Source organism: Ruditapes philippinarum, unplaced genomic scaffold (genome assembly GCF_026571515.1).
Source record: "Ruditapes philippinarum isolate M1 unplaced genomic scaffold, ASM2657151v2 ctg2696_1_1_1_1, whole genome shotgun sequence".
In the NCBI taxonomy this organism is placed as follows: domain Eukaryota; kingdom Metazoa; phylum Mollusca; class Bivalvia; order Venerida; family Veneridae; genus Ruditapes; species Ruditapes philippinarum.
Genome location: NW_026855017.1, coordinates 31,427 through 136,066, shown reverse-complemented (window position 1 = coordinate 136,066; position 104,640 = coordinate 31,427). Strand labels below are relative to the sequence as shown.

The window sequence follows — 104,640 nt, the reverse complement described above, 5'->3', positions numbered from 1 at the left end:
CATATCGTACAAGTTACAACATTACATAATTGAAATTTGCCAGTATAAAGTGTTCCATTTATTCCATCATATAAATCATCATTCATATATATCAGTCATTCCATAAATGTATGCTGTTTACAGATATGAAATTTAAAATGATTATAAATCGATCAACATAAAATCATGACTTAACAACTTTTTCAATAAGTAGAATATGTAGTTATTATTATATTATAAAGTATCAGGGACGTCAAAATAATGCATACATTTTTGGAACAACTGATATGCAATTTGGTTATAATAATATCAAAGCACCTTGTCTCATATACCGAAATGTTTTCTACGGAAACGTATAGCGACCACCCCTACAAATGTACATGTTAATTAAAACAGATCTTTTGACAATTTATTTAATATAACATTATAGTTTTACCAACTTACTAGATCCTTGGATGTACTATACTGTACATACGTATCGTATGTTCCAGCTAGATCTGAAATATTTATACTATAAAACTATAAAAAAAAGTCTTTCTAAAGTGTCCATCTATATTCAACTATTTTAATAGTGAGCTAAATTAGGCGGATAACTTCTAACACAGTTTTGTTAAATCTTGTATTTTGAAATCATTAAGAAACATCAAAGAGATGATACGCTGCTATGTTATCTGACTAAAGGGAAAATTTAAACATTGAAAATATGCGATATGAATTCAAAGTTTAAAACTCACTTAAATACATTTTTTTCATAGACTTCTGAAATTCATGCAAATTATTTAGGGATTGTCCTCATCTTTGAAATGAAATCTGATTTGATTTCGGTAATGCAACACATTAATAACAAGGGAAGTAATCATGATATAATATACATATCCGTCTATAACATCATCATTTTTTATAATTAAATATTATTTTCTTTTGTTTATGGTTCAGTTTGAATGATTTTATATTAATTAATAAAACAAGATCTATTAAAATGTTTATTTTAACTTTTACAAGCCGATTTCTGTATGGTAACATATTTCGGTTCGTGACAAATCAGGGAAGTATTGTTGATATTTAGATATTTGTTTCTAATTTCATAATTATTAATTATTTCGAACTGATTTTTTGCATGAAAGTCAAACTAAACCTATTGTAATAGATTATAATAGAAAAAAATATAATAAAACGCTTAATTGTGATTTTACAAGTTGATTTCGGTAATGAAAAGTTGATTTCGGTAACTTTACCGAAATCAAGTTGATTTCGGTATCGTAACGTACCGGGCCGAGTTCGACTGGTCAATCATGAAGCGATAAAGCGCGAAAATACCGATATGCCTAAAATACGAAAATGACTTTTTATACAAAAGTGAGCAAAAGTACGATTATTTGCGCGAATATATATACAACAAGAGCTGTCGGTAGGACAGCAACGCTCGACTATTCTTAGTGCTCGATAGTAAAGAGCCTTGATAATGTAAAATTTTCTAAGTTTACAAAAGGGCAATTTTTTTATATAAATCCATGTTACAGCACGGACTTTAATTGAAATTTTGTAATTTAAATCCGTGGTTACAGTTATAGGCCTTGGAGAGTCCTATTACACTCTCAAAGAAGAGTATAATATTTCAACTTGTTTCAAGGCCAGATGTCAATAGAATATGAAAATATCTGAGGTGGTATCGGACTTGTACATAAATTCTAATTCGAAAAAGGGGCATAATTCTGTCTAAATGCTTGATACAGTTACCTCCTCATGTCTACTGTTTGGGGTCATGATGGTGAACAAGTGTGCAAATTAAGTTTCAAATCCATATGTCAATGGACTTTGAAAATATTTGAGGTATTACAAAAACTTTAACGTACATGTAAATTCTAAGTCGAAAAAGGGGCATAATTCTGTCAAAATGCTTGATACAGTTACCTCCTCCTGTCTACAGATTGGGGTCATGATGTTAAATAAGTGTGCAAAGTTTGAAAGCCATATGTCAATGAACTTTGAAAATAAAATTATTTGAGGTATTACAAAAACTTTAACGTAAATTCTAAGTCGAAAAAGAGGCAGAATTCTGTCAAAATGCTTGATACAGTTACCTCATCATGTCTACAGGTTGGGGTCATGATAGTGAACAAGTGTGCAAAGTTTCAAAGCCATATGTCAATGGAGTTTGAAAATATTTGCGGTATTACAAAGACTTTAACATAAGTGGTTACGCAGACGCGGACGCCAACGCCGATGCCGACGCTCGGGTGACTACAATAGCTCTTCTTATTGAATAGTCGAGCTAAAAACTGTATGAAAAATATATATAATTGAAAATATTTGAGGTATTACAAAAACTTTAACATAAGTGGTTACGCCGACGCTGACGTCAACGTCGGCGCTCGGGTGACTACAATATAGCTCTACTAATTCTTATCGAATAGTGGAGCTAAAAATAACTTCTATATACATGTATATCCAATGTCACAAAACTTGTCCGGACTGCTCCTCAGAAACTACTAGTGCAATTTCATTAAAACTTTACAGGAATGATCAGTACCAAGTCTAGTTGTGCATATCGTCTGCATTTTCCGGTTCAATGATTTTTGTCAGAGTTATGGCCCTTTAATGATTTTTATCCGGACAACTCTTATGATTACCACTAATGCAATTTCAATGAAACTTTACAGGATTGATCTGTTCCTCAAGTACTTGCGCATATTACACAAGTTTTTCCTGTTGGATGATTTTTGGCCAAGTTATGCTGGTCGCAAACCCATTATGTTGGCTTTGGCGCGGCTCATTTGTCTTACAAAAACTGACGGAATGTAGCCATCCTGACATAAATATTAGTAACCCTCGGCTTTCACGTTTGGCCTCGCGTTTATCCTGTCAACATATATGTATTCTAGGCTTAATGAGGGTTCATCCGCCCTTTCAGGCACTGAGAGTACGGACCCCGGACTTGTCACCATTCATGTCCTTAAATGTTACTATCAACCAAAAGGTGACCTATAAATTTTGAATTCAGTAATTCACAGTATGATACTAAATATGTATGGAACTCGATTTTTATCCTGTCAGCCACTTGTTTAAACTATTAGCTATATATACAATGATAATCCAAGGAGTAAGTACGCACAAACAATTACATGGATTTGGAATTATCTACCTGAGGTAGTTTGACAAGCGACAAGTACAATATATATATACTTCAGTAATATTTCTATAATACATTTGTTGGCAATGTTTGATTGTTGGGGATGTTTGTTTGTATACATGTGAATAAAGAATAAATGGCCCAGCCATTTAAGTGGTCATCTCTGGTTTGCGCTAAGATATGAAGATATCTTATGAACTGTACAATCAGATGAACCAAGGTGAAAGCTCCGATGCGGGAAATAGCTAAACGTGATGTTGATCTACTGTACTGCAATTCAAGATTCAAAAGATCTTTTTTTTTAGCTCTGGCAGACTGTATGTCTGTCTGCTTAATGAGAATCCATCCACTCTTAAAGTCACAAAAAGCACCTTACTAAACCATACATGTATAAAGTCCAGCCAAGCTTCAAATCTTTTGCCGATGCCCAATGCCTTTCCATGCACATACCAAGTGGTGAAAGAGTGACAGAGTCTAAGAAGGCTAGTTTGCTTAAATAGGCACATAATAAAACTGTAGAGCAAATTTGTATGTACATATATACGAGTATGTATGATCAAGGTCTTTCAGGACAGTTGACCGTTACTGATGTTTGATAACAGACAAGGGATCATGTGGACAATCAATTATACCAATAAAGGCTAATGGTTCATTTTTCTAAAATGCAAACAACAGAAAATAAAAACAAACAGCAAATTCAGAAATTACTATGAATATATATTTAAATTACATTAACAAATAAAATCTATCCTAAAAAAATTTAGAAAGACATTTTGTGGAATGGAATTTGTATATAATTATTATGCTCATAATAATAAGTTATTGTTCAATGATAAACATTACAATCATGCTCACAATACAGATCTACTGTACAAAATCGGTGAGACAGTTAAAAGCAAAAGGCCTGTTTCAGCAGTCTAATTATTGAATTAGCCCTAAATGACCAGTTTAAGACTATATTTAACAATACAGCCATAAAAAAATGTTTCTGAATATTTTAATTAAAGGTCTGCTGCCTTGAAAATATTATGAAAACTGAAGTGTTTATCAATTTGTCTAATAATTTTGCCTTTTAAAACTTAAATGCATAAACATTGATCACTTTCTCTGTAACGTTGAAAACTTTATTGATAATAAAGCATTGTTCAGTTTGTCTGTTGCCTTGTAAAAAAAATATGAATACTAAAGCATTAATCAGTTTGTTGCCTTGTAAAACGTTATGAATACTAAAGCTCTCATCAGTTTGTTTGTTGCTTTGTAAAACATTACGAATACTGAAGTTTTGATCAGTTTGTCGTTTACCTTGTAAAACATTATGAATACTGAAGCATTGTTCAGTTTGTCTATTACCTTGTAAACATAATGAATAATGAACACGGATAAAAACAGTCTGTCTGTCACCTTGTAAAAAATATATGAATATTGAAGCATTGATCAGTTTGTCTTTTATCTTGTAAAACACTATGAATACTAAACGTTTGATCAGTTTTTCTCACTAACCAGATTAATAGAATCTATCATTGGGTTAGATAGAGGATAGGGAAATCCCAACCCGAGGGTGATCGGTTCCATCGGGAACGAGCCTTGGCGAGTTCCCGATGGAACCGATTGCCCGAGGGTTGGGATTTCCCTATCCTCTATCTAACCCAATGGTTGATTATTTTTCTCACTCACCTGAACACACAAATATCAGTGAATCTACTTGCTACGCCCATTACAACGTACCTGGTTTTGAAAAGGGGGCGGGGCTTAGGCGCCTGACTTTCTATGATTAAAAAGCATTATGTACGTCCGCAAAAAAATTGTTCTGACCAAGTTTATGTGTGAAAAATTTAATGAAAATAAATTCATATGAGACCCCTCATGAAAAAGCAAGGTTATCATGATGAAACACATCGATATTAAAAACGGAAAGTGCCAAAATATAAGTGTTTATAAGGAATTCAGTCCATACTTCAATGGTTGACAAAAAAGCGTTTTCCGTTTGCAAAGATTTTTCTACTTTTTCGGTTATTTTGGCCGAATATTTAATTAAAAATATATCAAAATGAGATTCGTCATCAAAAAGCATCGTTATCATAACAAAAAACATGAATGTTTTTTCAGGCAAAGTGTCATAATATCCGATTTTACGAAGAACGTTTCGTTATTTTAAAGTGTGCTATTTTTAGTAACAGATCGTTATTGGAAAGGGCGGATCTAGGTAGAGTAGGACTCATTGCAGTGTGAAAGTTAATATCAATCTATTTTGATTCCGTAGACATTTTATAGATTTGCTTACAAATTTTTAATACATTTTGACCTTTGACGTTTAATTTTTGTTAAAATAGGAGTGAATCGCGTATTTAGAACTGCTGCACGTTGAGTGTGAGATAAGCCCCATGTGAGGATAAGATTTTCCAACACCGCTATTTTTAGTAACATTTAAGGATTTTTCTATCTGGTTAGTGAGAAAGAAAAATCCTTAAATGTTACTAAAAATAGCGGTGTTGGAAAATCTTATCTCACATGGGCTTATCTTCACACTCAACGTGCAGCAGTTCTAAATAATACGCGATTCACTCCTATTTTAAACAAAAATTAAACGTCAAAAGGTCAAAATGTATTAAAAATTTTGTAGCAAATCTAATAAAATTGTCTACGGAAATCAAAATAGATTGATTATTAACTTTCACACTGCAATGAGTCCTACTCTACCTAGATCCGCCTTTCCAATAACGATCTGTTACTAAAAATAAGCACACTTTAAAATAAACGAAACGTTCTTCGTAAAATCGGAATATTATGACACTTTGCCTGAAAAAAATTCATGTTTTTTTGTTATGATAACGATAGCTTTTTGATGACGAATCTCATTTTTGATATATTTTTAATTAATATTCGGCCAAAATAACCGAAAAAAGTAGAAAAATCTTTGCAAACGGAAAAACGCTTTTTGTCAACCATTGAAGTATGGACTGAATTCCTTATAAACACTTATATTTTTTGGCACTTTCCGTTTTTAAATATCGATGTGTTTCATCATGATAACCTTGCTTTTTCATGAGGGGTCTCATATGAATTTATTTTCATTAATTTTTTCACACATAAACTTGGTCAGAACAATTTTTTTGCGGACGTACATAATGCTTTTTTAATCATAGAAAGTCAGGCGCCTAAGCCCCGCCCCCTTTTCAAAAACCAGGTACGTTTTGTAATGGGCGTAGCAAGTAGATTCACTGATATTTGTGTGTTCAAGGTGAGTGAGAAAAATAATCAACCCATTGGTTTAGATAGAGGATAGGGAAATCCCAACCTCGGGCAATCGGTTCCATCGGGAACTCGCCAAGGCTGTTCCCGATGGAACCGATCACCCTCGGGTTGGGATTTCCCTATCCTCTATCTAACCCAATGATAGATTCTATTAGTCTGTCACCTTGTAAAACATAATGAATACTGAAGCTTTGTTCAGATTGTCTGTCACATTTAAGAAATATATATGAATACTGAAGCACTGATCAGTTTGTCTTTTACCTAATACTGAAGCATTGTTCAGTTTGTCTGTTGCCTTGTAAAACATTATGAATATTTAAGCATAGATCAGTTTGTCTTGTACCTTGTAAAACATAATGAATAATAAACACAGGTCAGTAATATGAGTACTGAAGCGTTGATCAGACTGTCTGTTGACTTGTAAAAAATTATGAATACTGAAGCATTGTTCAGTTTGTCTATTACCTTGTAAAACATAATGAATAATGAACACTGATCAGTTCATCTGTTGCCTTGTAAAACATTCAATGAATACTGAAGCACTAATAAAAATAGTCTGTCTGTCACCTTGTAAAAAATTAAGAATACTCAAGTGTTGATCAGACTGTCTGTTGACTAATAAAAGATTATGAATACTGAAGCATAGATTAGTTTGAATACCATAGTGTTTGGCACATGGTAAAATATTGACCAGATTTCAGATGTACAATAGTGTCATTTTTGTAATTTATAAATCATCAATCTTTATATTCTTCACATTTGTAAACATGGTGAATACTGAATAGTAATCAGTTTGTTCGTTACATTCTCAAACACTGCCAGTACTGAATAGCTTTAATGTTAAATTTTGTGTATGTTAAAATGTTAATCCAATTATTACTCTGCAACACTAAACTGCTACTAAAATATTCAGATTATATGTAAACAATAATGTGTATATCATATTATTGTAAGGCACAACCAAATTCACTTGATTTAATGTGATATATAACCATAAAGCTTTATATCAAATTATCACATATAAAATATGGCACTGTGTATACATATATAAATTTTTTAACAATAACATATTAATTCAATTGGAATCACACTTAAAATGATTTTGCATAGATAATAGTCCTACTAGTAATCAAATTTAAATCCAAAAAAATCAACTTATATGAAAAAAGAACCAATGTTATTTGTTATTTCATGTTATATAATAAGGAAACACAAAATGCTTTAATTAAATAACAATGAGAGAAAAATAGCACCATTATTGCACCCATTACCAATGTTTTTATATTATATCAAATAAATAGAGTTGCATACTGTACATAAACATACAGTGACAAATCAATTGCCATGGGATACTTGCACCACTTAAAACATAAACCATTTAAGTAAACAGTAAAGAGATACTTATACATTAAAAGCTTAAAACATTAAAGTGAAACAGAATAAATCATTTCTTTAAATCTTTTTTTTTTCAAAACGCTTTTATATACCTTTTCTATGATTTACCCTTAAAACAGAACTAACAGTTCATTTATGGTCCCTAATCTTGCTCACCTGGGTGACTGGTAATCTTGATCAAATAAATGTAATGACAAAAAGTTAAAATCTAATCTAAACACAGTGACCTTGACCCAAATGACCTTAAACATCATCCAAAGGTAGAGGTCCATTTAAGATACCTGAATGCCAGTATTGCAACAACTTTGAACACTTTAAATTATTCAAACACTTAGCCCTGCAGTCTCTTATTAGAAGATTAAAAGTTTTGACAAATAAGCTGATGCCTCCTGAATTAAGATCAATTTTACTTGATTCTTAGTTGACCAAGCTTTGTCAACTAGACAATGTTTTATGCTCTAGATCTAGCAGTTTTGGAAAATATTTTTTTTGTGTGGACAATTTCACTTTCAAAATATATTTTTACTTTCTGTGACCAATGTACAGTTGATTCTGAGAATGTCATTTGAAACAAAAGTGAGAACTTAAAAACTAATTCAAAATTTGATCGTTAAGCCAAAACGAAAGCCAAAAAAACCCAAAAAACAAGTATCATTTCAAATTAGGAAATACTAATAATTCAATGTTATAACAGATCAATAATTAATATTAATATCAACAAAAAATAAATATCACATGATTTTTTGGTCAATAAATAGTACATTATACACATGATTCTTTTGGTTCAATAAATCATACATGTATAACTTAACTCTTAACCTACTGGAACTGTAAGTGATTAGCGCCTGCTACCCAGTAAAGAACCAGTCCTGACTGCTCATTTATGATGTCTGACCAGGCTCTATACTGTTGGTAGCTCAAATTTTGTTTTTTGCTAATGAAATCCCTTAAAACTTAAATGGACTGATCCAAATTCAAAGCTGGACAAGTCCATTATAGGAATACAGCAGGTTAAAGGTTAAGATACATGAGACCAATTTTTATACAAATGTAAACAGATTTTTACAATGTTGGGGAAAAAGATAAAATACTCACTAAACAATTTAACAAAATCTCTTTTTTTATCTCTTTATTTATCCCCCCCCCTTTTTTTGTGAGGAAAGGATTAAACTTGAAGAGTGATGCAGACAGCACCTCATTGTAGCAGTCTTTTTTTCGCAGTCTTTTTTCCAGCTATTTAGAGATCATATGTGGAGAAAAAAATCACTTTTAAAGGCCCATTAAGTCTAAAAAACACTACTGTATAATTTTTACTTTTTTCAAATTTAAAGCTTTTTATTTTTAATGTTATGTTACAGTTTTTCAAAAAAAATTATCATTGGCAATAATACTTAGCCATATTATGCTTTGGCAATAACATTTATAGTGATTGAGTATTTTGTATTGAAGTCAAAATATAAGTTTGTTTACATTTCGCTTCCTTTATCACAAATTATATCACATTCAGGGCTATTTTCTTCATGTGATAAGAATCTGACAACATGGTATGACAACATTTTAAAGAAAATATTTGCTCTTTCCTACAGAAAATAATTTATTTCAGAGGCCTAATGTACCTTTAATAAAATCGAACACAATCTTTTAACATGTACAAAAATGTAAATAAAGGAGTAATAATACAATCAAAAATGAATAATGTGATCAAAAAGCTAAACTGAGCCAAATTAACAGACCTACTTCCACAAATTATGTACACCTCATTCAAGTAAAAACCATTTATAAAATTTTAAAAATTAAAACTTAACATTTTTTTAACTTCTTTTTATTTTTTTTAGAAACATTCATAGTTTTCTCAACCACACATAGGTCATCATAACATTAGATTTCATCCCTAATCATAGAAAATGTATATATATGTATATGTAAATTGCAGTTTTAAAATTGCAAGAAATTAAAGGAGCTCACTTACTCTATAGTATATTAAAGAATTTTACAATCTAAAAAAAAATTTTTTTTTTTTTTTGCCCCCCCCCAACCCAACATCACAACAACCCAATAAACAACCATTAAAGTATACTATTCAATATATTTATCAAGGGAATGCATAATTTGTAAATGAAAAATTGAAATACAAATAATACAGTATTACTATTTTTGCTTTTTATACACTCAAAATTGAAGAAAAAAAAGTTCTTTAAACCAAAACTGCAAAACAATCAAATATGAATAAAATTTGTAGTTTTTTCTAGCATACATGATTTTATAACTGACAGAGAAAAATTATTTGAAAAAGCACTTTATCACAGACTATAAATTCAATCTCCAATTACAAGTATAATTACCTTTCAACAAATCTAATTATCCAAGTACTTACAACCATTTTCATCAAAATACAAAATGTGCAAAATAATATTAAAGTTTTTCTTTTATGGGACAATAAAGTGTGTTAAAATATACCAAATTTTGTTCTTTACTTATGGAACATATTTCTAAAAACAAGAACCAGTTTTGAACCCGTGATGCCTCCCCGAATTGGTTTGAACCCCACAGTAAGTTATACCCTCTTGTAGTTGTAAAAAATGAAACAAAGGGCAAATAACTCCAAAATAATAAGGCCCAAGACAGAGTTTATGGTTTTCTTTTGCAACTGCCTTCCTCCTTAATGGAGATCTTAACCTACAAATTTTCAGTTTGATATCTCTTAGTAGGTTTTCTCTAAGAGTTACCACCCGGACAAAGTTCAAAGTGTAAAAAATGATTATATCCCCGGACAAAGTTCAAAAAGTGTAAAATGGACAAAAGGGGCCCAAAAAAATAACTCCCAAAAATTTAGGCAAGACAGAGGGTTATGTTCCCTTTGCAATGCACTTCTACCCCAATATTTGGATCTAATCTACCTAAAAGTTTTCATGTTGAATCATCTTGTTGTTTTAAAGTTATGTCCCGGACAAAAATAGCGGACGGACGGACAAAGCGGCGACTGTACGCTCACCCTACGGTGAAAATAAAAACAGATGTCTTAGAATATTATAATTAACAATATAGCCTAAAGCATTTACAATGAATGGACAAGGCAACTATCTGACTTTATTATACCTCCTGAAAACTTTTTACTATATAGCCTATTGTGTCCACTTTTTCATGCAACATTCCACTGGGGCGAGTAATCTATATATACTATAGAAAACTTTAATGTTCCAGTTCTCTTCCAAGGCGGCAATCACTGATGAATGGCCCTCTGAGTAATGAAAGCCATACCAGAGAAAAATTACATTATTTTACTCCTTGGATGTTATTTCAGTTCTCTGGTTGCTAATATGCACTATTACCATGAGAAACACATGTTATTTTTTATAAACAGCAAATCTCTCAAAAATTTCCTGAAAAATGCATGAAAAAAGGTTACCTTGAAAGCATTTGTCCATCAGAAAAGCTTAACAGTCACCATATGACCCCTTTACAGTGCAAGAGTATCCAAACCTAAACGAAAAGTAAATTAAACAATTTACTCCCGCAGTTTGTTTTTTTTTCTAAAATTAGAAAAAAAAAGAAGAGAGAGTGTAACAATGTTAATTTGATAAAAATTCGCCAGGTAACTATATGTAATTGGGCCCTTCTAACTTGATGTTGTGCTTCTCCACTAGCACCAAAAATATCCTCTTGCCAAAATCTTATTTTTTACTAGCATATCTTCATAAATATAAAACCTCTCATCAGTGTTTTCCACATTCAACCTGTAATTTCACAAGGAAATTTCTCCTGGTCACTTTTTGACAACTCAAAAATTTAGAAATCTGGCATACCATTTTGTTAGTATGCCAACCCTTGTTAAACATTTTGAGCACGGTCCTGAGTGATAATTGGTGACCCCAGAAGCCCCATGCCTCAAAGGTAACAGGAAAAGATAATAATCTTGTGTTGATCACCAACCCATAACCTTGATATCCATAGTCAAAAATTATCAAGCATTTTCATTATTTTCTATTACAGTTCCCGTCCTTCACCTTGAAATGCCATGCATGTGCAGATCTAATTTCATTACTGCTGGTGATATAAACTTCGCAAGATGGGTCTACATGTTTCTTTAAATTAATTATCTGGATTTACCAAAAACCCTATAACAGTAACTTTCTGCGGGTTTCGGTAAAAATAGATTTTGTCAAGCACCATTTTTCGAAGTTATGCTAAGGACATTCCTCAAATTTAAGGACAGCCACATCTAAATGCTCATTAAAGTACACACAAGTTACTTTGGATACTTTCCTTGGCTTGTCAGTTATTAATTCATTAAAATTCACATACACACTATCAGATGTCAGTTGTGACCAATCAAAGTTGCCATTCTCATTTGGACCATTTTTATCTGAAACAAAAATACTTACAAGAATAAAAGACAGTATAATGAATTTCAGACTCCACTTTTGTTACATGGATATATGGCAAATGATAACAAGAGGGCCATGATGGCCCTGAAATCGCTCACTTGTATAAAGGCCCAGTGGGGTGGGGCCAATTTTAACCCAGAAGCTTTTATTTGAACAAACTTGGTAGACACCCATTTGAAGATGTTTCATGATAAATATCTAAGCTCTAGCTGTAAGAAGATTTTTTAAAGTTTTTACTGAAAAACAATGATCCCACCTCTGGGCAGGGCCAATTTTGTCCCCAGGGCTTTTATTTGAAAAACTTGGTAGTCACTCACTAGAAGATAGTTCATGCTTAATATCAAAACTCTAGCTCTTTTTTTTTTAAGTTTTAACTTTATACATATAAGGAAAATCAATGATCCCAGGGCAGGGTCAATTTTAACCAAGAGGGCCCTTATTTGAAAATAATGGCAGACACCTATTAGAAGATGTTTCATGATAAATATCTTAGCTCTAGCTCTTAGTTTTTTTTAAGAGAAGATTTTTTAAGTTTTTACTATATACATAAAGGATAAAACAATGACCCCCTGGGGCGGGGCCAATTTTGACTCCAGGGCTTTCATTTGAACAAACTTGGTAGACACCCACTAGAAGATGTTTCATGCTTAATATCTAAGCTCTAGCTACATGTATTTGGGCTTTTTAAAAGAAGATTTTTAAAGTTTTTACTATATACATATAAGGAAAATCAATGATCCCTGGGGCAGGGCCAATTTTAACCCCAGGGCCCTTATTTGAACAACACTGGTAGACACCTATTTGAAGATGTTTCATGCTAAATATCTTAGCTCTAGCTATTAGGGTTTTTTAAGAGAAGTTTTTTTTAAGTTTTTACTATATACATACAGGAACAAACAATGACCCCCTGGGGCAGGGCAAATTTTGACCCCAGGGCTTTTATATGAACAAACTTAGTAGACACCCACTAGAAGATATTTCATGCTTAATATCTAAGCTCTAGCTTTTTGGGCTTTTTAAAAGAAGATTTTTTAAGTTTTTACTATATACAAATAAGGAAAATCAATGACCCCCCGGTATGGAATGATATTGAGGTAAAAATTACACAATGCCTGCTTACTGTTACAATTTACTTATTGACACTGCTATTGTGCTTATTGGTACAGTCACTATGCATGCTTGTACTTTCATCACGCTTGTTGACACATTACACACTGCCTGCTTACTGTTACAACTTACTTCATCGACACTTCTATTGTGCTTATTAATTACATGTCATTATGCATTGCTTGCACTTTCAATCATGCTTGTTGACATGATATCATGCTTGATGGAAGTTACAACTTGTTTGGTGTTTAGTCTCTGATGCCTTTTTCATATTTTCATTTGAGTGAATGACAGTACAATCTAGCGCTGCTGTGCAATGGTTATCTTGGTTAATTTGTAATGCATCCAAGAACAAATACACGAAGTGAATCAACCAGTATGGAAAAATGTTATTAGGCACTAGGCAAAATATAACTAAGCATAATGTCATTTCAAAAATTATGAGTCACATTTGATAACAGGGCGGCGCTATGTTCTAGTGTGTTTTTCAGTAATTTGAATAATTTTTTCCCGGAAAGATCTATCGTGAATATCCGAATAAGGTATAGAAAGATCTATCAATAGTTTACTTCCCCTTACTTTTCAATTTGCCTTTTGTCGTAACTTTTATTTAGCAAAAAGATTTCAAATAGGACTGTTCGGTCACTTCTTTTACCCCTTAGCATTGACTTAATTGTCTTATGCATGCCATATCGTCCAAATTATATGCCATAACAATTTAACATTGACTCATTGCTTTCAAAATTTTTTACTGTAAGTTTTATGCCAACTGGAATTAGTCAGTAATGATGATGGTACATCTATTTAAGTAATTTGATTTGATTTAGGGGCCAGATTTAATTTTAGCGTCGCCCTTCTTAACATCTCGTTTGCTTAAATTAAATTGTTTTTCTTAGAAATGGAGGACTTTGCGGTTTGAAATTCCACGAAATTAAGGTTGGGGGGAAATCCCCCGGATCCGGGATCGTATTAGATATAGAGGGAAAACTAAATATACTATATTTGAGCCGCGTTTCAGCGGACAAAACCAACGTAATGCCTTTGCGACCAGCATGGATCCAGGACCAGCCTTTCGCATTCCGCCCAGTCTCTGAATTAGGCATCCATTGCCGTTGGCGTATCAGTTTCTCTACTTTGCTATAGGGTTTGTAAGCGATACAGCATGGATCCTGGATCAGACTGCCGGAATGCGCAGACTGGTTGTTTAATACGGATCCCAGCTTTTCTTTGAAAACTATATTCTTTGAAACTTGGTCAATTCCGGGATCCCTATATGTTTTATAGATCCCGGCTTTTCTGAAAACTTTATTCTTGAACTGGTCAATTATCCGGGATCCCTATATGTTAAAATACCGTCCCGGCATTATCTGAAAAAAATATCTTCTCTAGGACTGCGTCAATTTCCGGGATCCCAAATATGTGTAAGTACGATCCTGGCTTTTGCCCCTAGTTTTTATTTCTTTGAGTACCCCCCCCCCGTCCCCCTGTTCTGCTGTCCCTTCCCATGTGCCCTTTCGACTGTTGTTGGGCATGTTGTTCTATTATTTATTTTGTTTTCTTTGAATTCCTTATCTGTTACAAATTATGTATCATTTTAGTGATTTAACCTGTCCGTTCCCTGGGCGAAATGTTACAAATTATGTATCATTTTAGTGATTTAACTGGTCCGTGCCCTGGGCTCCTTGCCCAACTTCGGTTCTTGTTGCTAGGTCGTAGTGCGGGTTGCGTTCTTTGAGTGGTCACCTTTCCTTGTTTGATCTTTTTTATCATATTTATCTGAAAAAAAACTGGTCAATTTCCGGGACTTCCTATATTTTTTTATACGATCCCGGCTTTACTGGCTGAATTGATTCACAACTCTTTTGTCTGTGAAAAAAATACGTTATTTTTAAAGATTTTTTATAACTACATGTACTACAAATCAAACTTATTTAGAAATCTCTACAAAAACATTCAAATGATAATAATAATAATAATAATAATAATACACCGAGAGTAGGTGGTCAAATCCCGGGATTAATATAATTATGTTAAATACGATCCCGGATCCCGGCCTTTCTATCTAATTAATGGTGTAATTGAAACAAAGGGACACAACTGATGGCAACAGCTAATTAAAGTCCGGCATATTCCGCGAAAACTACGAACGTGCGCCCCCTGGTATCAAAATGTGATGTGCAAATTTGCAGTTCACATTATGCTTACTTTCAACTTGCTTAGTGGCTGATTTGCATCTTTCATTGTGTGTGGTCACATCGTATGTTTTGTTCTAGGAGCATTATAACTGTGCAATGTTTGAAATATTAAGCTTATATACAGTCCCGCATGTCTGAAATAATCATTAACGCTACATTTGCACTGTCATTCAGCCATATAGACATCAGGGACTAATATATAAACACCAAACAAAGTTGTAACTTCCAGGCAAGCATGGTATCATTGTTCAACAAGCGTGAATTTAAAGTGCAAGCATTATGCATAATGACTGTACCAATAAGCACAATAGCAGTGTCAATGAGTAAATTGTAACAGTAAGCAGGCAGTGTGTAATTGTCAACAAGCGTGATGAAAGTGCAAGCAGGCATTGTGTAATTTTTACCTCAATATCATTCCATACCCCGGGACGGGGCCAATTTTGACCGAAGGACATTTATTTGAATAAACTTGGTAGACACTGACTAGTTGATGTTTTATGCCAAATATTTAAGCTCTAGCTTTTTCAGTTTTCTACAAGAAGATATTTTAAGTTTTTTCTTTTGGTTGCCATGGCAACCAGAGTTCTGCTTGGAATTATATTCTTTGAACAATTTTCAAAGGTGACTACAAAAGGAACATTCCTGTGAAGTTTGGATGAAATTGTCGTATCTGTTTATGAGGAGATGTCGTTTAAAGGAAAAGTTCACGGAAGGACGCCGGACGAAAAGCGATCACAAAAGCTCATGATGTCATTTTGTGACAGGTGAGCTAAAAAATAACAAGGACTGCCACTGTCCTGATGAAAATGTCAATCAGATATTATGATCAAAGGATTTTATGAAGTTTCATGTTGATACAAAATATTGCCTCAAAAACTATTCTCCCAACAAAAATTAAGTATGAACAAGATTGCATTTGTGAAAATGCCACCACAATCATAATAGTAGTGTAGGAACAGAAGATGTTGTATTTGTTTCTATACAATTGAACTTTGCCATAATGCAGTTCAGTCTAGTATATTTGGAGGTCAAGGTCATATTTCAGTGTGTCAAATGAATGACAATGTGCAGATGTGTCTAATGTTCAGACACAAAGGCCATAGTGCAATAACTGATTCAAAATAAAAGTATTCATTCTTGACAAAAATTTAGGTACATGTATTTACTGTATCGCATAGCTGTATGAAACTTGAAATACAGTTTCCAATTAAGCATTACCTATTTCTGCAAACATAAAAAACATGTTTCGATTTAAAATCATCATTATATATATGGGTGTGAATCATAATGCTCAAATTATTTCATAAATGCCCCTGCAAAGCAAACATTTCTCTTGCTAGAGGTTGTGACTTTTACATTAACTCCCAGCTTAGAAAAATTGCATAACATGTACACATGTATAAAAGACATTCCGATATGATTTGTGTCCTTTCATTATTCAACTATAATTTTTAGAAAACCAAAAATCTCTTAGGACAGGGTCATTTTTGAACCCAAAGCTATAATTTGAACAAGGACAGACTGATTTGTGTTTATTACAAGAATTTGAACCATGTTGGTCACTAAGACCATACTTCATGCAAAATATATTTTTTAATTATCCTATAAACATTTTCTTAATGTCATAGCTGTACATCAAAAATAAGAAAGGCCATTAGGTCAATATCTAGCTCATTTGATATCAAATTTCAGTTCTAAACCTGAAATTGTGCACTTGGTCAAAATGTCATAGCTGTATATAAACAAGAGTACTGCAAAGTACAAAGAGTACTATAAATGCCTGAATGCAAATTTGTTTTAAGAAAATAAAATTTAAAGTAATCAAAAATAGTTTTTAAACAGAGAGGATATCCATTTATATGGAGCCTCTAATACAACATTTTCCACAATTTTTTCCCCAAAACTTAATTTGTTAAGTTATTTCAAAATCATATAAACATATCTCCTTAATTATTATAATCTAAACAGAAAAAAAAAAATTCTAAAAATATAAAATTTGATAAAAACTAGTTCTATCACTAAATGTGATTAATACCCCCACAAGACGTCTTCAGAAATGAGGAAGTTACAGGTAACAGAATACCTTGTTAAAGAATTGAAATAGAGTTATGGTTGTGGGCAATTAAAGATAGTTGTGGTTCTTGTATGTTAAATTTCCTTACAATATGGTTGACCATTGATGAAGTTTTATTGAATTATTTTTGTAATAATCCAGAAAGAGTTACGCTTCTTGAGCACTGCACTTCCTCTCATTGTGCTTTACCATTGTATGAAGTTGCATTGAATTCTCTAAACATTAGTTTTAAGTTATGCACCGGACAAGGTAAAGGAACAAAAGGCAATAAGGCTACAAATACTGAAGATGGAGTTATGGTTATTGTACACTTCCTCTCATTTCGCTTGACCATTGTATGAAGTTGTATTGAATTCCAACTACTAGTTTTCAAGTTATGCACTGGACAAAAAAGTAACAAAGGGCAATAACTGTAATGAGTCAAAATAGAGTTATGCTTCTTCTGCACTGCACTTCATCTCACTGCCCTTAAATGAGTCAAGAAAGTGTTATGGTTTCTGTGAACTGCGCTTCCTCTCAATATACGTGACCATTGTATGGAATTGCATTGAATTCCAAATAGTACTTTTCAAGTTATGCTCTGGACAAGAAAAAAGCAATGGAAAAGAAACAAAGGGCAGTAACTCAATAATTACTCTTAACAGAGTTATGGTTCTTGTGCACTGCGCTTCCTCTTAATGTGCTTAATGATTGTATGAAGTTGTGTTGAATTCCAACTAGTAGTTTTCAAGTTATGCTCCGGACAAGGAAAAGTAACAAAGGGCAATAACTCTGTAATTAGTCAAGATGGAGTTATGGTTGTTGTGCACTGCACTTTCTCTCAATGTGCTTGATCATTGTAATAAGTTGTAATGAATTCCAACCATTAGTCTTCCAGTTATGCTCTGGACAAAAATAAGCAATGAAAAAGTAACAAAGGGCAATAACTCTGTAATTATTTTAGATAGAGTTATGGTTCTTGTGTTCTGCACTTCCACTTAGTGTGCTTGACCATTGTATGAAGTTGTTTTGAATTCCAACCAGTAGTTTTCAAGTTATGGTCCGGACAAAAGAAAGCCATGGAAAAGTAACAAAGGGCAAGAACTCTATAATGAGTCATGATAGTTATGGTTCTTATGCACTGCACTTCCTCTCAATGTGTTTGACCATTGTATGAAGTTATATTAAATTCCAACCATTAGTCTTCAAGTTATAGTCCGGACAAAAGAAAAAAAATTTTTGATATTGATACAAAATGACTAGGTGTGACCTTGACCTGAGGAGAGTCAAACCTGTGCTCTTCACATCGTCTCATTATGGTTAACATTCCTGCAAAGTAGTTTCAATTTCCTTCCACCAGTTCAAAAGATACAGACCGGACATGAAAACTCCTATATAAGTCAATATAAATCAATAAATCCCTGGGGAGGGGCCAATTATGATCTTAGAAAGTGGAAACTTGTGTTCTACATACCGCCTTAAAATTAGTTAAATTTCTGCCAAAAAGTTTTAATTTCTTTCTATTGGTTCAAAATGTACAGAGTGGACACACATTTTGATATTGAAACAAAATGACTAAGTGTGACCTTGACTTTAGAAAGGTCAAACCTGCTCTCTGCACATCGTCTCCTTCCGGTTTACATTGAAATTTTCTGCCGAGTTGTTTCAATTTCCTTCCAACGGCTTAAAACATACAGACAGGACAAGAAAAAGGACGGACATGCCATTTAAATAGACTAAGGGGCCATTTCTTTGTTATTTTCCTTTGTTTAATAGAGGGCCATGGCCCCTTATTCTATTGTTATGGAATGAACTTTATTGTTCTCTTTTGTTCTGTTTACAGTTACATGGCCTTCTACTTCTCTTAAATAGCCCGTACTTGAGAAATGGTACTTATGTGACTTTTCTTTTGATCTTTTTGGCCATTTTTAGTCACACAAAGCTTAAAAAAAGACACACAAGTAAAAACGTAATGAATAGGATCAAAGAGAATTTACTGTTACCCACTGTACTCCAAGTCACACAAGTACCTCTGGGTTTGTATGGATGGACGGACGGACATGATCAAAGTTTGGTACTTAGGTTGCTACTCTTTTGTTCTCTCTACTGTTCTTTAAACCACATAAGAGAATAAATAGCCACTTACGAGCTCAATGAATGAATAGAATCAAAGGAAATTAACTATTACCTATTGTTCCCATAGCCACTTAAGTATTTATATGTTTGTACCGATAGACGGAAAACAAGGTGCATAACAATATATGCCAAACTTCTTTTGGGTGTATAAAGTTTTTTTTTTCACTAGCCACATAAGTATCAAAATGTTTGTTCTGACGGACAGACAGACGGCCAGGGCAAAAGCAATATGTCTCCAAAAAGTTTTGGGAGACATAAATAATCATGGAAATCCAGTTTATACCAAGTTTGTAGTGAATAACTTTTCTAGTTTCTGAGAAAATGGACCTTAACCAAAACTGATGCAGTCACCCCAATGCTGAAGAGATAGTCATGATAATTGCTCCACATTTTTTCTTTGAAAAAGGGCATAACACCAAAATTATAGCTTTCACAATATTGACCCTGATCTTACAATTGCGCCTTGTCATACTTATAAGGAAGTCCATGTTTGTGTTGATACATTTAACAGTATTTGAGTTATGGGCTACAATAAAAAAAATTTCACAATGATAACTAAGGCAACAACCTAGCCATCTTAATAGCTTGAACAGCTAAAAATCATATCACTTGAGTAATTCTGATACAGATACTACATACCACTTACTATGACAATCCACAATAGATTCATGGAATGTTTATAGTCTTTGAGATCTATTTTTTGTGGTGTAGTCACTTAAACAGGCCAATATCTGTTAAATGTGCACACTTCTGTAATGTGCACACAGCCACACAAAGATGCTAAACGACAAATTTGAATTAAATTTGACAAGTATTTTGACAATTGTTAGTGCATGGCATCAGAGGATCCTATTTACACTAATAGCTCACTCAGATAATGCTCCATTTTAGTGACCTGATTCATGCACACTACACATCGTCATTATGTCCAACATGTTTATAAACTTCAGTGCATTTTCATAAAAATTCTTATCTTGACTTTGGATATACAAGTGTGACCTTGACCTCTGACCCCCCCATTTTTGGGGGCATAGAAATTATTAAAAACAAGAGCTGTCACAGAATGTGACAAATGCCCCCGAAAGATTCTAGTTATAAACCACCTATTACATGTTAAGTGTGGTGGTAAACATTGACAATGTTCAAACCCCAGCAGTGACCTTAAAGTAGAAACCCCGAGTTCGCCACACACCATACATCTATGGTAAATTCATATGTGAAAAATAAAAAATCCTTTTATGCATACCCAAGTTTCAGAGCGGACATCACCACCACCTTCTATATTTATATAATATAAAAATTTAAAATGACAAAGTTTGAACCCCCAGAGTGACCTTAACCTTAGTCAAAGAAACCCAGGTCTTGTTCCCGACACACCATACATCTATGGTTATTTCATATGTGAAAGAAAAATTAAAATCCTTTCATGCATACTAAAGTTTCTGAGCAGACACAACCACCACAATCTATATACGACAAAGTTTGAATGCCCAGAGTGACCTTGTAGAAACCCGAGTCTTGTTCGCCACACACCATACATCTATGATTATTTCATATATGAAAGAAAAATTAAAATCCTATCATGCATACTGAAGTTTCAGAGCGGACATAACCACCACCTTCTATAATTAAATAACAAAAAAAATGACAAAGTTTGAACCCCCACAGTGACCTCTACCTGATTCATAGAAACCCGAGTCTTGTTTGCGACACACCATACATCTATGGTTAATTCATATGTGAAAGAAAAATTAAAATCCTTTCATGCATACTGATATTTCATAGCCCACATTACCACCACCTTTTTTATTTATATAACATAAAAAATGACAAAGTTTGAACCCCCACAGTGACCTTGACCTTAGTCGTAGAAACCCCAGTCTTGTTCGCGACACACCATACATATATGGTAAATTCATATGTAGAAGAAAAATTACAATCCTTTCATGAATACAAAGTTTCAGAGCGTACACAACCACTACCTTTTATATTTTTATAACATAAAAAATGACAAAGTTTGAACCCCCACAGTAGCCTTGACCTAACTCGTGGAAACCCGAGTCTTGTTCGCGACACACCATAATTATGGTAATTTCATATTTAAAAGAAAATTAAAATCCTTCCATGCATACTGAAGTTTCAGAGCGGACACGACAACCACCATCTATATTCATATAATATAAAAAATGACAAAGTTTGAACCTGCACAGTGACCTTGACCTTAGTGGTAGAAACCGGAGTCTTATTTGCAACACACCATACATCTATGGATATTTCATATGTGAAAGAAAAATTACAATCCTTCCATGCATACTTAAGTTTCAGACAGACACGACCACCACCTTATATATACATATAACATAAAAAATGGCAAAGTTTGAACCCCCACAGTGACCTTGACCTTAGTCGTAGGAACCCGAGTCTTATTCGCAACACACCATACATCTATGGTTATTTCATATATGAATGAAAAAAAAAATCCTTTCATGCATACTGAAGTTTCAGAGTGGACACGACCACTACTGTCTATATGTATAAAGCCGGACGAACTGACAGACTAAGTGACAGACTGATAGACAGACCGTTCGATTTTAATATGCCACCCTTCAGGGGCATAAAAATGACAAAGTTTGAACGCCTAGAGTGACCTTGACCTTAGTCGTAGGACAGACAGACGGACAGATGGTTCGATTTAAATATGCCACCCTTCAGGGGCATAAAAATTTATAATGACATCTATGAAATAAAGACAAAAAGTTTTTACCTATTCTGATAATGAAATAAACAACATGACAGGCTGTCATAGCATGATTTGTTCCAACTTTGAATACTGTCCCAGCAATACCCTCTTCACAAATGAGGCATCCAACACTCTCTGCCTGAGAGTTCAATGCATTCAAAATTGTTGGAGTAAGTGTGTCATTATATGTTTTCTTTAGTTCACCTGTCTTTCCATTTCTTCGTTTCAAAGGTCTTTTCTCTAACAAAAAAAATACATACATGTATATAAAAAATGATAATATTGTTTCAATATTGTTAAAGCATTTCATTTCAAGGTCAGAGCAAGACACCTGTGAATGCAAGTTTGAGAATGCTGAAATAATATTTTAATTTGGGAAGAGTTTTTATTTGTATAAAATTTTTTTCAGAAAAACAATCTAAATTTGTGCAACCTCAGTGTGCTTGATATATGGATATTCTCTATCAATGAACAAGATATGATTGTAAAACATGTATGACCCTTATTGGCAGCAATTAGTCATGTGATCAGGATATAATGACTGCCTTTTGACCTAGTGACCAAAAAATCAATAGGGGTTACCTACTGGTCATGAACAATCATCGTAACAAGTTCCTAGGCCTAAGCGTTCTATAGCTATAGAGTTGAAACCATTTTACCTACAAGGTCAATGTGACATTGATCTTTGACCCCTTAACTCTAAAATCAATAGGGATCATCTACTGGTCATGAACAATCATCATACCAAGTTTGAAGTTCCTAGGCCAAATTGTTCTTTAGTTATTGATCGGAAACTGTTTTTACCTACACGGTCACTGTGACCTTGACCTTTGACACTTTGACCCAAAATCAATAGGGATCATTTACTGGTCATGAACAATCATCATACCAAGTTTGAAGTTCCGAGGCCACAGCATTCTTTAGTTATTGAGCGGTAACCATTTGGTCTATGGACCGACAGCAATATACCCCCACTTCTTTGGTGGGGGTCATTACAAAAATATTGCTCTGTCATTTCAAGAGATACAAAGTTGATAAAAATTACTGGTTCACATATTTGACCTATAACTGTGGCTTTGACCTGAAAGTGGGGTCCTTCAGATGTAAACTAGAATATATCTCCCCCATAATTGTCCTCTTATGATGGAATAGTGGCATGTAAATCCCAAAAGCATTCACAACTTTTTTTTTTTTTTAAATCCCAAAAGCAGTTAAAAAACCTTTGAAAGCTGGACAAGCTTTCTACCTCTGGTAGCCTTTTTGTGCATCAAAGCGAAATGATGTGCAGACAATAATTATGCTAAGCTAGGATTGGTATTGATCACTCCTTTTAAGTTTCATCTAAATCCCAAAGGAACAGAATCTATGAAAGCCTGTCAAGGTTTTCCTATTTTAAGCTCAAGTGGCCATTTCGAGCAACAAAGCAGAATGTGCCAGTGATATGCTCAATATGGGTGGGTGCTGATCACTCCAGTGAAAGCTGTACAAAGTCTTTCTATTTTTAGATCTGGTGGCCATTTGTACAGCCAAGGAAATGTGCCCACAATATGTCCAACTTGGGTTGGTGCTAATCTGCCAGCAGTTAACCTGCAGAACAAGTGTTAACATTTTTAGACTATAATTTAGATAGATTTCAAAGAGACAAGTAGTGATACTATAACGTTGAATTTTCTTATGGAACAGTCCATTATCAATTTTAGGGAAAATAAAATGAAATTTTTATGTTGGTCAGCAAGTAGTATAGAGCCAGGTCAGCCTACACGTCCTGCATGATTATTTAAACCATCTTGATAAAAGACATAAAAGAATATTAAAAATTTCATTTTTTTTCATAAATAGATTTCCCTTTCTGTTATTGTTTGATTTTATGATTTTATTAACCTGTCAATTCCATACTGATTATACAGTCAATGCACAAAACATATTAATATTCGATAAATGTTTGGTGAATTCCGTGAGAGGTACGCAGTATTATGTGATTAAACTTATCTAGTTTCGATGATTAAATTACACTGACCGTTATAGCGCAATAGGGTGAACTACGGGTATATTTTATCTGAATGTCCAACGTGTTGTAAGATCGTGTCAGAGTATGTCCAGGTTTTTTTCTTATTCATAACTATTTTCAACATTTTTGAAGTTATGGTTGTTCCATTTTTAATATGTTTTGAACTTTTTTGTAAATACTATACTTTTGTATATAACATTGTTATATTATAACTGTTTGTCATAATAGAATTAATTCTGAAAATTCATTCGGATTAAAATCAATAAATGTAATTTCAGTAACCTAAAATACAATACAAAATGTGACAATTCAGTGTTTCTTAGGTGTTTCATATCCGTGTAGACAATTTTGCAAGCGATTGACTATTTTATTAAAAATTTCTTAATAATAAAGAAAGAATAAGTCTAAAAAGAATGCCGAAAGAAGGGATCGCACCTCGGACCTCTCACGCATTAGGTAATCACTTAACCGACTGCGCTATTGCGGATGTTACGAGAACCTGTATTAAGTTAGTGGGAGTTTTCCGAACGTTATTTAAATACTCCATATTAATTCTCGTAAAATAAACGGACACAACCGAAGTGGGATCGAATATTTAAATGAGTGCTATAATGTATTCATAATTGACAGGTCAATAAAATCAGACTATACCAAAGCGACAAGATTTTTTTATAGGTGAGTTCATACTAGTTAAACTATTACAATTGATTTAATGTTAAGCAAGTTGTGCTTATCCAGGAATGTGTCACTATTAATGAAATCTTTCATGACTTTAATGAATCTCTTTACAGAAGAACCTATATAAGTGTTACAAACCTGAGTTAACTTCTGCACAAGCCTCTGTATCTTGAAGTGGCACCTGTTCCCCTGCACCTTTAATATTTTTATTTATATCTGAAAGATGAAAGTTGTTATACGCTTTATACCATGAGAAAAAATTAAAATATATTTTGAATCACAATTCAAAAGGTTAGAAACTATAATTATTATGCTTTCATGCCCCCTGTCATAAAAATTCTGATAACTCTTATGTTACAAAGTTCATCAAAATGTCACAGTTTATTTTTTGGTAACCTTTTTTAAATGACATCATCAATTACAGAAGAAAAAAGAACATGTTTGTTAAACACAGGTGCCCCTAACTCAGATTTTTGTCAGTAACAATTTTTAAACAAGAGGGCCATCATGGCCCTGAGTCAGTGTTGGAAATTATCTATTGTCAATAATTTCCATATATTAAATTTGAGCAAAGAATATATCTTTAAACTATAATTTGAAGAAATGCCATGACCTAGGGCATTTAAGCTTTAGCTTAAATGGGGCCAATCAAATTAATATAAGCAAAGACTACCAAAGAATGCTACAGACAAAGTTTGGTGATTATCCATCAATTATTTCAATAGGAGATGATGTTTAAAGGTTTTTATATTTTTAGCTTTAGATGCCCCTAAAAGGGGCCAATCAAATTAATATGAACAAACTTGATAAAAGACTACAAACAAAATTTGATGATCATCTATCCACTAGCTATAGCAGTAGAAATTTAAAGGTATTTCTATTTTTTGCTTTAGCGGGCCCCTATAAGGGGCCTTTCAAATTAATATGAGCAAACTTGATAAAAGACTACCTAAGAATGCTACAGACAAGGTTTGGTGGTCATCCATCAATTATTTCAGTAGGAAATGATCTTCAACATTGTTTCTTTTTCTAGCTTTAGTGGCCCTAAAAGGGGCCAATCAAATTAATATGAGCAAACTTGATGAAAGACTACCCAAAAATGCTACAGACAAAATTTAGTGATCATCCATCAATTAGTTCTGTAAAAGGAGATTTTTAAATATATTTCTATTTTTAGCTTTAGCAGCCCCTAAAAGGGGCCGATCAAATTAATATGAACAAACTTGATTAAAGACTCCCCAAGAATGCTGCAGACAAAGTTTGGTGATCATCAATTAGTTCTGTAAAAGAAGACGTTTAAAGGTTTTTCTATTTTTAGCTTTAGCAGCCCCTTAAAGGGGCCAATCAAATGTATATGAGCAAATTGGATAAAAGACTTTCTAACAATGCTGCAGACAAAGTTTGGTGATCATCAATCAATTAGTTCTGTAGAAGAAGATGTCTAAAGGTTTTTCTATTTTTAGCTCTAGAGACCCATAAAAGGGGCCAGTCAAATTAATATGAGAAAACTTGATAAAAGACTACCCAAGAATGCTACAGACAAAGTTTGGTGATCATCCATCAATAAGTTCTGTAAAAGGTATTTTTTATTTTTAGCTCTGTTGACCCCTAAAAGGGGCCAATTAAAATGACATGAGCAAATTTAAGTGTGACTGTCACAAGGATGCTACAGACCAAATTTGAGGTAAATCTGCCCAGCAGATTCAGGGAAGAAGACAATTGTTAACTCATGACACCGGAGTATCCCCCTTTGATACTAATAGCTCACCCTGTACCTCCTGTTCTGGTGAGCTAAAAATGGCTTACCTATTCACTTAGTTTTGGAATGAAAAATTGCCAAAATATTGAAAACACAGTTGTGTAACTATACAACTTGACAGTAATGGTGTTTTGCAATTGGGAAAAATATAAGTCGGGAAGACATTGCTATGACTTGTGATGAAGTTAAAAGATATTCAACAATAAAACTTTATCAGATATAATAAACAACTGACCCAAAAGCCCTACCAAACTTAAAGGACCACCTTAACCCATTACCCAATGAGCATTTTGTGAAAAATGGCTGTTTTCATTGAAAAGTCTCCTGTTACAAGTTCAAGTTGCTAAAAAACTATAAAAACTGCTTCAATACTAATCAAACTTGGCATAAATGCTGATTGGACCATTGCCTTTGTAACAACATGCTCAGTCTTAAATTTCCTGTTACCATGGCAACTAGGGGACATCTCAAAATTGCCAAAAATCACTATTTTGGGTTGATTTTTTCCATCAAAATTGATTTCAAAGTGCTGCCACTTCTCAATGGATTGAGATAGATTCAAAGGCTTTTCAGCATTGGTTACACATTACCTTATGAACGACCTGGGGTCATTTTTAGCCTCTCACAAGTCCAAAATTTTCTTGGCGATGAGGGGGACTCCGCTCCCTTTCAGACCCCCCAAACAGAAAGGGGCACATCCCCCTTCTGGCAACCCCCCGATGTATCTTTTGGATGGGGGACGGCGCCGAAAAAGTGGTCAATTTTTAAACAACATTTCTCAAACAAAAACAAGTGTTTGGGGGCCTAAATAAGGCATTTTTTTCACCATTTGAGTAGCAAAAAGGGGGGGGGGGGGGGGAAAAAGGCGTAGAAAGGCGTATATATCTGGTAATGGGTAAACAGAAAATGATGAAAATACCTGAAATTACCCAAAATCGCCTTTTTCCATGTTAGAACATTGCCTAACATAAATTTTGAAGAAAAATTGTTGTTTTGTAGATTTATTTATTTTTTTCATTAACCCATTACCCCATGAGCATTTTGTGAAAAATGGCTGTTTTCATTGAAAAGTCTCCCGTTACAAGTTCAAGATGCTATAAAACTATAAAAACTGCTACAATACTAATCAAACTTGGCACAAATGTTGACTGGACCATTGCCTTTGCACACAACATGCTCAGTCTTAAATTTCCTGTTACCATGGCAACTAGGGGACATCTCAAAATTGCCAAAAATCACTATTTTGCGTTGATTTTTTTCCATCAAAATTGATTTCAAAGTGCTTCCACTTCTCAATAGATTGAGATAGAGTCAAAGGCTTTTCAGCATTGGTTACACGTTACCTTATGATCGACCTGGGGTCATTTTTAGCCTCTCACAAGTCCAAAATTTACTTGGCGATGAGGGGGACTCATCCCCCTTTCAGACCCCCCAAACAGAAGGGGGCACATCTGGCGTATATATCTGGTAATGGGTTAAGTATCTTCCTTCAAAATTTGACAAGGCAGTCTTAAGGACAGCTAAATCCACTTCTGCAGCAGACATGAATGTGTACTTCTTGACCTTTAACAGACCATCACTTGATGTTGTGCCATGTATATTTTAAGCATCATATTATAGTCTCATGATAGTGATTATTTGTGCCAAGTTATCTAAAACCGTCCATGAAGCCAAAAAGTTATGGAGAACATATAACCTAGACATAAGGGGTAGCAACCTGGATGTTGGGTTCTGCACATCAGGTAATAATGGTAATAATTTTTGCCAATTTATTTCATTTTTTTCAGCTGTTATAAAGTTACAGAAGAACTTATATAAGTGTTACAAACCTGAGTTAACTTTTGTATCTTGAAGTGGCACCTGATCCTCTGCATCTTTGATATTTCTATTTTTATCTGAAAGATGAAAATTGTTATACATTTCATTACTTGAAAAACAAGGATGTGTTTGATGAACACAAATGCCCTTGGCTCAGATTCTTTCAATAACAATTTTTCAGAAAATATTAACCAATTCACTCAGTTATGAACAGAAAAATTGCCAATCTGCCATCATTCTGTCAATGTAGGTAAATACTTTTTGAGCTACCGTAGATCTGCGGCCATAAGTCGACCAAAACCGGTTGCCAAAACTGTCCATAAAAATCAACTCGACTCATGGTCGAGTTACTAAAAAAAATTGATCTTATTAGGGTCTTTTTTGAGAGTTCTGTAAGCGGTGATGCGGGCTCATTTTTCAGTACCGATTGGTAAAGAAACATAGACATAATGTTTAAAGAATAAAACTATTAAAATGAATCTTATTTTGATTTTGCAAGGGATTCTCGATAATAATTTTCTGTTTTTAAATCAGCGGTCGGTATAAAGGAAATTGGAAAATCATATTTTAATAGCAATTCGCAGAACACATTTCCCTTTGTTGCTGAAGAATATGAACTAAGAGTCGGTATGTGAGACATAAAATGAAAAAAGTCAAGAGCAATAACTCTGACAAAACAGAAACAAGAGGGCCATAATGGCCCTGAGGTCGCTCACCTGTATATAGCCCCCCCCCCCCCCGGGCCAATTTTTTACCCAAGGGCTTTTATTTGTTTATTTGAACAGACTTGGTAGACACCCATAAGAAGATGTTTCATGCTAAACATCTAAGTTCTAGCTCATTGGGTTTTTAAAAGAAGATTTTTTAAGTTTTTACTATACACATATAGTTAAAAACAATGACACCCCTGGGGCAGGGCCAGTTTTGACCCCTGGGCTTTTATTTGAACAAACTTTGTAGATATTTACTTAAAGATGTTTCATGCTTAATATCTAAACTCTAGCTATTTGGGTTTTTTCAAAGAAGATTTTTAAGTTTTTGCTATACACATATAAGGAAAATCAATGACACCCGGGGCGGGGCCAGTTTTGACCCCAGGGCTTTTATTTGAACATACTTGGTAGACACCCATTAGAACATGTTTCATGCTAAATATCTTAGCTCTAGCTCTTTGGGTTCTTTAAAAGAAGATTTTTTAAGTTTTTACTATATGCATATAGGGAAAATCAATGACCCCCTGGGGCGGGGCCAATTTTGACCCCAGTGCTTTTATTTGAACAAACTTGGTAGACATTCACTAGAAGATGTTTCATGCCAAATATCTAAGCTCTAGCTCTTACGGTTCTTTAAAAGAAGATATTTAAAGTTTTTTCTTTCGGTTGCCATGGCAACCAGAGTTCTGCATGGAATTAAATTCTTTGAACAATTTTTAAAGGTGACCACCAAAGGAACATTCCTGTGAAGTTTGGATGAAATTGGCTCAGTGGTTTATGAGGAGATGTCATTTAAAGTAAAAGTTTACGGACGGACGACGGACGGACGACCGACGGACGGATGGACGGACGAAAAGAGATCACAAAAGCTCAACCTGTCACTTTGTGACAGGTGAGCTAAAAACTCACAAGGGAAACCCAAGGTGCACAATTTCACATGCTGGGCTACATTCCTGTAAAGTTTCATGATTCTTGGTCAAAAGCTATGTGTCACACAAGTTAAAAATTGCAAACTTACACTAAGTCAAGGGCAATAATTATGACAAAACAGAATAAATCCAGGTGCACAACTTCACATGCTGATCAACATTCCTGTACAGTTTCATGACTCTAGGTCAAATATTTTTTGAGCTTCTTGTGACACAAGTTGAATATTGCAAATTTTTACTAAGTCAAGGGCAATAACTCTACAAATATTAAACAAATCCACACAAAAGTATCCAGGTGCACACCTTAAGCTAGAGATTTTTAAGTTTTTGCTATACACATATGAAGAAAATCAATGACCCCTGGGGCAAGGCCAATTTTGTCCCCAGGGCCCTTATTTGAACAAAAATGGTAGACACCCATTAGAAGATGTTTCATACTAAATATCTTAGCTCTAGCTCTTACCTTTTTTTTAAAAGAAGATTTTTTTTAAAGTTTTTACTATATACATAAAGGGTAAAACAATGACCCCCTGGGGAGGGGCCAATTTTGAGCCCAAGGCATTTATTTGAACAAACTTGGTAGATACCATTAAGATTCTTGATATCTATGCTCTAGCTATTTGGGTTTTTTCAAAGAAGATTTTTATTATATACAAATAAGGAACAAGAGCTGTCCGTAAGACAGCGCGCTCGACTTTTTTAGTGCTTGCCTATAATACAAAACATTGACAGTTAAGGGCCATAATTCAAATAAAATCTTTGACAGAATTACCTTCTCCTGGACATGTTTGGGAATCATGATTGTAAACAAGTATTCCAACTTTCAAATTAATATCTCAAACAGTTCAGTCAAAAAGTGGACTGGTACTAAAAACTTAACCAAGATTCTAAGTCGATAAAAGGCCTTAATTTTTAAAACAAATCCTTGACAGAGTTACCTTCTCTTGCGTACAGATGGGGGTAATGATGTGAAATAGCATTAAAAGTTTCAAAGCAATATCTCAAAGGGTTAAGGCAATAAGTGGATTTTACCCATATTCAATGTATTTTCTAAGTCAAAAAGGGGCATAATTCTGTCAAAAACCTTGACAGAGTTATGTCCTCTTGTCTGTTGATGAAGGTCGTGATGGTAAACAAGTATGGTCAGTTTCAAAGCAATACCTCCAATGGTTTTGAAATAAAGTGAGGTGGTACAAAAAACCTAACCAAGCTCAATACACTTTCTAAGTCAAAAAAGGGCCATAATTCTGTCAAAAACCTTGACAGAGTTATGTACTCTTGTCTGTAGATGGAGGTTATGATGGTGAACAAGTATGGTAAGTTTCAAAGCCATACTTGTAATACTTCTGAAATAAAGTGGGGTGGTACGAAAAACTTAACCAAGGTGTGACGCCAACGCCGACGCCGACGCCGGGGCGAGTAGGATAGCTCCCCTTTTCATAGAAAAGTCGAGCTAAAAACAATGACTCCCTGGGGCGGGGCCAATTTTGACCCCAGGGCATTTATTTGAACAAACTTGGTAGACACTGACTAGACGATGTTTCATGCCAAATATTTAAGCTCTAGCTCTTTCCTTTTTTTCTAAAGAGGATTTTTTAATTTTTTTCTTTCAGTTGCCATGGCAACCAGAGTTCTGCCACAAATAAAATTCTTTGATGACTACCAAAGGAACATTCCTGAGAAGTTTGGATGAAATTGGCTTAGCAGTTTACGAGGAGATGTCGTTTAACGTAAAAGATTATGGACTGACGCAGGACTGTCACTTTGTGACAGGTGAGCTAAAAAGCATGCAAAAAGTTAATTCTTGCATAAAAACTGTACATGCTGGTACACATTGCTGCTAAACAGTACAGAATAAACAGGTAATAGATTCTTGTGACACCCAATTGTTGCATGCTTTTTAGTATGCATGACTCTGGGCAATGTTAAATACAGAGGTGTATAAAAAGTGTAAAGAGTCTTTACTTAAACTGACATGTCACTAAGGTGTCAACACTTTTTAAAATGCTAACTGTTTAACTCATTAGCGCATGAGCATTTTGTGAAAAATGGCTGTTTTCATTGAAAAGTCTCCCGTTACAAGTTCAAATTGCTTTAAAACTATAAAAACTGCTTCAATACTAATCAAACTTGGCACATGTTGACTGGACCATTGCTTTTGTAACAACATGCTCAGTCTTAAATTTCCTGTTACCATGGCAACGGAGGATATCTCAAAATTGCCAAAATGACTATTTTGCATTGATTTTTTCCATCAAAATTGATTTCAAAGTGCTGCAACTTCTCAATGGATTGAGATAGTGTCAAAGGCTTTTCAGTGTTGGTTACATGTTACCTTATAATTGACCTGGGGTCATGTTTAGCCTCTCACAAGTCCAAAATTTTCTTGGTCATGTGGGGGGCTGGTGCCCCCTTCAAATCCCCAAACCGAAGAGACATCCCCCTTCTGGCAACCCCCTGATGTATCTTTTGGATAGGGGGCAGCGCCAAGTGATAACTTTTATAAACTACATTCCTCAAACAAAAAAAAGTGTTGGGGGCCTAAATAAGGCATTTTTCACAATTTGACACAACAAAAAGGGGGGGGGGGTGAAAAAGGCGTTAAGGCATGTATATCTGGTAATGGGTTAAACAGTGACTTAATAACCGTGGTAAATGTTTAAACAAACATACTGAAATAATTCTTAGAATTTAAATATCAACTTTGATAAGATAGCACATTTTGTTCATATTTTGTTATACTAGACAACCATTACAAAACATATCTTATTATGGAGAAACTGATTCGTTAGGATCGTACCGTACAGTACATCATAAGACAGCATGCTATCAGAAAAATTGTAATTCTTAAAGTCATAAAGAAACAAAGTAATTTTAAAATTCTAAAATTTCATCAGCTGTTTGTCTTGTACTAAGCTTGATTTCCAGTTATTTAATTCTCTATCTGTTTATTGGTTAAAAAATAGACCAAACCCATTTAAATGGATAACTTGACACCCCTATACTTTGTGACTAACATTTAGAGGTTATATATACATTTATTGTTATCCTCAGTTAATAGGCAAACAAACAATAAATTCAATATGCATCATTCAACATTAAGAGCCATAACTTATTCTTAAAATGGAAAATTCTGTATCTTGCACTGGTCTTTAAAACACATAAACAGATGTGTCTAGAATGACTTTTTAGTGAATAAAATATATATAAACAAGGACATGTAAAGCACCGACACATTAATTTCAAATTTCGAAGACACAAGATGTGATACTATAACAACCCTAAACCTGCCGAATTTCTTAAATGGACTTGTCCAGCTTCCATTTATAGAACAGTCCATTATCAATAGTGTTGATATTAAGATGAAAATCTTAAGTTGGTCAGCCAACATTTTAGAGCCTGGTGCAGACTTACCTGGCTGACTACACTGGTGGTGAAAACTAGTCACTTCCAGTTCCAGGATGTTAAAGGTTAATAGGAGCCTCCATGGCTGAGTGGTTAAGGTCGTTGACTTCAAACCACTTGCCCCTCATTGCTGTGAGTTCGAATCCCAACAGGGACATTGGATTCTTTCATGTGAGGAAGCCATCAAGCTAGCTTACGGAACGTCGGTGGTTCTACTAAGAACGGAATGACCTATATAGTGTTGGTGTGAGGTAAAAACCCAATCAAACAAAAAGGTTAATAACTTGGCCTAGGAGACACTGTTTTATCTACATGTCTTCCAAATTCAATAAATTATAATGATGGGTTTTGCTTAAGCAGCCAATCAGTTCATTATAATATATAAGACAAAAGTATATCTAACTAGAATTCTGTGAGTTGTATGTGTCACCGTGAACAGTATAGCTGTCACTTAGGCATTTTCTTCTTAAACAGGTTATATATAAACACTGCCCTTACAATGTACATGTACCTTTATTTAAGTGGCATTTGAACTGATTGTCACAATGTTACATCAGGATTAACTAGACCTATCACTGAAGGTGATTAATACCCCCACCAGCAACTTTGACTTTTTGAAAAATAAGTAGTCTGAAGATAAATTTGAACACAAACTATCAACCGTGTACAAAGAAATATTTCAATTAATTGTAATCCCAACTGGGGTCTCCAAATAAGCTTGCTATACACCAAGTTTGAATACAATATCTCATTCCTAACTCCAATTATTGTCCAGAAACCATTTTTCTATTTTTAGTAACAATGACCTTGACCCATAGGAATCCAAATGCAATACCAGCTGGGGTCTTCATATAAGCTTGCTTTACACCAAGTTTGATTACAATATCTCATTCCTAACTCTAGGTATTGTCCGGAAACCATTTTTAGTAAGGGTGACCTTGACCTTGAAGCCAGGGGGTCCAAATGCAATACCAACCAGAGTTTCCATATAAGGTTGCTACATACCAAGTTTGATTACAAACCGACCAACCGACAAGCTGACTCACATATACCCCCCCCTAAACTTCGTGTGTAGGAAGCTTATATACACACTCTTGAATCAGTTCCTGAAACCAACCAGTAATGATCAATGAGTGTAAAGTTTCTTGCTCAAGGAGACAACAGCTTGGTCTTGACAGGTTTGAATCCACAAGGGACAGCAATCATAGATTACTAGTCCTACATGTTCACCACTCGTGCATGCCGCCAGATTTGCTCCAAACTCTGTAATTGAATCCTTTTCCAACAGATTTAATCATTTCCCTGATCTTTATTTCAAAGGATATGTGTCAATGTCCCGCTTTGTGGGTGTGGAATTGACTTTACAGGTTGAGGCATCAGAATTCAAGCCAACACTTAACCCCATTTGATAGTAGGAGACGTCTAAATGGGTTTGTATTACTGGAGTTTATGCATCTCATATAGCTCCGGGATATAAGATGGTTTTGACCCCTGGTCTTGCTAAAAGTTTAAAAAAGGTTAACCAAAAAACATCTTTCCTGGTTGCGCAACGGATTTAGATTCGCCAAAAAACAAACAAAACAAAATTCTCTTTGTACTCAGGTGAGATAAAAGCTGGACAAATTGATTCTAGGCTCTGAATCCAGACTGACAACACCATTTCAATATCCTACTTCTTCAGATTTTTCAAGGGGGGGGGGGGGGGGTATAATTAATAAAGCATGTCTTTATAAAGTTATACCATTTGCCCTTGTTCCTTCCTTCTTTGGTATAGCATTTGTACCATTTGGCATTGTTCCTTCCTTCTTTGGTAAAGCATCAGTACCATTCACCATTGTTCCTTCCTTATTTGGTAAAGCACCAGTACCATTCACCATTGTTCCTTCCTTTGGTAAAGCATCTGTACCATTTACCATTTTTCCTTCCTTTGGTAAAGCATCTGTACCATTTACCATTGTTCCTTCCTTTGGTAAAGCATCTGTACCATTTACCATTGTTCCTTCCTTTGGTAAAGCATCTGTACCATTTGGCATTGTTCCTTCCTTTGGTAAAGCATCTGTACCATTTACCATTGTTCCTTCCTTATTTGGTAAAGCATCTGTACCATTTACCATTGTTCCTTCCTTTGGTAAAGCATCTGTACCATTTACCATTGTTCCTTCCTTTGGTAAAGCATCTGTACCATTTGCCATTGTTCCTTCCTTTGGTAAGGCATCAGTACCATTTGCCATCGTTCCTTCCTTCTTTGGTAAAGCACCTGTACCATTAGCAATTTTTCCGTTTGCTTCATTTATAAAAGCAATTTCTTCTTCCGATTTATCAGCTGGTGTTTCACCTTAAACATAAAGCAAATTAACTATAAACAGTGGAACCTCTCTAATTCAAAGATGTCAAACAAAAATGTGTTTAGTTTTGGGTTATACATGTATTCGTTCATAATATAAAAATAGTTTTGAATAATCAGTTTGGATATAATACTAAGAATATTTAATAATGATTAGAAATATGTTAATTATCGATATATGAATGTAAATATCTTATTCTATATTTTTTCAAACTTTTATAGTATAACTTCCCCTCTTGTACTTTCTGTTCTTTTATAAACTACAATGTACATGTAAACATGTGAGACTATTGTTTATGTTGAGCCAGTTGTGCTCATCAAGGAATGTTTCGCAAGTGATGAAATCTTTCTTGACTTCAATGTATCTTTTGCAAGTGATGAAATCTTTCATGACTTCAATGTATGTTTTAAATTTTTTGACATTATATATAATATGTAATTTTTATATCATAAAATGCAGCTCTATAGACCCTTTCATTTAAGACCGTATTCAAGTTGTCGCCCTTGGATGACGTCATTGGGGGATACGGTGGACAATGCCGATACGATTATGTATAAAAATAGAGGGATATAAAGATCTTAAACCTTTCTCTTTTAAGATTGGCAGATTGAAATTGCCAAAATTTTGTGTAATTAAATAAGATATTACATAAAAAAGATGGAGAAATGAATAAATATGTTTACTATATAATATGGTTAACGATTTGTTTTAATAGTAGACCATATTCCTGGGTAACTGATCATGATCTTACCATTTTCGTTAGATTCTTAATAATGAAACTTTTCCCAGGCAGTTAAATCGTACTAACTTGCTAATACCAGAGATATAAGTAATGTATCTAGGTATCTGCTAATATAAAATACCCAAAAGATATTTTGAGTTTCAAAAATGTAAGGATTCTGTAGTTTCGAAAAACGGCTGCGTAATAATTAATTGCAAGATACTGGTTTATTAAAATAATTTTGATTTAAGCATTACTAAGATAAAGAAAAGAAAACAATATAAATCTATGTAATTTAAAAAAAAATGTAAAGGCATAAAAAATAAAAATTCTTTTGAATGTACAGGACTGTATACTATTTGTGTCTGCAAAAATGCACTCTCAAAAAATCGTACATCACACAAATATTATTCAAGCTGGTAAAGTAATATTTTCAACTGGATACTTTTTAATTCATACTCTGCTTATCAAATATTTTAAAAAGCACAAAAAAAAACAAAAAAACAAAAACAAGTTGTTATTAATTGAATTATAATTTTACGTATTTTTGACTGTGCCAGTTGGTAGGACTCTGGATCGAGTATCAAATCAGTAAGGCATAACCAATTAAGTCCCTAGGATGATCCATAACAAAATTCGGACCATAAATATTTTGACAACTAACAAAAGTGACGTAATCTGATGTAATGTTATAACTCTAAAAAATGCACCCTGGTGATTTATGATATCACAGCCAAGTGCCGCTTGTATATACGACATATGTACCGTTTTAATTTATAAGTTACGGCCCAGTGGCGCTTATATATACACATCTATTTATCTATGAAATAAGTTGCTGGGAAAAGGTCTTTAAAGAATAGATTTTTAATATCAAAATTATCTTATTATCGTCTGTTGCGAATCTAAAGTTATAAAAGTCAATGCCACATGGTTTTCGTTCTTTCCGGAATATTAATAAAATTATATCCTTCACTGGTTCATTGAAATATTTTTTATACGGCGTAATGAAAAAGAATCAATAAGTATTGACATAATGCATTCTGTTATTGTTCTATTAAAGCTTGAAAAACAATCATTAAAAGACATTGGCAATCTTATTTTCAACACGGATTTATATTACTAATGTAATATAAATACGTGTTTTCAGGTTTGTCACAAATACGCCAGAATTTTCTAAATGACAGAAAATAACACAGAAAACTAGAAAATAGCCATTTAAATTTATAATAGGCAATTTCGGTGTGTATAGGTGTTTGTAAAATATTAAACTTTGATTTAGTTACTAGCCTTTTATCCTGGTATTTGAGAAAATCTAGATCTAATAAAAATATTCACTTTGAAATTTCGATGTTTCACTCTGTTGCGACATGTAGATTTATAAATCTGTGGTAGCGAGAATTAATCTCAATCTTTGCTTTTGTATTTTTTTCTATTGTCTTGATATTGAATTTATGTATGCATGCGTAAATTTTTACATGTTATAATCATAATTGAACGATCAGTATTTACGCATTTAACTTTTCAATAAGCTAACTTTCTATGCGGCATGCATAGTTTTATCCCCCATTTACGTCACATCCGGTAAGGGAAGTAACTCTTCACTGACTGTAATCGCTTAAATGAAAGGGTCTATAGCAATAGTGCACAAAATTCAGATCATTTGCTCATTCCGTTTTTTCCAAAATAATATTTTTTGACCTTAAATGAAAAGTGTTTAAATACTTTGAATTCATGTTGTTCTAAGAATTGCACTGCCGATTTTTTAATTTAAATTTTAGTATATACATGTATATTTATAATCTGCATAATTTTATGTTTTGAGGCTTTAGTGGACATCTCTTAACACAACAACAAACCAAACCAGTATTACCTTCTATATCTTGAAGTGGCTGCACCTCTTCCTCTATTCCTTCCCTATTTCCATCTGAATAATTATTTCCATCTGAATAATGAAAATAGTTATACCATAAAAAGACTAGAACTATCACTAAATGTGATTAATACCCCCACAAGACTGCTTCGGAAATGAGGATGTTACTAGTAACAGAATACCTTGTAAAAGAATTGAAATATAGAGTTATGGTTGTGGGCAATTAAAGATAGTTGTTGTTCTTCTATGTTGCATTTCCTTTCAATGTGGTTGGCCATTGATGAAGTTTAATTGAATTACTCTGTAATAAGTCCAGAAAGACAAAGAAAAGGAACAAAGGGCAAACTCTATAAATACTGAAGATAGAGTTATAGTTATTGTGCACTGCACTTCCTATTATTGTGCTTGACCATTGTATGAAGTTGTTTTAAATTCCAACCAGTACGTTTTAAGTTATGCTCCTGACAAGGAAAAGTATCAAAGGGCAGTTACTCTGTATTTTGTCAAATGGAGTTATGGCTCTTGTGCACTGCACTTCCTTTTAATTTTCTTGACAACTGTATGAAGTTGTATTGAATTCCAATCAGTAGTTTTCAAGTTATGCTCTGGACAAGGAAAAGTAACAAAGGGCAATAACTCTGTAATTAGTCAAGATGGAGTTATGGTTCTTGTGCACTGCACTTTCTCTCAATGTGCTTGACCATTGTATGAAGTTATACTGAATTCAAACCATTAGTCTTCAAGTTATGGTCTGGACAAAAAAGACAATGGAAAAGTAACAAAGGGCAATAACTCTGTAATTACTTTAGATAGAGTTATGGTTCTTGTGCACTGCACTTCCCCTTATTGTGTTTGACAATTGTATGAAGTTGTTTTGAATTCCAACCAGTTGTTTTCAAATTATGCCCCAGACAAGGAAAAGTAACAAAGGGCAATAACTCTGTAATTAGTCAAGATAGAGTTATGGTTCTTGTGCACTGCACTTCCTCTCAATTTTCTTGACCATTGTATGTAGTTATATTGAATTCAAACTATTAGTCTTCAAGTTATGGTCCGGACAAAAAAAAAGCAATGGAAAAGCAACAAAGGGCAATAACTCTGCAATAAGTCAAGATAGAGTTATGGCTCTTGTGCACTGCACTTCCTGTCAATGTGCTTGACCATTGTATGTAGTTATATTGAATTCAAACTATTAGTCTTCAAGTTATGGTCCTGACAAAAAAAAAAGCAATGGAAAAGCAACAAAGGGCAATAACTCTGTAATTACTTTAGATAGAGTTATGGTTCTTGTGCACTGCACTTCCCCTTATTGTGTTTGACAATTGTATGAAGTTGTTTTGAATTCCAACCAGTTGTTTTCAAATTATGCCCCGGACAAGGAAAAGTAACAAAGGGCAATTACTCTGTAATTAGTCAAGATAGAGTTATGGTTCTTGTGCACTGCACTTCCTCTCAATGTGCTTGACCATTGTATGAAGTTATACTGAATTCAAACCATTAGTCTTCAAGTTATGGTCCGGACAAAAAAGACAATGGAAAAGTAACAAAGGGCAATAACTCTGTAATTACTTTAGATAGAGTTATGGTTCTTGTGCACTGCACTTCCCCTTATTGTGTTTGACAATTGTATGAAGTTGTTTTGAATTCCAACCAGTTGTTTTCAAATTATGCCCCGGACAAGGAAAAGTAACAAAGGGCAATAACTCTGTAATTAGTCAAGATAGAGTTATGGTTCTTGTGCACTGCACTTCCTCTCAATGTGCTTGACCATTGTATGTAGTTATATTGAATTCAAACTATTAGTCTTCAAGTTATGGTCCGGACAAAAAAAAAGCAATGGAAAAGCAACAAAGGGCAATAACTCTGCAATTAGTCAAGATAGAGTTATGGCTCTTGTGCAATGCACTTCCTGTCAATGTGCTTGACCATTGTATGTAGTTATATTGAATTCAAACTATTAGTCTTCAAGTTATGGTCCTGACAAAAAAAAAATAAAATGGAAAAGCAACAAAGGGCAATAACTCTGTAATTACTTTAGATAGAGTTATGGTTCTTGTGCACTACACTTCCCCTTATTGTGTTTGACAATTGTATGAAGTTGTTTTGAATTCCAACCAGTAGTTTTCAAGTTATGCCCCGGACAAGGAAAAGTAACAAAGGGCAATAACTCTGTAATTAGTCAAGATTGAGTTATGGTTATTGTGCACTGCACTTCCTCTCAATGTGCTTGACCTTTGTATGTAGTTATATTGAATTCCAAACATTAGTCTTCAAGTTATGCTCCGGACAAGGAAAATGCAACGGACATCTGGACGACCACCGGGTGACTCCTATTTACCCCCCAAACTTCGTTTTTGGGGGTATAAAAATAATTTCATCATATATTTTGAATCACAATTCCACAGGATGGTTAGTATAACTTAATGGTAATTATTAATTCTCATCCACAAAGAAAAATAAGTGTGCGAAAAAGGTAATTCTTGTATAAAAACTGTACATGCTAGTATACATTGCTGCTAAATAGTACAGAATAAACAGGTAATAGATTCTCGTGACCACACCCATTTGTTGCATGCTTTTAAGTATGCATGACTAAGGGCGCAATGTAAAATACAGAAGTGCATTAAAAGTATAAAAAGAGTTTGCACTTAAACTTGCATGTCACTAAGGTGTCAACACTTTGTTAGGGGTGTCACGGTTAGCAAAAATGCTATCCATTTAACCCATTACCGCATGAACATTTTGTGTAAAATGGCTGTTTTCATTGAAAAGTCTCCTGTTACAAGTTCAAATTGCTATAAAACTATCACAAGAACTGTCGGAGGACAGTAAAGCTCGACTATTCGAAAAGTTGTCACAAGTGTGTTTCATTGAGTATAATAATGCTTACCTATATGAATACATAAAATTGTCCGAAAAGGTACAAAGGCTTGTTATTAAGATGTTTTATCGAGTTAATCACTGCTTTATTATTATAAAATGCATAAAATTGTTCAAAAAAAGGCACAAACCCTTCAGTAGTTATGGAGATATTTGCTTAACCAAGAATTTCTAAGTCGAAAAAGGCGCATAATTATGCAAAAAAGCAAATCAGAGTTATGGGACTTGTGCCAATCATGTAAGATAATCACAGAGAACAAGTGTGTGAAGTTTCAATCCATTCCCTTCAGTAGTTATGGAGATACCAGCTTGCACGCAAAAACTTAACCAAAAATTTCTAAGTCGAAAAAGGGGCATTATTATGCAAAAAAGCAAATCAGAGTTATGGGACTTGTGCCAATCATGTAAGATAATCACAGAGAACAAGTGTGTGAAGTTTCAATCCATTCCCTTCAGTAGTTACGGAGATACCAGCTTGCACGCAAAAACTTAACCAAGAATTTCTAAGTCGAAAAAGGGCATAATTATGCAAAAAAGCAAATCAGAGTTATGGGACTTGTGCCAATCATGTTAGATAATCAAAGAGAATTATTCTGCAAATAGTGCTTCAATACTAATCAAACTTGGAACAAATGATATCTGGGGTTATTTTTAGCCTCTCACAAGTCCAAAATTTTCTTGGCGATGAGGGAAGCTGCTGCCCCATTCAAACCCCCAAACAGAAGGGGTAAACGGCAAAAGGGACCGAGTAAGAGTACACTTTGCATATTTAGCCCCGCCTATAAATTAAGCACGAATTTCTTATAAAGCGTTATCATCATGATTAAAATAAACTATAAATCTGTGGAAATGATCAGTGTTACTGTGTATTAGTGCATATGCTTAATACCCCTAATAAATATACACGCACAAATGTCTTATAAAAATGGAAACAGGCTTTAAAGTGTTAAGTCGTGCAATAATGGTGCTTTCATTCATATGCCAAATGATTTAATCAGCATATGAACCTATGTGAGGATATCAAGTTAGATGACTAAAGGATCATCTGAATGTACATACAATGTATACTTATGTTCATATGAAAAATATATTAGGAATCACATCATAAGAGGACCAAGTTTACACAAAATAATTTTCATTGAACAGATACAACGCGATCACGTAAGATGACCAGGGAATCATTTAGATGTACATATACTATTTTTTCATTGAACAGATATCAGCGGGTCACGTACTTGATGACCACGGGATCATCTACTTGTACACATAAAATAATTTTCATTGAACTGATATCAGTGGATCACGTAAGGTGACCAGGAGATCATCTAGATATACATGTCCTCTTTCTTATTATGGAAGGGATATATAAGGGGATAACGTAAGATGACCAGGGGATCATCTAATTTTACATATGCTATAGTTTTTTATTGAACAGAAATAAGGGGATCACGTAAGATGACCAGGGGATCGTCTAGATGTGCATACAGTATAAGATTCATTGAACAGATATCGGGAGATCACGTAAGATGACAAAGGGATCGTCTATATATACATATACTATAGCATTCATTGAACAGAAATAATCTAGATGTACATATACGAGGGTTGTTCAAAAAGTAATAGGACTGAGAGTCTTGCATATTCATATTCCATCCAAATTAAAATACTTTCATATGTATAGGGATTGTAAAATGTTTTTCTACAATGTATTCATTTGTTGTGATAAAGCGTAACCATGGTAACACACACCGGTGCAGCACATAAAAATAGTTATTGAAGCTATGGTGTACTTCTAATTAATTCATAATTATACTCCGTTTGTCCATAGTATATGTACATCTAGATGATCCCTTGGTCATTTTATTTGATCCCCTTACATCTGATATGTAATGAAAAAAATTTATGTACATCCAGATGATCTTGTAATCTTACGTGATCCCCTTATTTCTGTTCAATGAATATTATTGTATATGTACATCTAGATGATCCCCTTGTCATCTTACGTGATCCCCTTATTTCTGTTCAATGAATACTATAGTATATGTACATCTATAGATGATACCCTTGTCATTTTACGCGATACCCTCATATCTGTTCCATAATCAAAAAGAGTATGTACATCTAGATGATCCCTGGTCATCGTACATGGGCCCCTTATTATACCCCCGCACAACAAAGTTGTAAGGGGGGTATACTGGAATCAGCTTGTCTGTCCGGCCGTCCGGCTGTCCGTCGGTTTTTTCTTGTCCGCCAAATAACTTAAGATTCCTTTGACCCTTAGTCTTCATATTTGGCATGGAGGTTAGTCATGATTAGTAGATGACCCCTATTGATTTTGATGTCACTAGGTCAAAGGTCAAGGTCACAGGGGCCTTGACTTCCAAAAGCTTGTCCGCCCAATAACTTAAGATTCCTTCGACCTACAGTCGTCATATTTGGCATGGAGGTTAGTCATGATTAGTAGATGACGCCTATTGATTTTGAGGTTACTAGGTCAAAGGTCAAGGTCACAGGGGCCTTGACTTTAAAAAGCTTGTCCGCCCAATAACTTAAGATTTCTTTGACCTACAGTCGTCATATTTGGCATGGAGGTTAGTCATGATTAGTAGATGACCCCTATTGATTTTGAGGTCACCAGGTCAAAGTCACAGGGGCCTTGACTTCAATAAGCTTGTCCGCCCAATAACTTAAGATTCCTTTGACCCACAGTCTTCATATTTGGCATGGAGGCTAGTCATGATAAGTAGATGACCCCTATTGACTTTGAGGTCACCAGGTCAAAGGTCAAGGTCATAGGGGCCATGACTTCAAAAAGCTTGTCCGCCCAATAACTTAAGATTCCTTTGACCCACAGTCTTCATATTTGGCATGGAGGTTAGTCATGATTAGTAGATGACCCCTATTGACTTTGAGGTCACCAGGTCAAAGGTCAAGGTCACAGGGGCCTTGACTTCCAAAAGCTTGTCCGCCCAATAACTTAAGATTCCTTTGACCCACAGTCTTCATATTTGGCATGGAGGTTAGTCATGATTAGTAGATGACCCCTATTGACTTTGAGGTCACCAGGTCAAAGGTCAAGGTCACAGGGGCCTTGACTTCCAAAAGCTTGTCCGCCCAATAACTTAAGATTCCTTTGACCCACAGTCTTCATATTTGGAATGGAGGTTAGTCATGATTAGTAGATGACCCCTATTGATTTTGAGGTCACCAGGTCAAAGGTCAAGGTCACAGGGACATCAAAAAGTTTGTCTGCCCAATAACTTTAGATTCCTTTGACCCACAGTCTTCATATTTGGCATGGATGTTGATCATGATTAGTAGATGACCACTTTTGATTTTGAGGTCACTGGATCAAAGGTCAAGGTCATAGGGACTTTGACTTCAAAAAGTTTGTCCACCCATTAACTTATGATTCCTTTGACCCACAGTCTTCATATTTGGCATGGATGTTGATCATGACTATAAGGTGACCCCTATTGATTTTGAGGTCACTGGGTCAAAGGTCAAGGTCACAGGGACCTTGACAAAAAAAAAAGCTTTTCTTCTCAATTGCTAAAGAATGTCTTGTCCGCAATGTATTGATTTTGACATTTTCACATTTGAAGCTTGTAGAATACATAACTTAGCAATGCACTGGCTAAGTAACCTCAGATTTGGCAGGGTTGTCCTTGAGCTCTAAATGGCCACTGTTGATTCTGACAAAGTGGTATGCGGGGGTATTCACGCCATGATAGTGGCAGTTCTAGTTTCTTTCTGTTCAATTAAAACTATATTAAATGTACATCTACATGATCCCCTTGTCATCTACGTGATCCCCTTTTCATCTTACGTGATCCCTTTATTTCTTTTCAATGAATACTATAGTATATGTACATCTAGATATTCCCCTAGCTTGTATTCTTACATGATCTCCTTACATCTGTTCCATAATAAAAAAGAGTTTATGTACATATAGATGATGCCCTTGTCATTTATTTGATCCCCTCATATGTGTTCCAGAATGAAAAAGAGTATATACGTCTAGATGTCACCTGGTCATCTTACGTGATCCCCTTATTTCTGTTCAATGAAAACTATAGTATATGTACATCTAGATGATCCCTTGGTCATTTTATTTGATCCCCTTACATCTGATATGTAATGAAAAAAATTTATGTACATCCAGATGATCTTGTAATCTTACGTGATCCCCTTATTTCTGTTCAATGAATATTATTGTATATGTACATCTAGATGATCCCCTTGTCATCTTACGTGATCCCCTTATTAAATGTATCTGTTCCATAATAAGAAATAGTATATGTACGTCTAGATGGTCACCTGGTAATCTTACGTGATCCCCTTATTTCTGTTCAATGAAAACTATAGTAATTATGTACATCTACATGATCCCCTTGTCATTTTATGCAATCACCTCATATATGTTCCACAATGAAAAAGAGTATGTATAGCTTATATGATCTCCTAGTCATCTTACCTGATCCCCTTATTGCTTTCTCTTTAATGAAAACTAAAGTTTGTGTTTATTTAGATGTACCGCTGGTCATCTTACGTGACCCCCTTATTTCTGTTTAATGAATACTATAGTATATTTACATCTAGATGATACCCTTGTCATCTTACGTGATCCCCTTATTAAATGTATCTGTTCCATAATAAGAAATAGAATATGTACATCTACATGATCCCCTTGTCATTTTACGCGATCCCCTCATATCTGTTCCATAATGAAAAAGGGTATGTACACATAGATGATCCCCTGGTCGTCTCACCTGATCTCCTTATTTCTTTCTGTTTAATGAAAACTAAAGTATGTGTTCATCTAGATGATCCGCTGGTAATTTTACGTGATCCCTTTTTTTCTGTTAAATGAATGCTATAGTATATGTACATCTACATGTTCCCCTGGTCATCTTACGTGAATGATCCCCTTATTTCTGTTCAATGAATACTATAGTATATGTACATCTAAATGATACCCTTGTCATCTTACGTGATCCCCTTAAACAATGTATTTGTTCCATAATAAGAAATATTAAATGTACATCTAGATGATCACCTGGTTATCTTACGTGATCCCCTTATTTCTGTTCAATGAAAACTATAGTATATGAAGATCTAGGTGATCCCCTTGTCATTTTACGCGATGCCCTCATATCTGTTCCATAACGAAAAAGAGTATGTACATCTAGATGACCCCCTGGTCATCGTACGTGATCCACTTATTTCTTTCTGTTCAATTAAACTATATTAAATGTACATCTTCATGATCCCCATGTCCTCTTACGTGTTCCCCTTATTTCTTTTCAATGGATACTATGGTATATGTACATCTTAATATTCCCCTTGTATTCTTACGTGATCCCCTTATATCTGTTCCGTGATAAAAAAGAGTTTATGTACATATAGATGATCCCCTTGTCATTTATTTGATCCCCTCATATATGTTCCAGAATGAAACTAGAACTGCCACTATCATGGCGTGAATACCCCCGCATACCACTTTTTCAGAATCAACAGTGGCGATTTAGAGCTCAAGGACAACCTCCCTGCCAAATCTGAGGTTACTAAGCCAGTGCATTGCTAAGTTATGTATTCTACATGCTTCAAATGTGAAAATGTCAAAATCAATACATTGCGGACAGGACATTCTTTAGCAATTGAGAAGAAAATACTTTTTTTGTCAAGGTCCCTGTGACCTTGACCTTTGACCCAGTGACCTCAAAATCAATAGGGGTCACCTTATAGTCATGATCAACATCCATACCAAATATGAAGACTGTGGGTCAAAGGAATCTTAAGTAAATGGGTGGACAAACTTTTTGAAGTCAAAGTCCCTATGACCTTGACCTTTGATCCAGTGACCTCAAAATCAAAAGGGGTCATCATCTAATCATGATCAACATCCATGTCAAATTTGAAGACTGTGGGTCAAAGGAATCTAAAGTTATTGGGCAGACAAAGTTTTTGAAGTCAAAGTCCCTGTGACCTTGACCTTTGACCTGGTGACCTCAAAATCAATAGGGGTCATCTACTAATCATGACTAACCTCCATGCCAAATATGACGACTGTAGGTCAAAGGAATCTTAAGTTATTGGGCGGACAAGCTTTTTGAAGTCAAGGCCCCTGTGACCTTGACCTTTGACCTGGTGACCTAAAATCAATAGGGGTCGTCTACTAATCATGACTAACCTCCATGCCAAATATGAAGACTAAGGGTCAAAGGAATCTTAAGTTATTGGGTGGACAAGCTTTTTGAAGTCAAGGCCCCTGTGACCTTGACCTTTGACCTCAAAATCAATAGGGGTCATCTACTAATCATGACTAACCTCCATGCCAAATATGAAGACTAAGGGTCAAAGGAATCTTAAGTTATTGGGCAGAGAAGCTTTTTGAAGTCAAGGTCCCTGTGACCTTGACCTTTGACCTAGTGACCTCAAAATCAATAGGGGTCATCTACTAATCATGACTAACCTCCATGCCAAATATGAAATCTAAGGGTCAAAGGAATCTTAAGTTATTGGGCGGACAAGCTTTTTGAAGTCAAGGCCCCTGTGACCTTGACCTTTGACCTAGTGACCTCAAAATCAATAGGGGTCATCTACTAATCATGACTAACCTCCATGCCAAATATGAAGACTAAGGGTCAAAGGAATCTTAAGTTATTGGGCGGACAAGCTTTTTGAAGTCAAGGCCCCTGTGACCTTGACCTTTGACCTAGTGACCTCAAAATCAATAGGGGTCATCTACTTATCATGACTAACCTCCATGCCAAATATGAAGACTAAGGGTCAAAGGAATCTTAAGTTATTGGGCGGACAAGCTTTTTGAAGTCAAGGCCCCTGTGACCTTGACCTTTGACCTAAAAATCAAAAGGGGTCATCTACTAATCATGACTAACCTCCATGCCAAATATGAAGACTAAGGGTCAAAGGAATCTTAAGTTATTGGGCGGACAAGAAAAAACCGACGGCTGGACGGCCGGCCGGACGGACAAACTGATTCCAGTATACCCCCCTTACAACTTTGTTGTGCGGGGGTATAAAAAAGAGTATATACATCTAGATGTCACCTGGTCATCTTACGTGATCCCCTTATTTCTGTTCAATGAACACTATAGTATATGTACATCTAGATGATCCCCTGGTTATTTTATGTGATCCCCTTATATCTGTTATATAATGAAAGAGTTAATGTACATCTAGATGATCTTGTTATCTTACGTGATCCCCTTATTTCCGTTCGATGAAAACTTTAGTATATGTACATCTAGATAATCCCCTGGTCATCTTACGAGATACCCTTATATCTGTTCCATAATAAAAATGTTTATATGCATTTCCCTCATATAATTATGTTCTTTAAGAACTACAGTGTTTATACACCTTAAAGACCAGATGATCCTTCTTCATATATATTCCATCACTACTAATGTATATTTACATCTAGATGATTCCCTGCTCATCTTACATTAACCTCTCATACATCTTCTATCAAAACTAGAGTATATGTTCATGTAGATGATCTCTTGGTCCTCTTATAATGTGATTCCTCATATATCTTTAATGAACATAAGTATACATTGTGTACATGTGCATTCAGATGATCCTACAATCATCTTACTTGATATCCTAACATAGGTTCATATGCTCATTAAATTATTAGGCATATGAATGAAAAACCATTATTGTACAATTGTATGTCCTGAAGTTTATGCCTGTTTCCATTTTTAGACATTAGGAGGATTAAGCGTATGCATTATTTCACTGTGATGCTCATGATTTCCATAGATTAAATCTATTTTAATCAGGATGATAACGCTTTATCAGAAATTCGTCCTTAATTATAGGCGGGGCTAAATATGCAAAGTGTACTCTCACTCAATCCCTTTTTCCGTTTACCAACAGAAGGTGGCACATCCCTCTTCTGGAATGTTGACTGGACCATTGTCTTTGTAACAACATGCTCAGTCTTAAATTTCCTGTTAACATGATAACGAGGGGACATCTCAAAATTGCCAAAATCACTATTTTGAGTTGATTTTTTCCATCAAAATTGATTTCAAAGTGCTGCAACTTCTCAATGGATTGAGATAGTGTCAAAGGCTTTTCAGCGTTGGTTACACATTACCTTATGATCGACCTGGGGTTATTTTTAGCCTCTCACAAGTCCAAAATTTTCTTGGCGATGAGGGAAGCTGCTTCCCCATTCAAACCCCCAAACAGAAGGTGGCACATCCCTCTTCTGGCAGCCCCCTGATGTATCTTTTGGATAGGAGGCAGCGCCGAAAAGTGGTAACTTTTTTAAACAAGAGGGCCATGATGGCCCTGAGGTAAATCAATGACCCCCCGGGGCGGGGCCAATTTTGACCCCAGGGCTTTTATTTGAACAAACTTGGTAGACACTCACTAGAAGATATTTCATGTCAAATATCTTAGCTCTAGCTCTTTGGGTTCTTTAAAAGAAGATTTTTTAAGTTTTTAATATATGCATATAGGGAAAATCTATGACCCCCTGGGGCAGGGCCAATTTTGACCTCAGGGCTTTTATTTGAACAAACTTGGTAGACACTCATTAGAAGATGTTTCATGCTAAATATCTTAGCTCTAGCTCTTTGGGTTCTTTAAAAGAAGATTTTTTAAGTTTTTACTATATGCATATAGGAAAAATCAATGACCCCCTGGGGCGGGGCCAATTTTGACCCCAGGGCTTTTATTTGAACAAACTTGGTAGACACTCACTAGAAGATATTTCATGTCAAATATCTTAGCTCTAGCTCTTTGGGTTCTTTAAAAGAAGATTTTTTAAGTTTTTACTATATGCATATAGGGAAAATCTATGACCCCCTGGGGCAGGGCCAATTTTGACCTCAGGGCTTTTATTTGAACAAACTTGGTAGACACTCATTAGAAGATGTTTCATGCTAAATATCTTAGCTCTAGCTCTTTGGGTTCTTTAAAAGAAGATTTTTTAAGTTTTTACTATATGCATATAGGAAAAATCAATGACCCCCTGGGGCTGGGCCAATTTTGACCCCAGGGCTTTTATTTGAACAAACTTGGTAGACATTCACTAGAAGATGTTTCATGCCAAATATCTAAGCTCTAGCTTTTACAGTTCATTAAAAGAAGATTTTTTAAGTTTTTACTATATGCATATAGGGAAAATCAATGACCCCCCGGGCCGGGGCCAATTTTGACCCCAGGGCTTTTATTTGAACAAACTTGGTAGACACTCACTAGAAGATGTTTCATGCCAAATATCTTAGCTCTAGCTCTTTGGGTTCTTTAAAAGAAGATTTTTTAAGTTTTTACTATATGCATATAGGGAAAATCAATGACCCCCTGGGGCCGGGCCAATTTTGACCCTAGGGCTTTTATTTGAACAAACTTGGTAGACACTCATTAGAAGATGTTTCATGCCAAATATCTAATCTCTAGCTCTTACGGTTCTTTAAAAGAAGATATTTAAAGATTTTTCTTTCGGTTGCCATGGCAACCAGAGTTCTGCATGAAATGGAATTCTTTGAACAATCTTGATAGAGCTTCATACAAAGAGTATTCCTGCCAAGTTTCATTAACATTGGCCTTGCGGTATCATAGAAGATGTCCTTAGAATATTTAAAATGTGGACGGACGACAGACGACGGACGCCATTTGGTTGGCCATCCTAAAAGCTCACCTGCACTTTGTGCAAGGTGAGCTAAAAACATTCCTCAAACAAAAACAAGTATTGGGGGCCTAAATAAGGCATTTTTCACCATTTGAGACAACAAATAGGGGGGGGGGATGAAAAAGGCGTGTTTATCTGGTAATGGGTCAAACAGTGAAATAATAACCGTGGTAAATGTTTTAACAACCATACTGAAATAATTCTTAGAATTTAAATATTTACTTTTATAAGATAGCACATTTTGTTCATATTTTGTTATACTCGACAACTATTACAAAACATATCTGAATATGGGGAAACTGTTCCCCGTTAGGATCGTACTGTACAGTACACAATGTACATGATAAGACAGCATGCTATCGGAAAAATTGTAATTCATTAAAATGTCATGTCTTGTCATAAAGAAACAAAGTAATGTTAAAATTCTTAAATTTCTTCAGCTGTTTGTCTTGTAATAAGCTTGGTTTCCAGTTATTTAATTCTGTTTTTTGGTTAAAAAATAGACCAAACCCGTTTAAATGGATAAACGTGACACCCATACACTTTGTGACTAACATTTAGAGGTTACATATACATTTATTGTTATCCTCAGTTAATAGGCAAACAAACAATAAATTCAATATGCATCATTCAACATTAAGAGCCATAACTTATTCTTAAAATGGAAAATTCTGTATCTTGCACTGGTCTTTAAAACACATAAACAGATGTGTCTAGAATGACTTTTTAGTGAATAGAATATATATAAACAAGGACATGTAAAGCACCGACACAAAAAATCAAATTTCGAAGACACAAGATGTGATACTATAACAACCCTAAACCTGCAGAATTTCTTAAATGGACTTGTCCAGCTTCCATTTTTGTCAGTAGTGTTGATATTTAAAGAACTCCACTGAAGTCCAAAAGCCTAAAATAATAAATTTTGAATTCTTTCTTAAATCAACTGGTACATTTAAATTTGAAACTGAGCAAAAGATGATATATAAATATACACAGTATTAAATTGATCATCAATTTTTATGCGATTTTTGGCCAATTGTGAAAAGCGTTTAAACGGTTTTCATTTATTAAGCCAATTTGCACAATAAAATTGATTTTTTCTGGGAAACGGAGTGAGCAAATGATCTGAAATTTTGTACATGAGTTATTGGTCTAGACATACATCTAGTTACACTAAAGTCTTGAAAAAATATTTTCCGTCCTTTCACTTCAACTAGAACTCCGCGAGTCGGATGTGTCGCCTTGTGAACAATATAGTTTAGGAGAAATGGCCAGGACAAGAAAATTAACAAAGGGCAATAACTCAAAATATAAGAAGTGCAGAGCAGCAGTTTCTTTGCACTGCACTTCTTATCAATAAGATATATCATCCTATGAAGTTTCAAGTCCATAGCTTTTATAATTTATGAGAAATGGCCTGGACAAAAATAAAGTATGAAAATTAATAAAGGGTAATAACTCAAAAATAAGAAATGCAGAGTACCGGTTCTTGTACACTGCACTTTTTCTTAATGAGATCTATCATCCTATGAAGTGTCATGCCCATAGCTTTTATACTTCAGGAGAAATGACCTGGACAAAAATAAAGTATGAAAATTAACAAAGGGCAATAACTCAAAAAATAAGAAATGCAGAGTACCGGTTCTTGGCAGTTCTTGTACAATGCACTTTTTCTTAATGAGATCTATCATCCTATGAAGTTTCAAGTCCATAGCTTTAATACTTCAGGAGAAATGGCCCGGACAAAAATAAAGTATGAAAATTAACAAAGGGCAATAACTCAAAAAATAAGAAATGCAGAGTACCAGTTCTAGTGCACTGCACTTTTTCTTAATGAGATCTATCATCCTATGATGTTTCAAGTCCATAGCTTTTATACTTCAGGAGAAATGGCCCGGATAAAAATAAAGTATGAAAATTAACAAAGGGCAATAACTCAAAAAATAAGAAATGCAGAGTACCGGTTCTTGCGCACTGCACTTCTTCTTAATGAGATCTATCATCCTATGAAGTTTCAAGTCCATGGCTTTTATACATTAGGAGAAATGGCCCGGATAAAAATAAAGTATGAAAATTAACAAAGGGCAATAACTCAAAAATTAGGAAGTGCAGAGTATCGGTTTTGTGCACTGCACTTCTTCTTAATGAGATTTATCATCATATGAAGTTTCAAGTCCATAGCTTTTATAGTTGAAGAGAAATGGCCTGGACAAAATTAAAGTATGAAAATTAACAAAGGGCAATAACTCAAAAATTAAGAAGTGCAGAGTACTAATTCTTGTGCACTGCACTTTGGGTTATTGAAAGAAGCATGCAAACCAAGTTTGAAGTGAATCAGACTTATAGTGACTGAGTTATGCTCCGGACAAGCTTTAGGGGACGCCGCCAACGACGCTGACAACGCCGACAAAAGTAATCCCTATATGTCACCTTTTCAAGGCGACACAAAAACCCTCAGTGGAGTTCCTTTAATATGAAAATCTTAAATTGGTCAGCCAACATTTTAGAGACTGGGGCAGATTTACCTGGCCCTACACTGGTTGTCGAAAACTAGTCACTTCCAGTTTCATGAGGTAAAAGGTTAAAAACTTTGCCACAGAGAAACAGTTTTATCTACAGGTCTTCCAAATTCAACCAATTATAATGATGGGTTTTTCTCACAATCAAAGTGGCCTCTAAAGCAACTAATCAGTTATTAGGTAGACCATGGGTAATGCATTACCTCCACTTTGAAGAGTATTCAAATAGGCTAAAATCACTTGTCAACTACAAATTGAGGGGCGTGGGTTCAAACCCCAGAAGGGGCAACTTTTTTTTCTTTCTTTTTTTTCTTTTTCACATGATTTATGTATCTCTCAGATCCCTTATGGAAGAAAACAGTGTTTGATTTAAATTATATAATTATTGTAGATATTTATTCGCTACATAATGTCAAATTTAATAGCAAATATGATACCAGATATTTTCAAAGTTTAATAAAACAAGAGCCACCGCCGGGCGGGGGCAACGCTCGACTTTTTACTTTTTCTAAACGCAAACATAGAAAGGTTTGTACATATATTAACGTTTCCTTTATATAAATTTAGTTGGTCTGTCTTGTCACATTAGTTTTCTTTATATATTTTGTATATATATGAATAGAAACATTAAGCATATTTCTAAAAATAGCAACAGTACGCAATTTCTTAAAATAGCAACATGACGCAATTTCTCAATATAGAAAAAATGACGCAATTTCTAAAAATACAAAAAATGACATAATTTCTAAAAATAAAAAAGTGATGCAATTTCTAAAAATAGCAACAATGATGCAATTTTCAAAAAATAGAAAAATTGACACAATTTCTAAAAATAGAAAAAAGGAAGCATTTCTAAAAAAAGAAAAAAATGACGCAATTTCTAAAAATACTAAAAATAGAAATTATGACGCAATATCTAAAAATAGAAATTATGACGCAATTTCTAAAAGTAGAAAAAATGACGCAATTTCTAAAAATAGCACCAATGACGCAATTTCTAAAAATAGAAATTATGACGCAATTTCTAAAAATAGAAATTATGACGCAATTTCTAAAAATAGAAAAAATGACGCAATTTCTAAAAATAGCACCAATGACGCAATTTCTAAAAATAGAAATTATGACGCAATTTCTAAAAATAGAAATTATTACGCAATTTCTAAATATAGAAAAAATGACACAATCTCTAAATTTAGAAACAATGACACATTTTCTAAAAATAGCAACAATGATACAATTTCTAAAAATAGCACCAATGATGCAATTTCTAAAAATAGAAATTATGACGCAATTTCTAAAAATAGAAAAAATGACGCAATTTCTAAAAATAGAAATTATGACGCAATTTCTAAAAATAGAAAAATAGACGCAATTTCTTATAATAGAAAAAATGACGCAATTTCTAAAAATAGAAATTATGACGCAATTTCTAAAAATAGAAATTATGACGCAATTTCTAAAAATAGAAAAAATGACACAATCTCTTAAATTAGAAACAATGACGCATTTTCTAAAAATAGCAACAATGACGCAATTTCTAAAAATAGCACCAATGATGCAGTTTCTAAAAATAGAAAAAATGATGCAATCACTAAAAATACTAAAAATAGAAATTATGACGCAATTTCTAAAAATAGAAAAAATGACGCAATATCTAAAAATAGCACCAATGACGCAATTTCTAAAAATAGAAATTATGACACAATTTCTAAAAATAGAAAAAATGACACAATCTTTAAAATTAGAAACAATGACGCAATTTCTCTAAATAGCAACAATGACGCAATTTCTAAAAATAGAAATTATGACACAATTTCTAAAAATAGAAAAAATGATGCAATCTCTAAAAATACTAAAAATAGAAATTATGACGCAATATCTAAAAATAGAAAAAATGATGCAATTTCTAAAAATAGAAATTATGACGCAATTTCTAAAAATAGAAAAAATGATGCAATCTCTAAAAATAGAAACAATGACGCATTTCTATAAAAGAAAACAATGACCCAATTTCTGTAAATAGAAACAATGACGCAATTCTATAAATAGAAACAATGACGCAATTCTATAAATAGAAACAATGACACAATTTTAGTTATTGTTGTTGTTGTTGTAAATATATATATATAGACACACACACACCAATAAATATTTAAATATGGTCATTTAATGCACAAATCTGAGAAAATTCAGTAATTTAACCTTCAAGGTCAAGGTCATTTAAGAGCCCAAGCAAAGTTGGGTTTGATAAACAACAAGGTCTGGTCCTTAAGAATGTTCTCTTATAATATGAAGTTGATCCCTTCAATAATAGCAAAGTTACAGTCAGTCCGCCAAAACAATGAAAATTTCAATAATTTGACCTTCAAAGACAATGTCATTAATGTGTGAAGGTCAAGTCTTTCAGTATATCTTTAACAGTAATCTTTGAAGATTATTATGTTCAAGTTTCAGGACAATCCATTCAAAAATAACAAACTTACAGCCAATAAAAGCCAAAAAATGAAAATTTTCAATAATTTGACCTTCAAAGTCAAGGTCATTTATGAGTGAAGGTCAAGGTCTGGCTGGTTATTTTTAAGGGATATCCTTAAAGATTATTATGTTCAAGTTTGAAGACAATCCATTCAAAATAACAAAGTTACAGCCAATAACAGCATGAACAAGCAAAAATTGGACTTTTAACCTTGAAGGTCAAGGTCATTTATGGATGAAGGTCAAGGTTAGTGTGGTCTACTGAAAGGTCTTGTCCCAAGGGTTGTTGTGGCCAAGTATGAAGACAATACACAAAGAAATAAAAAAGTTATGATCCAGGTACAAGTTTTCGGACGGCAACGGCAACGGCAACGGCAACGGCAACGCCGACCTGACTGTAGCAATACCTCTATTTTTTTTTCAAAAAAAAAAGTCGAGCTAATAAAAACTACACGGTAAAAGTATTTTGTATTTCGCATGATCAACCAATATACTTTTAAGAAAATTTAGGCAAACTTTGAAAACAGTCCCTCATTTTGGTAAATTTAAGGGATATTTTGAATAAAGCTTTTATATAGGGAAATGGTCAAATAAGTGTTTAAAGTGGGTTGGGTAGGCTAACATTTTTATACATATGAAAAACATTTTGTTTAGAAACAATCATTTTGCTCGTGTAATTTGTTACTTGAATGTTATTGTTTGTTTCTTAACAAAGAGCAATAGGACAACATTTTTCAAAATGATGATATTGTAGATTATTTAAAGTTTCCTCATTTCTGAAAAAAGCCCTTCTAATAGCAAAGTTTTAGTTCAGAAATATATCCATAACTCATAAACTACACAGTAAATTTCATTCAAATTTTGCATATGATACAGGTGACATTTAAGGTATATAACTGTCCTATGTTGTCAAATTTACAGTTTCTTATAGTGCCCATTACCCATGGTCTTCCTTAATTATAATATATAAGACAACAGTATATTTGAAAACCTTTCAACAGAGATAAATGGCTAAAAAAATAACAAAACACCCCAAAATAACCTTACTTTCTACTTACTTTTTTGTTTCCTTTTCCACAAGCAGCACAAAAAAATAATGAGTCCGATAACAACAACAACAACAACACCTGAAAATAATTACATTTGTACAAAACAGAATAACAAAAGGGTAAATTTAACTGAAACAGAAGTAGGTGATACATTTAATTATTTCTTACATTTATTTTTTCAAATGTACAGTTTCTCCTGTGAAAAAAAAGAAAAGATTCAAACTTCTGCATATAATCAATAAAACCGAGCCTGCAACAATTTTAATTTTGCAGTTTTGAATTTTCTTTAGGGATTCTATTTCTTTCTCTATTCTTAAGAAGATACCATTTAATTTAGTAAAGAAGAAGATTAAAACCTGAACTCTCGATGACAAGGAACAAGTAATATTGTAAACTATAAACAAAAGCAGATATAAAATCTAACTCTTAAACTGATATCACAAGGTTCATATTTGTATCTGAAAATAGCTCATGTGTAAATCATTACTGGTTGCTATTGCTAAGGGAAAACAACAGTTAAAAAAGATTTGTACATATATAAGGAAAATGATCCCCCCCCCCCCCCCACCCGATGGCAGCAATTTTGACCCCCGGCTTTATTTGAATAAACGTTGGTAGACTTCATAGATGATGTTTCATTTGACTATATATAACCTCTAGCCTGTCTTTGGTAATTAAAAAATGATGTTTTGTTTTTACTATAATACAAACAAGGCAAATCAATGACCCCTTAGGGCGGCCAATTTTGACCAAGAGGGCTTTTTTTTGAAAAAACTTGTAGACAACTCTCTTAGAAGATGTTTCATGCTTAATATATAAGCTCTAGCTATTTGGGTTTTTTTAAAAGAAGATTTTTTTAAAGTTTTTACTATATATACATATAAGGAAAATCAATGACTCCCCAGGGCCAGGCCAATTTGAGACCAGGGCTTTTATTTGAAAAAAACTTGGTAGACACTCACTAGAAGATGTTTCATGCCAAATATCTAAGTTCTAGCTCTTTGGTTTTATAAAAGAAGATTTTTTAAATTTTTCTTTTGGTTGCCATGGCAACCAGATGGAATTAAATTCTTTGAACAATTTTCAAAGGCGACCATCAAAGGAACATTCCTGTAAAGTTTTGATGAAATTGGCTTCGTAGTTTATGAGGAGAGTCATTTATAGTTAAAGGTTATGGACAGACGACAGACAAATTGTGATTACTCAAAAATAACATTTTTAAAATAAATTCCAATTTCATTATAGAAATACTTCTGAAACCAAGACCCTAAACTTATTAATCTAATCACATGATGAAGCTATTGATAATGAACATATATTTGAAGTTTGAAGTAAACCCCTGAAGAAATAAGAAAGTTATAGAATAAATAAGGAAAATTCTAAGGTTAAGGGGGAAATAATTCTAGAAATATTGCTGCTGGATTTATACACCTTGTCATATTATTATGATATGGGAGTTTGAAATTTGAATAAAATCCTTTAAGAAATGACGAGGGTAAAGTAAAAAAAAAATTCTAGAAAAATATTTAAGTTCAAGTCTGGAATAGTCAAGCCAGAGTTATGAAATTTCTCATACATGCTGTGGGTCATGATAAGGAACATATACTTGAAGTTTGAAGTAGATATCTTAAGAAATATAGAAGTTATAGAAACAAGAGCTGTCAGTAAGACCGCTTGATTGACTTTTTTCATGAAAATTCTGATGATTTTGATGCTATAGATTTAAACCTTGCCACATATGATGTGGTTGATGCTCAGGAACATATACTTAAAGTTTGAATAAAAACAGTTGATACCTTAAAGATCCTGTATGTTTTGTGATTGATATTGTTACTGTCTGTATACCACACTTGCAAAAAAATATATATGTATATAATTATGCAAGTAAAACAATTTTCAAACATCGAAGAATATGTAAAATGTGTACTGCAAATATTTAAGCACATTATATTTAATCAATAAATTATATGCATTCATTTCTTATTAGAAAATTTGACTTAGAATTTATAGAAAATAAATTTCTAATTATCTTCCTTTATTTACATGAAATATTAAAATCGGTAATATCTTTATAAATAATGCTTATTGGAACTTACAATATTGACAAATCTTAATTTGAGCATCATATTTATGAAATAAAACCATGAAAAAAATGTGTTACAGGATCTTTAAGAAATGAAGAAGTTAAAATAAAAAATATTTCATTGCACAAAAAACTTGAATCAGAAATCTGGACATGGTCGCAGTACTGGGTGAGTAGGAATGTGTTCTCCATATTTTATCTCTATTTTTGCCATAGCAACCAGTTTTCAACATAGGAAGAAAACAAGAGCTGTCGGTAGGACAGCAACGCTCGACTATTCTTAGTGCTTGATAGTAAAACAAGAGCTGTCGGTAGGACAGCAACGCTCGACTATTCTTAGTGCTTGATAGTAAAAAAAAGTGCTTGATACAGTTAACTCCTCCTGTTTACAGGTTGGGGTCATGATGGTGAACAAGTGTGCAAAGTTTCAAAGCCATAGTCAATGGACTTTGAAAATATTTGAACTATTACAAAAACTTTAACGTAAATTCTAAGTCGAAAAAGGGGCATAATTCTGTCAAAACGTTTGATAGAGTTACCTCTTCCTGTTTAAAAGTTTTGGGCATGATGAACAAGTGTTCAAAGTTTAAAAACCTATTTGTCAATGGACATTGAAAATATTTGAGGTATTAAAAAAACTTTAACATAAATGGTTATGCCGACGCCGACACTGACGCTCGGGTGACTACAATAGCTCTACTTATTCTTATCGAATAGCCGCGCTAAAAATGTGCATAATTTCCATACTGCCATCTATCTATGGTTTCATAAAAAAAATTTCAGCACTACTCTGGAAATGATGGTATCCAGTTTTTGCCGACGGACTGACAGACAAAGGGCTGGACATTCCAACAAGACAGTACTTATGTTGCTACTCCATTGTTTTCTAAGTCACATAAATAACAAGAGGGCCTAAGGGGCCCTGGATCGCTCACCTGGGAAATAGGTTAAACAGTCAAAGTTGAGCCCCTTTTCACCCCAGAAGAAATAGCGATAATTAAAACATTGCGTAAAACACCAGATTTACAGTACATATAAACAAAATCAATGACCCCCGGGGCAAGGCCAATTTTGACCCTAGGGGCTTTATTTCAACAAACATGGTAGATATACACTAGAGCATGATTCATGCCAAATATCTAAGCTCTTACTCTTTTGGATTTTAACAAGAAAATTTTTAAAGTTTATACTATATACATATATATATATGGGGAAAATCAATGAACCCCTGCAGCGGGGCCAATTTTGACCCTAGGGCTTTTATTTTTATATGAACAAACTTAAAAGATATCCACTAGAAGACGTTTCATGCCAAATATCTAAGCTCTGGCTCTTTTGGATTGTCACAAGAAGATTTTTTACTTTATACACATAAGGAAAATCAATGACCCTGGGGCAGGGCCAATTTTGACCCTAGGGCATTTATTTGAACACACTTGGTAGACATCCACTAGAAGATGTTTCATGCGAAATATCTAATCTATAGCGTTTGGATTGTCACAAGAAGATTTTTAAAATTTTTACTTATATATCATAAGGGAAAATAAATGACCCCCTGGGCCGCGTCAATTTTGTCCAAAGAGGTTTTATTTGAACAAGGCAGTCTGAAGGACAGCTAAATCCCCTTCAGCAGTGAACATGAATGTGTACTTCTTGACCTGTTACCAGCCACAATCATGATGTTATATAATGCCATGCATATCATAAGCACATAGTCTCATGATGGTGATTATTTGTGCCATGATATTTGAAATCTTCCATAAAGTAAAAAAAGTTATGGAGAACATATAACCTTGACATTGGGGGCAGCAACCTGGATGTTGAACTCTGTAGATTGTGTCATGGTGGGGATCACTTGTGCCAAGTAATTTTAAACCCTTTAAATTGTCAATAAGTTATACAGTGGAAATGAAAAATAGATGTTTTTTACATTAGACCTTTGAGTGTGACCCTGTCACCTTAAGGGTTGTGTCTTGATTATTGTGCTCTGCCAATGGTGTCATAATGTTGATCATTTCTGCCAAGTTATCTTACAAATATTGCAGCGGTTTAAATGTAATGGACAGACACGAAATGTAGACTTCTTAACAGTTGACCTGTAAGTGTGACCTTGACCTTGGGTGTAGCAATTCAATTATTGCGCTCTGCAAATCGTCTTATAATGGTGATCACTCGTGCCAAGTAATTTAAAAAAAACTTTTCAGCTGTTTCAAGTTATGGAGTGGACACAATTTGTACACCTTTTAACACTTGATCTTTAAATGTGACCTTGACCTTGGGGATATCAATCCAATTATTGGGCCGACTGCACATTGTCTAATAATGGTCATCACTTATGCCAAGCTATTTAAAAACTTCAGCGGTTAAAAAGTTATGGAGGGGACATGAAATGTAGACTTTAATACATTTGACCTTTAAGTGTGACCTTGACCTTGGGAATGGTAACCCAATTATTGCCCGCTGCCCATGTTCTTATAATGGTGATCAATTGTGCCAAGTTATCTTTTAAAAAACTTCAACGATTAAAAAGTAATGGAGCGGATATGAAATGTAGACTTTTTAACATTATTCCTTAAAGTGGGACCTTGACCTTTTGGGTAGCAAGCCAATTATTACGCTCTGCTGGTCATCTTATAATTGTGACAACTTATTTCAAAAAATTTTCAGCGGTTAAAAAACTTACGGAGCGGTAACAAAATATAGACTTTTAATATGAAAAGAAGACTTTTTAACATTTAACCTTTAAGTGTGACCTTGGGGTGGCAACCCAATCATTGCGCTCTGCACATCGTCTGATTAATGTTAATACTTGTGACAAGTTAATTTAAAAAAATTTCAGCAGTTTAAAAGTTATGGAGCGAACATGAAATGTAGACTTTTTATCATGAAATGAAGACTTTTAAACATTTGACCTTTAAGTGTGACCTTGACCTTGGGAGTAGCAACTTAATTATTGCACTATGCACATTAACTTATTTTGGTGATCACTTGTGGCAAGTTATTTAAACAAGAGCCCGGTTTGAGCCGGGTGATGCTCCCCGAATAGGTTTTGGACACAGGAAAGTACACCTCTTGTAGTTTCAGAGTTATGTCCCTGGAAGTTCAAAGTTAGGAAAGGCACAGTTACTGTTCTTTGCACTGCACTTCTAAATCACTGTTATCTATCAACTTACAAAGTTTCTTGTTGATATCTCTTATGTTTTCCTAGTTATGTTCCGGACAACTTCAAAAAGTAAAAATAAACAAAGGGAAATAACTCCAGAATTAGGCAAGGCAGAGTAATGATTCTCATGCACTGCACTTCAAACCCATTGAAATACATCTACCTACAAAGTTTCATGTTAATATCTCTTATAGTTTTACAGCTATGTCCAGTACAACATTTTTCTAAAAGGGGAGATAATTCAAAAATGAGGCTTAACAGAGTAATGGTTCTTTTGCACTGCACTTCTATTCAATGAGATCTATCTACCTACAATGTTTCATCTTGATATCTCTTATAATTTTAGAGTTATGTTCTGGACAAAGTTCAGTGTTAAAATTTACAAAGGGCAATAACTCCTAAATTAGGACAAAAAGAGTTATTGTTCTTATGCACTGCACATCTACCCATTGAGATCTATTCACCTACAAAGTTTCATGTTGATATCTCTTATAGTTTTAGAGTTATGCCCCGGACAAGATTTGTCTATAAGGGTAGATAATTAAAAAATGAGGCTTAACAGAGTTATGGTTCTTTTGCACTGCACTTCTATTCAATGAGATCTATCTACCTACAATGTTTCATCTTGATATCTCTTATACTTTTAGAGTTATGTTCCGGACAAAGTTCAAAGTGTTGAAATTAACAAAGGGCAATAACTCTAAAATTAGGACAAAAAGAGTTATTGTTCTTATGCACTGCACATCTACCCATTGAGATCTATTCACCTACAAAGTTTCATGTTGATATCTCTTATAGTTTTAGAGTTATGCCCCGGACAAGATTTTTCTATAAGGGGAGATAATTAAAAAATGAGGCTTAAAAGAGTTATGGTTCTTTTGCACTGCACTTCTACTCAATGAGATCTATCTACCTACAATGTTTCATCTTGATATCTCTTATACTTTTAGAGTTATGTTCCGGACAAAGTTCAAAGTGTTGAAATTAACAAAGGGCAATAACTCTAAAATTAGGACAAACAGAGTTATTGTTCTTATGCACTGCACATCTACTCATTGAGATCTATTCACCTACCAAGTTTCATGTTGATATCTCTTATAGTTTTAGAGTTATGCCCCGGACAAGATTTTTCTATAAGGGGAGATAATTCAAAAACCGGGCAAAATAGAGTTATGGTTCTTTGACACTGCACTCCCCCTCAATGCCCTCTACCACTGTATGAAGTTTAAACAAATTATCTCCAAGGGTTTTCAAGTTATGCTCCGGACAAGAAAACGGACGGACAGACGGACGGACGGACAGACGGACAAGGTGCCGACAATATGCTCCCCCGAAATTTTTCGGGGAGCATAAAAAAACAAGCAAATTCGTTGAATTTATATCCCCCGCCGAGTACTGGTTATTACTAACACAACAACTGAAGACATAAGGCTTTATTTATATATTTTTCATGGCATAAACAGTAATATTCTTTGAACTTGATAAATATTCAGGGCAATAACAGAGCCATAACTCTGTGTTAAATAGTAATATCTGGAAATGCCAATAAGATGTATGCATACTGCATAACTAATCAAGGGCCATAAATCTGAGTTATAAGTGTCTGACCTGAACAAGGCGACGATATGCCCATCTCCTCTTGGTATTGAAGGTTCCAATAAAGTTTCATTGAATTCCAGCCAGTAGTTGCAGAGAAGTAGCGCAGAAACGAATATTTTTCTATATGCATACTGCATAACTAATCAAGGGCCATAACTCTGAGTTAAAATGTCTGACCCCAACAAGGCAATGATATGCGCATCTTCTCTTGGTATTGAAGGTTCCCATAAAGTTTTGTTGAATTCCAGCCAATAGTTGCAGAGAAGTAGCGCGGAAACGATTTTTGCTCTATATGCATACTGCTAAAATAACTAATCAAGAGCCATAACTCTGAGTTAAAGTGTCTGACCCAAACAAGGTGACGATATGCGCAACTCCTCTTGGTATTGAAGGTTCCAATAAAGTTTTGTTGAATTCCAACAGTAGTTGCAGAGAAGTAGCATGGAAATGATTTTTGCTCTATATGCATACTGCATAACTAATCAAGGGCCATAACTCTAAGTTAAAGTGTCTGACCGGAATAAGGCGACAATATGCGCATCTCCTTTTGGTATTGAAGGTTCCCATAAAGTTTCGTTGAATTCCAGCCAGTAGTTGCAGAGAAGTAGCGCGGATTTGATTTTTACTCTATATGCATACTGCATAACTAATCAAGGGCCATAACTCTGAGTTAAAGTGTCGGACCGGAACAAACCGACGATATGCCCATCCCCTCTTGATATTGAAGGTTCCCATAAAGTTTCGTTGAATTCCAGCCAGTAGTTGCAGAGAAGTAGCGCAGAAACTATTTTTACTCTATATGCATACTACATAACTAATCAATGGCCATAACTCTGAGTTGAAGGGTCTGACTGGAACAAGCTGACGATATGCGCATCTCCTCTTGATATTGATGATTCCCATAAAGTTTCGTTGAATTCCAGCCAGTAGTTGCAGAGAACTAGTCCGGAACGAAATTCGGACGGACAGACGGACGGACGGACGTACGGACAACGCCAAAACTATATCCCCCTCCCGATTCCATCGGCGGGGGATAAAAAATAATTGAGGAGTTAAAAGTTATAGAGCGGACACAAAATGTAGACTTTTTTATAAAATGAAGACTTTTAAACATTTGACCTTCAAGTGTGACCTTGATTTTGGAGGTAGCAATCAAATTATTGCGCTCTGCACATTGTCTTATTATGGTGATTACTTGTGCCAAGTTATTTCAAAAAAATTTCAGTGGTTTTAAAGTTATGGAGCAGACAGGAAAGTGTTACGGACCGACAGACAGACAGATGGACAGACGGCCTTCCGACCAAATAGGGATAATGGGCCATTTCTATTGTTATTTTCTTTTGTTTAATAGAGGGCCATGGCCCTTTATTCTATTGTTACAAATGAACTCTATTGTTCTCTTTTGTTCTGTTTTCAGTTAGATGGCCCCCTATCCCTATTCGGTAGTGTGGACAGACTGATAGACGGAGGGCATTCCTATAACAAACTTGGTTGACATCCACTGGAAGATGTTTCATACAAAATATCTAAGCTCTACCTCTTTTGGATCTTTACAAGAAGATTATTGAAGTTTTCACTATATACATATAAGGAAAATCAATAACCCCTTGGGCGAGGCCAACTTTGACCCTAGGACATTTATTTGAAGAAACTTGGTTGGCATCCACTAGAAGAGCTTTCATGCCAAATATCTAAGCTCTAGCTCTTTTGGTTTTTTAAAAGCAGATTTTTTGCAACCAGAGTTCTTGATGGAATTTACTTCTTTGAACAACTTTGATAGAGCTTCATACAAGGAACGTCCCCTGCAACGTTTCAACAAATTTGGCCAAGTTGTTTAGTAGAAGAAGTTCTTTAAGAAATTGTTGACACACAGACAGACGATGGACAATTGGCCATCACAAAAGCTCACCTTGAGGACATTGTCCTCAGGTGAGCTAAAAAAATCCACATTAAAGGATTAAGATAAATGACATCAAAGAACTAGAAAATGTGTCATCATGCCACGGATGCCCCCGCATGCAGCCAAAATTTCAAATGTTATAATATTTAGTTCCAAATTTGTTTGTACAAATTATTTTTTTCATTCTAAGTTCAAAGCCCTTAAACTTTTCAATGTTAACACAAACCATTTATATACAATGTTCAAAGCACTGAAATTAGTCTTAACCTTTTGAAAATAGCATATTGCATATTTGTAGCCAAAATAATGGCTATATACATTTCAACAAAAGTATGAGTGCTGAAACTGAAAGTTCAAAATTTTTCCAACATTCAGGAAAGATAAGTTTGTCCAAAATCATTGAACCACGACCAAATTCAAACTTAAACTGCTTATTCCTAAGATGTATCTATATTATTTTCAAAGTGAAAGGGACATAACTCTGCCAAAAAATCATCAAACCATGACCAAATTCCAACTTGACCTGCACATTCCTTTGACATATCCATATGTCAATTTTGAGTTGAATATGTAACACTGTTGGGTTGATAATGAACAGAAACTGTAAATTTCATATCATTTTCAAAGTGAAAGGGGCATTACTCTGCCAAAAATCATTGAACCATGACCAAATTCGAACTTGGCCTGTGCATTCCAAAATCATATCTATATGTCAAATTTGAGTTGAATGTGTAATACTGTTGGGGAGATAATAAACGGAAACTGAAAATTTCATATTATTTTCAAAGTAAAAGGGGCATAACTCTGCCAAAAATTAAAAGAACCATGACCAAATTCGACCTTGACCTGTATTTTCTCATGACATATCCATATGTCAAGTTTGAGTTGAATGTGTTGTACCATTGGGGAGATAATGAATGGAAACTGAAAATTTCATATTATTTTCAAAGTGAAAGGGGCATAACTCTGCCAAAAATCATTGAACCATGACCAAATTTGAACTTGACCTGCACATTCCTTTGACGTATCCATATGTCAAGTTTGAGTTGAATGTGTTGTACCATTTGGGAGATAATGAACGGAAACTGAAAATTTCATATTATTTTCAAAGTGAAAGGGGCATAACTCTGCCAAAAATCATTGAACCATGACCAAATTTGAACTTGACCTGCACATTCCTTTGACGTATCCATATGTCAAGTTTGAGTTGCATGTGTTGTACCATTGGGGTGTAAATGAACGGAAACTGAAAATTTCATATTATTTTCAAAGTAAAAGGGGCATAACTCTGCCAAAAATCATCGAACCATAACCAAATTTGAACTTGACCTGTATTTTCTCATGACATATCTATATGTCAAGTTTGAGTTGAATGTGTTGTACCGTTGGTGAGATAATGAATGGAAACTGAAAATTTCATATTATTTTCAAAGTAAAAGGGGCATAACTCTGCCAAAAATCATTGAACCATGACCAATTTCAAACTTGACCTGTATTTTCTCATGACATATCTATAAGTCAAATTTGAGTTCAATATGTGCAACAGTTATTAAGATAATGAATGGAAACTGATGATGACGGAAGGACGGAATGACGGAACAGGGTAACACTACATATGCCCCTGCCATTATATGGCGGGGGCATAAAAAGTACAGTTACCTTATCATTGTTCCTCAGGTAAATATCAAAATGGTTGTGAATATTAATTGGCTCACAGTAAGCAAAAGCCAAACTAAAGAAACAAGAGTTTTACAATAAATTCACATAATTATTATACATAAAAGATACTTACCACCAATAATCACAAAAATGTATCTTGATGTCCAAGACTGATTTTTGTTGCCTTCTGTAAAATCAACAAGATTGCATTTGTGAACACATGCTATGACACTGCATTAACACAACACTTAATAGTAGGAACAGAAGTAGATCTTTTTTTTTTTGTTTCTATACAATTGAACTTTGCCATAATACAGTAGTTTCTTGTGAATTTAGGGGTCAAGGTCAGATGTGTACAAAGACCAAAGTATAACAAGAATCGGTTGAACCGGTTGATGCTCCCCGAATAGGTTTTGGAAAAGTATACCTCTTGTAGTTTCAGAGTTATGTCCCGGAGAAAGTTCAAAGTGCAGTTATTCCAAACTTAGGCAAGACAGAGTAACTGTTCTTTGCACTGCTCATCTACCCAATGATATCTACCTAACATGGCCACCAATGCCTTGGTGTGTACAATAGCTCTCCCTATTTCTCGAATAGTTGTGCTCAAAATAATAGCTGTGTACTTTGTAAGGCTAATTTCTTAATGTTCTTTAAACCAATATATTTTATTCTTTTTTAAAATTGTATTACAAAATGATAATAGGGATAAAAATATTACTGACCAGTAGTGCTCTGAAATACAGTGGTAAGCTGTGTTGTGAGGTATTTTCCATCCACATTAACTGGGTTAATTGATCTATAGATAAACAATAATAATTATATAAGTCCTTGTCATATTGCATGTTAACCTACCATAAATATTCATTGGTTAATACTTGTAAAGTTTATATTATCCATGTAAATAAAAAAATTGATAAATATTTTTTGTTTGTTTTATTTCTCTTCAGAGAAAGGAATTGTGAAGTATTATAAATCTGTTATAAAAACGTTTCCGAGATTGTATGGTTCAGGCTGTAAACTATATAAACACTTGTTTGCTATATAAAACAATATAATCTTTGTTGTGTGGGGGTATAACAATGAAATCTTCAAATTAACTTACTGTGGTTTACAAATGAAATTATCATGGTCATCCCTTACATATCCAACAAAACAGGGCTCAACGCAGCTGCTATCTGTAACCAAATAGAAACCATGTCAGTCATACGAAATATATTGTTATTATAATATCAAAACTCCTGAAAGAGACATATATAAACAAAAACCGGTTGAACCTGGTGGTGCTCCCAGAGAAGGTTTTGGACACAGGAAAGTATAAAAAAAAGGAACAAAGGGCAAAAAGTCCAAAATAAGGCAAGGCGGAGATATGTTTATTTGCACTGCACTTCTATTCAATGAGATTTATCTATCTATAAAGTTTCCTGATGATATCTCTTATACCGTATAAGTGGTTTTTTTCTGCGGGCTCCAAATTCTGCGGTTTTTCCAAATTTTGGCATGTTTTTATTTCTGCGGACTTTATTTCTGCGGCACATTCTTTGGACAAAACGTGATTTAATTTCTGCGAATCTCCTTATCTAAGTCTAAGTAACATTACGCTATTTAATTTTCATGTACACATTCGCATTTGTTCATCGTCGTCACCACAAAACTGTACAGTAACTACAAACAATTATATTGTTTGCTTGCAAACAAATATAATGCGCAACAAAAGAAAGGTATGCATCTTTTGACAGCGTGAAATGACGTGTGAAAAATAAACCTCCGGTCAAGTAGCTTTAATTTAATACCGTAAATCAGATGACAATTAAAGTATACGACAATTATTTAGCAGTATAAGGGTTGAAATGGTTTGAATGATTTAGTGATAAACAAACCTTTAGCGTATCGACAAACACTATAAATTATATGCTGTTTAAATACCTTTATTCTTAAGTTAAAATAATTAACAATAAGTTCATCCTTACAAACACAGAATACATACTTAGCAGACAGCAGTTTTATTCAACTTGAAAACCCGCTAACCGTTATAATCCGTTAGTCGTTATTACTTTAGATGAAACAGGTCATAATGCAGTGCACATAATTATAGTACCAGGTTAAAAAACAACAAGGAACATCGCAATGCGATGCAACCAGGTTTTCAGCAAAATATTTCACAGAAGCTTTGTCATGCAGGGGCATTTGTTTTAAAGTGAACGCCCGCCCGCACACCCAAAATCACAAAACCCCGATGATATGCACAAGGAATCTTGATGAGAAAGCTTCTGTGAAAGTTTGTCAAAATAGTTTGTAGGAAGAGGTGTGCAAATAAGAATTTGTTCACTTTATATTCTATATATGGAACAAAAACAATATATTTCTATATAAGGGAAAAAAATAAATGGCCATAATTAGGTCAAACATTATCAAATCTCATAACCCTGACAACATGCAGCAAGAGTTGATGACAAAGCTTCTGTGAGAGTTTTGTCAAAATCCCTAGAGAATTGTAGGAGTTGCGCACAGAATTGCGCAGAGAAGAAGTGTTTCACTATATATATTCTGTATAAGGAAAAAAAAACAAAGGGCCATAATTAGGTAAAAAATTATCTAATCACAAAACCCCGACAATATGTGCTATGGCACTTGATGACAAAGCTTCTGTGAAAGTTTGGTCAAAATCCATGAGAAATGTAGGAGAAGTTGCGCACTGTAGAAATTGTTCACTATTATATTCTGTATAAGGAAAAAAATACACAAAGGGCCATAATTTCGGTAAAATATTATCCAATCACAAAACCCCGACAATATGTGCCAGGCACTTGATAACAAAGCTTCTAAGAAAGTTTGGTCAAAATCCGTTGAGAAATGTAGGAGAGAGTTGCGCACAGAAGAAATTGTTCACTATATATTCTCTATAATGAAAAAAAACAAAGGGCCATAATTAGGTCCAATATATACCAATTGCAAAACCCTGACAATATGTGTCAGGGCACTTGATGACAAAGCTTCTGAGAAAGTTTGGTCAAAATCCGTTGAGAAATGTAGGAGGAGTTGCGCACAGAAGAAATTGTTCACTATATATTCTATATAAGGAAAAAAAAACAAAGGGCCATAATTAGGTCAAATATTATCTAATCGCAAAACCCCGACAATATGCGCCAGGGCACTTGATGACAAAGCTTCTGTGAAAGTTTGGTCAAAATCCGTTGAGAAATGTAGGAGGAGTTGCGCACAGAAGAAATTGTTCACTATATATTCTATATAAGGAAAAAAAACAAAGGGCCATAATTAGGTCAAATATTATCTAATCGCAAAACCCCGACAATATGCGCCAGGGCACTTGATGACAAAGCTTCTGTGAAAGTTTGGTCAAAATCCGTTGAGAAATGTAGGAGGAGTTGCGCACAGAAGAAATTGTTCACTATATATTCTATATAAGGAAAAAAAACAAAGGGCCATAATTAGGTCAAATATTATCTAATCGCAAAACCCTGACAATATGCGCCAGGGCACTTGATGACAAAGCTTCTGTGAAAGTTTGGTCAAAATCCGTTGAGAAATGTAGGAGGAGTTGCGCACAGAAGAAATTGTTTACGCCCGCCCGCCCGTCCGCCGACATACCTCAATCTAATAACCAGTTTTTTCCTTCGGAAAACCTGGTTATAAACACAGAAAAATATTCTGCGGTTTTTATTTCTGCGGTGCTGAAACTAACCGCAGAAAACGCAGAAATAAAGTCACCGCAGAAAAAACCACTTATACGGTAGTTTCAGAGTTATGTCCCGGGTAAAATTCAGAGTGTAAAAATGAACAAAGGGCAATAACTCCAAAATTAGACAAGGATTTGGAAATTTTTCGGGTAGCATAAAAAATTTGACTAGGGGTGTGGATAGTCAGATTAGTGACGATCCCATCCGATCCGAGATTCAGCACTTAAGATTCACAAATCGAACCACGAATCTTTTTTTTTCAAGACACCCATAAAAACATAAACATAAGTTTTGAAAAAATGTTTATTTCATGTATTTTCAAACAATACTAAACATTAAACATATATGGTTTATGTTTTTATTCTTTGCACCAATTTTTTGAAACCAATTACTTCCTAGTTCAGCATCATGGTAAATGGTTTTAACCGGTAAATTGTATTTAGGTAAACGTCCCATAATTTATACTCAAATCATTGAGTTATAAATCATCAAATTATATGTTTCTGTTTTGGAGCGTAAAAATTATATGTTTAAAGTAAATCTCCATGAAAACTTATCAAAGCATTTTTTATACAGTCATTCAAAAACAAAATTGGATCTTACTTGGCAGAGGCATCATTCCCTTACTGCAAGGATCACTATCATTGACATGTATACAATATGGACCATAATAATGTATGAAACTATCATCATAAGGAAACAAGAAGCTGTTGTCTGGATTGTAGTAGCCTGCTGTATAGTTGCAATAAACCTTGGGGGGTTCAACCGAACTTCCGTTAGAGTATATGACAAATTCTTCCGGCAAGCCAGTAAAGTCACCACGATTACCTTTACACGCATTTGTACAGTTTGAGGAATGTTGCTGGTATCTATCTTGTGGACATGGTGTTACTGTCATCACTACCTTTGTATGATCATTATTGTCTATAGTAAACACCCCTTTTGTGCCTGTAAAGTATAAAGTACATGTTGTGTAAAAGGCTAAGTGCATTCATTTTAGGTAACTGGTTACAAGAAAATCAAACTTGATCACCTTTATTAACAAAAGAAAAAAAACATTATTTTTAGAAATTTCTATGAATGTAACTTGAGTTATCACATTAAGGATATATGGGGCACAAGTGTAATTAAAACAAAATTACACTAGTGTCTTACACTATCATTTGTGTTATATACAGCACACGTCAATGAAAATTTACTCTCCTTATTTTGAATATGTGATAAATAGAATATTATATTTGATTAGATTCAATACTAAATTTACTGAACTTGATAAATCCAAAACCATTTATACACTAATACCTGTATAGACCCCACCCACTTCACCTCCATCTCTAAAAATGAATAGGCACTGTAACTGTATTTTTTTAATTAGTTTTCTTTTTTTCTCATAAACACTGGATAAAATGTCCTAAGGACACTTAGGTCATAAGTTCCAATGTCATAAAATTCAGTCAGCCTCAATAAAGGTGTCAGATTATATACTTGGAATCATGATGATCAAGCTTTCAATACCTTACACTGGGTTGGCTTAAAACGAGGAATAATTAGTCATAATACAAAATCTATGCTAGAAATATGGGCCTTAATGTCACTGGCTTGAAATAATGACTTCAAAGACATTTTTAATGTTTTAAATCTTATGTTTGATAGTTAATGAGAAATAATTTATAAAGTTGTACAAAATTTAAGAACCTCAGCTTTGATATCCCTGTGTTGTGCCTAATGCAGAAGAGTCTAAATATCAGGTTTAGTAAAATCAGTACCTGGTACTCAAGCTAAAAACAGCAATATCTTGAAAACATTCTTGAATTAAATATAACTGACATAATGAATTATACTAAATATTGTTGAAATTTGTAAAGAACGCATCTAGTTAATTACCAGGTTCACACTTTAATGAAGCAGGTGCACAAAATTCTGTAATTGGTTCACCATCTTCATTCTCCAAACAAATGTACCTCTCACCGTCAAGACAACTGTGTTTACAATGAGAGTGCCACAATTCATAATTTCTCTGGGGAGGACATGATTTTGATGTGCTACAGGTAGATCTAGTTGATATGAGCCGATCCAATTTTCTCTTTTCCGGTAAGATGTCACAAAGTAATGGCACACGAATAAGAAGGCAAAACAAAACAAAAGTCTTAATGTTTCTTTCCATTCTTCCTTTTAAAGAAAAGTTTTCCTGAAAATTGAAAGAAAATTTGTGTTAGAAATTAATGTAAAATAAAATATCAATAAAATAATGCAGATGAAATCTTTTTTATCACATATCTAACTTTCTCCAAAATACTTCTTTTAAACTTTGTTTATTTAATTAAAAAATACTGTATTTTATGTAGTTATACTTATATATATATATATATATATATATATATATATATATATACTATATATATATATATATATATACAGTCACATTCCTCCATTTACGGGGCATCGGTCTATTTGAGACCATACTTGTGGGGTTTATATTTAATGTGGGGCATACATAAGGCCTCGCAACTCTGGCATGTTTAACCCATTACTTCATATACACGCCTTTTAACGCCTTTATTCACCCCCCCCCTTTTTATTGTCTCAAATGATGAAAAAATGCCTTATTTAGGGCCCAAACACTTGTTTTTGTTTGAGAAATGTTGTTAAAAAAAGTGACCTCTTTTTCGGCGCGGCTCCCCAACCAAAAGATACATCAGGGGGTTGCCAGAAGGGGGATGTGCCCCCTTCTGTTTGGGGGGTTTGAAGGGGGGCAGAGTCCCCCTCATCGCCAAGAAAATTTTGGACTTGTGAGAGGCTGTAAATGACCCCAGATTGATCATAAGGTAACGTGTAACCAACGCTGAAAAGCATTTGACTCTATCTCAATCCATTGAGAAGTTGCAGCACTTTGAAATCAATTTTGATGGAAAAAATCAACGCAAAATAGTGATTTTTGGCAATTTTGAGATGTCCCCTCGTTGCCATGGTAACAGAAAATTTCAGCCTGAGCATGTTGTTGCAAGGGCAATGGTCCAGTCAACATTTGTGCCAAGTTTGATTAGTGTTGAAGCAGTTTTTATAGTATTATAGCAATTTGAACTTGTAACGGGAGACTTTTCAATGAAAACAGCCATTTTTCACAAAATGCTCATGAAGTAATGGGTTAAAACGATGTATGGGGGCGTAGGCTACCCTTCTAACATAGTGCCCGTAGGCCGGTTTTAGTAGTAAATGATATATGTCCCACAAATGTATATATTTTTAATGGGGTTTTATGTTATTGGTCAATATGTTTTCACCTACGGTAAAATCAAATATATAGTTTATATATATAACTTAGTACCCCTTAGTTCTGTTGTATGGAAATGTTCATTATAGGCCTATATAGTGGCGTATATAAAAACTGACTGCATGAAATAATGCCACTCAACTCGGTCTTATATATGGGCCCCGTAAGTGAAGATATGTGTGAATATATATATATATATATATATATATATATATATATATATATATATATATATATATATATAGACCCGTCTCTCCTAAGTTCTATTTTCCAGTAAAAACAATTTCACGAATAGATCCTGACTGTTCTGTGAGTTCTTCATGCCTGTAGAGCTAAATATTAGCATTAGAGACACTCCCAGCTACATGCATATCACAGAATGATTCGTGATACATGTATATTCTAAGAGGGATCCCATGAAAATAGCTGACTTCATTACGCAATCACCCAACTAAGAACAATTTATTTATGCTCCAAATACCATTTATACCACATGAAGTCGACGTTTTGCTGATAACAACGGCATAAAATGACAAGAAACATTAACATCCAATCTGATTAAAATTATAATTAACTCCTAAATCGACTCGAGTTGACTCTTTGGTAATATCTAAATCTGCAAGATTTGTAAACCAGTCATTTGACAGATACGTCAACAATCGGAACACCTCGGGCGACTTCAAGAATTCGCAATCTCCGAACTTGACGGAGATTGCCGAGTTGTTACGATTGATACGTCAACTTAAATTCTGTAGGAACAGCTTAGTTGATTGGACAGATCTTACATTTTACTGTAGTCTTCAATATTTTCTGTCCAATCGGAATCATTTTAACAAAAGATCTTTGGTTGATCAGTCGATTAAATATGGAAGGCAATAGAGACGAAAGTGAAAAGTGTATATCTATAGCTCAAAAATGTATAAATGCAGGAGCTTATGAAAAGGCTTTGAAATTCTTAAATAAAGCAGAAAGGTTATACCCAACACAAAAAGCTAAAGGTCAGTAGATGGTGTTATTTTTTAAGTGTTTACAGGCAGCATAATTTTCATGTCACACACATTTTATCAAAATTTATCCGGTTGACAAATTTTCTAACCGTCTAGCTATGACTGAATCATTTTATTATCTTATCATGTTTTTTCCTGGTTTCAAGTGTATGTGCATATATACTAGTGGATGTGCAAGGCAAATTGTGTTAATCTACCTTGTTGTGATGGATGTGTCCCGTCGAATTACAGTCAACCCGGCCCCAAGTTAACCCGGCTTCAAGTCAATTTGGCCTCAAAATTAGTCAAACCGGCCCCAAATTTGGTCAATCCAGCCCCACATTATTTTTATTTGGTCAAAGCGGCCCATAAATTGGTTAACCTGGCCCCAAAATCGGTCAATCCGGCCCCAAATTGATTTTGAGAGAAAATTTATTACATTAAATTATTATGTATTAGACAATTTGTTGCTTCTTTCGTTTTCCCCTTTGTCTATAAATGATGTATTTATTACACACATTAAAAAAAGATTTTCAAAAAAATGTATAAGTAATTTCATATTTACAAATAAATAACACTTTTAAGTTTAAAATACCAGATACATAGACAAATGAAGATTATGAACCATATGTTAAAGTTATTGAAAACATTATTAGGCTATAATTTAATTTAGGGCCAAGCTGCAGACCCTGATTCTTTATTTCACATAGATGCAGCGTTAGTCTTTTATTATGGCTAGACTTTACACAAGTCAGACTCCCCTTACAAGTTCCTCCCCTGACTATTCTCCCTCTAATTTGGTGTATGTATGGTAGCAAGACACTTAACACTCCAGACACTTCACCCCTCAAATTTTGAAGACACTTCACCCCTTAAGACACTTCACCCCCCAAAATCAGTAAGACACTTCACCCCTCATCCAATTTTTTATATAAAGTAAATAAAACAAGTTAGTCAACAACAATGCTTATATAAATTATTTCTAGTATTATTTTATTAAAAATTTTGCTTATTACCTTTATTTTTACTAAGTTTAAAGCTGATTTAGGTCAACTGGTTGTATTGCCAAATGATATACAAAGCACTTTCATCCATTAAGTGTTTATTGCATGTCATCTTGTTTATTCAATATGTTGATTGGTTGTTTATTCAACAGTTATCTCAATAATTTCATACATTTGTAATTGATTAGATAACTGAATTAAAATGGTGTAATTTTAAGAAAATTGAATTTATTTATAATATTGAATAAATAAATATAAATGAATATGAATGAATGAATTGGTTGCTTTATAAAATATAGTAATCATAAATTATTTATCATCATTATCAGACACAATTATCCTACATTTAATACAAAGATCATTCATAATGTGATTTATTAAACAAATAAATTGCACCAGTTACGTAAATTAAGCACAAGGTTAAAGCACAAATCATCACCAAATGAACTTAACTTGATTATTATATGGTAAGGATCAAACTGAAAACAAACTGATACATGAATGATAAAATAATAATAAAATATGTTAAAACAATAAACATACTCAATCACTATTGAATGAATTTAACATTTTCTACATAAATAATTGTTAAACACAAAATAAAAAAATGAGGGGTGAAGTGTCTCAATCAAATTTCTTAAAATGAGGGGTGAACTGTCTGAGGGGTATTTGCAGACTGTTCCTCACCGTTCTTGTTGATTGATATTGATATATTCAAATGATTAATAATTAATAAATGAGCAAGTTGTCATTGTGATTGCATTTTTTTTAGGGAGAACAGTGTTATTTACATGTTGAAAACCCAATTAATAGAAAAATATGTTAAATGAAAAGTGTGGAAAGTTATGACGTTGCAAATCAATATATTACCAAATTTACAGGTAGGGCAAAAGCCTTCTTACTATGAAATTTTGATTGTGGTGTTATAGTAAGAATTATAAGCATTGGCCCTTATTCCCTCTGAATAGGCTTGAAAAAAAATACCTGGGATACATGTTAAGGTGTTTGAGTCTGCAATCTTTAACTTGTCCTGCTTCAGTAGTAAGTACACATCCTGGTGTACAGCTGATAATAATTTATGTGTTGATTCTGTGTTTCAGATTTATTAGACCATGTTAAGAAACTGAATGAGTCCACACCTGATGATACTGGAGGTGGGGCAGAAAAAAATGACGATGGTGTATGCCATCGCAAAGGTAGTCACAGCAGGGAGGCAACAGATTCAAAACAAACCAGCGAACCAAAGGAAAAGGATTATACAGAGGAGCAATTAACAGCAGTTAAAAGGTCTTTTTTTACTATTCTTTTAATAATAATTTTACGTCAAGGGCAGTCAAACCTGTGAACCAAGGCCACCTTAAAGACAGACTAAACATGATCTTTTCAGACATGTGGTCTGTATTTGGGGGTTTCTCTGTTCTGTTAAATCAGTGAGTGATTGTTGAAAATATTCTTTATTCACAGGTGGTCATTATCACAGGCCTTACTGTAAAATTATATTGTTTTTTAGCAGCCCTGTTTTTACAATATAGATCGATCTACCTGTAATCAGAGGAAGATATTTTGTGTTGTTGTTTTTTTTTCCTTGCAAAAATAAAAGAGGTAACTTAAATTTGTTACAATGGAAATAATAAAGACACAATTCATAGATTGTTTTAAGACATTCAAAAAATGTCACTTTTTACTACTTGACTATTATTGATTGAATAAGAGTAAAAGTTCTTTTATGTTAATTTAATATAAAGATTAAATATTTGATATTTAAATAACTTGCAGTTTTGCAGCCTGACTGTTATTCAAACCTAAGATCACAGAACGAGAAAATTATTTCAGTGTACAGTGTTTTTTTCTCTCAAAGTAGTGTTAATGCAAGAGAGACAAATGTTCAATCTTCATATGATCCTTAGTAAAATATGGTTTGTAACTAGCTTTCAATTTTGTTTATTGTTACAGAATAAAGAAATGTAAAGATTATTATGAGATATTGTGCGTAGAGAAGGACGCTTCCGAAGCAGATTTAAAGAAGGCTTACAGAAAACTAGCCCTACAGATGCACCCAGACAAGAACAAAGCACCAGGAGCAACAGAAGCATTTAAAGGTACTGAACATGCTAATTATCTTAAACGAACTTGTCCGTCTTTCATTTTGGACAAACCATTCATCATTTAGTATGTATATGCTGAGGCCCACATGAAATATCGGGAAACCGAATGTGCTAGCCTCATTAAACAAAGTTGTTACTTACTTACTTACTTATAGGGAAAATTTTAAAGTATATACAGACATAATAGAGAAAGTGAAGTCCATGATCAGACAGCATGGGTGTGCTAGTTAAGCCTTTTGTTATCAGCAGGCTAATGGTTAATTTATCTCTCATCTTTGTTTTTTTTGTGCGCCTTGAATAGGGCAATATATAGGGATTACTTTTGTTGGCAGTGTCAGCATCGGCAGTGTCCCCTTCTAAGGCTTGTCCGGGGCATAACTCAGTCACTATAAGTTGATTGACTCCAAACTTGTTATGCATATTTCTTTCAATGACCCGAAGTGCAGTGCACAAGAATGGTTATTCTGCACTTCTTAATTTTTGAGTTATTGCCCTTTGACATTTGTTAACACCTCCTGCTCATGATAAAGGCAATAAGGTTAATAGATACAAAATAAGAGGCTTTGTAACTAATTTGTTTAGTATGATTCATCCCATAATAAACATACAAATAAATTTTGAACACTGTTCAAAAAGTTTTGAAAATGACTGCCCAATTGAGGTTTAAAATCACCTGGGAATGCTTTACCACTTGTTACTCTCAAATTTTACATGGGAACTTTAAAAGGAGATTTTGATTGGTCCTATTTTCAGCTGTTGGTAATGCATTTGCTGTGATAAATGACCCTGCAAAGAGAAAGAAATACGATATGTTTGGTCCAGAGGAGGAACAGAGAAGTACAAGAAGTCAAAGGGAATATGATTATTCTCATGGTTTTGAAGGTAATTTGATTTTTATTAAATCTCACTTATTGTAGCAAGAGGACATAACTGTGCAGCTTGGCTGCGAAAAAGAGTTAGTCAATAAGCCATTTAAGTCCATTATATGTCTTTAAGACTGCGTGGTCAAGCTTTGATATGACCTGTATTTTATATGTTTGGCTTAGTTGAAGTTATAATATATGATCTGTGACTGTATGTCTATGGTTCAAAGGAACTCCACTGACGGTTAAAAGCCCCAAAACTTGAAATTTGAATTTCTTACATAGATCACCTGTTTCACTTAAAATAGAAAAATATGCAAAACCATTTGCCTATTACAAGTAATGATTATGTTCAAGACATTCGAAACATCCTTAGCTATTATTCATAATAACCTCAGAGTTGAAACGGATTGAAAGTAGTTGTATCATGTGGTTTCAGATGTAAACACAAATAGAGAGTGTTATCTTTGATAATGTAAAACATTAAAATCCATGTATCTTATTTTAAGTGAACTGGGGGAAAAAACTTGACAACAACTGTCAGCAGTAAATTACTATTTGTTTACAAGTTTAGTTTCTTAGGTTTGATTGAAATACCGTATCGTTCTGTGTATTCTTATTATTGTGCTTGACATCCTTATCCGAAGAATGACGGAAAGGATGGAAAAGTTGCGATAATGTTCGAGGAAGATTATTAGACTGGTTCTGTTTCTCATTGCAGGTGATATATCACCAGAAGAACTTTTCAACATGTTTTTTGGAGGTGGTTTTCCCTCAGGTTAGTTCCCTTTTTTTAATGTATTCGAAACAGGAAAAAAATATACATTGTAATAATAAATCATGTCATTTTGTTACGCTTTTTGTAATTCGCTTGTAAACGTCAAATGCACGAAATTTTGTCATTAAAATGAGACCGATTCATGAGTCGAAGTGTCAAAGTTTTTACACAAGTCCCTTCAACTTTTACTTACTGAAGGTCTACTATACCTACAATATTTTGATAGGATAAAATAATTACCTTATTTATTTGTCAGCTTGTTTGTACTGTCTAATTTTGTTGGTTAAAATATTGCAGCTCATAGTTATATATAATATTGTGTTGTCAAAAGTGAATAGAAACACTGAAAATTTAATTGTGAAATAAATACTAGTACTTAAGATTGATTACTAATTGCTTTGATAATAATAAATGTTTGCAGAGTCAATTTTCATTTAGCAGTAAATACTTATGAATGAAATATTGAGAAATATTGAATAATTGATGAAATAAAATGGGTATTTTCATTTTCTGTATTTTCACTGTAAAAATTTATTTTTTCACTGCAGTGAAACATATATTTTCCGTATTTTCACTGGTGTCTGGCCGGACTACTTTCTTCTAAAGTCAGCCAATGCACAAAATTTTAGTGGAAGTCTTTCAAAGTGTAATGTCAAAAAAGAGGAAAATGTATATAATAAATAGAAAATTGAAGTTTTTACTTTAAATACAGCATTTATTTTCATCTTGTGGTATAAAAATAATCATATTTCACTTTTTCACTTGTGGTGCGCCACTCCTGAAATATTTAATTTTATACCACTTAATGAAAATAAATCCTGTATTAATAGAAAAGCCTTTATTTATATTATCAATGTACATGTCCAATTCTAATTTTGTTTTAGTCTTCAGTTTTGCAGTATCGTGACTTTGTTGCAAAGACTTTTTAACAGGTTATATGGCCAAATATTAACTGTTTTTTTTTTTCTCAATGTTACTGCATAATATTAGCTCATAGTCATTCAAACTGGGTCATATAATCTGTGAAAAATCTTATTAATATAACAGGGGTGTGAAGTTTTACATTTATTTTATATATTGTCATCTTAGTGCAGTAACGGGCTAAAGTTCTTATACAATTCAATACTAGTAGTAGTTAACTTGTTATTGCACTGAGATGTCATATTATGTAATATTTGGAAAAAAATGATTATCGATTATCTGCTGCTATTTTTAGCAGGTGTACGACGGCAACACAGATCATACTCACGAGCAAGCTCGAGATCTTCAGATGAGGTAGAGTATCAAAATACGGAGAAAAATGTTGCATGCATATATAGTGTATAGTCGCTTTAATACTTGGTACATGTTCTGATAAAATCTTTTTGATGACCAAAATGAAATGAGAAAGTACAGTAAATCTAATGTATGTAGAATAATATTCTAGAGAAAGAATTTGTATTGTTTGGAAATTGAATGATGGATGTACATTTTGTTCAAATTTTTGGTTTCATAAAGTAAAATTTGATGCAAAACCATGTAGAATTCATGTGTGGTACAGCATCCGTATTTGTGACACAGTTTCCACATATGTGACAGTTACCTCGTGTGTGACAGTTACCTTGTGTGTGACAGATTTCATGAGTGTGACACAATTTCCACACATTTGATGTAGTTTCTGCATTTACTGAATACATGTACATATACATATCTACACATATCAGCAAAGATTTTATAGAGCATGTGCATCAAGTTGTTGTTATTGTAGGCAGTTGTCTCAAAAATGACCATACAGATAAAATGGTCGCTTGCCCACAATACGATTGGGACTTTTTTATATAAATTGACCAGGAAGAAAACATCTTTTCTTAACAATATCATAAATTGAAGATGAAATTGATGTTATCCGGAACTCAGCAAACATGTGTTTATCAAAGCTAATCCATAGGTACAAACAAACTTTTACCATTATAGCTTCAAGGTGCACTAACCATCACAACAGATTAGATAACCTGTTGTGCTTATTTTCGAAGCTGTAACTGTAAAAGTTTGTTTGTACCTACGGATTAGCTGGGAAAAACCCAAATATCCGTAATTCCAGAGTTGGTCTGTTGAAAAGCATATTTTACTTGAAGAACCTAATCAAAATTTCTGTGATGGTCATTTTAGATGTGGCAGCTTACATGTTTGTTAGAAGTCATTCTTGGTTAAAAGGCAGACGTCAGCTGTGTAGGAGACACTATCCTGGGAGAATCCAAACTTAATTATTTCAGATATATATGTTTTTTTCAAAATAAACATCAGTACATTTTGTGCTTTTACGTCTGTATTCAGGGAGTGTTTATCAACGAAGGGGCAGACATTCACATTCAAGGCAACATTATAGATTTACTTCTAGAGAGTCCCAATCTTCAAATGATGTAAGTTTATAGTGATGCTGTGTTAGGTCATTATCACACGTGCAAGGTCAATATAACATGTGCTAGCAGTAGTTTTAAATGATATCACAAATAATGGTCCTTAGTTCAAATCTGTCTAAATTTACTTGAAATGTGCTTTATACAAATATTTTCCTGCAAGAAGATTTTATTACAAACTCATATTTCTACTAATCAGATGATGAATGTATATGCAGAAACACTAGCTGACATAATTATTTTGGTTCCATTCCAATAATATTTTATAATAATAATAATTATGGTTTTTTAATAATAATAATTATGGTTTTTCTCCTTTAATTGGGAAGAGGGCCTAGCCTCATGATTTTGGGAAAAATTATCACTAAAATTGCTTATTTGGGAAGTAAAAAAGGTGGAGTAAGTTCGGATTTTTAGGAAAAATGCATGATTTTAAAGAGGAATCTGCTCTATAAAGTGAAACATCACTTCCTGCAGGTAGTAAACACTGTTTGATGTAAGTCGATGGGGAGCCAAAATCAGCATCATTGTATTAGTAGATTAATCTCTGTAAATCTCTAATCTTGTAAATCTTTAATCTTCCAATATAATTCTATATATAACCAAAATATAATTTTTGTAAATCTCTAATATTCCCATATAATTCTATATATAACCAAGGTATCGTAAGAGCATGTTGGTATTGGTCTGTTCATTATAACAGGTGTTAGTGTTCTATTTCTATATCCATATGAATTTAAATTGTTGCAATGTAAAACGTTTTCTACCAGTACAGGATCAGACAGGCCTGCACATATAAAGGCAGCTTTGGAAAAACTTCAAAAAGAACTTCTTATGTATACATTATTTATTTAAGCTTGCAAGTACTAGATTCATATGAGGAAACATGATCATGTCTCCACTAGGGCTTGAACTCAATGATCCTTGGGTTGAGAGGCAAACACCTTAACCAATATGCCAGTGCTCCTCTCATTAGAGCTTTTAATATGATCTTGTACATCATGTATAGTGTATTAAAGAATCTAGTATAAATCAAATTACCGAGTTTTGAAGAAACTAAGTATTTTTTATGAAACCTACCAAGTATTAACTTTATTGTTGTACCAAATTACCATTAAGTTGAAGATAATTTGCAGATATTAAATTTTGGATTTTAGACTGAGATAAAAAATATTTGTTTATATATTGGTCGCCCTTTAAAACAAGGCAGATAATAACATACTTATGTTACCAGTATATTGTATATGGTCAGGGCAGCATGTACATCTGTTTCTGTCTGTCATGACACTATTCTGATAACTTTATAAACTTGAGTATTTTAATTACTGAAGTCCCTTTAACTACTAATGGATTGTTCCAATTTCAAAGCAGGACAGGTCCATTATTTCAAATTTGTCAGGGAAAAAGGTTAATTTATTCCCTTTGCTGTAAAACGTTATAACTTTACAATTATCATATGTTAATATGATATTTAAAAAAAAAACAATAAAAAAACAACAACACCTTATTCTTGTAACAACCTAAATGATCCTGTATTTTTAAAATGTTAGATGACCCAGCTTAATGGGAACAAAAGTTTTAGAGGATTTGAAATCAGATTTATATTTTACATTGTTATTTGTTTTGTATTTCAGGGCAGCGCCACTTTACTGTTACAGTTGGCTCCGATATTATTATTGGTTATTCTATCACTACTCAGCAGTTTCTTCGTGTCAGATCCTGTATTTAGTCTTAACCGTACAGAGTAAGTTATGAATTCTTATTAGGGGTGTCACGGTTAGAAAAATGCTAACTGTTTAAATGGCAAGGTAATAACCTTGTCAAAAGTTAAACTGACCATACAAATAAGATCCTTAGATTTTGAACATTAACTTTGTTTCTTTATGACAAGGTATGCCATTTTGTTCGTATTTTGTTGAACTTGAAATGATAATGATACATATCGGAATATGGAGTAACTTTTTTCCGTTAGGTTGTACTGTATTGGATCAGATCGGAAAAAAATCCATTGTTGAGTACAAACTAAAATACAAACAATTGTCATACCTTGTTATAAAAAAACTAAGGTAATATTTAGAATCAATTTAAAACTTTTTAGCCATTTTGTCAAATACTAACCTTGGTTCCTGGTTATTGAATTTTCTAACCGTTTTTTAGCTAAAAAAACGACTGTACCCTTTTAAATGGATAGGCTTCTTAAAGAAAATATTTTATGGGCACATTATCCCTCAGAAATCAATATTTTTTTTTAATTCGTTAGAAAGGTCAAATAAATGTTCAACAATGTTTTAATAATGAATTTAGAGCATTTAAGATGTTAAACAACTACTGAAGAGAGTAGCATTGAATTTCTTTTAATGTGTTATAAAGGGAGGAAAATGTAAACAAAGTACATAGTAATTTCACTTCCATACAGAATACTAAATTACTATAATTATATTATTATTCTAAAGAGAAAAGAAGCAAAATTTTATCTATATGACAAATGAGTGAATTACTTGGAACCAAGGAGGTAAAAAAATGGAAAAATTAAAATGATAACATTGCCGAGTGGTTAACATGTCGGATAAATAATCTAAGGATTGCTGACCCTTGTCAGGAGCAAGCCAGTGTTTCCTTGAGCAACAAACTGAGTACTGGTTGCTCATAGGAACAGATTCAAAATTGTTTCAATACGCATAAAGCTTCCAACACAAACTGAAATAAATTTCTATAAACTAAATGGCTGTGCAGACTTGATGAGAGCACATAATTATGTAATTGCTGTTTCATTTGAGCACTGAATTTTTCATAAAGGAACTGATGTGTTATTTTAGCACTAATTTGTTATTTTATGCTGTTTTCAGTAAATATTCAGCTCAGAGAAAGACACAGCACTTGCATATACCTTATTATGTGAAACAAGATTTTACATCAAACTTTGCGGGTGATTTACGCCGGATAGAAAGACAAGTAGAGGAAGAATTTATTTCTAATTTACGTCAAAATTGCTGGAGAGAAAGAAGTTATAGTGAGTACTTTTTTAAAATAATTTATAAAAATGTTATCTTATTTTTTTTAAGAGCATATTCTTTGTGAATAATTTTGATTTTTTTTTTTTGTTATATGCTGATTTTAAATTGTAAAATGGTTGGATAGTACAAAGAGAAAGTTACAATTATGCTTCATATTAATAGTTACAAAAATTTTTGACAGATTATTTGGCCTTATATAAACGGTTCTTTGTAAATATAACCTGAGTCGCTAGGCGAGGGTTATATTGCAAACAAACCTTTATATATGGTCATATAACCTGTTAGGAATATTTATAACAAATTTATAATACTGCAAACTTGCTTTTTTAGGGAAGAAAAGTGAGATGTTTTCATGAATTGACATCTGTGTATGTAAAACTATATAGACGTCACATCACGATTATCTTATGAAAAGCGTCATTACAAACATGCAGTATTATTATATTTAAATTAGATTTGACTGTATGATTACTGTATGAGTTTACAAATTAACAGGCATGTTAAAGTTCAAATATTATTTTAAATAGGTTAACCGTTTACACACTGTAGCTTGATAAGTTTGGTTTGAGAAGGCTCTTATGCGACAAAACCAACATAGTGCCTTTGCGACCAGCATGGATCCAGACCAGCCTGCGCATCGGCGCAGTCTGATCAGGATCCATGCTGTTCACTTACAAACTCTAATGCAAGTAGAGAAACTGATAGCCAACAGCATGGATCCTGATCAGACTGCGCGCATGCGAAGGCTGGTCTTGATCCATGCTGGTCGCAAACACACTATGTTGGTTTTGTCGTGACACGGCTCATTTATTGTCGAGACCAAGTTCTTGACCCAAAAATATTCATTATAAATTAACTTTTATGTCTAGATTAAGCACATGAATCTGCATATTAAGTACAAACATACTTAATTCTTGCATATATCACTATTGGACTGTGACTAAAATTGTTTTGCAATGACTGATTTTACTATGTTCAAATTTTGTAAAATCCCTATCATGAAATGATGAAACAGTTTCGCTCTCTTATCTCACAAAAGATTTATCATACTTCCATTGCAGAAGAAAATATGTTATGGAGGGCCAGAAATTATGCAGATGCAAAATTATACGAGCGCGCACAGAATATGGAAACACCGTCGTGCGATCAGCTACAAAAGATATACAGCTAGTGACTTTGAAATATAACCACACCTCCTTACTTTGATTTCTTATCAACCACTGAATTTTTATCAGGGTCCGAGGTCCTTGTCCCCGGCAACAAACACACAGAAATACATTTTTTGGTGAATTCTGTTGCAAATTTTAAAGAAAAGGACCTTCGAAAACGCAGACCAAATGCATGGACTTTGTTTGTGATTATAAATGATTACATTTGACTGAATTAGATAACATTGTTGAGAGTAAATTTGAATGTAATCAGATGGAAAGGGGTGTTTGAATTGTGGCAAGCTGAACGTCAGTCTTGCAATTTTATTACCTTTGCCTTCTCTCTCCGAACCAAACTCAAGAGGTTAAAAACAATTTTATATTTATTGTAATAGACCTAAATGCAGCAGGGAAAGCAGAAAAATATAATAAGGCAATTGAAAAAAACTGAAACGAGATAAAAAAAAGAAAATATCCTCTTATCCAGTATACATATTACTAGTATCCCAGATTTTTTAAAGGAAGGAAAAAGTCATACACTGGTAAAATGTTACCAGTGGAATTTGTTTTTTCTCTGTTGTACAGTAAAGAAAACTTGAATTTTGTAGTTGGCACATTATTTTGTTCTTCATTATTATCAGTCTGTTTTAGTTATTTGTATGTTGTGATGAAAATCTAGCCTTTGATTGAAATAATTTTCATCAGATACACCATATATAATATCTACAGCTCAAATTAGAATTGGAATTATCAATAAACATGTATAATTATAAGAATTGTTCAAGCTGAATGCCTCCAGATGAGCCAAAAAATTTCAAGAAAATCAACTTCGAGAGAAAACTCACAATGTTTTTAAGAAAAGTAAATATACACAATTAAAGAGTAATAATTTACATGTTATATGCAATGAATGATTGATTTTGTAGTAGTTATCACCATTTTTTTTACTGTGTGACTAATGCAGAAAGGGGTATTTTTGCATATTTTGACCGTTATTTTAGTAATTTATGTGGATTTAATCTGTAAATTACTTTCCTTATTCACTTGACAAAAATTAATTTTTTAATACATTTTTCAAAAAAATTTCATAAAAATTAGCATGAATCTGGAGGCAAATGGTTTAATTTTAAGTTGCTCTATCCTGATTGTTATAAGTTAAAAAATGCAGTGACTTCTTTTTATATTTGGGTTGCTGTTTATTTGACAGATTACTGAAATAATATATTTCATTCTACATCTGAATAAATGTTTTATGAAATGAATTTAGTAAGACTCTTGGATTTTTAATTTTACTTTAAATACCAGCAATCATGAGACTTACCTTTCATGGATTGTTCACTGAAATGAAATGCATTTTCCTTGAATTAAGTTTGAAACTGACTACTTTTACTGTTACTATTAAAAGTGTTACAACTGTTACAATGCACATAAACAATGTGTAAAAGAATAGAGAATATGTTGTTGAAATGTTGGATTAAAATGAGAATCCCGTAAGGGACTTCTGAATTTTTACATGTGAGAAAGCTATCAAGGAAGATAAGGGGCTGCACTCAGGTGCCTGCTCATGGCTGAAATAATGCACCCGAGGCCTCCACCAGTGAAGCTGGAAAGTTACTGTAAGACTTTTACAGGGTATATGTGACTTAAAACCAAATAAATTTAACTAGTGAATGATACAATTTAACTTTTTACAATGATATTTCAAGTTGTGAACAATTTCTGTTTTTAGTTCAAAATTGTTATTTTATTATCTATGAAGATTTTTGTGTGAGATGAGATTGACTTTTTTATATATGTACATGTATATAGTAAAAGAGTTTACAAGTAAATATCTAATAAAATTATGTTTTTAACATACTCAGTAACTCTACAAAATTTGAGTGAACATACATGTAAACTTTTAATTGAAGAAAATTGCAATTGTTAATTTTGCTATTGATGATTTGCATTGAAATATTTGCATACCTGTATACATTATATAATGAGTATGCTGAAAAAAAGCCAAAATGTTTGGGAAAAAAACTACTTATGTCCACATGTAAAACGCTATCTGTTCTTTCTCTTACTGTGTGTTAGGAAACTATCCAACTAGCTTTTGGAAGATAAGTGGTTCACTTAGGGTGCCTGTTTGTGCCTGAATTGATACGATGTAGGGGCACCTGAGGACTTCTTCCACCTGTATAGCTGGAAAGTTAACATCCACCAGTATAGCTGGAATGTCACCATATGACATTTAAAATGTTGTTGTGACTTAAAACCCAACAAAAAACAAACTTATCATATGTCATTTGGTATGTGTAGATATCCCATGATGCCTGTTAAGAAAGCATGGGATCATCTCCCTTAGTTATTGTAATAAGAACGGAAAAGAAATATTTTAAATATACAAATAAATGTACTCAAATGAACATGTACACAAAATTAATGTAAATTTAGCTGCTTTGATAAAAAAAGTGAAGGTCATATTTAATAAAATTTGACTTTTAATGAACAAAAAGTTTACATGCAAACTTCATAGCATTCCTTAATTTTTCTAGATTTTCTTCAGCCATCCAGTGCAATTAATTTTTTGAATAATTTTTAATTTAGTATTGTTATAGTTTTGTGTTATTTATTTATGATAGTTTCTTATTAACTCAAGGCAGTACATTTTGTTATAATTTTTTTTTTTCAATATTTTTTTTTTATGATTTTTTTTTGTTACATTGCAATTTGTTAAATACCTTGGAAAATTGTTTTCCTTTTAATTTTTCTCAAAAATGTGAAGATTGGAATGAATAAACTTTAGTTTAGTTAAATAATTTAGAAATATATGCATTTAACATGTTGTGACTAGTACAGGTTATGATTTTCTACTGATGAGAAAAATTGTATTATTTTCTTTGCAGTAGTTAGAATACTGGATAGTATGAGCGTGAGATTTAAGGAAGATTTTAAAATATTGTAATTTTGTTAAATTGATTGATGTAAATAGTTTTTATCAGAATGGGAAAATGTTCGGCAGATATGGTTTTTGGAAGAAATTCACATTTATATGGCTGAAAATAGGAAAGAATGGTAATTTACAAAATTAAAAATATAATTTCAGATAAGGGCAACATTTGTCGGTGTCTATAATTCAAATTCTAACACAATCGGATTTTTTTCTATATAAACAAAGAAGGCCCGAAGCGTGCATTATTCTACAACAATGCACTCGCCGTTCTTATTATCTCCCTGTGTATTTTCACATTGAGGGCGCCATTTTGTTTGAAAAATCTGATATATAAAACAATTTTTTGTCGAATTTTGTTGTGAAAACTATCTAGAATGAAAGAAAATGGTCTAACTAAGAAAATGAATCTGAGCACCAATATCTTTAATTCAGTCGTTAACGCTGTTACAGACGTTTTAAAGTTTGTTGTTACGTGACGTTCATAATTGTAGCCGCCAAACAGCACGTGCAAAACAATCAAATCAAGTTAAGCTATTTTAGTATCGCAAACGAGTTAAGTTTAACATTTATTTCACTTTTAATAATTTGTATTTCGCTTGAAAAATTATAGAGTGAAATAAAATAAACAAACAAAGTTTTATCAACGTTTTTAGAAATGCGTTATTCTCTAAAGTTTCTACACATGGTAGATTTAACGACACTTTTTTTCAACCCACTGAAACAGCCTTTAAAGAACGTTTCTATTGGAAACTCTGAGGCGAAAACAAATTTAACCACCAAACATAAAGTCCAACTTTATAATAATAATTATATTTTTTCTTGACGTGTAAGAATGGAAATAGATATTAATTCTTCGTGCATTATTGTATAGTAATGCAAGTTTTTCGTTCAAATGCTTTGTAATTAATCACTCAGGCCTATCGGCCTTCGTGATTATATTACTACGCATTTGAACTCAAACCGTGCATTATTCTACAACAATGCACTCAGAATTGATATCTATTTCCTAAATAATATTTTAGAGGACAAAGATTGTTATTTGTTATTAACTTTCTTCAATCACTATTAGTTAGTGTTAATAATAATGATATCAGGACAATGCTTCAGGTATAGCTCTTTAATCTGGAAACCTTTTTCAAATTTGAGGATATTAATTACTTCTATTTATTGATAATAAACAAAAAGTAAATTATAGAATATATGTATGTTCTATATCAAGGGATTTTCTTTTGATATTTTTAAATTATAATAAAAAGAACTTTTAAGGATGGCCTATGCCTGTAAATGTTGGATTATACACATGGTAGTATAAAAATCAGTAGTGTTTGTGCAAGAAAAGGTCAGTTTATTGTAAATCTGTCTTGTTTGCCCTCATCACACACACACACACTCATATATAGACCATATTCCAATGACATTTTACAGGATATTTCTAGTTACTAAACATTGTTAAGATCTCTGTAAAATCAAACTTGTATGTCTATATATGACAAGATTGTACTTGTAAAATCAAACTTGTATGTCTATATATGACAAGATTGTACTTGTAAAATCAAACTTGTATGTCTATATATGACAAGATTGTACTAGTATTTGAATATCACAGGGATTATGGCCCTTTTCTGTAGTTTGAGAATTATGAACTTAAGAAAGGCGGCAGAAGACATTTTATCTTTGCCACACAAATTAGAGCTTATATTACTAACTCACCCTGCTGGAACTGAAAATAATAAACCTTTGCCATCAGTATTGAGCCAGGTCGTTCTGCACGCCCATGCAACCTGACCAGGCTATAATATTGGTAGTACAATTTTTTTGTATTTTGATATTGAACTCCCTTACACTGAATGGAATGTTCCAATTTCAAAGCAGGGCAAGTCCATTATACGTGTTATATTAATTAGCTGGTACAGGACTAATTTAATTATTATCAACAGGGACAAACTGTTGTTAAAAAAGAATTGAATTTTCCCATTTTATAAATGGGGAAAAAAGTCATTGCAAAACAGGGATTGAATTAAGTTTATGTACAATGTGTAAGGTGTTAAGCACCCTCCTTTTGTATTGGATGCTGCCTTTAAGTATATCTGAATTATGAATATATCTAAATTTCATTGTTTTTGTTATTATTAATATATATAAAAATGTTGTGAATATTTGTATCTCAGATATATGGATGTCCTTTTCTTCTGTATACCACACTTCAGTGATTTATTTCCACTAGGGCTTGGCAATAGTCTTTGTAAAGCCCCTTATTTAAGGTTTGAATAAAGAATTATATTAATCAGAGTGCAGTTTTATATGACGTAAGGTCAAATTAATTAAACAGATGTTTTAAAATTATTTGTCATAAGTTTAACCTTTTTAAATTTGAGTTAAATTTTTATTTGATGTAATTTTGAACTTTTTTGGCATAATTTTAATCTTAAGTAAAATAAATTTGTTATTGGGTTTAATAGGAATTTTACGGTAATTTTTAATAAGAAAATGTTCATGGAGTATTACCATAAGTGTGGTAGTATATCATAGGCAAGTATAAATACATGAAAAATGTTCCCGGTCCATTGTTGAAATATAACAAACTCCATAATTTCCATTATTTCAGCCGCGCTTCAGTCGAATATTTAATCATGTATGTACATATGTATATATATAATATATATAAAACATTAATTTTAGCAAAATATCCTAGTAAAAACCATCTGGGTCATATAAAGTTTAACATCTATAGTAATACCTCCTATACATGTATATAAATGTACAACTACATTTGTATTTCTCGTGAAACATAACTGTAACACTGTTGTGTAGCTGTGGGTATAAGAGAAAAGGACATATCATATATTCCTGTTTTTACACATGCCATGTGTGACTCCTTTGTCATAATAAAATATGAAGAAAACTTTTGTATTCTTTTTGTCTTTGTTTCACAGTCAGGTACACAAATTTCTTCATGGATGATGCCCTGCTATATACACAGTCTGACTGTCATAGAAAGAAACACAACCGAACAGATCAGAAAATCCTTCTGCTTAACATAAATGGATTTACTTCAATTAATTTCATTACCTTACAACTGAATATGATACATTGGAAAGAACATAACATAAATGATGGCTCGCCTGAGTAAAATCTGCAATAGTTCAAACTTAACAGTTATGCTTAGTTAAGTCCAATTAAAACACTACAGTAACTGACCCAAGTGGGTAAAAAATCTATTTTTAGCTCACCTGTCACAAAGTGACAGGGTGAGCTTTTGTGATCGCTTTTCGTCCGGCGTCCGTCCGTAAACTTTTACTTTAAATGTCATCTCCTCATAAACCACTAAGCCAATTTCATCCAAACTTCACAGGAATGTTCCTTTGGTGGTCACCTTTAAAAATTGTTCAAAGAATTTAATTCCATGCAGAACTGGTTGCCATGGCAACCGAAAGAAAAAACTTTAAATATCTTCTTTTAAAAAACCATAAGAGCTAGAGCTTAGATATTTGGCATGAAACATCTTCTAGTGAGTGTCTACCAAGTTTGTTCAAATTAAAGCCCTGGGATCAAAACTGGCCCCGCCCCGGGGGGTCATTGATTTTCCCTATAATTATGCATATAGTAAAAAATTAAAAAATCTTCTTTTAAAGAACCCAAAGAGCTAGAGCTAAGATATTTCGCATGAAACATGTTCTAATGGGTGTCTACCAAGTTTGTTCAAATAAAAGCCCTGGGGTCAAAATTGGCCCCGCCCCGGGGGGGTCATAGATTTTCCTATATGCATATAGTAAAAACTTAAAAAATCTTCTTTTAAAGAACTCAAAGAGCTATGGCTAAGATATTGAGCATCAAACATGTTCTTATAGGTGTCTACCAAGTTTGTTCAAATAAAAGCCCTGGGGTCAAAATTGGCCCCGCCTCAGGGGTCATTGATTTTCCCTTTGTGCATATAGTAAAAACTTGAAAAATCTTCTTTTAAAGAACCAAAAGAGTTAGAGCTAAGATATTTAGCATGAAACATGTTCTAATAAGTGTCTACCAAGTTTGTCCAAATAAAAGCCCTGGGGTCAAAATTGGCCCCGCCCTGGGGGGTCATTGATATTCCCTATATGCATATAGTAAAAACTTAAAAAATCTTCTTTTAAAGAACTCAAAGAGCTATGGCTAAGATATTTAGCATGAAACATGTTCTAATAGGTGTCTACCAAGTTTGTTCAAGTAAAAGACCAGGGGTCAAAATTGGCCCCGCCCCAGGGGGTCATTGATTTTCTTTATATGTGTATAGCAAAAACTTAAAATCTTTGGAAAAACCCAAATAGCTAGAGTTAAGATATTAAGCATGAAACATCTTCTAGTAAGTGTCTACAAAGTTTGTTCAAATAAAAGCCCTGGGGTAAAAACTGGCCCGGCCCCAGGGGTGTCATTGTTTTTAACTATATGTGTATTGTAAAAACTTTAAAAAAATCTTCTTTTAAAAAGCCCAATGAGCTAGAGCTTAGATGTTTAGCATGAAACATCTTATGGGTGTCTACCAAGTTTGTGCAAATAAAAGCCCTTGGGTTAAATTGGCCCTGCAACGTTTGGGGGGGGGGGGGGTTGGTGGGGCCTATATACAGGTGAGCGACCTCAGGGCCATCATGGCCCTCTTGTTAGCCTCTGTGACCACAATTTTGATCCCATGGAGATCTAGACCCCTCTTTACACAAAGCATCCCAATATAACAAATATCTTGGACTTTGTTCAATACATTAATATGATTAAGAAGAGATATAGTTTAACACAAAGTGTACGACAGATCGCCTTTGATCCCAATTTAAGCAGAGGTCAATTCAAGACAACCTTATCTGGAACTTCTCTACAGCTTTCAAGTCAATGCAAAAATACCTTATCTGGAACTTGTCTTCAGTTTCAGATATTTCACTTGGCATGATTACATTCTGCATTTTAGCATTTTGTACTATCTAAGCCCCTCAAAAAATCTACTTGATTTGAAGTCCTAGTTCATGATGTAGAAAACATAAAATCATCAAAAATTGCAACCCCTTGAACTAGATTCATAATCAGACTTTATCCTGTTGTCCATTATCAAAGCATATGATTTACATTTCACATTATTAGAATTTAGACAGTACCCAACAGAATAGGATTTGGCCAGTTTCAGTATCAAATCCTGGCAGGTACATGTAGCATCCAGGGACCATTTTTCACACTTATTATCTTAAATGGATTTATTCATCTTTCAATCTGGACAAAACCATTCATCATTTTTTGGGAGACTTCAAAATACATGTATGTATTAACTGAATAACTAACATGGCACCAATCTGTACTGGTTTCATGGGGTAGAATCAGTTGCCCCCAGCAGACCTATGATTAAATTGATAGTACCAATCACTTTCGATAGGAATCTTAGTAGGAACAAAGAACTCCTTTTAATGTGCAAATTACAGCATGCCGATGGTAGACTGAACACTTTCTTGCATATCAGACAGGATTATCCACTGTTTACACCAGTGCTAGAAAAACCTGTCTTACCCCCTCATGTAAGACAAGTTAAGTGTTAAAATGACGTCATTCCCACACAAATTTTTTGAGTGAATTGTGTTCTTTGGATGGCGTCATTTTGCCCTCGTATATGAAGTTGTAAATACATACGCTACTGTAAGAAAAAGTGCTAAATTGAAAATATTAGTTTTCATAATTTCTTTTTTGAAATATAATTAAATTGTAATATGCAAGAAAAAGAATCAAACACCGTCTGTCGTCACAGACAGGAATATCTAGAGTAACTGTGTAGTGGAAACTCGGCAGAGCCTCATTACTGCTGTAAACAGTTACCCTCAAGCTAGATATTCCAGTCTATTCCGGCAGCCAGTGTAAGATCCCTATGATAAATAACCCCTGCAAAGTGAAAGACAAAAGCTGGATAGCTGATAAAATATTTCCATCATATTTCAAATAGCAAAATAAAAAGATCATAAAATTAGCTTTTAAATTTTATTGTCATTTTTCATCAAGATTTTAATTTCAAACAAACACATTTATAATATTAACAGAACAAAAATAAACACAATGATCAAAGAGAATGCAACAAAAATGACTAAATGTACAAAAAAAATTGTCACTTGATAAATTTAAACATATTTATGTACATAAAAAATGAAGTCACATTCTTCTAAAGAATTTGAATTCTAACTCTTATTTACACCATTCTAATACATGTATATGTAATGATTTTTTTTAATACAAAATACATCACAAACATAATTATGTATATAATTGTTTCAAGGCAAATATCTTGGAAACATTTTCTTAATACACTAGTTACAACCCATTTTCATGAAACAATGAAAAACACAATATTTGAATATATCTAAAATTTAGATATATTCAAATATTGTGTTTTTCATTGTTTCATTATTTAATGAAATTAACAATAAAATGTTATAGTTTCTATTGTACATTCAGGGCTAACATGTAACATTTTGCTTTGTATAATGTATTAAAAATTTCAAATTGCAAAAGCCAAACTGAGCTTTTAATTATACATGATGTACTATCAACATATAATACAATCAAATTTGTACCTGTTTATGAAATCATATTGTCAATTTTCATAATTAATGGATACATTATCATTCTTATTTTATTTATTTAACACTTTTTTCAAATACATGTACATGTGTATATACATAAAGAAATACAATATTAGATACTTATATTTTTAAAAGTTTACAGAGTTACTCAAAAAACAACAAGCAATTTTTCTTATTGTTTAAGTTTCAATTTTAACAACACCATATATATACTGACTCATAACTATAAATTCTGATAAGATTGTATTTTACTAAAACACCTGCAAAAGGAAGCAAGTTAATCATAAATATGTTAAATAAAAGCTTATGTATCGGGAACCAGATTTTTCACTAAGAACCCTGGTGATAGCCCTACCATGGCCAGAGTTTCTCTAATGTTTCTTTATATAATATTTAAGGGAAAAACAACCAACCAAATAATCCAATAAGGACAGTTTTTAACAAAACACAGGAAAAATGTTGATTGTCCAGTCCACTGACCATTATAAAAGCGCGAAAATCCAGTGCAACTTTCTCATTTAACGTCTTCTCGTAAACTTATACAGTTGCTTCAATAATGCCACATGGTCAAGATTGTAAGAGAAGGCAGTCAGCTAATTAGTTCATAATTAGAGGCCTAGAAGACCAGCTAATGTTGAGATAACATCACTGTAAACCATGGTAACCGCCAAGGAAAAGGTTCAGGCACAGAATCACCTACAGGGGCTGATATTCTACCCTAGCAAACTTCGAGAAATGAGCAGAAACAGGAACCTATGACTTCACAGCTCAGGGGAAACAAACGGTCAGCAGACAAGCTAGATGTTACACCAGCAGACAGGCTTCTCAAAGGAAATTCGGATGTGTGGGTTTTGGGCGACTCAATTCCAATTTGGGCTGGGAAAATAGCTGTTGACACTGGTAAACAGACACTCAATTTGGTTTCCTCAATTGCTTAGTGGGGTGAACAAGGTCTGCGTTAGAAAGATTTTCAATATTACATGGAAATACACATTTTGTTGTTGTCTGCTCCATCAATAATTTTGATCAATCTAGGTGGAAACGATCTGGTAAATGTATGGGACATTGACCTTAAAGAAACTATAAAGTCCTATATATATTACCTTTGTGAGGCATTCTCTTAAGCCACTATTATTTGGTTTGATATCTAACAACGAGAAAGATGGACTGATGCAAACAGCGAATAGGTTGCCATGGAGAGAAAATGTAGTGAATAAACGGCATTGGCCGTTTCTTTGTTGGTTTTAGTGGTGAAAGTGACATCATCAAACCCGATATTGATGCAAAAACACCCTTTTCTGCCCCAGATATGGAGTCCATCTTAACGATGTTGGATTAGATATTATCTGGATTATCTTAAAGATGCCTTAGTTAAAAATTTTAAATTGATGAATATTTGGGGGATAAATTAAAAATTTATTGTGGCCATGAAATTTCCATCGAAGGCTGGGTAGGCATGAAACAAGTGCGACCTTATGTGATTGATTCAAAATCTAATAAGGTTTGTATTTTCCCTTTTAATTTTACAATGCTTAGCCTTTGCTGTTATGTGGTTGGATGTTGAGTTTCAAGTTATTCACGACATAATTGAATGGAATTCTCAACCCTTGAACATTTACGGTACTGCGTTTGGACTGTTTAAATTTTAGCAGCGTTTTATGGCTTTTTTCATATATATTTTGATACTAAACAATTGTATCTTCTTTTAACAGATTACAGTTGGGAAGATGTACACGGTTCAATGGGGCCTGTCGAAAAAGATGCAGCCACAGCAGAAGTTCTGAGTGCGGGTAACAGCGACGAGTGCAATGCTGCTATGAAAACAACTCTGGAAGATGATTGAAAACAGAAAAAAAGAAAGGTGTGTACATGACCCTTACATAACTTTCTTCCTTTCTTCCATGTCTTTTAATTTTGATATCCCATAAAATTGTTCTAGGGGTGCATACAGTCAAAAGTCTTGATATTGAGTGAATTAATTGGACAAGTTCAACAAAATTAAATCATGCAAGCCTCTAGCGAGCATAAGATTAATTCATTCACATAATTGCATAAAATTACACGAATTAATTTTTAATATCTATTTATTTATTATAAAAATAAAAACAATTGTCACTGGCGCCCTATAGTATATACCTATAGACACCTATAATTAATATGTAAGTACATATTTTATATATTGTTCCATATATTCTAATATATTTTATCTTTTGAAACATTGTTTAACATTTTAAAGCAATTATACATGTATATATGTGAGTGTAATACCGTATGTTTCTATTTAGTTTATTGGATTGTATTTTATTTTGTAGATAGAAAAATCACATGATCTTCCATAAGCAAACATACAGCCTTTTACTCAGTGGATATCAGACCGAGAAGACGTGTTCCATATGTTTCAGAATACAGTGGATTTAAGTGTCTTGAACGTGAAATGATTGAAGTATGTGACTTTACAGATATGGAACAACAACATCAAAAACAACAACAACAAGAACAACAACAACAATGGACTTCTACCCAAAAACAATTGATTAATGAGTATCGAATGTTCTATGAAAGTATGGGGTTGTTGATTAACAAAATTGAATCAAATGGGCCAACCGGAAAAATGCCGAAGCTACCCAAAAAAACTAAACAGCAGCTTAGGGACATTTATGGGCTAAAAAAGGTAAATAAGGAAGAAATGACCCCTCAAAAACTACACAAATATCTGTCAGACAACATTGCTGATATCAACCACGCAATTTCTAGAGAAACATTTGGCAATACTTATTTGCTCTCTGGTAATGAGAGTGAGGAGAACATTGTGGATAAATTGAACAAGAGGGCCTTGATGACCCTGAGTCGCTCACCAGAAACAACTGCTTTTCAGTGTTGGAATGTCAATATATTCTCATAGTAAACTTGAGCATAGGATATGTTTAAACAATAATTTGAAGAAATGCCATGACCTGGGGCATTTAAGCTTTAGCTTAAACAGGGCTAATCAAATTAATATGAGCAAACTTGATAAAAGACTACCTAACAATGCTACAAAGTTTAGTGAACATCTAATTTGAGTTGGAAATGATGTTCAAAGGTTTTTTCTATTTTTAGCTTTAGTGGCCCCTAAAAGGGGCTAATCAATTTAATATAAGCAAACTTGATAAAAGAGAACCCAAGAATGCTACAGACAAAGTTTGGTGATCATCTATCAATTGGTTCTGTAGGAGAAGTTGTTTAAAGGTTTTTCTATTTTTAGCCCTAGAGACCCCTAAAAGGGGCCAATCAAATTAATATGAGCAAACTTGATAAAAGACTATCTGAGAATGCTACAGACAAAGTTTGGTGATTATCCATCAATTAGTTCTGTAGAAATAGACGTTTAAAGGTATTTCTATTTTTAGCTTTAGCGGCCCCTAAAAGGGGCCAATCAAATTCATATGAGCAAACTTGATAAAAGACTACCCAAGAATGCTACAGACAAAGTTTGGTGATCATCCATCCATTAGTTCTGTAGAAGAAGATGTTTAAAGGTTTTTCTATTTTTAGCCCTAGAGACCCCTAAAAGGGGCCAATCAAATTAATATAAGCAAACTTGATAAAAGACTACCCAAGAATGCTACAGACAAAGTTTGGTGATCATCCATCAATTAGTTCTGTAGAAGAAGATGTTTAAAGGTTTTTCTATTTTTAGCTCTGATGACCCCTAAAAGGGGCCAATTGGAATGACATGAGCAAATTCAAGTGTGACTGTCACAAGGATGCTACAGACCAAATTTGAAGTAAATCTGCTTAGTAGTTTCAGAGAAGAAGATGATTGTTGACGCATGACGACGGACACCGAAGCATCCCTCTTTGAAACTACTAGCTCACCCTAGTGAGCTAAAAAGAAAGTAATGATCCGTATGATTGGGTGCCAAGTGGTCATCAGGCAAAACCTAAGATTATCATTATGGAACCAACTATGGTCACACCTGTTCATATGATTCTGTAACAAATGTTTTTAAGGTAAAACAATTTATTTGAATTTAAATGTTTAATGAAAATGTTTCATTCTTTGATGGAATGTGTTTCATCATTATCATTTACATTTACCTAATTATAATTATGACCTTTTTTCATTTTATGTAACCATATTATGCAAAACTTCCATGTACATCTTAATGAATTAGATATACAAATAAAAGTTCTTCATTGAAATTATTGTTATTGAATAGTTTTTGATTTACGTCAATTATATATGTATACTAAAAATGATACTATAATAAACAAGAGGGCCCTGAGGTCGCTCACCTGTATATAGGCCCCGTAGCGGGGCCAGTTTAAAACCCAGGGCTTTTATTTGAACAAACTTTGAAGACACTCATTAGAAGATGTTTTATGATATTACTACACACATATAATGAAAAACAATGACATTCTCACCCCACCTCCCCCCCCCCCCCCCCCCCCCCGGCTGGGCCAATTTTAACCCAGGGCTTTTATTTGAACAAACTTGGTAGACACCCATAAGAAGATGTTTCATGCTAAACATCTAAGCTCTAGCTCATTGAGTTTTTTAAAAACAATGACACCCCTGGGGCGAGGCCAGTTTTGACCCCAGGGCTTATATTTGAACAAACTTTGTAGACACTTACTTAAGATGTTTCATTCTTAATATCTAAACTCTAGCTATTTGAGTTTTTTAAAAGAAGATTTTTAAGTTTTTGCTATACACATATAAGGAAAATCAAAGACCCCCGGGTGGGCCCTTTTTTGACCCCAGGGCTTTAATTTCACAAACTTTGTAGACACTTACTTGAAGATGTTTCTTGCTTAATATCTAAAATAGAAATAGACACCCATTAGAACATGTTTCATGATAAATATCTTAGCTCTAGCTCTTTGAGTTCTTTAAAAGTTTTTACTATATGCATATAGAGAAAATCAATGACCCCCTGGGGCGGGGCCAATATTGAACCCAGGGCTTTTATTTAAACAAACTTGGTAGACACTCACTAGACTACTAGAAGATGTTTTATGCCAAATATCTAAGCTCTAGCTTTTTGGGTTCTTTAAAAGATATTTAAAAGTTTTTTCTTTCGGTTGCCATGGCAACCAGAGTTCTGCATGGAATTAAATTCTTTGAACAACTTTTAAAGGTGACCATTCCTGTCATGTTTGGATGAAATTGGCTTAGTGGTTTATGAGCAGATGTCATTTAAAGTAAAAGTTTACGGACGCCGGACTAAAAGCGATCACAAAAGCTCACCCTGTCACTTTGTGATAGGTTAGCTAAAAATAGACCACTAGATATATGAAGTTGACTTCCTATATAAGATTGTCAATATCACTGTTTGATAATGCATTGTTATATAGCATGTAAAGTAAATATCAGAAAAAAATAAATTTTTGTCTGGCACTTTGAGCAGACTGAAGCATTTCTTATGTAACAACAGCACCTTTAAGACCACCAACATGCTTAATAGAGTCATAAATCACTCTTTGTGAAAGTGAAATGAATAAATTAAGAATATTTCTCGATAAAAGATCATTTGTTTTGGGGGGGGGGGGGGCGGGGGTGCTCGTGTAACAATAGAAAATAAAAGAATTTGATTTGCAGCCCACCTAATTCATGTATTATTTAACTTTAGAGGGCAAATTGTATTTAAATCCAAAAATGCATGTATCTCATATTTGCCATGTAAAAATGTGTATAAATTTTAATCATGTTTGGTCTCGTCATCACTTCACGTTCAGAAACTTAGGGGAACAGTTACAGACCCCATGGAACCGGATTCATACAGAATTCTGGGTCAGGGTAAACATCAATACTGCCATTTTGCTTATATAACCGCTTTGGTCTTTCATACAACAATCGGACTTGCCCCACCTTCCACAGAAACAAATCTTTTCTCCAAGTGAATTCCTTCCCAGCACATACTAGAAATTGTTTTTAACTTAAAATAATTTATCAATAAAAAAATACATCATTTAAGGTCTTATTGTATTTGTATACATTAGTTGTTGTTATGGCATTGGATTAGCTCGATTGTGAATGAATCAAGCAAGCATCACTACTTCACTTTACATTTTTTCCTGTTGCAGGACCGGCCTCATCGACGATATTCGCAAAAGAAGCATTTTGAAGTTGTTTGTAAAGTTACTTGTGATCAGACAGCTGATGACGCATCAGGAACAGACGGCTGTTCAACCAACTCCGGGTTTAATGAGTGTGCTAAACAGGGAGAAGAAGGTGCGGGCAAACTATTTATACTCAAGTGAGGTGAAGAGGGTGAAAACGCTTATGAACATTGAAGACTTCCATGAAAAGCCAGAAGTCAAAGAGGCGATTTCAAATTTGTCGACCAACCCTATGCCTCACAATATCCAACAAGGATCCCCGTTCCTCATCTCTTCTCTTATAAGCAAGGCCCTCCGTCATTCAAAATATAAGACTGACAGAGGTGGACATGGCGGAACAAGTAAAGTTGAAGGAAGACAGAAGTACATTCTGATTTATACCAGTACATCATCATAAAACAGACTTGCAAGGTACTTCTTTACAAAAATAATGTCTTTGATAACTTTCATTAAAGTTGTATTGAAGTCTTGCAATATCTAGTATGTGTACACGCAATTCAATTTAGTTTGCAAGTATTAATACGATGTTACATATGTGAAGAGCCTTTGGCCTACATTAACAAGCAATTATCATAGTATTGCAAGCAATCCATAAGTCCCCTACCGGTAAGAGCCAAGCAACATTTTGAAGGGCCATTGGCCATTCACTTAGGTTCCTAAATTGTTGAAAAAGTTCTTTAAAAGTGATCACAGGAAACAGTTTTTATGTACAGACAGACAGACTGAAGGACACTCTAAAGTTATTTTTTAAACATCCCTGTTATCAAAATATAACATTTTTAAAATCCTATCATGATTGAAGAAGTTGGAGTAACAATTACCAATTTCTCAAAAAAAAGTCTAAGTTCAAAAGGGGCATAATTCTGGAAATAGTCTTGCTAGAGTATTGAACACTCACAAATGTTGAGTGATAATAAGAAACATTTATATGAAGTTTGAAGTAGATACATTCAGAAAAAGAAGTTATTCAAAAAAACAATGTTTTTTTCATGAAAATTTTAAGTTCAAGGGAGGTAATTCTGATAAATTTTGTGCTAGAGTTGTAAACCTTGTCACATATGATGTGGTTGATGACAAGCAACTTATATTTAAAGTTTGAAGAAAATACCTTAAGAAATAAAGAACTTATAGTGAAAAAACTTAAAAACTAGAATCAGAAATCTTGAAATTCAGTCTATTTGTTGCCATAGCAACCAGAATTTTCAACATAGGAGGATAAGAAAAGGATGTGCATAATTTCCATACTGCCATCTACCCATATGTCAAGTTTCATAAACATATTTTCAGTACTTTTTGTGTTATCACTGGATCCAGGTTATGTGTAAAATTTGCCATATTTTCAGTCTATTTGTTGCCATAGCAACCAGAATTTTCAACATAGGAAGAAAAGAAAAAGACGTGCATAATCTCCATACTGCCATCTATCAATATATCAAGTTTCATAAAAATATTTTCAGTACTTTTTGCGTTATCGCGGGATCCAGGTTATGTGTAAAATTTGCCATATTTTCAGTCTATTTGTTGCCATAGCAACCAGAATTTTCAACATAGGAAGAAAAGAAAAAGACGTGCATAATCTCCATACTGCCATCTATCCATATATCAAGTTTCATTAAAATATTTTCAGTACTTTTTGCGTTATCCCGGGATCCAGTTTTGTGGACGGACGGACTGACGGACGGACGGACTGACGGACAGACGGACGGAGGGTAAACCTAAAGTCCCCTCCGGTAAACCGGTAGGGGACTAATAAACTTTCTTTTCTGTTCTATTACAGGAATATTCTACCTTGCAAGCAAAGATGCAGCTTTTCGGGCAATCTTACAGTTGAGACATGCGATCAATAATTCCCAATACCTGTTTTGTCTCCCAAATTGAAATCAAATGTCAAGCAGCCGTGTAAATTACGAGCTGAACATGGCATGGACAAAGTGCGGAATGCGTCAGACGTATGGTCCGTTTAATGCCACTAGAAACAGGAAACGCTAAGCAACAAAAAAGGCAAGGATCTCGCCGGAGCTTTCGAGCAAAATGGCGAAACAACTAAGACACGCTTTGAATACTACAACTTGGTGCATGGGCCAGACAAGGCTGCACAGGTAATCAAATAAAATCAAATCCATATTTATTTCTTGTCA

At 33.7% G+C, this 104,640-nt stretch overlaps 2 protein-coding genes across 3 annotated transcripts; one reads left to right on the top strand and one right to left on the bottom strand.

The window, feature by feature from the left end:
* Positions 1 to 11,940: 11,940 nt before the first annotated feature.
* LOC132741850 (uncharacterized) lies at positions 11,941 to 73,499 on the bottom strand. The gene is made up of 12 exons (XM_060730111.1): positions 73,201 to 73,499; positions 71,920 to 72,264; positions 68,724 to 68,796; positions 68,344 to 68,417; positions 67,755 to 67,808; positions 57,227 to 57,295; positions 38,619 to 38,690; positions 35,424 to 36,017; positions 28,647 to 28,712; positions 25,197 to 25,274; positions 22,397 to 22,612; positions 11,941 to 12,119 (listed from the first exon to the last, which is right to left on the bottom strand). The coding sequence occupies exons 1-12, from the start codon at positions 73,478 to 73,480 to the stop codon at positions 11,941 to 11,943; spliced, it is 2,100 nt and encodes a 699-aa protein (XP_060586094.1). The 5' UTR covers positions 73,481 to 73,499.
* A 1,921-nt stretch (positions 73,500 to 75,420) lies between these two features.
* Positions 75,421 to 87,245, top strand: LOC132741847 (dnaJ homolog subfamily B member 12-like). Of its 2 annotated transcripts, none has more exons than XM_060730104.1 (9): positions 75,421 to 75,585; positions 77,678 to 77,864; positions 78,531 to 78,676; positions 79,436 to 79,564; positions 80,267 to 80,323; positions 81,540 to 81,598; positions 84,354 to 84,463; positions 85,566 to 85,729; positions 86,795 to 87,245. In XM_060730104.1, the coding sequence occupies exons 1-9, from the start codon at positions 75,453 to 75,455 to the stop codon at positions 86,902 to 86,904; spliced, it is 1,095 nt and encodes a 364-aa protein (XP_060586087.1). In that variant the 5' UTR covers positions 75,421 to 75,452; the 3' UTR covers positions 86,905 to 87,245. The 2 variants fall into 2 exon arrangements, with proteins under 2 accessions (XP_060586087.1, XP_060586084.1); XM_060730101.1 differs by lacking the exon at positions 81,540 to 81,598 and adding an exon at positions 82,637 to 82,722 and having other exon boundaries at positions 75,422 to 75,585.
* The last annotated feature ends 17,395 nt before the right edge of the window (positions 87,246 to 104,640 follow it).

Excerpts from the sequence above, each read along its gene's own strand:
- LOC132741850 (XM_060730111.1), bottom strand. The coding sequence starts at position 73,480 with ATGGAAAGAAACATTAAGACTTTTGTTTTGTTTTGCCTTCTTATTCGT. Across the intron at positions 72,265-73,200 it reads TTCATTAAAGTGTGAACCTG|GCACAAAAGGGGTGTTTACT; the intron begins GTAATTAACTAG and ends TATACTTTACAG. Across the intron at positions 68,418-68,723 it reads AATTTCATTTGTAAACCACA|ATCAATTAACCCAGTTAATG; the intron begins GTAAGTTAATTT and ends GTTTATCTATAG.
- LOC132741847 (XM_060730101.1), top strand. The coding sequence starts at position 75,453 with ATGGAAGGCAATAGAGACGAAAGTGAAAAGTGTATATCTATAGCTCAA. Across the intron at positions 78,677-79,435 it reads AGCAACAGAAGCATTTAAAG|CTGTTGGTAATGCATTTGCT; the intron begins GTACTGAACATG and ends TCCTATTTTCAG. Across the intron at positions 79,565-80,266 it reads TTATTCTCATGGTTTTGAAG|GTGATATATCACCAGAAGAA; the intron begins GTAATTTGATTT and ends TTCTCATTGCAG.